At 26.5% G+C, this 144,179-nt stretch overlaps 2 protein-coding genes and 3 long non-coding RNA genes across 6 annotated transcripts; 4 read left to right on the top strand and 1 right to left on the bottom strand.

The window, feature by feature from the left end:
* Positions 1 to 33,724: 33,724 nt before the first annotated feature.
* Positions 33,725 to 44,994, top strand: LOC135932070 (CD151 antigen-like). Its single transcript, XM_065469414.1, has 7 exons — positions 33,725 to 33,901; positions 34,999 to 35,190; positions 35,654 to 35,728; positions 35,978 to 36,076; positions 42,413 to 42,613; positions 43,890 to 43,973; positions 44,447 to 44,994. Exons 1-7 carry the CDS (start codon positions 33,836 to 33,838, stop codon positions 44,495 to 44,497), a joined length of 768 nt encoding a protein of 255 aa, XP_065325486.1. The 5' UTR covers positions 33,725 to 33,835; the 3' UTR covers positions 44,498 to 44,994.
* Positions 44,995 to 53,102: 8,108 nt separating this feature from the next.
* Positions 53,103 to 53,592, top strand: LOC135931228 (uncharacterized). Its single transcript, XR_010572972.1, has 2 exons — positions 53,103 to 53,247; positions 53,398 to 53,592. It is a non-coding gene; the product is annotated as an uncharacterized LOC135931228 (long non-coding RNA).
* A 10,862-nt stretch (positions 53,593 to 64,454) lies between these two features.
* LOC135922425 (uncharacterized) lies at positions 64,455 to 65,804 on the top strand. Its single transcript, XR_010570895.1, has 5 exons — positions 64,455 to 64,568; positions 64,612 to 64,818; positions 64,869 to 65,234; positions 65,276 to 65,445; positions 65,716 to 65,804. It is a non-coding gene; the product is annotated as an uncharacterized LOC135922425 (long non-coding RNA).
* Positions 65,805 to 68,324: 2,520 nt separating this feature from the next.
* Positions 68,325 to 136,471, bottom strand: LOC135931060 (MOB kinase activator 2-like). 2 transcript variants are annotated; one of them, XR_010572923.1, is made up of 7 exons: positions 136,369 to 136,471; positions 101,263 to 101,453; positions 71,324 to 71,420; positions 70,978 to 71,102; positions 69,968 to 70,350; positions 68,598 to 68,647; positions 68,325 to 68,553 (listed from the first exon to the last, which is right to left on the bottom strand). XR_010572923.1 is itself a non-coding variant. In XM_065467922.1 (6 exons), the coding sequence occupies exons 1-5, from the start codon at positions 136,383 to 136,385 to the stop codon at positions 69,995 to 69,997; spliced, it is 786 nt and encodes a 261-aa protein (XP_065323994.1). In that variant the 5' UTR covers positions 136,386 to 136,471; the 3' UTR covers positions 68,328 to 68,647; positions 69,968 to 69,994. The 2 variants fall into 2 exon arrangements, 1 of the variants encoding a protein (XP_065323994.1); XM_065467922.1 differs by having other exon boundaries at positions 68,328 to 68,647.
* Positions 136,472 to 136,570: 99 nt separating this feature from the next.
* Positions 136,571 to 137,601, top strand: LOC135931713 (uncharacterized). Its single transcript, XR_010573136.1, has 3 exons — positions 136,571 to 136,622; positions 136,668 to 137,264; positions 137,310 to 137,601. It is a non-coding gene; the product is annotated as an uncharacterized LOC135931713 (long non-coding RNA).
* Positions 137,602 to 144,179: the final 6,578 nt, after the last annotated feature.

Genomic DNA, 144,179 nt, shown 5'->3' with positions numbered 1-144,179 from the left:
GAATTAAAGAGTTAAATTCGGAATTATAAAATAAGGAAACACTTTTTTTTAAATTTCATAGTTTTTATCATTACAAAAAATATCATGAAAAATTACCAAGTAAAAAAATAATGATTTCTTTTTCACAAAAAATTAACAACCTATTTTTCAGAAATGACTGACATTTCATTAATTAAAAACTAATATATATATATTTATAAAAATTGATTGACATTTCTATTAAAATAAGTATCGTTTACGACAATTATATTATTTAGTAATTTTATGGATCTATTATTAATAATTACTAGTAGAAAGCCCGTCATAAATGACGGGAAATGAGATTTTTATTCATTTTTTACGATAGATATAATGCCAGGTTCAAGCTCACAATATTAGGGAGCATCCAAGATCTTATAATTTTAAAAAAGTTTATCAAGCCCAGCTCAACCCTTAATAATTTGTAAAAGATATTCCCAAGTCAGGTGCAAGCTAATATTAATTTTGAGGTTCCAAGCCCAGTCCTACCCATTATAATTTTGAAAATTTTTTCCCGCCTCGGAGATAGTTAAATTTTTAATATCATCACATGAACGGGAAATATCTGATTTACCAGTTAGTCTAATATGGAAAAAAAACATGTATATTCCGTATTAAGGGAAACTGGGAAGGCCCCTGGGCAACCACTGATTAGAGAATCATGACAAATAAAATAAAAATAACCGACTTTTATACTTTTTTGTAATATGATAAATTAAAATTATATCTAAAAAATATGTTGTTTATTACATAGGGTTATTGTTGTTTTTCAGATAAATTTAATGTATGTCTTGCATTTCTGAAATTATTTATCAAAGAATTTGATAAGGGATATATTTTTTATGTTAAGTAAAAAAAAAATGCTGTCTATTTAAATTACAAAAATGCCATTAAACACTAATGAAACTTATATGCAAATTATTTATATATTTTTTAAGATATTTTTTTTTATTGACATATAAATTTAGGATAACTTTTTAAAAAATAATGAGGATTATTTATTATGTATTTGATAAAATTAAGATCAAATCCTTGTTGACATTTTAATTTTTGATGGAAAAAGCGACAAAATAAATCTGGGCGGTCGTCCGGAGAGGAAATAATTAATGTATAATTTTATATCATTTAGGTTGTAGATGAAAGTGATGACGGATTAACAAAGCAGTGTACAAAACACATTACGTCCTGATAAAGATAATATGCCTATGCCTTGGGATCCTGGTAAAAGAAGAACGCAAAACGATATTTCTGTCAATGTCAGCATTGGTATCCCCCTCTAAAATAGAATCATGAACGACAATGTTAACTCAACCATAAAATGGTCGTAAGTATTGTTATAAAGGCCACGACAGAACTACTGCATATTTTTCCATTAATAAAGTTGATGAAATTGGCCGTACTGTACATTCAAGTTTGAACATTACTCTAAATATTCATGAAAGTTTTTCAGAGAATCGGATAAAGTAATATTTATATTAACTCCTAGTGAAGTGAATGATAGTACGGAATTAAATATTTATATTTGTTAAAAAATAGGCGGAGGTGGCATAGGGATTGTGGTAGTGGTTATAGAAATATCATAACTGGGTGAAAATAAAATAAACATAGATATAAATCATAAGATAAAAAAAACAAAATAAACCTCCAGATGAGTTCATTTCAAGCGTAGTTCTGAGTTATTTTGTCTACTAATAACTCAAGAACGGGTTATGCATTTGTTTAATCGTCATTATTTTCTTTGCTTATCTTTAATAATAGATTCATCATGTTTTGTAGCAATGTGAGGGATTAGGGATATCTTAGACAATAAAGAAATCATGCAAAAATATATATAAACTATTGTTGAAATTAAACAAAAATTAAAATAATGTAAACCAGTAGATGGGTCAATATTAGATGCATATTTCTAGTAGTTGGAGAGCTATCATCAAAAAAATTTTTGGGGGACTTATCAAGCCTATTATGATATTCTAAAGGTTTATTACTGAGTTGATAAATATATATTTTAATAGTAGGGTAATAATTAGAAATTTAGATTTAGTAAGAAAAAAAAGGTGTTATTAAATATATGTATATAAGAAAGAAATAAGTAATAGTGATATAGGTAATAGAAGTAGACTAAAAGGAAAAATTAGTAATTTGAGAAAAGATTTTTAGATTAAATTGAGAAAAATTAAGATTTGGTATTTGTTAGGTAATAGAAAAAGAAAGCAGACGATTTGATAAATTGATAGAAGAGAAGGGAAAAAGCTGACAATTTAGTTTAAGGTTAAAAAATAACATGATGAATGTAATGTTATTAAGATTAAGGTTTTTAATTATATGGTAATTAAAAAATAAGACTAAAAAAATGGGGGAAAAAAGTAGGTATAAATTATTATATTATAAAAATAATAAAAATTAAATTAAAGGAATTGATAAGGTTTTGAGAAGTAGTGGTTAATAAATAATAGAGATAGGAAGAAAAGAATAAGATAATAAAATTTAGTAAATAAATTCACTAAGGGAGGGGAAAAATAAAGAAAGAGTTATTTATAAGGATTGGAGATTATAAGTAGGTTAGGATAAGAATATATATTTAAATACACTTTGTTATCTTCTTAATTATTGGTTATGAAAGAAAAATATGAGTATAAAAAATTGTGATGTAAGTACTGACAAAAATTGTGAGTATGTTCAAAATATTATATATAAGTTGAGTATCTTGTAGAGGAAAATTACATTAATGTGTAATTGATGACATTGAAATTTGAATTATTTTTTTATTCACATCATTTATTTCATTCATATTCAGAAAGTTGAGGGAATATTGTTTATATCAATTTAACATCATCCATTTTTCCGCAGACGATTTTTCCAGTCCAAAAATATTTCCATCTGTTTGTATAAAATAAATAAATAAAATCAACAAATAAAAAAAATAAAAATAAATACGTACCGATGACATGACGTAGCGATGACATGACGTCACGATGACGTAGTGAGGACATCGAAAAATTATAATATAGATAATATATTTCACTTTTGTCTTAAGATTTATCTTTGGCTTATATTCCATTTCTTAAAAAGCATTTTTGGTTCACATTTTTTATATATAAAAGCTTTTTTCCAAAAATGTATAAATTATGATGTACATAGTTTTATAAAAAAATATCAACTTTTACATTCTTTCTTTCAAATTATTTTTTAAGATATATCCATACATTTTTGGGGGTCAGGGAGTGGGGGTAGGACTAAGGGGAATATTTTTATTAGCTTAAAATGATATTCACAAAAAGTGACAAATTTCTGAAGGAGGTATCTCCCATAAATTTATCGGTATATTAATTTATTCCAGGTTTTTCATTAAGAAGATTTTTTATCATCTAATTAAAAAGGTTTATAAATCTGTCTATACAACAATTTACCCGTCGTAAGAACTATTTTTGGGTCAACAAAGTTTTGGGAATTAAGATTTTGTTCTTGATAGCCAACATCATATGTTGTAGTTAAATCACTGTGTCTATGAATTTTTAACTTTTTATTTATGATTTTCTTTGTAATTGTATGCTTTTTCTATATAATTTACTATTAACAATAAATAAGTCAATGTATGGTTTACCACTTTTACTTAATTTTTGAGGTAATTGAATTTCTTTCGCGATATTATTTATACATTCATTCAGGCGCGTAAGCAGGAATTTGGTCTGGGGGAGGGGATAATAAATTTTTTTGAGAAATATTATTGTTTTTTAAAAATATCAAGCATAAATTTATTAGGACTAATAACTATTCCTAATACACAATTTTAAATTAATGTGAATTATAAAAAAATTATATGTAAAGAATCACTTAAATGACCCAAAATAGAAATTTGAATTTTTTGAGCCTTTACACAAAAAGTTTCTTAGGAATAATTGTATTTTGTATGTTATATATTTACAATGTAAAATCCAATCTTTGTTAGAATTGAGCTAATTTTTCAATTATCTCATCCTTGCTTGTCGTCAAATGCCTATGAATATTCAAAAAATCCAAAACTTCTTGGTATGTTTTTCAGAGACCTGCAGGCCCGGCTCCTGGGCCGGACAATATTTTATTTTTTTAATTATACCAAAGCCGGGCCCAAAATTTTTTTTAAAAAACACCCGGGCCGGACCTAAATTTTTTTAAAAAAACACCCAAGCCGGGCTGTATTTTTTAAAACAGCCTATATTTGAAATCGTTATTATTAGCTATAAAAATCAAAAATAAATATAATTTATTTTTAAAAAATCCAAGCCGGGCCTGAAAATTTTATTTTAAAAAAAGCCGGGCCGAGCTTGCAAATTTAAAAAAAAAGCCGAGTGGCCTAAAAATTTTTTTAAAAAGAGCGTAAAAAATCTTTAAAAAAAATCCGGACCGTGCCCTGCAAATGGTACTTCTGCAGGCCTCTGTTATTCTTCTTAAAAAGAGAGTGTTCTCTCATTAGTTTACTAATGGGAAGAGTTTATAAACCCTTTTAATACATTGGGAATTTAATCTAAAATGTGTTTGAAATAATGCAGAGCATCCATAGCATTTTTTGGGACTATATCAACTATAGTTAATCTTATAAACATAGTTATTCAGCTAGTAAGGCATCATAAGATACTTTAACATCTTCATAATAAAAATCTAACAAATATATTTTTTTTCTATCACCATCTGAAAAAGGTTGGGAAGGCTTTTGTGGAAGTAATATTTGCAGATGTAAGTGCTGCATGATATATTAAAAATTCATTTATTTGGGTTATAAATGTATCTGCATCTAAGATAAACTCTTCTACTGATCCTATATTAATGTTTTAACGATGAGCTTGCCTTGCTGTCGAGGGAGACAAATATTAAACACGTATAGCTATGCTTTTGACTCAACAATAAAATATAAAATATGAAATTCTTCATCAACATTAGCCCTAATTTCCTTGAGTTCTGATAAAATGCTCTCCGCTATTTCCATCTTCTTAATCAAATCATTGTCATGTTTTGAAAAGTAATACTTAAAATAGTTGTATAATTAAATATTACATTCTAATGAGAAATAAAATTTGGAATAAGCATTGAATCCAATCATTTTCTTGCTTCTGAGGAAATATTTCTTTCAGGCCATTGTAATATTTCAGTAATAACAAATAATTGGCTCTTCTAACTCCTTAATAGCTGTTAGTGCTTGATGGAAGAGGCTCTATCTCGTTGGACAAGGTTGCAATTTCTTTTTCCCTGTTGGACCAGAAGTTTCAGAAATAATTATTATTTGACTAGAAATTTGAAAATGGTAGATAAATATTACGCCACTAAAAATTTGAAAATAATAAGTAAATATTACGCCGGAAAACTTGAAATCGAAATTAATTGATAAAATAACTTATGAATGTGATAATAAATGTAATATAATATATATTTAATATGAGATAGGAATAAATATTAACAAATATAAATTAATATAAACAATAATATTTTTGAAAAATATATCCGGCATCTGCATTTTTTGGCTTGGGGGGGGGGGGGGGGGGATTTGTCCCCTGTTCCCCCCCCGCTGCGTACGCCAATTCATTTTCTTCACTAAAAAATTTTGGGCAATTGACTTAGTTAATATATCTGGGGGGGGGATGCCTTTGATCGTAAGACACTTCATCGTATTTTTCGTCCAATTTGTTCAAAATGGAGATTAACAGGTTTGAAATGGTAAAAAATGTTATTTCATTTTCAAATGGTAAAAATTTAATTTTTAATGTATTATTTCTTATTTTTAAGAAGTTTGAAATGGTAAAAATGTTATTAATTCGTTTGGAAGGGTAAAAATGTTATTAATTCATTTGAAATGGTAAAAATATAATTTTTATTTCTTATGTTTAACAGGTTTGAAATGGTAAAAATGTTATTAATTCATTTGGAATGGTAAAAATGTTATTAATTCATTTGGAATGGTAAAAATGTTATTAATTCATTTGGAATAGTAAAAATTTAATTTTTAATGTATTTTCTTATGTTATTATAGGATTCAATTTCTACAGCAAATCAAGAAGCATATTTTATTATTCAAATATAGATTATTTAGAATGTATAAGACAAATATTTATTATTTAAAATGTATAAAATAAAGAAATATGATTTAGAATACAAATATAAATTATCCAACGTGTATAAAACAAATATAAATTATAAATTATTCAACATGTATAAAACAAATATAAATTATTAAATACATTTGAATTGTATATTAATTTAATATAATCTGATGATTTACCAGCAAATTCCAATTTATTAATGATATAATTATTATATTGTGCAGTCAACTTATCCATATTTCTTTCTATTAAGATATATTTGGAATTTGTTTTTTTAGAGTTATTCCTAGATCAATCTGAACCTTCTTTAGCTTGAGAAAGATAATAATTTATGATATTAGTTAAAGTTGGTTGAGAGGTTGTGACAAAGGGCTGAGACTGAGTAACAATATTTCCTAAAAAAAATATAGAAATTTTTATTTATAAATCTTGATATGGTATTAGCAGACTGCATGTTGGGCGTTGCTAGAATTTTAGATTGAGTAAGCTGATAGGCTAAAACTATATTGATTTTAAAAATCTAATATTTTATGAAATGAAGGTTGTATTTTAATTTGTTGAGATAATTGGAATTGAGTTATTGGTTGATTATCAGACATACGTAGAAGGTTATTGGCTAAATAATAGGTATTATAGTGAATTATTTGTAAAAATACTTACCAATAGGTGATTTACATTGTTCTAAGGTATGATCCTGAGTTTCTGTGAACTTACCTGATTGGAAAATACCTCATCCATAACAACTTCTTTTTCTACGTCGGTAATATGATATAGAATTTATCACCCTATGCATAGTATATTCCAAATCATTAAAACATACAATATCATTTCCTCTTTTGGATTTTTTATTAGTAATTTTGTTTTCTAAAATTACATTACTAAATTGATTATATCTAGATTGTTAACTTTGAATTATATTGGGTTTAATTCTTTTCTCAAGAAGAATTTTGATGTTGTTTGACACCGTTTCAATTTTCATTATTATGATTATAAATAAAAATTAATTACTTTTCCCGCACTTTAATGAACCAATCACAGAATTGGACGAAACTTTACGATGAGGTGTCCATACGATCATAGGCACGGAAATCAATATATCATCGTAATTTTTTATCGATTGGGAAAATGCGTATAAATAAGAAAAAATATAGCTTTTATTTCTTGCTAATAGGCCATTTGGCGTAAGTCTAACATCTCCAGGTGAAACTATTATAGATTTTCGAAAATAAAAAGTATTTGCTCACTAGGTAATTTTAAATCAGACATATCTTAGGAGTAGAGCTCCTGAGTTGGATAAAGCGCTTCAGCAAAGTATAAAGAAGGTCATATCTAGTGTTGTTAAAATAACTATTTACATTTTTTCTAAAAAATAACTGTAACTAGTTATATTTTAAAAATTGTAACTAGTAACTGTATCTAGCTATATTTATTGAAATGTAACTGCTAAAAGCTAGTTACTTTTAAAAATATATATGTAAAAATCTAAATAATATATTCAAGTAATTAATTTTATTTTTAATATGTTTTTTTTTAAAATAATATAACTATTTATTAAAACTATAATACTATATCTATATTCTATGTAAAAATATATAATTAAAAGAAGAAAAATAAAATAATATAATGAATTTAGGTTTGGTCGGCGGGGCTTAATGACCAATATATAGATATACATTCGAATCGACAAATTTTGATTGATATTCTTTGTCGTATGTAGGACTCTTTTGGATCACCTGTGTTAAACGGTTTGCCCTATTGTTTTGAATAATTTTAGGACTTGGGGTCCAAATGATCACAGGTGTCTGAGACTACCGGAACAAACAAAAGATTATTAAGGTGACTATATTTATTTGTTTTGTATTTTCAGCTTTCCTAATATTTGAAATAAAAAGATCTGACAAAACGATCTACACATGTATAATTCCAGGGTATACCTTGGTTCCAAGGGACTAGCGTCATTTCATCAGGGCTAAAGCCAGAGGGTTCCAGAGAAGGAATATTTGAGGATTTCAAGATTCTATTGATGAACGAATTGATGGCATAGTGCCTGGATAATTTGCCTTTTGAAAGACAGTATGGGGGGGGGGGTGTGTCTAAGGCTATCAATATGAGTTTCACAATGGACACATGATGTCGGATTTACGATTTCAACGAAACCTATAGCAATTTTAAGCTCTTCATTGGTTAATAAACAAGCCTAAATTAGAACTAGGGATAGTTTCTAACCATTCGTAGCCAAGGTGGCATATGGCTGAGGCTGGAATTATTTGATCCAGCAAAAGAGACATATTGTTGTCTGTTATTTTCATAGAAGGCAGGTAAAGAAAAAAGTAAAAATTTATTTGAAATCTTTTATTTAATTTATCTTTATTTTTATTAATATTACTACTGAAAATATTGAAAATTTTACAACTATATATATTATTATTTCAATACTATTTACATATATACAATTTACAATTTGTTTTAAGGTTACTTTAAGAAAAGTTACAATTTACAATTTGTTTTAAGGTTACTCTAAGAAAAGTTATTTTAACGTTTTAAATATACAAATACGATAGGTCGCACAAAATATATTTCACAAAAAGAAAAAAAGGTCATTAAATAAATTTAAAAAGAAAGAAAAATATAAATTTTTTATCATTTCCCTCTTTTTTTAAATCTCTTTTTTCCTCAGTTACTTACAGTCATTCGTCTCTCAATTTCTCCATTAGTCACTTGTTCACATTGTTTGTTTGACCATTTGATTCTTGATTATCGAACATCTTTTATGAAACATCTTTGGTTGAACATCATTGTTGAAACGTCGTTGGTTGAACATTGCTAGTAGATTTGCTGTTCGTATTGATCATCCCATTTCTCTTTCAAAATTTTATATATATATATATTTTTTTTACAAAATTTTTATTTATTTATAACAATCATTTTTTATGTCGTAGGTCATATTCTCGCTTTTGAACTTGACTTTTTAAATTTTGAACTTTTTTGAATTTTGAACTTGACTTTGAATTTTAAACTTGGACTTGTTCACTTCTTCCCCCTCTAAAAATTTTTTTCAGTATTATCTATCGATGCTCTCTTCTATATTTGATCCAAATGTCTCCTAATAATATGATGTCCATTGTCTATTCTGTACGTTAAGTTTCCTTCTTTTTGTATTACCATTCCTTTGTCCCAAATATTTTATTTAAACGTTTTATACCAAATTTTCTCTCCTACATCTATATCTCCATTGACCGATATTTTCCTCTTAAATATATTTTCTTTTTATTCCATTTGATTAAATCCCCATTAGTCCTCATTGTTCTTGAAAACATCAATTTGATAGGTATCATCTTTGTTGTATCATTAGGCGTGTTTCTATAATTGAACAAAAATTTTTCCAACGCAATGTCCACATCTATTTTCTTGTTGTTTTCCATGTTTCTTTTCATGCTCATTTTCATCGTTCTTATCAAGCTTCACATTGCTAAATTCCACTTTTGTAAACGCATTGAAATTGAAGTATTCTCTTTGAGTGTTTTTGATAACAAATATATTAGCGGTTTGTGATCTGTTATTATCGTAAATTTTGTCCCAATCAAATATTCTTGAAATTTTTTCACAGCATATATTATAGATAGAGCCTCTCTTTCAATGTTCATATAATTTGTTTCGGTTTTTAATAAAATTCTCGACGCAAATGCTATAGGTTTTTCTTTACCATCACCTTCAATGTGAAATAATACTGCACCTAATCCTTTTCCCGAAGTGTCAGTAGCAATTCCTATAGGCAATTAAGGATTGTAAAAATTTAAAGTTGGCGGACTACTAATCAACGTTTTCAAATCATCAAAACTCTTCTGATGTACATCTTCCCATATCCACTTCTCTTTGTTTACAATCTTGTACAGCGGGTCTGCTAAGTCTGCAAAGTTACATAAAATTTTCTTTAATAACTGGCCATGCCTAAAAATGTTGCTAACTCCTCTTTTGTTGTTGGTTCTGGCATGTTTGTAATGGCTTTGATTTTGTCTTCATTCGGATGTATGCCTTTTTTATCTATATCATGTCCCAAAAATCTTATCTCCTTCCTCATAAACACATTCTTGTTGAAGTTTGGTGTCAGTCCATATTTTGTTATTTTGTCAAAAACCTTTTTTATGTTGTTCAGATGTATTGTATCATTATCACCAGTTATCAATAAATCATCTATGTAAAATATGACATCTTTCATATCTCCGAAAATTTTATCCATGGTGCATTGAAAAATTGCTATGACGTTTTTAAACCAAAAGGTAATCTCGTGAATCTATAATAACCCTTCGTTGATATTGTAAGCAAATCTCTACTTTATGTATTGGTATTTGAAGAAAAGCGTTTTTGAAGTCAATTTTTGTAAATTTTTTTCCTTTCGATAATTTTGAAATTAAATCATTAATACGTGGTATCGGATATTTAAACTCCTCTAATACAGGGTTTATAGTATTTTTCAGCACATAGTCTCAATGACCCATCACTTTTATAAACTGGAGTGAGTGGACTTGCCCATCGTACTTCATCTACCGGTTCTATTATCTTGTCATCAATTTATTTTTGTAATTCTTTTGTTATTAAATCAAGTCTTTTATATGGAACGCGTCTTGGTGGTATAATTTTTGGATTAGCATCTTGTTTCAAATGTAATTTAACATCACTACGATATATAGGTTTTTTATTAATTTTTGAATTGCATTCTTTTATTAATTTTTCTATCGTATCATTATTACTTTCCTCGATAAGATTTACAAATTTATTAAATATGTTTCCAAAAAATTTTATCCACGTTCTTCCCAGAAATGCACTCTTGTTACTTTCGACTACATACGCATCTAAATTTTGAGTTTTGTCTTCATATCTCACTTTTATTTTAACGATTCCTAGCACCTATATTCTTTTCTCATCATAGCTAGTCAGATTCGTATCCGATTTATTCAAGACTTTGATTCCTATCTTTCTAGCAAAATTAATCGGCAATATCGAAAATCGTGACCCGGTATCGATCTGCATGTCTATCGGTATATCGTTAAGGTATATCGTAACTTTGTAAGCATCATTTGCCCTGTTATCATCTTCCATATTATTCACATCAATGCAATAAACTGTGTTCCTTTTTATCGTTATTTTCCTCCTTTATTTCTTCTATATCGACGGTATTTATATTATTCGAATATCTGGATAGATTATTATTATTATCTCTATATCTATTGTTGTATGACTATTGTTACGATTATTATTATATCTTGGTATGTATCTTGATTCGTTTTGATACCTATAATCTCTGTAATTATTTTCATTATATTTGTAATAATCATTATTATTATATCTATAGTTATTGTAGTTATTATTATAATTATTTTTATTGTTAAATCTTATAAAATTATTATACGGTCTTGGCCCATTATATCCCCAAAAACCTATTTGGGATAATAATAATAAAACAAAATCCATAGATGAATTAGAAAATTATTTAACATACCATGAGAGTAAAAATTTTTTGAATTTAACATTTAATTTACCAGATGACTTATATTTGCTTATGGACACAATGTTACCGATATATGGAGCTTCAAATTAAGAAGAAGCAATATCTGTATTAAAATATTTTTGTGATTATAAAGAGGTAAAAGAGATAAATGGAAAAACTAGATCATATAATATATGTTATCCTAATAAAAATTTTAAAAGTCAAAATAATAAAACCTTGAATAAAATTGAATTATGTAAATTAATACCAAATGTTAAAAAAGAAATAAATTCTTATAAGTTAAAAGAAATAAATCATTTTATAACAATTGAAGAAATAATAGTGATTAAAAACAATAATGAAATAAAAATTAGAGAAAATAATAAAATAAAAAATTTAAAAAAACTTTGGAAATAAAGAAAATTAAAACAAATATTAAAAAAAGAAGCAAAGTAATTAAATATCTTGATGTTGAAAATGAGATTAAGAGTATGATATGGAGATCGTATGTTGAAGATGGAAGGAGGATGAGAAATTTTTTTATAAAGAACAAGTTGAAGAGAAATTATGATATAAAAAAATTGTTTAAATTGAAAAATAAAGGAGTAAAATTTAAAAATAAAAATTAAATAATAAATAAAAAAAATTATAATATAAAATGAGACAATTCCAAATATTCTATTATTCTATTATTCTATATTCCAAATTATGATTCTTATTCTTATGAATAATTCTGATAAATTATTTATTCCATTATCATTTCAATTATTCCAAAATTATTTTATTTGAAATATATTGATCATAATATATATTTACAAACATTGATAAAAATGATAATAAATAACGAGATGAACAAGCTAATGTTAGGATGATGTTCAAGCGAATGATTACAAGATACGAACAAACCAATGAAAAAGATATGACTGAGGCTAAACAACAAAATATCAAATGAAAATTCTACTACAAAGGAGAAAAAATGTTTAGAGGGGGAAGAAGTAAACAAGTTCAAGTTAAAAATTCAAAGTCAAGTTCAAAATTCAAAAAGTCAAGTTCAAAATTCAAAAAGTCAAGTTACAAAAGCTATAATATGACCTACGACATAGAAAATGATTGTTATAAATGAATAAAAATTTTGTAAAAAAAAAAATAAATATAAAATTTTGAAAGAGAAATGGGATGATCAATACGAACAGCAAATCTACTAGCAATGTTCAACCAACGACGTTTCAACAATGATGTTCAACCAACGATGTTTCATAAAAGATGTTCGATAATCAAGAATCAAATGGTCAAACAAACAATCTGAACAAGTGACTAATGGAGAAATTGAGAGACGAATGACTGGAAGAAACTGAGGAAAAAAGAGATTTAAAAAAAGAGGGAAATGTTAATTAGAATATAAAAAATTTATATTTTTCTTTCTTTTTAAATTTATTTAATGACCTTTTTTCCTCTTTGTGAAATATATTTTGTGCGACCTTTAAAAAAAGATATCGTATTTGTATATGTAAAACGTTAAAATAACTTTTCTTAAAGTAACTTTAAAACAAATTGTAAATTATAACTTTTCTTAAAGTAACCTTAAAATAAATTGTAAATTTTATATGAAAAAGTAAAAAAAATTATTTAATTTAATTTATCTTTATTTTTATTACTATTAATACTGAAGATATTGAAAATTTTACAACTATATATAGTATTATTTTAGTACTATTTATATATATACAATTTACAATTTGTTTTAAGGTTACTTTAAGAAAAGATACAATTTACAATTTGTTTAAGGTTACTTTAAGAAAAGTTATTTTAACTTTTTACATATACAAATACGATATCTTTTTTTAAAGGTCGCACAAAATATATTTCACAAAAAGAAAAAAGGTCATTAAATAAATTTAAAAGTAATTAAGAAAATATAAATTTCAAAGGTAATTAAAATATGCAAAATTTATATATTAACATTTCCCTATTTTTTTTTAATGTCTTCTTTCCTCAGTTTCTTATCTTCACTTCCAGTCATTCGTTTCTCAATTGCTCCATTAGTCATTTGTTTGTATATCTTTAGATTGTTTGTTTGGAATAAATTATTTATCAGATATTCATAAGAATAAGAAACATAATTTGGAATATAGAATAATAGAATATTTGGAATTGTCTCATTTTATATTATAATTATTTTATTTATTATTTAATTTTTATTTTTAAATTTTACTCCTTTATTTTTCAATTTAAACAATTTTTTTATATCATAATTTCTCTTCAACTTGTTCTTTATAAAAAAATTTTTCATCCTCCTTCCATCTTCAACATACGATCTCCATATCATACTCTTAATCTCTTTTTCAACATCAAGATATTTAATCACTTTGCTTCTTTTTTTAATATTTGTTTTAATTTTCTTTATTTCCAAAGTTTTTTTAAATTTTTTATTTTATTATTTTCTCTAATTTTTATTTCATTATTGTTTTTAATCACTATTATTTCTTCAATTGTTATCATATGATTTATTTCTTTTAATTTATAAGAATTTATTTCTTTTTTAACATTTGGTATTAATTTACATAATTTAATTTTATTCAAGGTTTTATTATTTTGACTTTTAAAATTTTTATTAGGATAACATATATTATATGATCTAGTTTTTCCATTTATCTCTTTTACCTCTTTATAATCACAAAAATATTTTAATACAGATATTGCTTCTTCATAACTTGAAGCTCCATATATCGGTAACATTGTGTCCATAAGCAAATATAAGTCATCTGGTAAATGTTAAACTCAAAACATCTTTACTCTCATGGTAAGTTAAATAATTTTCTAATTCATCTGTGGATTTTGTTTTATTATTATTATCCCAAATAGGTTTTTTATATTTTAAATATTTTATTATTAAAATTTTTATTATATTTATTTTTAATTTTACATTTTAATCATCTCTTACGTGTTTTTCGAATTAAATTAACATCATTTTTCATAATCCTCTTTCTTCTAGTTTCACCATGTTCCATTATCTAAAATCATGTTAAAAAATTTTTTTTATACATATTTCAATTTGTAGCGTAATAATTATCTGCCACCATGTTATTTTCATAGAAGGCAGGTAAAGAAAAAGTAAAATTATTTTATTTAATTTATCTTTATTTTTATTACTATTAATACTGAAGATATTGAAAATTTTACAACTACATATATTATTATTTTAATACTATTTACATATATACAATTTACAATTTGTTTTAAGGTTACTTTAAGAAAAGTTACAATTTGTTTTAAGGTTACTTTAAAAAAAGTTATTTTAACGTTTTACATATACAAATACGTTACTCAGGTAAGGAAAAAAAATTAACATTGTCATTCTGTATACTAGGGGTTGGGTTTAAGGAGAGAAAGAGCGATGGAGATTTTCTTTGAACATCTTTGAAGTGGAAGTATTCAACGCAATGCTGTATCAATGGTAAATTTCAGTCTCTTTGTCTTAAATTTGGATATGAGGGGCTTGGGGAATCTTTCCTCAGAGGTTTAATGCTGCCATATGATGTGAATTCGATAGTATCCAAGTCTCCAAGTGTGGAGATTTAGCAACTGAGGATAAAAATGCTGAAATGCTTAAGGATATTGGGGAATGGATACCTATACCACCTAGCTTTGGTGGAAGGGCAGCTTGCATACTGAAGAGTGATGAGAATTTGATATTTAAAATAGATTCGAGAGTATTTTTATAATGAACCTCAGGTCTAATACAAGAGACATGAAAATTGTTGATGAACGAAAGGCATGTAAAATTTTAGGAATGAATAAAAAATATAAATAAATAAAAAGCCTTATGAGCAGGTAAATGTTTTAAAATATTTTTAATTTTATTGAATTTGACAAGAAATTCATCTAATGAAATATAGCAAGCACTTTTATCTCCAATGGCTGAACCTAGGTGGGTAGAGCTAGTTTTGTCCACTACAATAAAATTTTCAGGTGGGCAGTCCGATGCAAAGGTGTGACAAATTAATTTTAAAATAATTTTTTTTTTTAATTTATTAATTTAAAATTTTGTTTAAATGTCTGATTGTGTTCATAAAGGATATGCAACAATAATATAATTTCCGGTCCAAATAGATTTTCTTTTCTTAAATTGTTACATTGCTGGGTTTCATAATTTTGTAACCATTAATAAACCTATTTTTTAAAATTATATTTCTTTACCTATTTAGCAAAATATATTCCATATTTTTTGCCCTCAAGTTGCTGGTAATATTTATGGAATTTCATATAAATGTTTTTTTTTAAATTTTGCTAAATTAGATCATAGAACTTAGTATTTAAGGAACGACAAAGTCTTAGATTATTTTAGAATTAAATTTTGAATAAACTACTAAATTAGTAATCATTCTTACTAATAAGAAAGATTTTCAGGTCCGGCCCGGATTTTTAAAAAATATATTATATTTATTATTGATTATTATAGCTAATATGGCTATTAATATTTAGTTTTAAAATATATGGCCTGGCCCGGATATTTTTTTTAAAAAAAATTTCAGGCCCGACCTTAAAAAAATTAAAATACGTCCCGGCCTGTGTAACCCGGGCAGGGCTTAGGGCCGGGCCTGCAGGTCTTTAATTAATATATTCTATTTTCCGATATTTTTTTTCGGTTTAATTATTTTTTTATATAAATAAATTGTATATTTTTTCAAATAATTGATTATAATTATTATATCTTTTTTTTTATATTAAATAAATGCGTTCAGTAAATAAATAATGCGTTTATGAATGATGTATAAAGTAACTTATTATATAACTAGTATTTGTAAAAATACTGTAATTAGTTATATTTTTACCAATGTAACTAGTAACTGTAAATAGTTATATTTTTATTAATGTAACTAGTAACTATATATATTTCAAAGTAACTTTTAGCAACACTAGCCATATCACTTTTGAAGATACTGTGCTTCGCACTTTCCTCCTTGGAAAAGGAAACTCAGGTAGAAGTCAACAAAATCATTAAACATAAGCCAACGCAAGGTCCAAAAACACGTATTCTAATAATAATATCTACAATAACAGTAATAAACTCAATAATAGTAATAGTTTTAATGCCAATAAATTCAATCATGATAATTATATTCCTAATAATATCTGTTATAAAAACTTCATACATGAAAAAGTCATCTGCTTTCGATACGGCAAGGCAAACCACATAACAAAAGATTGTAGAACGATTCTACCATGGACATCTCGCCGGTTGTTTCCTATCAAATCTACCATTGATGTGAAGATAAATGGTTTGCGGTTTGCGGTTTACTATAGGATTCGATACAGATACTGCGTGCAATGTGCTGGATGAACTTGCCTAGACGTATTGGCAAATCGTTACTATCGGTATAAAAATATCAAAATAGAAATGATGGATAAATGTACAGTGAAAATCGAAGTAAAAAACATTTCAAAATTTTTATCTGGGTAGTTAAAGGAGAAAATTCCTTTATTTTTGGAATGCCTTTTCTTAGAGAATTCGATATAAAGCTTGAGGAAGAAGTTCGAATAAATATATAAATATGAATGTTCCCACTTTACATACTATTGCATCCATATTTTCTTAAGATTTTAAAAAAAAAATTAGGAGAAATAAACTTCCAACAAGCATATCCGCTTATAACCTAAAGCATTACCGATAGCTTTACCAGCAAGAAACGTTCCATTTCCGCTGTATCAAACCGTTGAAGCTGAGTTGGACAGACTTTAGACGAAGGCATTATCGAAATGTTGATCCAACAACAACTCCAATCACTTTACGCCAACGGTCAATATCTTAAAGATATTCGGTGCCGTGTCGATATGAAGAGATTTTCATTTAACAATCAACAAATATTTAGAGATTGACAATGATTTAATACCAACTTCCGTCCATCTGACAAATAAGATTGAAGTTGGTAAAATATTTTCGACTATCGATTTAAAATATGCATTTTTACAATTCGGAGTTAGTCCAGAATGTATGGACCTTTTAGTAATTTCGACTCATAACGGTTATTACAGAAACTTAAGAAATCTTTTTTGGGTTGACTAGCGTTCCGATAATATTTCAACGCTTTATGCAAAACTTATTAAAGAGAATTTCTACGGTTAATGTATACGACGTAATAATTGTGAATGAGAATACCTTTCATCAATTAATTAATTTAGAAGTATTAAAAAAATTTGATAAGGCTGGACTGACAACTACAACCGATAAAATTAAAATTGGAGAAAGGTCAGTCACTTAATTGAGTCATGTTATTCACGAATTTGGAATTCACCCTACAGAAGATAAGATTATTGCCATAAGAAATTGTAAAACACTATCAAATGTGAAATTTGTTCGTTTTCTTGGATGATGAATTACCACAAGTCGATACAAAATTTATATTCCATTTGCGCACCTTCTCACCGACTAACAAGTAAAATTATTAGTAGGTTTTCATAAGCTCAAAAAATAATATACTTAATGCTAAAGAGTCAAATTTATTGTCTTATTAAAAATATATTTTACTTTTTTTTATCACTTACATATTTTTTTTAGAATGTTAAGTTTTATTTTAAAATATTCAAAACTATACTGTTAAAAATGTTTTATTTTATATTCAAAACAATTATTATTAGTTTTTGTTTTATTTTACTTTAATAGGTCATTCTAAATTAAAGTTTTTCATTTTATTCTGAATTAAAATTCTATTCTAACTATTTAATTTTCAAGTTGTATATAAGAAAGGTTTTTTTGTATTAATTAATCATTCTGATCATTACGATTGTTTTTATTTTACCAATAAACTCATAGTGTGTCTTGGTAAATTTCATGGTTATTATATAGTGCTTCATCATCCTAAAATTGTGAATCTACCAAGCTCGATAAAACTCCACATAATGAAGTAAAAATATATTATTAAAAGAGGATACAATAAATTCTTATTTCGAACTATATTCCTATCGTGATTTCTTGTGATGCTTCTAAAGATGGTCTAGGAGCTGTTATTACATACCGATTTGGCCAGGAGAACCCGAATGCGCACGCATAAGGACAGTTTGGCTGAAAAGATATGTCACCATTGATCAGTCTTCGATGATCATGTTCGCTATCGAGAAGTTCCATCAATATATTTATGTAAATATTTTATTTTGGTTACGGTTCACAACCTCTTAAAATACATTTTAGGTGATAAAAAAAGACCTAAATAAAATAATCGTTTAATACGGTAGGCGATAAATCTATGAAATTACGATTATGATATAATTTATAGACGTGGATATCAAAACAAATGTCTCGACGCTCCGTTTGGAGGGTAGAGAAAGCAAATACAAATGAGGTTACAAAAAAATTCGAAGATGAAATCAGGGAATTAAAAATTTATATTTCACTCGCAGAAAAGTCGTGAGGCAATGATATCAATCTGAAAGAGATTATTAAATTGATTAAAAATAGGTATATTGATAATATAAATAATTATTCGGAGTTTTTAAAAAAAATTATTTTAATTAAAGTTATTAAGGAATGTTATTCATCAAGGACATCTTGGGATAGTTGGGATAAAATCATTATGCAGATACTATGTTTTTTGGGCAAATCTTTATCGTGATGTTAAAGATTATTTTAAATACTGCAAGGCAGACAGGGACGTCTTTAGCCTATACAATCACAAGGAGCTCAAACATTTTTTAAAATTATTTTCAAATACCTTTGTTTTCTTTTTCTTTTAGCTGACATTATCTAAAATTACCTCTTTTTTTTAGCTAACTTGCCTATTTTTTTAGTAGTATAAAAAATACAATTTCAAAATTTTGAGGGGGCTCCTCAAATTTTTCAGGAGGCTCAAGCCCCTGCGCCCCACTGACGCTACTGCTACCCCACCTTAGGAACGAATACACATTGAATTGACAGGCTCGGTATCTGGAAGGTATTGGTTAAGTTGCGTAGACCCCTTTGCCAAATGGGTTGAAGTTGCAATTTTTGCACATATTAATTCGGCGAGTGTAATATATAAACTGCGTAATTATTTCGCTAGATTTGGGTTGCCTCGCTACATTGTTTCAGATAACGGTTCAGTTTACCGGATTTGAAAAAACATTTCTTTTTAAAAACAATATAAAACATTTTAGATATGGCCCTTATAACCCAAAATCAAATGGATTAACTGAGCGTTAAATACATACGATAAAGGCAGGTTTCTATGCTGGAAAAAGTTGTGGGTAAATTTAGCGAATGTTTTAATTACTCACCGAAATACTCCAAATGCAACTACGGGTAAATCCCCTGCCGAAATAATGTTTAGAAGGCCGCTCAGGACGACTTTAGGTAAATGAAAACTATCCACGAGAGAAAGGACGGAAAACACATTATGGAAAAAAATAATATAAAGATAGGATCGTTGAGCCCCGTGAATTCGATAAAACAAAAGGTTTGGGTAGAAAACGAAAGGACTGCGGGATGCTATGAAGGGACAGTAGTTCAACGGAAAAATGCATTATTGTGTGATGTTGAGTTAGATTGTATTGTAAAAAAACAAGCATGTCGACCAACAGGGAGGTTTAAGTACAATGCAAATAACATTGAATAAATATTTGGACAATGCAAAACATAATGGAAATACAACTCTTAAAAAAGAAGTTTTGAAAACATCACTATATTATCATGGCGAATTCAATTTGTAGTGATGAGAACTTAATGTACAAACCATTTATAATAAACAATTTGTTATTTTGTTTTAGGATATAATTTACTTAACGATATGTTAATTGATTGATATTATCGTTAATATATTTTCGATCAATATATATGCATATCATTGTAAAAGTATCTATATCTTTATCTTTTCATTTTGTTAAAAATTATATTTTATTCTTATAAAGCCTTTAACATAAACGCTCTACTTACCTTCTAATTTACTTTACTTCTTCTCGCATAGTGTATTAATTTATAATAATTTTTGGTATTTTATTTTTTTAAATTTATTAGTATTATATTATTTAACTAAGGCGCCGCCCTAGCCCGGGCTTCGGCCGGGGTGAGGGTAGCCTGGACAAATATGGTGGAATCAGAAATGACCAAGAGTCACAAGTAGTAATGGCGATGGATCGCATCATGAGATAACAAATTTTAAATGAAAGAAATATAATATAGGTATGGGGTTTAGGAGGTAAATTAAAAAAAAATACTATTAATATATGTATCGCTATAATATAAATGAGTTTATTTTCAGTAGCTAACTTTTTTGAGTAGGAACAATGTGAATTAAAAATTATACGATATTTACCTACAATATTCAGAATTAGTATATCGCGAATCTAGACTTGTTCAGGCAACCAATTTGGCAAATTTTTTATAAAGTAGCATTAAGCAGGGCGGACTGGCTATGCTACGGTCTCGTGGGCAAATTTTTTTATCGGCCTGATTTTTATTAGGGCTTCACCCCGATGCCCCCATTTGCAGTCCTTCGGTTTGTTTTTACCCGGATTCGGCCGGGACCCTCTTAATGGCTCATATTATACATGTTTTTATTATTTTGAACAAAAATGTTTAAAACGATGGGTTAAACCCAATATTTCATCTACACATTTTTATTTAAAAAAACTTGTATGAAATGATAATCCCATATTTTATTTTAAGTATTTAACATAGTGAATCATGCTAATTGAACATATAAAAACAGTAATTGCAATTGCGCATATAATAAAATATATTACACATATAATTAATATTAATAACACACAAAATCATTGCTTATTAGAATATTGTATAAATTTCCTAATAACTCTCACTTTGGAGCAAATAAACACATATTCGAGTTCTATTTGTATCAATAATTCTTTTTAAACGGGTATCAATAAAAATGCTTACAATTAATCGTATCCAACATTTGCCCTTAGCCTATTATTTATAATTTTAGATTTACTAGATGCTCTTTCACAATGTACTAATATGTTAGCAAAAAATAGATAAATGTATGCAGTTGTGTGCAGAGTTGGGCCGAAAGTTACAAATAGCGTTTCGTTACATAACATATCTCCCATTTTAAAAATATAACGAAGAGATTCTGTAACCATTATATTTGTTTGTGTAACTTAAAGTAACGTTTGTTTTTGGTTACTATTAAAACATTTTTACGATATTTTAATATAAAAAAATATTAAACGTTAAAATGGAATGCCTGATTGTATTAGTTAACAGAAAACAGGGGAATCCAGTAGAACTGCGAATAGGATATTTTCAATTTCAAATTTTTACATCCTGAGATTTAGTTATAAAATGTTTTTTATTTTCTTAAACAATTAGTGCCATTTAAAAAAATTATATATAATTCTTAAAAGAATTATCAAAAATGAGAAAAAAAATTAAGAAAAGATCAAAAAAATGACTTAAAGAGATTGAAAAGATTAGAAATTTATGTAAAAGATTACAATATAAGGAGAAAAAATCATAAAAAGTCAAAAAATTATTATGTATGATGAAAAAAAAGTAAAGAATTGTTTAAAAATGGAGCAGAGAGGTGAAGAAAAATAACGGAAAATTTATAAATTATTCTTAAAAATACAAAAAAATTATCAAAAATGAGAAGAAAAATAAATAGAGAAAAGATATAGTAAGAAAAATAAAGTAAAGAAATGGCTAAAAGTTATAAATAAAATAAGAAGGAATAAAAAAAATAAATAAAAATATAAGAAAAATTGACAAGAAAAAAAATTTATAAGATAACGATTTCCCTTTTTTGAATGGGAATTTTCCTGTTTGATTGATACCTTTTCTTCTTTGATTGGACCTTTTCCTTTTTTGTTTGACACTTTTCCTTTTTTGATTGAACTTTTTCCTTTTTTGATTAACACTTTTCCTTTTTTGATTGACACTTTTCCTTTTTTGATTGGGCATTTTCCTTTTTTGATTGAACCTTTTCCTTTTATGATTGACCCTTTCCTTTTTTGATCAGACCTTTTCCTTTTATGATTGAAACTTTTCCTTTTTTTGTTTGGGACTTTTCCTTTTTTGAATGGGAAACCCTGTATTTCAAAGAAATCAAGTGGATTTTACCTTTTACATTTGTTCAGATTATCAATTACAGATTTCGCTCCTGATAAGGAGGTTGGTTTTGCTTTATAGAGATCAGGAATGAACTCTCTTTATCATATAACTATCTAAGGTCTTTTCAACGTGCCCACCACTTTGTTTCACTTATTTTTTTGGAGACTTAACAGCCTCCTTTAGCCGGATAAATTATTTTCTCCAAGATCAGCTGCTGTCTTGTGCTATATATTTGCAAACTAGTTTGCTGTATATTTCGTTTTTTAAATATTAAATTCCTAATTTTACATTAATAACTTATTATCCGTTGTCTTTGGCATAAAATTATTGGAGAACTTCTTCCCTTGGATTCTTATTTATCGGGAAGTTACAGCTTTCCTTTTCTACTTTTGCTCCTGATAGTATTATCACTTTTTGATATGATTTATATCTTCTCAAGAAAATTCCCTTAATATAAATTTTCAATCTCAAAATTAATATGTTTCATTGGGGGCGGATTCTCTGTAAGATTTGAACTAACAACTGTATTATTTCCAGGGTTGTGCAGTATCGCGGATATTTGTATCTTTTTTAAAATTTGGAAAGTATCTTATATCCAGTATCTAAGATACATATTATTTAAAAGTATTTGTATCTTAACCAACTTTGTATTCAAAAAGATACAGATACTTTAAAAAAAAATTATATTGGTTAATTTAAATAGTATTAAAATTTAAAATGATATTGTTTTAAGATTTAAATGAAAAATTTAATCAAAATATAGATATTTTAAGATAACTTTTGATATATGACGTTGGTCGTCATATAGCAATTTGCTAACAATTAGAACTACCATATTTGAATCGTTTTATATCTGTCTATTTTAAAATTATGGAAGAAGAAAATAGAATAATATGTTTATCTTCGTCTTCAGATGATTCTTCAACCGAAAATTATAACAATAAATTTAAACTAAGCATACTTAATGGCAAATTTTTTGAAGTACTTCAAGATGATCATATTAAAGAAATTCATCGTGACTTTGGTATTGACGAAAAAGTTATAGCAACTGTTACAGATAATGGCTCTAACTTTAAGAAAGCTTTCAAGGAGTTTGGATATTCTATGAAAGCTGTAGAGAATGACTTTGACATCAATGATGATGAATGTATAGAATTCGAAATCATTGAAAGTATTATTTAATACTTCTTTAAAATTTATTATGATATTGTAAATTTAGTAAAAAATTTAATTAAATAAAATTATTTATTTGTTTATTTAAGGGTCTAAAGAAGCCTCAATAACATTGCCAAAATACATTCGTTGTTTGTGCCATACGATAAGTCTAATTGCCACAACAGATGTCGAGAAAGGTATTAAGGATTCTTCTAACATTTCTAAAATTCTTCATCCTGCAATAGCTAAATGTACTAAGCTATGAAATGCAAATAATAGGCCTAATACTGCAGAACTTATCAAAGCAGTTTTAGGAAAACAATTAGTTACAACTTGTTGCACTAGATGGAATAGTTTGTATGATAGTCTTCATAGTTTATTAAAATTTAAAGGTGAACTTCCTAAATTATGTCAAAAATTAGAATTTCCTAAATTAAGAGATATTGAGATTCAATATTTAGAAGAATATTGCAATATAATGGCCCCATTGGCTATAGCGATTGACAAAATACAGAGTGAAATCAACTGCTATTATGGAGAATCAGCTCCAATTTTGAATGTCGTTAAAAAAAATTACAAATTTAATTCAAACCATTCTACAATTTTGCAAACCATTAGCTATTGCCATAGAAAATTATTTAAATAAAAGATTTAAAAATATATATGATTTTGATAACAATTTTAAAAGTGCATTTTTGGCAACTATTTCTCATCCCTATTTTAAAAATCGTTGGATTGATGGTGAAAAAGAAAAAAATACCTTCAGGATTTGTTATTACATGAAGTTTTAATTGTTTTTAAAAATAATATTGAAATTAATACTTCAACAAAATCTTCAATTGATGAAGATGATGATTACTTTTGCCTTAAAAGTACCACATCCAATTCTAATAATTCAATAAATGATATTGAAATAGAGGTCCTAAATTATATAAAGATGACAGGCGGAGTATAAATATGTTAAATAGTTATAAATATATAAAAGATATTTATTAAATATAACACAATATTACCCTCCTCAGCCCCCGTTGAAAGATTATTTAGCTTTGGTAATATGGTTAATAGACCAAATCGTCAAAGATTGGACGATAAATCATTTGAAAAATTAATAATATTAAAAAATAATGCTGATTTATGATGCTGATTTATTATTATTTACTAATTATTTAATTATTAAATGGAATATCGCATTATCTTTTATAATAAATTTGTTATTTTCTACAATTTATTTTGAATATTTTTTTATAAATTTATATTATAGATAAGAAAATAAAGCTTTATACATTTTGATTTTGACTATTTAAAGTTTTTAAAAAAAGTATCTTGTATCTTAGATACTTTTAAAAAAAAAATACAAGTATCTTGTATCTTATATCTTATTGAAATTTTTCTAAAGTATCTAGTATCTTGTATCTTAAATACAAAATTTTATAAAGTATCTGTATCTGAATACAATTTTCTGAAAATTTGCCCAACCCAGATTATTTCATATATGCATATTGTTACATGGAAATCATTGTATTTATTATTTTAAAGCCAATTCTATTTAAATAATAAAATCTATAATATACATAAGCCGTGTCAAAGTCAAAATGTGTCCAATAAGAATCACTATAGCTTATTCGGTCCAATGATAATATCATACCATATCAAACATCATTCATTTATGCTACCATAACATATATATTAGAATTCTTAGGTTAATGATAGGTATTGCCTTAAGGTAGTACCTATCATATTTTGTTTATCTTTCATTTAGGTACTACCATTATTTATAATATATATTTAAAAAATCGCAAATTTTGAAAAGCGTCTGTTGCCTAATCTGCAAGAACGCCGTTTACCAATCCGATGGTTTTGAGTTCGAATCACAATAAAGATTTTTTTTTCTAATATTAACTTGGTGGTTCCGTCCTTGGTGGGATGATATATAGGAGGCCGGATTCGACCACATGATTCCGTTATAATATATGTTAAATAATAAGGGTCTTATTCCATTTTAATAAATTTGGTCGGTATTTAGCAAGTTAGGTTGGTATTTAAAAAATTGCTTAATTTTGATTTGGTAGTATCTATCATTAAGAGAATTCTTACAGGTGAAATATTCATTTTTTAAAAGTATAATTTTTAACTTTTATTTTAAATAAAATATCAAAACTCTGGAGAACATTGTACAAGGAGTGCTTTGTGCCTTCCATTATAAATATTCCCACAATCTAATAAATATTTGCATTTTACACAATTATATATCTTTGTTACAATCTTTAAAAAAATTGAAATTGAGCCAAGCAAAACTTGGGATGGGCATTAACTAAATTCCATTTTGTAGACCTCTGGTGGTAAATGCATGGGAAAATAAAAGTGGCAGGCGCATATCATTTATAAATGGATTCTTTGGGCAGAGGTAAAATCCATTATGATCTACTGTTTCCGATGTCATCCTGACTGGAGGTCTGCAATGGGCAAGTTTTGGTGTACCTGTTTGCTCATTTATTTAAAAAATTTGTTTAACTTGCCTGTCCAAAGTTTAAAAATTATTATAATGGTTGATTTGTCTCTTTATGTATTATTTTAATGTTTTTTACTTAACTTATAAATTATGAAATAAAAAAATAACATCTAATAATAAATAGAAGTCGTTAGTTGCTTATTTTGCCAGAAATATATTTCAAATTCACCTACCCATTGTTTTAAAAATTTTTTTAACTCTCCCTCCCATTCCCAACCCAATATCTTTCAGTCTATCCACAGAATATGAGGGTTTAAGTTAGGCAAAACCTTCATCTAGCAAGAATAAATTTGTAGGTTTTAAATTTCAAATGAGTGTATAAAAATTCTTTTAGGGATTTATTTTATTGAGCACAAAATATAATTTTACAGATTTCATGAAATTAATATAATGAAAATTCACATGTTCCCATTATATATTTATATTGAAGGTAATAAATATATCAGAGACTTGTAGGTATCATTTGCACATCCTGCTATGGTTTTTTTTAAAAAAAAATTGGTATGGCCAGGTCTGGATTAAAAAAAAATAATATTATATTTATTTTCAATTTTTATAGATAATAATGGTTATTTAAAAGATACAGCTAGACCTGGGTATTTTTAAAATTTTTAGTCCAGCCTGGGTATATTTAAAAAAATTAAAATATGGTTTAACCCCTGTACCTGTATCAAAATATGTTTTCTTATAATTAGGATCATCTTGAAGAATGGATCCACATCATGAGAAGTTGCAAACGTATTCAAAACTCTGTGGATAACAATTTACCAAGGAGTGCTTTTTGGCTTCCATTATTAATAAAAAAAACCTTAAGGAAGAATCCATCATAACAATCTAATAAATATTTGCATTTATATGATTACTAGCTGATGTCCCAGAAGAATGACAAGGAAAAATAAGCTTATATGAGTGTGAATCAGAAATAAACTTACTTTGATGAGAGTTAATCCCAAAATTTTCATATTCTTATAATATGTTAATGAAGTATATTATGAATAAATATTTGAAAAATGTATATACTTTTTTAAAATAATATTAATTTCCTATTTTTTAATTTTTATTATTACTCAATAAAAAATTTAATTTTGCTAGATGAGGGTTTTGTAAATTGTTATCATGGAAACAGATTTTGGATTTGAACTTATTAAGAATGAGTATTTTAAAATTGGCTTCAAGAAATTGAAAATCAATTATTTTAGGGTTTTAAAAGCATTTAAATAATTCTTTGAGATGAATGGAGGGCAAAAACCATTAGGTCTGGATGTCAAAAATTTATTAAAAGAATTTATAACATAACTCATAAATCATATTTTTTTTTATTTCATATTTAATATAATATATTTGGCCTTTTCTCTAAAATTTATAGAAATCTTATAAGAATGAATATGGATAGTCGATTCCTCTCATTTGACTATTCTTATTCATCCATCGTCAAATAAAAGAATTCATTATTTATCCATAAGAAAAAAATTCTGATTCGCCATCATCCTTGACGGGCTATCAGCTAGTGTATAAAAACATAAATCAATCAAAACTTGACTTTCATTTAAGCGGACCCGCATTTTTTGAAAAAGACCTAACAAATTAGCAACATCTAAATGATAATCCTCAAAAATATTATATTTTAAATGCTAAAAAAGGAAATATGGTAACTTTTAATATATAAAATATATGAATATGTTATATTTTTTTTTAGATCGGTTTCAAAAATTGACATATTCTTGCAGCCTCGTGGAAAAAAATGCCCACTTGGTCTTATGGCCACTCCGCCCTTTGTATTTTTAAATACCTAGAAAACATTTCCAAAATTAATAGTTTAGGTTATGTTTTTTTCATGTTCTAATAAAGCCAAGTTACCCTTTCTTTTATCACTACTCGAACGTTTATCTGATTTAATAATCTTTAATGGGGAAAAAGTTGAGTCTTAATTCGATATGATCTAAACGGATTTCTTCCAGTTGGTAAAACCCGCATTGGTATAGATTGATTCACCATTGTTTAAGATAGATCCAACAAGGAAGGCAAAAAACTGCATCATCTTCATTTAATTATTCCACCTATTTATATTTATACAACTTTAAAGAAGATCTTCTTCCATTATCAGTAATAATCTTTTTGATTTGAGTTATGTTGGTATTGTTGTTAAAAAGCCCGATTTGGGTCGTAATAATGGCCCGATTAATTTCTCCAAAATAATATTATGTAAGCCTCATCAAATAGATGTCCAAACCTTTCTGCCATCTATGAGCAAAATCTCTAGACTACATAATATTATTTTGTTTATAATTTTGATCAGGCCGTTTTTTAAAATCGACCCGAATCGAGCTTTCAACTGGATGTGGTGATACTTGATTTAAATCAGTTATAAAATATTTGCAATAAGAATAACTAAAAAATCTAACCTATCCATTTAATTTTTTATTATGAATCTTGGCACTTTGATCATTTTCATTTTTTTTCACCAAATTAATTTAATTTACATATTCTTTTTCCTCATTTAATTACAATATGATGTGCGATGGGGCTATTAGGTATTTTAGCAGACATGAATGATTTTTTAAACCGATAGTAGTTTGAACAACAGTTATTTCTCTCCTATTACATTCTTATTTTTAAAAAATTTATACCAAAAATATAAAAAATATTTTCCAGGAACCAAAAGAATTTTTTAAAATTTTTTGGAGGGGGGGGGCACCAAAATAGATTAGAAACGAGCATGATTTTAGACGATTTTTCTGTTAATTTTTATATATTTTTTTAATTCGTGAAAAATGATACCAAAAATTAACATCATTTAAAATAATATACCGTCTTAGGGACATGACTTATAATTTTTCTTAGAAATTATCAAATTAAATTAATATAACTATTAGGTCTGCATTGGGCGGGGGCAAAATTTTTTTAAAAACGGGCAGGCGGGTTAAAAAATTGTTTAGACTATGGGCGGGTTAAAAAATTTAAACAATGGGCGGGCGGGTTAAAAAAATTTGAAATCATTCAAGTAAATATAAATAAAAAATTGTTCTTATGAACTTTTTTGGATATTAAAAAATAAAATGCCCTTTTTTGGTATCATAAAAAGTTTTTTTTTCTTAAAATAAACTTTTTTGTATATTTAAAACTACTTTGGTGGGAACGACAAGAAGGAGATATGCCAAAGCTATCAAGATTAGCAAGAAAAATATTGGAAATTCCTGCAATTACTGCTTCTTCTGAACGAAGATTGCTGAAAGGTTTTTAGAACAAAGAAGAACGTATTGAATTCAGAAAATGTTGATTCATTATTATTTTTGCATTATAATTACATATAATATCAATTTTATATTTATATTTTTTTCATTATTTTATTTGATCAAATAAATCATCCAATTTAAATTAAATATTTTTTATGCTTAATATAGTAATTTCCTAAATTATAAAACTTTTTATAGAGGTGTAATGCTAATTATTTTTTATTAGATGCTTAAAAAATTGAAAGAATGGCCATAATTAAATTTTATAATAGCGGGCTTGGGTTAAAAATTTTTTATAAATAATGGGTGGGCGGGTAAAAAATTTTATACTAATGGGCAGGGAGACGGACAGGTAAAGAATTTTAAACTAATGAGCGGGCGGGTATATTTTTTTAAAAATATGGGCGGGATGGGCGGGCGGGTTAAATTTTATTAAAGCATTGCATAAGCGGGCTTATGGTCCAAAAACCTGCTCAATGCAGACCTCTAATAACTATATTATAATCCTGCATAACCTCCCGGTTAGCCCGGGCAGGAGGTAAAACATAATTAGTAAAATATTGGTCAGACTTATGACTTAATAAATATTATGTTGTTGCAATATCCGAAACATTTATCTATTAATAATATAATATATTAGGTATATTTAGAAAACAAAAATTCCTTCTCCTCCGTAGCAAATTTTTTGAAAAAATATAAATGGGCTAAAGCGCGTAGCTAGCGGGAGGGGTGGGAGTGGGGAGAGATCACCCGAAATATATTATCAGGCCCCCGGCCCGTTTGATAGACCAGGTCGGTATGGGTTAATTCATTTCCAATTTAAAAAAATGCACGACGTTTTAAAAAAGTATTTTCCAAGCGTTACTACTGCTAAAGCATGTAAAATGAAACTTAGAAAAATATCTAAACCCCAATCTTGAATTCAAAGGAAAGGAATGATTTGATTTTTTAACTGGCATATAACTTTGTTTGATTTATTCAAAGTGAATGGATGTATTTGCAATGAAAATACGAAACAATTTTATTGGGATTTTGAATCTATATCAGGTAAATATTTTAATGGAATCAGTTCTTTTGAAATCATTGTCTTTTTTCCATTTTCTATTTAAAATTATATTATAGATGATTATATATTTTTCTTATTTTGAGTCATTGTTAGAGAATACCTTACGGTATGTACCTCTTACTCGCATAGTCAATATCCATTTTATCTTGAATTATCTTTTATTTAACAAGGGGACTCTGTGTCACTGGCTTGAGAGGTCTCAGAGGGCTTTGATAATGCATATTGATGAATTTTTCTGCATTGTATAAAATCTAAAAAGGCAAACAAATCAATACAAAATTCGAACATGCAATTAATTTACCTTATAGGTTTAAAGAAGTGAAAACTTCTGAAGCCTAGGAAAATTATTTGTTATAATACTATTTGAGCAAACATTCTTTTTAAATTAAAATTCATTCTACTAAATTTTATGTTAGAAAAAAGTGACGAAAATTTCAAATTTTAAAGGTATAAAAGTAACAAAAAAATCAATTTTTTCTTTATTATAAGTCAAAATCGTTGACAAGTAAGGGATATAAACATAAATTAGTAATATGATAATGATTTGTATTTTATTTTAATCTTATCCAATCAATGGAAAAAAATAAACCGATAAAAAAAAAATTTTAATTTTTATAAAATACATTGCTGTCTAAGTTAACTTTCCCCTTTATGCCATTTCCATTTATTGATTTTTTAGAGCTTTCACGTTTTAGTTTTAATAAAAAGCTACTATAAATGTAATTATTTTTATTTTTTTCAAAATTTATTATTTAGTAAGTAAAGTGTGTTAGAAACTTGTATTGTAAAATAATATTATGAAAATAAAATAGGAGTTAGGAGATATGATTATATCGATGTTTATGAACAAATATTGGTGTGGTTGTTCTTTTATTATTTTACTTTTAAGAAATTGGATTTTTTTAAAATGTTTGCTGCCAATGTTATTACCTTTTTAATCTTTATGAAATTCTTTTATCATTTATTTTTCTTTCTTCCAATGTCATCTTTGCAACTAGTCAAGATGGTCATATTTTTCTTCACCAAGTCCCTACATTTTTTTACCCCCACTTCCCCCCCCCCTTCCTTTCTCCTAAAAAGTAAAAATAAGCATTTAACGATATTTAAAAAGCAAGTTAATAACTTTTTAAAATAATTACTATAATTCAAATTTTCGTAAAACTTAGACTAACTTCGTGAAAATCTTACTATGCATAAGATCCGTATAACACGGTCAAACCTCTGGCAAAGAGCTGGCCAATCCCTCTTAGCAAATCCAGGATAAACTGCTTATGTTAGACAACTATTTAGAGGGCAGTTTTTATAGCAAAATTTTTTTATCTTAAGAACACAATATTCTCCATGTATGTAAATAATATCATTTGCAAACATAACGAGGACCCCAAAAATTGAAAAGCATTTACTAACGACGGAGACCCACTTTTTCAAGGAATCTTCGGGTGCACCTGATTTAATTAACTTCAGATTCACATCATAAACCTCATATTCTTCCATATCAATGACGCGGGCCCACATTCCCCCTCCTTAAATCTTAATAACGCCATTGATTCGTAAATCTAGGATGTTGGAGGTAGAGTACATTTTAATATATTCTCATAAACACTCTTTAGTCCGAACCCCGCCCTAAAGGTCCCTGGATACCCTACAACAAACTTTTTTGGCATTATATACTAGTTATTTTTATCATTATTTTTAATGCTTAAACAAATTTGAGATCCTAAATTTGGATTCTAGTGTAAAATTAAAAACATAAATATATATTGTAATTATAAAATTGTAAAAAAAGTGTTAAAAAAAAGTAAATTTATTAAATTAAAAATTTTACCCTTTTTAAACATAATATTTATCAATGGGAAAAAAGAAATTATTTTCTACAATGAAAAACATAATTAGTAACATAACAAAATTTATCTAACAAACGTCAAGGATTTCTACATCTGGGAGAGAGTTATGACGCAAGAACACCATTTTAATTGAAGGGAAATAGTTATTCTATCTTTGATATGATATTTAAATAATAAAGGTTAAAAATATAAAAGACTAAAACATGAATATAAATCAGAAACCTGCAAACCCGGTTCAGAATCTGACCAGGAACTGGTAAAAAAATGTATAATTTCAAAAATCCAAGCCAGCTTAAAAATTTGAAAAAATTAAAAATCTTTGCTGTGCTGATCTAAAATAAATTTAAATTCTATAAATTAATCAGTTAGAAAATCATTATTTTCAAACTCTTTGAAACAATTTGCAAATATAGCTAAAATTATTCGAAATAACGAAATTTTATAAATTCAGGGGCCTGGCCATATCATTATCGAAAATAAAAATTCCGGTCGGGTAAAAAAAAATTAGAAAAAAATCTTAGGTCAGGATTAAAAATAATTTTTTTTTCAAATCCGGGCCTCTCTGATATAATTATGATGTGGATATTAGAGGTCTGCATTGGGCGGATTTTTAGCCCACCTGCCCACGTCCATATTTCTGGCAGGCGTGGTGAGTTTTTTATAATAGTTTTAACATTGGGAGGGTTAAATTAAATTGTAAAGTAATGGGCGAGCATGGACTGGTAAATTTTTAATGTTTTTCAGGTGAAATGAGCAAAACAGACTTCAATTTATTAGAAATAATAGTTTTATTTCATAATATTGCATATTATATATGTTTAATTAAAAATATATTAAAATAAATAAATAAATAAAGAGCCAAACCAGCCATAATAATTTTTAAGCATTAGGCGGGCGTGTGGGTTAAACAAAATTTATAAATAAAATTTTTAGAAAAAATTATAAATGGGCGAGCAGGCAGATTTAAAAAAAATTTACGAGTAGGTAGGTTTTTAGGCAAAAAGCCCACCCATTGCAGACCTCTAGTAGATATAGATTATGTCATAAATTTTGTAATTTTAAAATAATTTCCTAAGAATAATGTATAAAAAAAATGATTTATAATATATTCTTATAATAAATTAACATAAAAAATAATTATAGAACAGTGTAATATCATTAGCATTTCATATCAAAAAACAAGTAATATAATTGTCGTTTCCATTTCATTATTTATATCGGTAAAAAAAATAATTGATTTTTTAAAATATTATATATTTATAAAAAAATCGATTTTTTTTAGCAATTTTAGTTTAAAACGTTTTAAAAAATTTATTGAAATAATTTACAATTTTTTTATAAAATGAAAATGAAGGAATAGGAGCAATATTTCATTTCTACAAATAAAAGTTCTATTTATATTTTCGAAAAACCAAAATGGCTTTAAACACTTGTGGGATCATAGTGAAATACTTGCTCTTCGTTGTCAATTTCGTTCTCTTCGTAAGTTTGATGTCAATTTTCATAATTTATTTATTATGTGATGTGGCATGATTATTCATATAGTTCCACTTTATTAAATTGTGGACAAAATCTAGTTTTGACTAGAATTCTCATGGATCTTGTTCGTTTATTTCAATATCCCTCTCCTCCTCCAACAATATTATTTCCAAATATATTTTTTCCTATATATAAAATCAAATCATTTGTATTAAAAAATGGTATTTTCTTTGAATAGACCAAATTTCCCCCCCCCCTTAATTTGCTAATCAAAGGCTTTTTTTTACTTAAAAATTATAATATGTAAATAGAAGAGAAATTTATTTAAAGCAATCTCTTTTCATAACTGAGTATTAAAAATCGAGTATAACATTGCTATAGAAATTGAAGTTTGTTATTTATGCATTCTTTTATATCATCTAAGTAATTCGACCCAAATTTTTGATAATGTAGTTTAAATTTTCAAAACTGATAAAAATGTGTGTTATTTCACATCATCCTTCATATTGGATATTTGACTGGCTGGGATAAAAAAAAATTTATATTAATTTTTTATATATTTTTCATGTAAATTAATTACTCAAAAAAAATTTGGCCAAATTGTCCGAAATTTATATAAATTTCTTTCAAAATAAATTGAACATAATGAACATAAACTAATGTTCAATTTACCTATCACAATCTAAAAATATAGCCTTAAACAGTAAACTATAAAATACCAATCAAAAATAATATTATTGGAATTATATTATTTAACAACAATAATAGTCTTCAGTATATGATATAAAATGGAGAGATTCAATCTTCATAAATTCCTTATCATATGACAAATATTATGTATAAATATAATATTTTATACATTAAAAATATAGCCTAAAATATTTTGAGCAAATATATGAGAATTGTATAATTTTTCAAAAATGATTTATATTTTTAGAATCCCCAAATAAATTTGCATTTACATTTTAATTTTTATTTAAATATATAAAATTTTGGTTATTAGCGTTATTAAATTGTAAAAATGTAAATTTTATTAAACCTTTTTTTTAAAATGAGAATTATTGTATGATTTATGAATCTTAAAAATATATTGATATAAGGCTGGAGGATTAACAATTTTGACACTGGCGATCATAGCCATAACCACGAATATGAATATGAAGGCGATCCTAGGTTCCAATCTGTATTCCAGTTCTGCTTACATATTAATAGCTGCCAGTTTGCTAATAATCATTATTTCTTACCTAGGATGTTTTGGAACTTACAAAGAGTTAAGAAGTATGCTAATCATAGTAAGTTAATTTTTTTTTTTTAGTAAATGTTAATTGCAACCTTATAAGAATGATACCTTCCCTACCCCCCTCATTCTTCTTGATTTCATAAATCTTACTTATTCCATTTGTTTTTTAAAATCCTCTAATAGAGTTTAACTTAAAAAGGACATTAAATTATGCTAAATTTTAAAGAAAAGTTTCATCATTATTTTATATCGTGTGCATTGCAAAATAATTCAATGTAATGAATCAAGATCCAATATTTTATCCTTATCCTTAAAAATCCTTCGATTTTATTGAAACTTTATTTTATAATTCTAAATTATTCACAATTATTTGCGAACGTTAAACAATTATAAAGTTGAGAGAGACGATTTAAAAGAAGTATAATGAGTTTTTCAAGTGGAATTTAGATAGAAAGAAGAGTTAATAAGATAATTATTATATATTCAATTGTGATCTTTTTAATGAATATATTTAGTATACGATTATTCTTTTCGTACTATTTCTTGTCATGCTGATTGGTGCTATAGTTGGATACGCTTTTAACTCCAAGGTAATCATATTTAAAAAAAAAAAAATTGTAATGCTAGAATAATATTTTAAAATATTTGAAACCTTTGAATTTATTTAAAATAAAAGAGTTTTAAAACAATCGATTTAAAGGAACTGATAATAAAAGGGATATTTTAACCAAATATTATTCAGAGATTGTAATTCTAATAATTTAGTTGAATCATTTTTGAAATTTTAGATTCACCTTTATATAAATAATATCAAAAATCATTTTTTAATACAAAATTAGTTTCAAGATGCTACAAGAAATAAAATGATTGATGTTGCCCAGAATAACTATGGGGTTAATCAATTCTGGACAACAGTTTGGGATTCTTTACAACAAGAGGTATGTACATACTTATTAATCCATTTAAACATTCAAACATTTTATTATTTTTGGCTTTAGATTTATTCCAAATTATTTATTTCTCTAAAAATAAAATTTCGCACAAAAGTTTCATAATAAGTTAATCATTCCTCCATAATCCTACCTAGCGCTTCAGTGTGATAGAGGAGTGAGATTGTTTCCCAGTGGCTAATAATTATAAAAAATCGTAGAAAATATATGAAGATTTATAATTGTTTATAACAAAATAAAAGAGATCCAAGTAAAAATGATAATAGACGACCATAATGTATTGTAATGAAATAGAATAGAAAAAAGATTTGATGATAAAAGTTAGGAGTGCTTCCAAAATCTTGCCATGCGCTGTGTGGATGAATTATGAGAATTTCCGACGGCTAATGATAGTTTAAAAAATCACTCTGTTTTGGAATTATAGAAATCGTAGAAAATGTTGAAAGATTTATATTGATTACAATAACAATAGAATGAAAGAACCCCGAGTCAAAATGATAGGGGATGGCTATATATTGCAATAAAATTGATAATGTTTTGATGCCGAAAGTTGGGAGTGCTTGCATCCTAATATAGGAAACTTCGAATGCGAGAAAAATTTAGCAAAAATGAATAATTACTGATATCTAAATCGATATCCAGAAAGCCTTATCAATCTCAGCCATAACGATTTCATTCAACCTCCTACGACCTGGTCATTACTTTACAGCCTTCACCTACAACCACCCTTATTCCTATTTCATGCTATAGAGTAATATCTCACTGCTCACAAGCCTCGCATATCCAACTGTGCACGTCCTTAAATAGCAAGATCTAATTGCAAGTCTCATATTTTTGCTAACATCTTATGCGTCAGTCACTGGCATTTACTCAACAGATATAAGAAGAATTCATATACAACTTAAAAATTATATCTGCCATAAGCCTTGCCATATCCAATGATAATCTGACACCTTGTAAGCCCTAATTAAGAAATCACAATCGAATAACATCAATACCAATAATCCCGTTTATTCTGAACCTCAGATCTCTACTACCAACTTGACCACAGCAGATATTAAGAAAATAATTCAGGCGTGATTCTTAACTTAGAATTGACGGAATCAATTCTACATTCCTTCAGGATATGACTACCCCTGCTATAACTCAACCATAGGCATAGCTAGGATTTTGATAGGGGAGGGGTCTCTTAGGTGGGGTTTTCCACATAAATTATATTGGAAATCTTTAGGTCCACTTATTGTACGCCTTTAGCTATTTATAAATATACTTTTTGGTTATCATATTTTTAATTTTAAAAAAGCTTTTTTATATAAATTTTGAATTATACTCGTTATTTTTAAAAAAGTCATCATATTTTACTAATTTTTCTTTCTAATTCTACCTTATAATAATATATTGAGAGAGGGGGGGGGGGGGGTTAAGTAGTGTTTAGGGGGGACTTATTAGTTTGAAATGATATTTAATATTATAGATCTTCATAAACCTTAGCGCCACCTACTTGCAAAATTAGTAATGAGTCATTACTATATTATGACTATAAACCCCAACAAATTAGGAATTAACGAAGTCGGATGCGAAACTTCCCATCACAAGGCCTGGATTCACTTAGGTACTAATACTACGGATGACATCCTTGTCAAAATAGACTTCACTAATGCATTCAATGGTCTAAGACGGTGGATTCCTGAAGTCCCATTCTTATTATCCAGAATTTTCCTAGTCCATGCAGGACTGCTGCTCCAGGCCATCACGCCTAATACTTGAGATAAATTAATTCCATCATTCCTTTAGACAAAATGATTCAAGGCATCATCACCAATGCAGGCTCAATTTAAACTCATGGTATATAAATGATGGAATAATAGGCGGATCGCTCAACTAAGTCAACTAGGCAGTAGATATAATAAAATTCTATAAAAGCATGAGTCTAAAATAAATTCTCTTAAGTGTGAACTGTCCTCTAAACAATAATGTTCGAAATAATTTTAGGTTTAGCCGCGTTGAGAGAAAACATATCTAGAATTACCCTTGGGCAATTAAGAACCCTTCCCCAGATTTTTCGCAAACATTTTAAAGGATTTTACACAATGCACGAGATCCTAATGCACTTCCAGGCTCACTAAGTCTTTTTTTCTATTAAAGAATTGCAAAAAATCATGCCATATGATCGACACATATTTTTCATTATCCTGCCATTTTAGCTACCCACTAGCATGATTGACAGAACGCGTTATCAATCTTTAATTTGGGAAATTATTTTAGCTTCAATCTTCCATGCCCACCAAAGCAGATGGAATTGGTATACCCTCACCTTTACCAATCCTTGTCAGCGCCTTTATGTCTTCGCGCTTATAATGTGACATCAGCAAGTTAATACACATGGATACTTTACTCTATCGGGTCATCGTTGAAAATTCTCTTCCTAGTCGACCCTCCTTCAACTTCATCACAAGAGACTGGGATTTACCGATGATTGGCAACTCCGTCACATTTTTTAAATTGAAAAGCCACCTCGTGGAACAATTATTTCACTTTCCAACTTCCTTTCTTTTCAATTAATCTTGACTTCAGTGACGAAGTGTCAAGTTTACTACTAGGGAAGCAATCGAAAATTTTATTTATTTTTATTTATTAGTCAAACCATATAAAAATCAAAATATAAAAATATGTAGAATTCGTCTTTGTTTTTGAGTAAAATGATCAAGTACTGAATTGCTATTGGTAGATTTTAAATTTTTTAATTTTCAATCGAAATCAAAAATAGATTTAAAATTAAGAAATAATTTTTTTTTACATTAAACTTATATTTATTCATTAAAATTAGCGGGATATCTATAAAATTATTTTACAAAATTCTAAATAAATTTATTTGCTTAAAATAGTTTTGTGCAACAATGGTATTGTTTATAATTAATGGGCGTCATGGCTAAACAAGGATTTATAAATTCCTTTGCATGATAAAAAGATCCGTCACAATCTTGAACTGATATCTATAGATATAAATAGGAAAAAAATAATATTTATATTTATATATATATATATATATTTTAGTCTTAGTATTTATATAATATATATTTAAATTATGTGCTAATACATATGAGTTAAAATTTGCACTTAAATATTTTTATTTTTTAGATAAAAAAGCGTTAAAAAAAGTATATCAAAATTTATCTTAAAAAGTATCCAAACAGATACAGATACCTCTGAATTAGTTTATAGATATAAATACAGTTACTTTTTATACAAGTCTGATAATCTTAATAAATTTTCAATAATATAATTACAAAACATTAATTATTGCTTTTAAAAAAGAAAATTTTATTTATAATAAGTAAGGAAAAAAATATAATATAAAAAAAAATTTCTCTTTTTTTTATTAAAAATATAAGCATTTTTTTATTTGCTTCCCCAATGCTATTTTTTAAACGTATACATTCGCATTCGCATGATTTTCTCTTTATTTATTTTAAAAAAAGCAATATTAAATTTGTTTCCCTCTTGTATTTTTTTTAACGAGTAAATATAATAGTAAATTTTTTATCGTAATAAAAATAATATTTTTTTAACGTTATAAAAATATTAATTTTTTTACGAAGTCAAATTAGTTTTTTTATACATATTATAAAGATTATATTAAGTTTATTTAAAAATTTTGTAGAAAAATTTCAAGGGAAGCAATGTTTCTCTTGCTTCTATGGAAGCTTCGTTACTGCTTGCCTTTACAAATGATAAACTTTGTCATGCCATGGGACTTAACTGAAATATCATACTATGCTGTGCATTCTGTACTCCTGTTGACTCAAAAGGTCGTCCCTCCGTGCATTATAAATTATGTACAGGCAAGATATCAAATGCAATGACCACTGTACTTTAAAATCTGCTTGTATTCCTTTCACCCTTGAATCCAGCGTCCACATAAACGGGGGGGGGGGGTGTAGGAATAGTTTGCTTCTAATTTATTTGAGGGGCTAGGAGGCAGGCTTTTTAGGGGGTCGGCTAGAGATAGGATAAATTTATTAAGGGATTATCTATTAAATTTATGAAATAGGGCAAATGTATTTTTTTATAGACCGATTATAATACAGAGATACTGCTAAACATCAATCAATTTAATATAAACATTAATTTCCAAAAAAAACTTTCTGTACATTTAAAAGGTTTAGACATTCTTAGCAATCATATTCATGCCAAACAATATCTATAATAATGCATTGTAAATGAGGGAGTTTTTAATTGAATTCATGTTCTAAAAGATAACTCTTTTATAATCATAATATTTTGATAGTTGATAGTAGGGCATTAATAATTTAGGTTATTCCTAATAAAATATATGAAAGGAGTGACATTATAATTAAAAAGTGTAATTAATAATGTGGGAATATCGCCACCAAGGTAGCGATTTTTTTTTAGGAGGATAGGTATAAGTTTAGAGAAAGGGGGCTTGCATCCAGTGAAGATCCTGTAATGTAGACGTGGTTTGAATCGACTAGATTGCAACACCAATGCTAAACGTCTTGATGGCTCATGCAATATCCCATGGTAGTAAATTTTTAACTTGGGGCTTTTCTTGTATAGATCTAATCGCATCTTCCAACCTAAGTTGTCAGAACGGAAAAAATCTGCCAAATATTCTTCTGAGTTTCCTTCCAACCATTTATTCATACTAATCAGAGCTATAACGCTAAATTTTTTTGGTCACACCCTAGCCTTCTTCAAAGATCTAAGAAATCGTGTTACATCCTAAACCGCCAATTCAAACGAAGGTTTTTACATTAGATAAAGAATCGCAATTAAAATAAGAGCTTAGATTCTCCATGATGACATAATTTTAATTAATGGATAGATTTCGATAACCTATTTTATATCACACTTTAAAATATCCAACAACAACCATTATCTCATTATTCCATGGTTCTAGGTTTTCTCTATCCTCGATAAAACGAGCTTACAAAATGATTTCTCGTATCCCACCCCGCTCGATAAACTGATTATTTCGAGACAAAATATAATTAATTTTACAATGTTATTTGAATAATTAGCTTTTTGATATGTCTATTTTGATGTACATATGTATTTTACTTGTTCAATACATAATATTAGATTGTCTTTTGATTGAAATATTTTAAATTTATTAATTCGTTAAAATCGGTAGATGTGAATAAGATAACCGTGATGTCTTCTTTTTTTGAATCGATTGTCATCTAAATGAATGGCAGTTTTGTAAAAAATCTATAAAAAAAATTAATGAAGATGAAGAACACTGTGATGAACATTGAGAAATTTTTTTTAGCCTTATGGTTTTGTATTTTAATAAGAATATAAATATCCTACATATTCTCTAAATAAATTAGTATCGCAAATACAATTTTAAATTCAAAAAATAAAATATAAAATTAATTATAAAAAATTTAATTATTTAAGTGATATTTTTAAAAAAATTTTACTATATATTATTAACTAAAATATTATTATATAGAAAAATTATATTTAAAAAAAAAATTATTATAAAATCCATAAATAATTACATTTTAAAAAAACTAGCTATATAAAAAATAAAAAAATAAATAAGAATATTTTGGTAGGTGATTTGCATTAAAACTAATGTAATCGTTGTTTAGTATTGCTATGGCGGGTCTTTGACGGAAGAAAAACCTTCTCGGGTTCTACGAAGAGTTTATAGATTTAGGAGCCTAGATTTTTGAAGAATGAATACCAAGAATGGTAGATGCGATTGATGTGAAAATATTATAATTACAAATTTCTTAATATTTAGAGATTTTATTATTTTTTTGTCCATGATGTTGAAAGCTTGGTTAAAGGGGGCGGGGGTAGTAGATCTATACAAGAATAGTCGCATAGAAGTAATTTTTCCCTCCTCCTTTGTATTTAAGTATTTTCATAGGGGCTTTACCTTCTGATTTCAAAAGGCTAAATGTTTCCAGTATAGAAGGTGTTTGAGCTATTCGATACTAGTAGAACTAAAGAATATATTTGAACACTATATATATGCATAGAAATTAATAGCGATATATTACAGATATGTCAATATATATTTAGATAGAGTATATCGATATTTTACTAACTCTGTAAAATATATTTAGTCAAAAGCATCACTAGACTATATGCAAAGAATGTTCAAAATTTAAATTCTTTGGAATCATTATATTTTTAATAATTTTTGCTTTATTTGCTTTAAAGCTTGTATTTTTGAAAAGTTTTCTGGGGGCCCTCTACTACGCTAGTTGCTAATTTTTATTTTACGGTTAGATGAATATTAATTTTCAAATAGTATTTATAATTTTTAATCTACTGCAAAATCAGTTAAAATGCTGTGGAATAGATGGCAAGACAATTCCATCTGGTTATGGTATCTGGCAGAATTCTATGTGGTACAGAAGCAAAAGTCAAGCGGAGAAGATCAACCGAATTCCATTATCATGCTGCAACGCAAACGCTGGTATTGAACAAAAGACGCTTTGTCAAAATCTTGAAGCTATCGGGATGGATTATTTTTATACAGATGTAACTTTTACTTTTTAAAAATTTATTTTAGTATTTAACTTAGAGATCTGCAAAAGTAGGCCCGACCCGTACCCGGCTTGAAAGGGCTTCGGGCCGGGCCTAATATTTTTTAAGAAAATTTGGGCCGGGCGTGTCGGGTCTTAAATTTTTTTTAAAATATATATAAATTTATCAATTTTATGTTGAATTTTTTATGTAAAATTAAAATAAGTGATTTTATTTATAGAAAGTAGACGCCATATAACATATATCGTTTATTTTTTATAATCGGGCCGGGCAAAACTCCATAAAAAAAATTTGGGCCGGGCCGGGCTTGAAAAATTAGGCCCGATGCAGATCACTAATTTAACTAAATAATTTTAGATTAAATAAGGACAATCGAATTTGTAAGTCTTTTTGATCATAACGTTTTTGGGGGAAGGAAATTGAAGGCAGAAATTTTGATTGAGATATATGTCGTAATTAAGAAAAAAGTGTATAATTAGTGAATGATGTAAAAATATAAAGCAAAAATGGATCCAATATTTGATAATAGATATTAAGGTAATTAAAATTAAAAGAAAATTTTATAGATATAATAATTAGAGATCTGCAAAGTTAGGCCCGGCCCGTACCCGGTCCGAACGGGTTTCGGGCCGGACTAGGGCCGAATTCTATTTAAAATAATCGGGTTCGGGCCGGGCCTTATATTTTTAAAAAAATTTCGGGCCGGGTCGGGTCGGACTTTGGAAATTTTATTAAATATATCTAAATTTATTAATTTTATATTGAATTTTTTATGTAAATAAAAATTTTTGATTTAATTTATTGAAACTAAACGCTATATAACATATGTCTTTTATTTTAAGTAATTATAAAAATTAATTTCTATATATAAATAAATTCAAGCCTGGCCGGGCCGGTAAATTTTTTTAAAATAAATTTTGGGTTCGGGCCGGCAAAACTTTTTAAAAAAATTTCGGGTTCGGGCCGGGCCGGGCGAAAAATTAGGCCCGATGCAGATCACTAATAATAATATTGTTCAATGAGACGTTATAAAAAAAACAAGAATCTCATGCTAAATGGCCACTAACAATGGCAAAAATAATTAGAAATCCAACTATTTTACTTATGTATGAGTCTTAGACATCCATTTTATTATTAATAATTGCCTGAAATATGATCTATGTTACTTCTTACGTTATTATAAAATCTTAGTATATTATGTTCTGATGTATTCCTTATTATATAAATTAGAACAATTTTTAATTTCATAAAATACTTTTATTTATGATAGGGTTGTTATCCAAAGGTAATGCTACTTTTCCAATCCAAGACATTAATCTTTTCAGGAGTCGCGATCGGCGTTAGTATTCTTATAGTAACAAATTATTATATATAAAAATTCAATATTTAAAAAATTAACTTCAGATATATTTATTAGTAATCAAATCGATTTTTATAAACGGTAAATAAATTTAACATTTTTAAAGTGTACATTTTTCAGAGACCTGCAGTTACCAGAACGGGTAGTAAAATGGTATCAATTAAAAAATACAAACGCCGGACCGGGCCTCAATATTATTTTTCCAAAAACCCAAATCGGGCCAATTTAAAAAAAAATAATTGAAATTTATTAATTAAAATTAAATGGTTGAAAAATCATATAATAGATCGTTTAAACAGTTTACTGCTCATATTTTCGACTTTTCTCATCAATATGGCGAATATTATTTAAAATCGGGCCGGGTGTGATAAATGAAAACTTTTAAATTAGGGGCGGGGTTAAAATTTCGACCTTTGCAGGTCTTTAAAATTTATAAAAAAATTATATTAATAATTTTTATTTTAAAGCTGATGTCTATGGTCTTTTCATTAATAATAATTCAACAAACGAACAGATGAAGAAAAGAACATTCTTACTTGAGAAAGAAATAGATAATATATTACATTTCGATAGAATCAATGTTCTTATTAAATTAATAGCATATAATAAGCGCACATTTTTAACTCAATAAGACTTGTTTCAAATAAGATGTTTTTTTTTAAAAAAGGTGAAAAAAAACCTTAAAAGATCAAGCCTCCCAAATATAACTATATTTAAAAAAAAAATCTTACTAAGACGTAACCAAAATTAGCGTCATATATTTTTATAGCATTAAATTTGTTTAAGGTTATAAAAATTATAATTTAGAACTGATGTTTTCTTTAATGGTCTCTCGAAATGAAAAAAAAGTCATGTTTGGAATTTACCTAAAATTTAACTAAATGATGTCACTTAAGTGAGAAAAAAAATATTTAAAAAAACAGAGATTAAAATTTATGTAATTTTTTCTTCGTTCTTGAGATTATAATTTAACTCGATGTTTATTTTGTAAGATGATATTCATTTATTAATTGTATCCGAGCCCTTTATTATTTAATTTTAAATAGTTATTCAAAAATTTATATAAAATCACGCATGTTTTTTCATGCTTTTAATATTATATACATAAATATAAAAATTAACATTCATTGATGATTATAATTATATCTCAAATATATATATTACAAAATAATAATTGATATGTAATTTAGCTTCATGCACATTTATTATATTTTAAATCAATGAAAAAAAATTAATTTTTTGATTAAAATATCCCTTTTTTAGAAAAATGTTTTATTTATATCTAAATTATTATATTGCCCATTTTTATTTAATCATTTTGATATGGCAGCAACTTCAAAACAGAAAGAAATCGTTAAAAATATAGCTCACGTTTATATTTAGGTGACATTAATTGTGTTGCAGAACTAGTTTACAGATACATTCTTCCAAAGCTAGAGTAGTGTCGCCTTCTATAGAGGGGGGGGGTATTTATTAGATTCGCAAGAGGGTTGGGTTTCATAACAGAATAGCATCATAAAAATTTATATAACCTTTCCCGCATCCGTAATTTTAAAAAAAAATATTTTGCATTTTTTATATAATTTTTTTAAAAAAATTGCATTGAAGAAAATAATAAAATTTAATGAAAATTACAAAATTATATTTCTCGTTGTTGTATTAATTATACAAAAAAATAATAAGCGGTTCTGAAAAATTAATTCCGAGCTTATTATATTCATAATTCTAAGTAATAGCTGAGTTTTCAAGGTATATATTTTTATATAACCTTTTTCGATTTCAACGACTCTTTAGAATTATGAAAAGTTGGTTAGGATTTCGTATTCCATAGAATTTCAAGATTGTTCCCGGATATTTCTAAATTTACTTAATTACCAAAACCCTTACTCTCAAATAACCAAAAATCTTAATGAACGAAAAAAGTTGCATGACAACATTGTAAACTCTGACTAGTTCGGGTTAACAGTATCAACATCTGATCTGTATCCTTATAACTCTGACCATGAATGATTTAGTAACAAAATCTTGTAAGAACTGCTTTTTAAAGAGATTGACTTGTTTAACTTTGCCTTTTGATAGAACTTAAAATAAAGCTCCCCCCTTTAATCAGTCTAATTAATCATATTGTATCTACGATGTTCGACTAGCTGTCAGAATCGTTAAAGATCTTCCGTCCTTTCCTCAATAAGAGAAGCTATTTATAACAATGGCAGGAATGGTATAGAAAGTACCAAAAAATTAATGTGTATTCCTAATTTATTACTTAAATGAAAGGGATATAGTTTAGTGATAGAATTCAAAACAACTCCCGAAAATATATAAAATAGGATTTATTTTTAAGAAATTTTGGCAAATATATTAATTATAAGCCATGGATACTCGTCCCTAATATTTAAAAAAGGAAAAATTACTTGTTTTATCGATTTAAAAAAATCTAAATCACAAAATAAGTAAAAAATTAGCCTGTACCTTAAAAATAAAATATAGGAAACTTAGTTCTATAAAAATGATATAATATTTAAAAAATAATGAATATAAAATGGCTGCCAAAATATATTAGGGGTATGACCAGGGTTGCCAGATTCATTCAAACAAAAAGCGGGAGAATATAACCATATTTTAGAAAAAATTATAATAAATAATATATTTTTTTCTGATATTTCTTATTTAAATGAATATATCTAACTAGTTAATAACCCGCCAAGAATGACGGGGTTGAGGGGTAATTAGTTTGTTATGGTACTATATATAGTTTATTAATATATTTCATAAAAATTTTAGAATTTAGGCGAAAAAGAGCTAAATTTGTGAATCACACCTCATAATATATTCTTAATTTCTGATTCATCTATCATCGAATAAGGGAGAAGTATGATGACCCGTCTTTCTTGAAGGGTAAAATGAAAAATACATAACTGTATCAGAGCTCACGTTAGTAGCATTGCTGAGCCCGTCAAAAATGACGGGGAATGAGAATTTTCTCCTTACTCTCATGATAGTGGTTACCGGTTATAAATCCAATTTTTATTCTTTATAACCCCCCCCCCCACCTTCAGGCCAGGTCCAATCCATTAAAACTAAGTTTAAATGCTATGTTTTGAGTCAAAATATATTTAGAGCTTTTACTTGATACCCTATCCCCATATCAATATTATTTGTTAAAATATTACTGATCATTATGTCTAATATTTAATATTGAAAAAATTCCCAAGCAAGGTCCAAGGCCATAATAATTTTGAAAAAATATCCCCAACCCCAATTAAAGATCTTAATAATTTTGGTAGTTAAGAACTGGAATAAAATATTTTAAAAATATCATAATGAATTTAAAAATACAATCAAAATCTAATTTTATGCGCCTTGATTTATTCGTTTTAGGTCAATGTATGATCAGGGTTCCCATGTCTCCCCCCATCAGTGGGAGTCTCCCACAATTTTTTAGTTTACCCACATACATCTCACTCCCACAAAACTCCCACAATTAGAAATCTCCCACAAAAAGCTCCCTCAATTTTTTAATTTCTCCCACAATTTTTTTTTAGCATTTTATTGTTTTTAATATATAAATAATAATTTTGAGAGACAGTATTTGATTATTTTTATATTTTTAAAATAAATTTTAAATATTTATTCGAAAAATATGTCTAGTTCTTTTATTTTATTTTTCCGCTCTAAAATAAATTTTTTATAAAATTCTCCAATTCTCCACTCGACATTTTCAAAATTTTTGTGTTAGAAAGAATAGAAGTTAGAACAGTATGTATAATTATTATAAATATATTTTAAATTACTTAATATATTTTATATCGTTATCTAGAATTGCAGTGCTCCACTCGACATTTTCAAAATTTCTGTGTTAGAAGAATAGAACTTTTAGAAGTGGATATTATATCCCATATACCAAACAGATTTAAGTAATAAAATGTTCTATTTTGCTAAAAAAAAAATTTCGAGTATGAAATGTCAGAAGCATATTTGGGATTAGTTTCACATGTAGGAAATCTACTTCATGTAGTTAATATTCAGTTGCAATCAGAAGATTCTTTATTGATAAAGATTCATAAAATCATGCTACAGCTCTGTTCATCTCTACAGTTAAATATAGATAATAAATTTTATGGCGCTATTGCTAAAAATATATTAAAATGTCCAAATATTACTATAATTAACGTATTTTTAAATGAAGCAAATATTTTTATTAAGACAATTTTGGAATATTTACAATCAAGATTTGATTTTAATAACTCTATTTACAAGTGTATAAATATTATGACCTTGGAACAGAAACCATCATTTGATGGTTTTTGTAATTTAATAAATATATTAAAATTACCGATAGACATTGAAGCCTTGTTTGAAGAGATTGTAATTTTTTCCATTTTTTATGATTCGCCAGAATACTTAAAGTTAGATGGTCTAAAAGCAGAGGAGAAATGGGTGGAATTTTTTCGTAAAAACGATAAATCCCCATGCTTGGAAAAAATTTGCGAGTATGTTTTCTCCTTACCTCATTCTAATGCCTCATCGGAGCGCATTTTTAGCCTGATGAGGATTGCCTGGAGAAAGGAGAGAAATCGAATTGCTTTAACAACATTAGAGGCCGAGTTAATGGTTAAACAAAATTATAAAATGTCATGCCAGGAATTTTATAAATATCTTAATAACGACGGTAAACGTTTAGTTCCATTATTTAAATCTCAAATAAAATATAATTAACTATAACTATTTGACTTTCTATATTTTATAAAATCTTATTTATACATTTGCACAAAATCAAATAAATTTATTTTTTACATTGTAAAATTAATATTTTGAATATATCATAAAAATATAGAAGCATTACAATCTCCTCAAACATGACATCATATTAAATCTTATTAATAATTATCCGATAATAGTAATAATATTCTTACTTTGGTATTTCCGCAGCATAATTTAGTGAACCTTTATTAAATTATATTCTTCTGATTGCAACTACATATTAACAGCATATAGTAGATTTCCTGTATGTAAAATTCCTAAATATACTTCTGCCATTTATTTTTGAAAATTTTCTTCAAAATATTAGGACAGCTTTTATAATCTATTTATTTTTTAAAGGTTTGTAAAATTTTAAAATTCTACGATGGCGCATATTAGGAGGAACCTGTCAACCAACATTATGCTGACTCAATTCTGTAAATACACTCTGGTTATCAGATCAGAAAGCTGCCATGCAATTCATTGGTAATGCCAAATCTGCCATATTTACCATTATATATGGTTAGCTATGTCTTTGGATATTTCATAACTGGAGAAAAATTTTTTAATAGTTTTATTGAAATGACATTAATTTTGTTGAAATATGGGAGGATCAAGGGAAATGTTTTGATATCTCCTTATTAGATGCATCTGTTAGAATTGCATATGTTTGCACATCTTTCAAATCGTCAAGAATTGACCTTCTGGATTTATATCCTAAAACATTGATGATAGCATTGCTCATTTGTGTTCTACAAAGTATACTTTTCATTTATATTAGTCGTTAAATATTATGGGGAAAGATTCTACCAACATTGTGATGTTAAGTAGCTCTCTTAATGTTGTACTGCATGTTAGGTATTTACCATTTCCGCAACTGTAGTTGCATCTGTATTATTTCTTATTTTTGAAGAATATTTTTGTTTTGCAATAGAAGTTGATAGACTGCCCTGTACTGATTTATGCTTTGAAGATTTTTGATGCCTCAAAATATCATATTCCCTTCCCCCATTGTATTAAATAAATACTGCAGAACAACTTCCCCGCACTGATTATAATTATTTTTTACATTGTAAATTTAAAATTGTTTGTTTTTTTTATAAAATCTTATTTATACATTAGCATAAAATATATTTTTTTACATTGTAAAATTACAATTTTTTTATAAAATTTTATCTTGTTTACATTCTTTTGTATTTAAAAAAGATCGTTTTTTATTATTTTTAAACAAATTAATATATTATAATAAATCAATATGTTATTTTAATAATAAAGATAGATTTAAGAAATTTTGTGTCGTACTATAATTACCTATTTTGAAAAATAATTGCGTATTTTATTTTGGAAAATAGTTACCTATTTTATTTTGGAAAATAGTTACCTATTTTGGAAAATAGTTACCTATTTTGGAAAATAGTTACCTATTTTATTTTGGAAAATAGTTACCTATTTTATTTTGAAAAAGAGTTGGATATTTTATTTTGAAAAATAGTTGGCTATTTTATTTTGAAAAATAGTTGGCTATTTTATTTTGAAAAATAGTTGGCTATTTTATTTTGAAAAATAGTTGGCTATTTTATTTTGAAAAATAGTTGGCTATTTTATTTTGAAAAATAGTTGGCTATTTTATTTTGAAAAATAGTTGGCTATTTTATTTTGAAAAATAATTACCTATTTTATTTTGAAAAATAGATTCGATTTTATATTTATAAAAAATAATAAGCGGGCAAAAAAATTTTTTTTAGCAATTTTCATATTTCTCCCACAATTTTTATATTACTCCCACAAAATACCGAATTTCTCCCACAATTTGAAAATTTTGACCTGGCAACCCTGTGTATGATCCTTAATTAATAATGAAAAAATTCGTAAGCGTCCAAGCTGATAATAATTTGAAAAATTTTCCCCAAGCGTAGCGTAATATAATTTATAAAAATATTTTTCAAGCCCAGCCTGACCCATTATAATTTTTAAAAAAAATTTTCAAATCTGGCCAACCAATAATAATTTTAAAATTTTTTTCAGCTTCCAATAAAAAAAATATTATAAAAATTTTTTCCAAGCCCAGCCCGACCCATTATAATTTTAAAAATTTTTTCTCAAACCTGGCCAACCGATAATAATTTTAAAATTTTTTTCAGCTTCCAATAAAAAAAATATTATAAAATATTTCCAAGCCCAGTCCGACCCATTATAATTTTAAAAATTTTTTCTCAAATCTGGCCAACAGATAATAATTTTGAAATTGTTTTCCCAAGCCTGGAGTTTCCAATAAAAAAAATAAATATTGATATATTAAAATACTTTATCATAATAAAGTTTCATATAAAAAAGAATTGTATTACAAAAGTAATATAGAAAGGGGCTGACTGGAAAGAACGTTTGCCTATCGAACGTTAAGTCAGTGATTCGAATCTCGTTGATGTATAAAAAAAATTTTAAAAAACATTTTCTATTAAAAAAAAATAATTTAACATTAGAGGTATATACTCTCCTTCGATTTATAAGATGATAGGAAAGTTAATAGAAAAAATCAACATTAAGATTATACGAAAACGTTCATTTTTTGATTACGGCGATAATATATATTAGATATTACAGAAAAATAAATGAAAATCGTATATTATTTTTTTAATATTAAATTAATCGATATTATTTAAAAAATCAGTACATATTTTTCAGAAGATTTTGCTATTAATTAAATTTTTATTATTTGTTACATATAAAATCTTTACAAGGATAACTAAAATTATGTTTGATAATTAGTTCCGCTTCTAAAGCTGATAAAGATAAACGATTACAATCTTTTCACTAAAAATTTTCCATTATACTAAATATGTGCTCTGAACCAGCGTTTGAATGTGGTTACGATAATATAATATTGCATATTTTTTTTTAAATTTGGCGAAATATTTTTTAAAAAAAATATAATACCCCATTTTTATAAGCCAAATTCAATATTTATTTTGTTCTATAAATATATTTAAAGCAACGAATTACTTAGATAATTCATCGAATTCGATATCTTTTATATTAAAATTGATTATTATTGATTCAACTTCCTCGAATTTGAATTCATTATCGAGCTTCATAATACTTAGATTTTCCCATTTATTGTTTGTAAATTTATATTTTTTTCCTAAATATGAAATTGGTTTAATGAATTTATTAGCTTCATTTTGGAGTTTTAAAGTTATTGATAACTTGGGATTTTAAAGTTGTAACTAATTTATTCATTACTGAAAACGTCTTAATTGAATATGAATTTTCGGATTACAATTTTTTAACCACGTTATAAATAACTAAGCTTAAATATGCCCAGCCAATAAAAAAAATAATTTAAATATTGAATTGGAATTTTTTTGGTATAAAAAATAAGATTTTACAGCTAAATAATTTAAATTAAGTTTTTCGAGAGCAGATATCAATGATAGCCATCTTGTTGAAATAATTCGTAGAAGTTCCAATATTGAGAATACATAATTTTTTTTTAACAGATTTCCTTTTGTGGATCTGCGGAATTCGGCATACATTTCATAGCAATTATTTTTATATCTATTGATAATGAAGCATGCCCCTTTCTTCCTGCATTGCGAATTGTATGGCACAGGCAACCAATAAAGAATAAATATGTCTATACACTTAGCCCTTTTCCGAAATTATCATTTCCATTGTCGGAATAAAATGGCAGTTACATTTGATAGTGAAAGGTTGCAATTTTCAAAGCTCTGCACAGCCATAGATGCAAAATCCTTCGATTTTACGAGTCCGATAAAAAAAATTTGGAAGTTTACTACCTCTTTCTTTATCAAAATAGCGCAGCATTGTTGGGAATGTTTTAGTATTTTCATTATTTGAAGCATCAGTTAATAGATAAAATGGATGACTTTCCTAAATCCTCTAAGATGTGTTTCTTAGTTTAAGAACTCAGGATATTTAACACTATTTTTGAGGCTTTTGTTCTTCTACATTTCATGCCTTTGGCTATTTTGAATCAAGAAAGAGGATAGGCATTAAGTTTTAGTGCAACCTGTATACAAATAACTAAATGAATGTTTTATCAACATAAATGATTGTTTTTGAAGTATGGCATCATATATTATGATATATATATATATATGTGATCTCTAATTCATTTAGTTATTTGTATACAGGTTGCACTAAAACTTAATGCCTATCCTCTTTCTTGATTCAAAATAGCCAAAGGCATGAAATGTAGAAGAACAAAAGCCTCAAAAATAGTGTTAAATATCCTGAGTTCTTAAACTAAGAAACACATCTTAGAGGATTTAGGAAAGTCATCCATTTTATCTATTAACTGATGCTTCAAATAATGAAAATACGTGAAAATGGAGAGCATTCATTCATTATTTTATAATCATGCGAGATTTTGTTGGATAATTTTTAATGATATTATGATGATTTGAATTTGAATATTGTTTTTTTTTAATTTTACAAAATTTCATTTTTAATTCATAATTTGGAATTCTACAATAAAGAATCAATAAAGTTATATACACCAATAAAGGTATATATTTATATTTAATTATAATTTGGTATATATATATATATATATTTAATTATAATTTGGTATATATATATATATATATATATACATATATTTTAATGGTGCCGGTGACCAAAATCATTAAAATAACGAACTTGAATTACAATAAAGAAGGGAATCAAACACCAACAGGTTCAGACACTGGGATGTGCGGCACAACAACAGAAGAAGTAATGATTGATGGAAGTGGTAAGAGTAAAGAAAGAAATATGGAGGCATAATAAGTCAAATGATGATTTGTATAAATTAGTATGAATGAAATTTAACAATTAATTTGGATGAATATATCTTTAAAAAAAACGCTAATTTTATAAATGTATAGTTTATATATAATATAGGATGGTGATATTTTATAGGAAAATATCATTAGTAAAATTATATGATGTATTGGAAAATTAGAGGAGATTAAACCATGAAAAGAATAAGAGTAAATAATGATACAAGGAGAAGGGATATTATGAAAATATAAGGTTAAATAATTAATTTGAAACTATATTTAAGTTGAATTAAAATATTTAGAGTCTATTGATAAAATTTGATAATATATATTAGATAAAATAAGGATTTTTTATTTTAAATAAATGATATTATGAATAGATAAGATTAAATCATTAATTAGAAACTATATGAAAGAGGAATAGAATATTTGAAGTCAATTGATATAAATTTGATATTAGATAAAATAAGGACATTTGAATATTTGAAGTCAATTGATATAAATTTGATAATATATATTAGATAAAATAAGGACATTTGAAATAAAGATCTGCAAAGTTAGGCCTGGCCCGGATCAAATGGGCTTAGGGCCGGGCTTGGACCTAATTTTATTTAAAATAAGCGGGTTCAAGTTGGGCCTAATATTTTAAAAAATTTGGGTCGGATCTTGGAATTTTTTTTAAATATATCTAAATTTATCAATTTTATATTGAATTTTTTATTTAAAATAAAAATATTTGATTTTATTTATTGAAACTAAATGACATATAACATATGGCTTTTATTTTGAGTAATTATAAAAATTACTTTCTATATTTAAATAAATTCGGGCCGGGTCGGTAAATTTTTTTAAAAAAAATTTCGGGTTGGGGCCTTCAAAACTATTTTTAAAAAAATTTCGGACCGGGCTGGGCTTGAAAAATTAGGCCCGATGCAGATCACTAATTTGAATATTAGAGTCCATTGATATAAATTTGATAATATATATTAGATAAAATAAGGATATAGTTATAATAAAAATTAATGGAATAAGGATATTAAGAACTTATAATTTTAGGAATTAATAAAAGGATATAAGAAGACAAGAGCTTTAATTCTATTACATTTTGAGCCAGAATAAAATAGGCGTACAACAGACTACAAATAAGCCTACATTTTAAGGAAATTAGTGTAAAAGGTGAAAATAAAGAAGTGTCTTTTATTATGATTTTTGAATTAGAATCATTTATAGGCGTACATCAAAGTACAAATAAGCCTACATTTTAAGGAAATTAGGGTAAAAGGTGAAAATAAATAGGTGTCTCTTTATTATGATTTTTGAACCAGAATCATTTATAGGCGTACATCAAAGTACAAATAAGCCCACATTTTAAGGAAATTAGGGTAAAAGTGAAAATAAAGAAGTGTCTCTTTATTAAGATTTTTGAACCAGCATCATATAGGCGTACATCATAGTACAAATAAGCCTACATTGGAATTAAAGGAAGGTTATTTTATTTGGTTCTGGTTGAATAATTTTTTTATTAGGCGTACGTCATAGTACACTAAAGCCTACCTTTCAAATTAAGGTAAAAGGTAAAATTATTTTATTTAGTTCTGGTTGAATATGTTTTGTAGACCATTGTTGGAACAGGATTTTATTAACTAAATTTTTAAGAATAACGTGGAACTTTTAAGAAAATAAAGAGGGATGATAACTTTATTAGGATTAAATTTCTTATATAAAATTTAATAATAAAGTAGAAGAAAGAGTTAGAATCAAGATGACGGATTTTGATGAAATTCTCACAGTTAAGGGAATAATAAATTGAAATTTAGAATTCATATAAAAGGGTATAAAGGAAGAAGGCATAGGAAGGACAAATTTATATATTATAGATCATAGGAAAAGGGAATATAAATGAAGGGATTTAAAGGTTTAGGAATGTGGTGTAAGGGGAGGGTAGTGGGAAATTTTTAGATTAATTATTAAGAGAAAAAAAGACTCAATGGAAAGGGAGAAGAAGGAATGGAAATGATCGATAATTGATGGCAGATATAAAGGCTGATAGGAAAGGAGTGATAAGATAACATCGAACATGAAAGACAAAATAGAAACCGATAAGCGAACAATAAAGATTAGAATTTTGTTATATTGTATCATCTATTATAAATTTAAATTTTTTTTGGCCTTGATTGTAATTAGTCAAAATTATTTGTAATATGACGTTATATTTTTACTATCATTAAGCTTTATACAATTCAGTGAGAATAGTGATAATTATATAATTTACTTAGGAATTTTAGTTATAATTGCTCTATCTAGTTATTAACTAAATGGATCCGTCTAGTTTAACATAAATTTATATATCTATATAATATTGTAATACACACACAAACAAAGTATATTTTATTTATATAAACATAACCAAAAATACACAATATTGTATTATACAAGACATACATAAACATTTTAAACATATTAATTTGTATTTCAGGCAAATTTCCTTTATTATAACACACAATAAATCAGACATATGCGCGATTATTTAATATAGATATATAGAGGAAATGAATTTGGGGGAAAGAGTGAGAATGGAGACTAAACGAGAAAAAGAGACGTTAAGAGACGAAAAAGACAGATGATTGATAAGGGAAGAAATGGTGCAATGATGAAGAATAAGAAAAATGGTGATGGTGGAACAAAGGGAATGGTAGTAGTCGAAATATGATGATGATGAAAGGATTAGAGCATTGATGTACGAGTACATCAGATGCGGGAAATATTGAAAAAATAACAACCCGGAAACTAGTGATCGTTATAGGTAAGTCAAATAGAGAGTAGGAGGAGAGAAACACGGAAACGATGATAGGAGATGATGGAAAGGAAGAGGAATCAAAGGAGGACAGTGCGAAATAAAGAGGGGAGATGTCATATATGATGATATATATGTGACGTCGAATAGAAAGAAGAAAGAGGAAATGGAGAGCATTATTTATTATTTTATAATCATAAGAGATTTTGTTGGATAATTTTTAATGATATTATGATGATTTGAATTTGAATATTGTTTTTTTTTAAATTTTACAAAATTTCATTTTTAATTTATAATTTGGAATTCTACTATAAAGAATCAATAAAGTTATATACACCAATATCGATATATATTTATATTTAATTATAATTTGGTATATATATAATATATTCTATATTAGATATTATTTGATAATTGCTTATTTTTTAAATTGGATATATGTTTTTGCCTTGTTGAATGTTTTTTCTACGTCATGGACTCTTCCATGGCTAATATTAAATTTTGTATTGCATATTTGAATAAAAGGAATTCCAATTTAGATGCAATTTAAAAATTGTTTTGGATGTTAAACTTGTCTTTAAACTAAAATTTATATATAATTTAAATGACTGGAATAAAATTTATATATAATAATTTAAATGAATGGAATAAAATTGGATATTTAATTAATCAAAAATTATTAGGTTATATAAAACTGTTAAATTTTTAAATAATAAATTGCTTACTTCTAAAATATTATTTCATATAGATTGATTTCTAAAAAGAATCATAGGAAGTATTATTATATGATTTATCATAATATATCTTAAAATTAAAAGATATTATATTATTATTATATTTTAAATTGGAAAGTTTTGGAGATCGATTTATAAAAAAAATAAATGGAGAATTTTTTTTAGGAAAATCGGGAGAAAGTTAAAAAAATAGAGAGAAAGCTTAAATGTAAACTAAAGTAAAAAATAGGGAAATTACTCCAAAAGCGGGAGATCTGCCAACCCTGAATATGACATTTTCATTTTATTCAGATAGTAGTTTGGAACCTGAATGGTTTAAAGGAGCTTTTAAAAAGTGGGCTCTAGGTTCTGGCTTCTAAATTTGACGCGGTTCCCAGGGTACCAGTTGTTAAAGTTATGAAAAAAAGAGTTTTTTTTATTGTATTATTTGAATATTAAAATGAGAGATGAATATAAAAGTTATCCTTAACGAACTTGAATGTACGGAGAATATGATTGTTTATTTTAAATTTAGCATATAAAATGATTTTTGAATATTAATTTTTGTTATTAACATATAAAAAAAAAGCCATTATTCTTAACGAACTTGAATGGACGGAGAATATTATTGTTTATTTTAATTTTACATATAAAATTTTTTTTTGAATATTAATTTTTTTTGATTAACATATATAAACCCGTATTTTGTGAATTATAAATATTCATTTTATTTTAAATTCTTTTTTTTACATAATTTGTATTTGGTAATAATAAAGTTATATCCTTAAAAAATATTATTATATTTATATTGAATATATTTATCTTACCAATTATACCAAAAACTTCGAAATTCAACACTGGTCCGAAGAGTAAAAATACTCAGGGACCGCAGATTTTCAGTCTAAAAGAGACGATACAATAAAATTTAGAAGAAGTAAATTGTGATTACAAGTCAATTCTTTGTATATATCAGCGTAATTAAGGTAAAAAAAATTATATTCATGATATATTTATTTTACTTTTTATTTATAATATTAATAATTGTTTTATATTTAATTAATTTTGGTAGGATTTTTAAATTATTTTTAATTAGATTTTTATTAAGCACGTTATAATGTATATTAATCAAATGAGTATTTGGAATTTATTTTTAGATAATATAATTTTAATAGTTTTTGTGGTTTTTTTGTTTTTACATTAGGTGTAATCATAGGGAGAAGTACAGCTTAATTAAGATAGAGATTATAGAATTAGAAAAGGTTAAGAATATATTGAGAGATGTAGAGAAGAAGATAAATATAGATAATTTCAGACGGACAGATAATTATAGACAAAAATTTGTTTTAGTTGCGGCCAGCCGGGTCACATGTCGCGACAATGTGATTTAACGAAAGATTTAAAGTGCGCGAGATGTGGCAAGAATGGCCATGTAGCTATTAGATGCAGATTAGACAATTTGATATTAAGATGTAATACGTGTGGTCAAGATGGACACACACAAGAGAGATGTAAGAAATGACTAATAGAAGGAAATGATAATTTTAATAATAATTTGAATGATAATTTTAATAATAATTTGAATGATAATTTTAATAATAATTTGAATGATAATTTTGGTGATAATAATAAATTTTGTTAATTTTAAATCAAGTATTAAGAGAAGTAGAGATAAAATGAGAGACATAAAGATAGAGAAGAGAAATTTTGATATATATAAATCGAAAGATGCAACTTTGGTAGACGTACTAAAGGTTGAATTAGAGGATTTTTTTAATGAAAAATAGATGCCCGAGAATAAGGATAAAGATTGAGGAAGCTGAAATATGTTTTTTATTAGATACAAGAGCAGAAATTAGTTTGATGAGTATAAAGGATTTTAATAAATTTTGGCCAGGAAAAGAATTTGTTATAAAAAAGATAAGAGCCAAACAATTAGATGGTAGCGTAGTGAAAATTTTAGGTTATTACAAAACAAGATTACCTGGAATTAATAGAGGTATAACTTTATGGATAACTACTTTGAATATTGAGCCAATTTTAGGTTGGGGAGATATAAAAATATTAGATCCGGTCTTTATTGAAATTATCTTGAGAATGAATGATGAAAATAAGGAAACAATAGATAGTGATTTCGATAAACTTAAGTTGCCTAATATAGTAGATAAACAAGATGTAGTTCTCGATAAACTTAGAAATCGAACTCCAGAGTTTTTAATTGAATATAGAGACAAAGAGAATAAGAGTTCAAGAGATATAAAGTCTTTAGAGGTAACACCCGTTGAAATCAATTAACAGATAATTAAGAAGACAGTAGAACAGGAATAGATTATCGAAAATAAATACAGCCATGAAATAAGTATGATTGTAGGTCAATACTTGGAGGTTGTTAAAGAAGTTAGGGACACTAAAAGATGTTGAAGTAAATATAAAATTATTAGAAAATTACCAGCCTAAATTTTGTGGAGTAAGGAGATTGCCTTTTTCTTGGTTAAAAGAGGTCGATAAGGAATTAAATAAATGGTTAAAAGAAGGCATAATACGACCTATAGTGCATAGCAAGTGGGCGACACCGTTAGTCCCCATTAGAAAAGCAGATAATAGTTTAAGATTATGCATAGATTATAGAGTTTCGTTAAATCCATGGATTAGCACAGTTAGTTATCCATTACTGAGGATAGAACAATTATTAGCAAATCTAGAAGGAGCAACATTTTTTTCGAAGATTGATTTTTCTAACGCTTATTTACAGATTAAAGTGAACGAGAACACGAGTAAGATGTTGACAATTACGATGCATAGAGGATTATTTGCATTTTGTCGCTTACCATTTGGTTTGAAAGTTTCGGCTGCGATATTTCAGAGAACAATGACTTTTTTATTTCAAAGGTTAAGGGAATTATGTATTATTTAGATGTTGTTTTAATATCAGGTAGAACCGAAGAAGAACATAATTCTAGATTAGTTAAGGTGTTAGATATAATATTAGAGAATGGTTTAAAAGCTAATATGAAGAAAAGCGTTTTCGGAGTAAGAGAAATAAAGTAATTAGGACATTTTATAAAGGGAAATGTAATTACTCCGATTGCCAAAAATATAGACAAGATAGTAAACATGAGAGCGCCAAGTAATAAGTCTGAATTACAGTCATTTTTAGGAGCTACAAATTATTACCATCGTTTTATTCAAGATTTTGCTGAAATTGCTACACCATTATATAGTCTATTAAAGAAAAATAAAAGATTCGAGTGGGGAGCAGCACAGGAAGAAAGTTTTAAAAAATTGAAGATAAAGTTGGTAGAGAAACCTATGTTGATGTGCTTTAATGAGGAATTAGATATTGTTTTAGCAGTGGACGCATCTAATGAAGGTATAGGAGGAGCTTTATCACAAGTAGTTGATGATGTAGAAAGACCGATTTTATTTGTGTCAAGACAGTTTAATAAGGCTGAAAGAAATTATTTAACTATAGAAAGGGAAGCCTTAGCAGTCAAGTTTGGTTTAACCAACTGTAGAGAGTATTTGTTAGGCCAAAGATTTTTGTTATATACAGATCATAAACCGCTGGTAGGGCTTTTTAAAAGAGATAATAATGAGTTGATGATGTCGCCAAGGTTACAGAAATGGCTGATGTTGTTAGGGAATTTTGATTTCGAAATAAGATTCAGAGCGGGTAAACAAAATTGTTTACCAGATATATTATCGAGATTATGTGATAAGGACTTAGAAGACAAGGAAATAGAGCCAATAATAAATAGTTTAGATTATAGTGAAGAAGAGGAATTAAATAGTAATGTGATAAGAGCTTTAAAGATAGACACAAGAGAAAGGCCGATAACTTTAGAGCTAGTAGACAAGATTTCTTAGCATGATGAAGAATTAATGAGAATTAGAGCCTGTTTGAAGGGAGATAAAGAATGGGAAGATAGAGACCAGGCCTTTAAAAACAGTAGAGAGGTGAATTGAATATAGAAGACAATTGTTTAATGAGAGGATATCGTTTAGTGATACCAAGTAGGTTAAGGAAAGACATGTTAGCAGCCGTACATACAGGACATCAGGGCATAGAAAGAATGAAGAATAAGGCGAGGGAATACATTTGGTGGCCCAGAATGAATAATGAAATTGTAGAATTATCTAAGAGTTGTGAAACATGTAATAAGTGTGCGAATGTACCTGCAAAAGTTAGGGGAGACAAATGGCCAGAAACAGGTGTACCCTGTGAAAGAATACACATAGATTTTTTAGAATATGAAAGGAAGAAATATTTTATAATGGTAGATGCAGGTTCGAAATGGATAGATTGTCAACGGGTATCTAGTCTGACGACGAAAGTAGCATTGAATAGGGTAAAGACTTCGTAAGTAAATATGGATTAATGAAGACCTTAGTATCAGATGGTGGGTAGCATTTATAGGCAGAGATTTTGACAAATTTTGTGATAGATGGAAGATTGAGCATTTATTAGCACCACCACATTACCCGAGAAGGAATGGACAAGCGGAGAGAATGGTAGCTCTAGTTAAGAGTTGGTTAAAAAAGGAAAAATATGAAGAAGGAAAATGGTGGTTATTACTATTAGCGTAGAACAATACCAAGAGAAGCAAAGGATACTCACCAGCAGAGATATTTTTAGGTAGAAAAACTAGAACTGAATTAGATTTTCTGAAAGAAAGAATAGAACAGAAAGAAGTTATAATTAATGACAGATTTAAGATCGAAGCCTAGTTTGGATACTACTTTTTGATGGCCCAGTTAAATGGGGGAAAGGTATAGTGAAGAAGAATATAGGAAGAAAGAAGGTAGAGGTAGAAATTGAAGGAAGAATAGGATTAGTTTCGAGGCATATTAAACAATTAAGATCTAGGTGTCTAGGTTAGGAATAAATGGCGTTGTGAATCGATTAAATTGCTGAGATGTTGAGAATGCTGATAGACATAATTGATTTGTTTTTTAACAAGTCTGCGAGAGTTATGAGAATCAGAATGTTGAGAATGCCGATAGACATAATTGATTTGTTTTTTAACCAGTCTGTGAGAGTTATGATAATCATAATGTTGACGTATGAAATACACAATTAGTAGAATAGATCGGCTGAAGGGATGAACAATTTAATATTACATTTGACGTAAGGTAAAAGAGAATGAGAGAGATATAGGTAGTACGAGAATGATTATGAGTATTTAGAATTAGGAAGCAGGTGAATTATAGGAGATAAATAAATATAGTATATTTTTAGCTTAAATCCGTTATAGATGTCTTCGTACGTTAGAGTGGGCAACTTTATTTTGAAGATTGAAATTAGGATGGTGGATGGATCAGCCGAATCTAAAAGATGGGTACGCCGCCAGAGAAGAGGCACAGATCAGGTATGTAGATATGACGGTAGATAGACCCGCAGACTGGTCGTACAATCGTAGAAGAGAACGGGATTGGGGATCTCGAAGAAGAATGTCTTGCTGGTATTGTGGGGGAGATCATATTTTACGGAGGTGTCACACGATTAGCACAAACAATAACATGTTAGCAGTACAGGAGGAAGAACCGATGGGAGGACAAGGTAGCAGTTTATGAGTGGTAGAATCAAGTCGAAGTGCAAAGGTGTTAAAGTTATGGAAAAAAAAAGTTTTTTTTTATTTTATTATTTAAATATTAAAATGAGAGATGAATATAAAAGTTATCCTTAACCAGAGTTGTTAAAAGATCGAATCAAAAGATCGACGATCCTGGATTCGATTGCAAATTTGTCAATTTTACGAGATTTATGATTCTGACTTAAATTGAGGATTGAGATCGAGATCATTTTGTTTAAAATTCGATCCCGATTTTTTTTTAAATTAATTTTTTACTTAAAAGGCAATAAATAAAATAAAAATTTTGAAAATTAAATTAAAATATTATTTTTTAAAAAAACATCTATCTTCATATTTTATCAACTTCCATTCCACCATTTATTTTATAGATATATTTATTCATTTCTGTTTACGAGATTTAGAGCTCTTACAAGTTATTTAATATAAATTTATAATAATATATTAATATTTATTTTAATAGGTAAATGTAAATGTCCATTATAGATTTAGAAGATTCTATTGCTTCTACTATTGATGTAACAGCAGATATAAGTGAGAATCTTTTACCATTTTTGAAATTACGTAAGTATTTTACTTATTGTGAAATGGATTAAACAACTCTTATAATATGATCAGCACCAAATGCCGTCTCTGTAAGTAGATAATATCATCTTCCAAAATATCATCCTCGAACTTAAAGAGACATTTACAAGTATATCTTTTAAATTTTTTTTATTTCATGTTTAAATTTAATTTATTACATTCCTGAGTTGAGCAGGTCCTACAGAAATAGAATCTAGATACAGATTCTTTATAAAAAAAATGAATTATTAGATAATAATTAATAAAATATTTGATGAAGGGTTAATCTTGGTATTTTTTAATATTACTATTATATTAGTTTAATTTTCAAAAGAAGAGTATTTATAATAAATGGAAGTGTAATAACTAATAATTAAGCCTTTATAATGTATTTTAACTTTCTTTAATATAATTAAAACATCCAGTTCAATGTTATTTGTATTGAACTTAACAATGTTTCACCAAAAGAAAAATAAATAACTATTCTATTATTTCTTTATTATAATATGTTAAATCTAATCAATTAGTATTATAGTTTCAGTTTGAGCTTGATTATATAATCCTCTTGACAACATTTTTAGGGCTTTTTTTAATAATATATTTTTAATTGAAAGTATTTTTTGTATCATTTGACTCAATCCATAAGTTCTTAAATGCCAAAAAGCCTCATTATATTCATAATAGAAAAATACTTTATCAAAATCTTTGGGCCATATCATCTTGGGCAACTTTTAATAATGATAGACAATATTGTAAACTTAAAATTTAAAATAACCTATATGTACCTTTTTTAACCATATATAAATTAAATAATATACTTTAATATGTTTAACAAAATTTGTGTTGAACCCTTTATCATTTTTTTGTTTATATAGGTTTTACATTCAGCCTGTACATTGTTTTTTTAAACTTTAAATTTCCATATAAAATTTTAAAAATGAAATTTGATTTAGAAGATGTTATTTTCATCCAACTTTGATACATACTATTTTTTTCTTTTATAAAGAAAAAGCACAGTGAATTTAAAAATGAGATTACCAAACACCTCAACGAATTCTCTACACAAAAAAATATATCACTGCAAAACCAAAGTGGTTCTGGTTGCAAATCCAGACAATCTAAATTAAATTTTAACAATCTAAACATTCCAGCTGTATCGCAAAAAACATCAGACAAGGTTATCATGTATTTTATTATTGACACCTTCCAACCACTGTCTCTGGTTGATGATCCTTCATTTGAAAAAATGATTAAAACTTTTTCTCCTGCGACAAAAATTATTTGTCGCCAAACACTGGGCAACAGAATATCTACTTCCTTCTCTTAATGACGACAAATCTTATAAGAGATTTGTCTTAAGTTTCTTATGTATGCACCACTGCTGATTGTTGGAGTGGTCATCGAAGGTATATCATATTTATATGAATTTTATAATGTTTATTTTATTAGGGCTTTTATTGAACTTACTGCACATTGGCTGGATCCGTTAACCCTCAAGAGAAGGTCAGCCGCTTTGGCACTGTGGAGGATAATTGGGAGGCAAACATATGATGTTTTGGCCAACAAAATCATGGGTATCCACAAGTTCTATAAAATTCATAATAAGGTGGTGAAGATGGTGACTGACAATGGAACCAACTTTGTCAAGGCATTTAAGTAATATTTATATTTAGCAAAAAATATTTAAATAAATTTATTATTTCTAGAGTTTTTGGAGAAAATGAAGAAGATAGTAGTGAGGATATGGAATTGATAAATTTGGATGACATATTATCCGTTGATGACCCAATTATTCCTACTATCAGCCTACCAAAACATCAACGTTGTTGTTGCTATTATCTTAACCTTATTGCAACAACAGATGCGGAGATGGCAGATAGTGATCTCAATTATAAACGAATATCTAGATCCACTTTTGCAAAATGTTTTGCTTTAGTTAATAAACAAAATATGTCTTCAAAAATTGCTTTCTGAAAAGTTGAAAAGTTTTCAGAAGTAGAACAAGTATGTGATCAAATTGGATTTGCAATGTTTAGGCAAGAGGAATGTTTTTTGTTAAAGAGTATGCAACAGTAATACAGTGATATTCTCTAAATAAATTCAAATTTTATAGGTTATGGAACATTTGGCGATCTCGTTAAAAATCTTGGAATGGGAGGATAATATGGAGCAGGGATATCTAACTCCCGTTCTATCGATATTGATAGATAAATTAACGAAATTTAGCTGCCTGCGGTATTGTCAGCCCCTTGTAGATAGTGTTCTTAGAGGTATTGATAAAAGGTAATATTTTTTTATACAATTATTTTATATTATCAGATATCTGCAAAATATATTAAAATGCAAAGATCTGGAAAATTTAGTAAAATATTTTTAACAGGCCAGTTCTACTAAACCTCTGATATCTAGTAAAATATTAATGGGCCTTTGAAGACATTAAAAATTTATTAGATTATTTGAATTTTAAGCTAATATTTTGATTAATATTCTTTGTAAATAAATTACAATGTTAATTTCTTTATATTAATCTGCCACAAAATATGATGGTAAAAGAAAGATTAGTTGCCCATTTGGGAAATATGCAGGAACAACCATATGCGGATACCTTAAATGAATGTATGGATGACATTGATGCTTTTTTTGGGAAAAATACTGTACAAAATGCTTGTTCCGTTAAAAAAAATTTTTATTCAAATGATGATTTCATGAATATTTTTAATACTTATATTAATTTTAAAAAAATATTTATTGAATATAATACACCTTTGCCATCGAGCGCTCCTGTGGAGCGCTTGTTTCGTAAGGCTAAACATGTTCTAAATGAAAGACGCGGATGTTAAAATGATGATAATTTAGAAAAAATTTTATTATTAAAAGCTAATTTTAATTGTAAATAAATATATTATAATTGTTATATTTATTATTCAACAATAAATTTCTACCATATTTAATTTATTTTTATATTAGTTAATTTTGCATCGGTTATATTATATTATTATTCAATTAAAATAAATTTATAACATATATTAGTTAATTTTGCATCGGTCAGAAATTTCCTTCAGAAATTTAAATAGAAAAAAAGATCGTGTTCGATCCTCTTTTTTGAAAAGATCGTGATCGGGATTCGATCGTTTTTAAAAGATCGGTTAAGAAGCCTGTCCTTAACGAATTTGAATGTACGGAGAATATGATTGTTTATTTTAAATTTTGCATATAAAATGTTTTTTGAATATTAATTTTTGTTATTAACATATAAAAACCCATTATTCTTAACGAACTTGAATGGACGGAGAATACTATTGTTTATTTTAATTTTGCATATAAAATTTTTTTTTGAATATTAATTTTTTTTGATTAACATATATAAACCCGTATTTTGTGAATTATAATTATTCATTTTATTTTGAATTCTTTTTTTTTACATAGTTTGTATTTGGTAATAATAAAGTTATATCCTTAAAAGTTATATCTCCTTAAAAGGTATTATTATATTTATATTGAATATATTTATCTTACCAATTATACCAAAAACTTCGAAATTCAACACCAGTTTCAAACTCTGTTATGGTAATCAAAAAAATTCAAACAATAAATAAATTAGTCATTCAGACAACATTTTAAACAATGTACATTGTGTTCCAATTGAACGGGTACTCTTTTCGTCTTAGCAATAAATCTGCAGGTTCTTAAAATAATTCAATAAAAAAAATTAGATTGAAAGAGGGATAAATTATCAATTTTTTCTGCAAATTTCATTAAATTCTATCAACACGGTAAAAATGGCACATTCAACGTTGGACAAACAAATTTCTAACTTGCCAACATATAAAAATTTATTTTTTTTATTAAACTTTACAACTCATCGAACGAAAACATCAATATTTTAAAATTTAAGTCAAATGTTGTGCTATAATTAATTACTTGCAGCTTGTTTTATTTTCATTGAAACTGCAATGTACACCCTATCATTTTGCAGATTTAAGGGAGGATTTACTGTAAACGGCATTTCATCAGTGAACCATATGTAAACTAACCTCTGAGGGTATTTTCGTTGAAGTTGATTAGTACTTACCAGACGGGCAATCTTATTCGCATCGGTCAGGTCCTAAGCTTGTCTCTTTTTTTAAATTTTAGCTGCGGCTCTTTGAGATAATGGTGTACTGAAGTTTGCGAAATACCAGTTTCTCTGCCAGGTTGGTCTTCTTGACTCAATACCAGTGTTTCAACCATGGTTTAAGATTTTTCAAAATTCAAAAATCTACATAATTCTTACTCTTTTTGAAGATCATAAAATGTAAAGATTTTTTGTAAAAAAATTTTTGAACATGCTCAAAGAGGATTTTTGAGCTAAATAAAAAATGTTTTAGTAAAAAAATCTTCTTTGATTTTCCCTTTTTTTTTTTTTAAAAAAGATAAAAAAAATTCCCAAATGTTTTTATAAAATAACATAAAAGACATAGTCAAAGATTATGAAAAATGGTAAGCGGAAAAAAATCCCCAAAAATAATTCCCCAGAATTGATTTTCTCAAAATTTTTAAATATTTTATTTGAGGATTTTTATTTCGTGGATATATTTATAAGGAATTATTTCTCCTATTTTATTAATTTAATAATTTTTAATATCTTAAAAAACGAGGAATTATTTTACTAGATTCTTTTGAGCATGCTTAAAGAAGATTTTTTTACAAAAAACATTTTTCATTTTGCTCAAAATTTTTTTTTACGAAAAGATTATCCATTTGAAGATTTTTGTTATAACCTGGTTTCAACAGTTAACACTTTCCATAGTACGAGTTGTGCATGGTACCACAGCAAAGCGTTTTTCTGCTGATCTGATAGCATCATTTCGGGAATCAGTCGATTCAATTTGGGCCCTGTTAGAATTTGATAAAATCTGCAGAAAACATTGATAATTATCGCTTTCTCAATCTATAAAAGTTATTGAATTATTTTTATAATCAACAGATTTATTGCTAAAACAAAAAAGTATCAATTCAATTGGAACCATATTGCACCTTTTGTTAGAATCGATTGCACACTGATAATGAAAATAAATTATAAGACACGATACTAAAAACAATAGATAAGACTCATACTTTTATTATTTAAAATATCAATGTCGTAAAAAAAGTATGTGACGGTAGATGTTTTAAAAAATATATATTATAAATTTTTTATATAAAAAAATACAGTTATTATTCAATAAGTTATCCAAAAAACGCAATTTTATAATATAAATATTAAATAGTATCAGAATATATTAAACAAAAATTAAATTACATATAGAGAATTATTAAACCTATTAAGTGCCCCTTTTACAAGTAATTTATTCTCTTTTTAGTGTCCTAAGCAAAGTTGCTTTGTTTAGAAAACAGGAAGATTTATGTTATCTATAAAATACAAATTTCAATTTTATAATAAGAATCACAATCACCGAATTCCGTTTACAGCTTTAAGATAATTGCAGGCAGGTGTGGCGGGTAACTAATTATTTTTTTTAAATATTCATTATGAGAGAAATAAAATGAACGAAAAAGTCACCCATTTTCCTATAACATTATTTCAATTAAATCATATTCCAAGGCAGTGGCGTCACTAGATTTTTCAAATTGAAATGATCGTTTAAAATTAGCAAAAAAAGGAAATTTAAATTGCTATATTATTGTTAAATAATATTTTATTTTTATGTTTCAATAATATTATTTTCGATTGGTATTTTAATGTTTACTGTTTATGGCTATATTTTTAGAATGTGATATGAAAATTGGACATTAGTTTATATTTAAGGCTGTGCCGATCCACATATTTTTCATCGACCGGATCCGATATTGGTTCAAACCCGATCCGATATTTATATTGATTTTTCACCCCCCTTTGAACCAAATGTAATTAAGAAATCAATATTTTTTATGTAAAAAATCGAATTATGCATTTAATTATATTTTTTTATTTCTACAATAATTAAAAAAAGTTTACGGTTATTGGTAGTATTAAATGAATTTTTCATTATTCCTCACCGTGAAATTAGAATTCTACAGATAACGCATTTTGAAAAATTATCTTTGTCTTTTGTAAAATATTTCTATAATTCAGATAACATATTTAAAAAATTTTTATTATTTAAAGTATAAATAATAAAATTGGCGTTATTATTTAAAAAGATTTAAAATAAATAAAACTTCGGGTGTTCCTTTCTATTTTTATAAAAAACTTCTAAAATGCATTTGTATTGTTTAAAAAAAAATTATTTAGAAAATATTATTAATATAAAATAAATATATAAAATAACAAAAAAAAGAAAAGTAAAAAGAACGGATCGGGTTTTTACAGGTATCGGCACGATCCGATATTTTTGGGAAACGCTAAATATCTGTGCCGATCCGATATTTAATATCGGCACAGCCATATTTATATTCAATTTATTTTAAACTGATATAAAAAAATTTCTTAAATAAAATTTATTTTTAATAAAGTTGATTGCAGAACGTTTAATATATTCGACTATTGCAATTTTCTCACTTTTCATACATTCTATTTTTATTGCAACACAAATGTAAAATTAAAAGGAAGAATTCGTCTTTTAAAAATTCAAAATTTTCCTAGAGCTATCAAAAATTTTAAGAGGCTTAAGCCCCTTACCCTCTTAATGCCGCCACTGCTCCAAGGCGAAAGATATCTTCGTTAATCAGTCTTTATTTGAATATCAAACCGATTTCAATCTATATTGGATATTTCATATTTATTATGTTTTTAAAAGTTTGAAACGAGTTTTTTAAAAAGCATTCCAAATTTTTTTAAATTTACGTCATTGATAAGCTTCTATTGAAATCATCAATTTGTCTCCTCTCTAACTTCATCGCCTTTGAAAGTACTTTGAATCTTTTCCTCAGTTTCGACGTCGCGCGGAATTGTATCAAACCCGTCCACCACAACTTCCTTTTCTCCGTCAACTTTCAGGATGGTTGCCAGTTCGGCTAAAGGTTCGTTATCGGACAAGAGGAGAGAAAGTGGTTCCTCGAGAGAAAAGGCCAAAAGCAAGTGAACGAATAGTGTATTGAGATGTGAATGAATGCCTTGCAAACCTAAAGCTTGAAAGTAATGGGAACTATACAAGTGGCTAGTCACTTGAAAAAGCCAACGAGTGATTTTGCGGGCTTGGGTTTCGAAAGAGGGAGGAAAGGGATTGCCTTGAGTTATTATTTTTTTAATTAAAAAAATTCTTTAATAAAAAAATGAGCCAGTAAATTTAGAGGTAAAATTAAAAAGTGGAGATGTATAGGCTCCAATTTTTCCACTGCTATCGATTCTAACAATTTTTAACTACAGGGCCAGGTCCAGTACTAGATCTTATAAAAAAATATTTATTAACTTTCTTATGCGTAGAATATTTAATTCAATAAAGATATTTTTAAATTTATTAATATTTTCAACAGTATAATAAATATAACTAATCGAAAGCATATTGAATATTTTATTCATTTCGATTTTTTTGTGTTTTAACTACTTTGTATATTGATTTCACAATATTTTAAATAAAAGGATGTTTAAAAAAAACTTTTGATTTATAAATCTTCATTTCTTAAAATAAATGTGTTAATATATATATATATATAAAGAACCGGTCACCGGGTATTTTAAAAAAACCGAGTGGATTCAAAGAAGGAAGATTTGGGAGATCCGGTACATTTATAATGGAAATGTACTTGATTTATAAAAAAACCTAATTTTTAAACGCATATTATAATCTTATATTTAATTTATAAATAAAAAATGAATTTAGGGCTCCACTTCTATTTTTTTAAATCATTTTAAACCGTATTTGGTTGGGAATATATTTTCATCTAAAATGATTTTCTGGATACTGGTCATGACATGATCCACAAACAAAGGTGCCGAAAGTTTTGTCTTCTTTCCCTTTTCGTCTATCCATGGATAGATGCTACAATAAATATATACAAAAATATAATAATGCAAATATTACATGTATTTCGTAATACAAACATTGAAAGAATATTTTTTTTTAATTAGCTCAAATTTATACCTTAAAATTTCAAAGATAAATTATAGCTTTCTTCAAGATTCATATAAAAATATTCACCATTTTTAAAAAAAAGTAAGATATAGAAAAATAATGAAAATATTGAATATTATTTTTAATACACATTGCCTGCGCCGACCATGGTAGGACAAGTTATGGGAGTGCAATATTCAGAAATGACTTCGTATAGCAAATTTACATTTTCGAAGATGTAATAAGCTTTTCAATAAAAACGCAAAATATAAATAAAATAAACGTTATATCATTTTAAGCAGACCTGCAGAGGGACCATTACCCGGCCCAGATTTGAAAAAAAAATTTCGGCCCGACCAAGATTTTATACTTTCAGGCTCGACGCGGATTTTTTCAAAAGAAAAAAGAAAAATTTCGGACTTGGTTTTTAAAAAATAATTAAAACATACCTATTCGGCATTTTACCCATCGTTTTTCAATGAATATAAAATTCATATAATATAACTTTCCAAATTATCTTATCTCCCCATTTAACTTAAAAGGAGTGAGTTTGAATAATTACACTTTCAATTCGACTGGTAGATGGTAATTTCCTTATTTTCTGCTCCTGCTGTAATTTAATATAGTCTTTTATATAAGTATTAGCCATTTTGCGCCATCTCCCTGGCATGCGTAATTGCCTGAATTTGGGACAGAGAAAAAGAGAGATAAAATGATGCTTATCTAAATAAATTTTTCCAGCATTATATTATAAATATTGAGTGTATACGTAGCTTTTAATTTGATCGAATATCACCTAAAATAATGATTAGTTGAATAATTTATTTGAATAATATTACTAGAAATATTTTCTAAGGATCGAAAAAATGGAAACGTGAAACATGATACAGGGTTTCCCATCCAAAAAAGGAAAAGTCCCAATCAAAAAAGGAAAAGGTTCAATCAAAAAAGGAAAAGTGTCAAACAAAAAAGGAAAAGGTTCAATCAAAAAAGGAAAAGTCCCAAAGGTTAAGGAAAAAGTCCAATCAAAAAAGGAAAAGTGTCATACAAAAAAGGAAAAGGTTCAATCAAAAAAGGAAAAGTGTCAAACAAAAAAGGAAAAGGTCCAATCAAAAAAGGAAAAGTGTCAATCGAAAAAGGAAAATTCCCAAAAGAAAAGGAAAAGGGTCAATCAAAAAAGGAAAATTCCCATTCAAAAAAGGAAAATCGTAATTTTTTTAAAAAAATATATAAACTTTTCAATTTTTCTTAAATTTATTTATTTTTGTCATTCCTTCTTATTTTATTTCTAACTTTTTGCGATTTCTTTATTTTATTTGTATCTTTTCTCAATTTTTCTTCTTCTCATTTTTGATAATTCTTTTAAGTATATTTAATTTTCACTAAATTTTTGGCAGACAACTTTTTTATTATAATTTTTTACATATTAAATTATTTAATTACAATTACGATATATATTTAATATAGTACGAAACAAAAATTTATATTAATCATTAATAATTTCTCCCCTTCTACATTTTGGGATATATGTCTCCATATTTCTAAAATAATTTTTTGCATTTTCTTCAGATATTCCTCTTTCTCCATGTTCTATATAACGAATTAATTCTTCCTCGTTACTAGGATTTTTATTTACAAAATCCTTCCATAAAAACATTCTCAATGGGATTAAGATATGGACTGTAGGGTGGTAAATATTTCAATGTATGTCCTTTTCTTTCGATCGATTCCCTAATTGAATGTGATGAAATGGAACATTATCCATCACAAAAATCATATTAATCATGTTAGATTCTTCAAAATGATTTAATATTTCATTTATAAAGTTGCTAAAATATATAGCATTGCAAGGGCCATCAAGAACTTCGAATCGAAATATTCCTGCAATTGTGAGAGCCGCAATGATTGTGTAATTTATTGTCTTTATTCCTTGAACATTTTTAATTGCCTTTTTATTTATTTGGGAATATCCATATAATAGCCTCATTGATATTGAAAACCCGCTCTCATCAATATAAATTTTTCCTTCATATATGCTACATCTAAAAACCAATTCGCGTATTCTTTGCGAATCTCTATATTTGATTCGTTATTTTCTCTAACTGAACGTAATGATACTCTTTTAAAGCTGTACCTAAATCCTGAGAGTAACCTTGATACCGTATTTTTTGATATTTCCACACTTTCTTTAATGATTTCACATAACCTTTGTAAGGATAAAGTGCAATCCAAATTTATACAATTTAATATATATTCTTCCTGCTCTTTATTTAATTTCTTGCGTGCGCGTGAACCTCTTTGGGTAAGCTATATTTTATTCCATTTTTGAGATGAGAGTATTTAATATTTGTCACTGTCTTATAGCTTAATTTAAAACATGATGCTATATTTTTGATACTATCTTTTTTTAACGCGTCAATTATTAGAGCTTTTGTTTCACTGTTAATATTTTTCCCCTTTTTACCATATCTTCATAATTTTATTTTTTAAAACAAAAAAATTTATTTTTAAAGTATATACTCAACAAATGGAAGTGAAAAAGATTATAAAATTTACCTCATTTGCGTTTAATTTTTCATAAATCAAAATAGTTTAAAAGATAATTAAATTACAAAATAATTATTTACTTGCTAAAAAGAATAAATGCGTTTTGAATATATTAAAATTTTTAAAATATAAGAATTTTAAAATTATTATATTTTATTAATTTACATATCGTTTGGTATTACAGTTCAAACTTATTTATTATAACCAAACGATTAATTTAATATTGTAATTATAAATATGTATGTAAAAAATAGTCTGCCAAAAAAAATAATATAATTTTAAAAAAGAATTATCAAAAATGAGAAGAAAAGAAATAGAGAAAAGATATAGTAAGAAAAATAAATTGAGAAAAGATACAAATAAAGTAAAGATATAGCAAAAAGTTGGGAATAAAATAAGAAGGAATGACAAATAAATAAATTTAAGAAAAATTGAAAAGTTTATATATTTTTTTTAAAAAATTACGATTTTCCTTTTTTGAATGGGAATTTTCCTTTTTTGATTGACCCTTTTCCTTTTCTTTTGGGAATTTTCCTTTTTCGATTGACACTTTTCCTTTTTTGATTGGACCTTTTCCTTTTTTGTTTGACACTTTTCCTTTTTTGATTGAACCTTTTCCTTTTTTGTATGACACTTTTCCTTTTTTGATTGGACTTTTTCCTTAACCTTTGGGACTTTTCCTTTTTTGATTGACAATTTTCCTTTTTTGATCGGACCTTTTCCTTTTTTGATTGAACTTTTTCCTTTTTTGTTTGACACTTTTCCTTTTTTGATTGAACCTTTCCCTTTTTTGATTGGGACTTTTCCTTTTTTGGATGGGAAACCCTGTAAGTGAATGAATGTGATAGTTCTATGATACATGCATAATTTTTAAATTTTATAGAAAGTAATAACTAATTATAATATTCAGACCGGCCAGGCATTATTTTTTAAAAATTTTAGGCCTGACCCGAATATTCTTAAAAAAATAATTTTTAGCCCCCTCCCCTCGGGTACACTTGCCTTGCAGGTCTCTGATTTTAATAAATCTAATAATTGGTATCCTTTTTTATGAATACAAGTAGTTTAAAAGACTATGAATTGCTAATATTATATTGTTAGGAAAATAAATGATGATAAAAAAAATAGGCTATTAAAATAAAACAATTTATCTTAAAATTTAATTAAATATATTATTACATCCTTTACTCAATAATCTTCCCATTGTAAAATTGGATCAAGTAAATTAAATACATTAAAAAGTATAAAGTAATATTATATTAAGTGGTTTGTTTTTGTTACTCTAAGGACTAGTGCCATAAAGTGTATCCACCAGGCCAAAATGAAGGTGGGGATAAATTGGTAGTGTTTTTTTAAGGTATTTTTTTTTCACTTAATGATCATATGTTTTTTCGATAGTATATGTAATAAAATTATATAATCAATAAATTTTCGGTGTTATCCCTTGTTTGGTTTAAAAAATGTTTTTCCTTATTCTCATTCATATTGATATTTTTTTCCATAATGTGGTTGTTGTTCAATTTACATTAAGAGGCTACAATATGAAGTAAACTAATTATTAAAAGTTAGGGTATAATTTTAAAGAGAGGAGGGTGGGGGGTTCCATTAGTAGAAATAATAAAAACCACCCAGTGATGAAAAAATGAATTTGAGTGGTTTACAAATGATTTACCCGAAATTACAATTCTGTTTGAGGTTAAAAACAAATATGATTTAGTTAAAAACATATATTTCGTCGCCTGAATATTATTTTAATCTATCTCCACATTTCCCAACTTTAAAGGAGAGCGTTTTTAAAAAAAATGGTCCTGGTCCTATTTCAAAACGGTAAGAGCTAGAAATTTAGTTTTTTTAATTTTAAAGATCACATTGAAAATAGTATATGATGAACTAGAGATCTGTAAAGTTAGGCCGGGCCTAATATTTTTAAAAAAAAATTCGGGCCGGGTCGGGTCGAACCTTGGAAATTTTATTATATATATCTAAATTTATCAATTTTATATTGAATTTTTTATGTAAAATAAAAATTTTTGATTTAATTTATTGAACCTAAACGCTATATAACATATGTCTTTTATTTTAAGTAATTATAAAAATTAATTTCTCTATTTAAATAAATTCGGGCCTGGCCGGGCCGGTAAAATTTTTTAAAATAAATTTCGGGTTCGGACCGGGCCGGCAAAACTTTTTAAAAAAATTTCGGGCCGGGCTTGAAAAATTGGGTCCGATGCAGATCACTAATATGAACTAATTTTCATATATAACGCAAATATAGTTTTCCGGAAAATTGCAATATAATATTTCTAGATGTGGATATAGAATAAAATTTCAAAATTTGAGTTGCAAAAAATTCTTAAAGTTTTCTATTCCTGGAGATAGAATAAAAATGTATAAAAATCAAATTTTAAATTCAAAATTCATGTTTTATTAATCTATATCCATGTAAAATTAGCATTCTTTTTTAAAATCCTCCAAGAATAAATTTTAACAGGTAATTCCTCAAATTTTATTTAAAGGTTTTATAATTATATGACATATAAATATAGCATCCAATAAAGTTCTATCAAATTCTGGGCAAAATTTGAGCATTGACTTAAGGTCTTAACCTTTTCCTTGCTTATCAAGCATATTTTACTAGTCGCAATATTGGAATTATATCCGGAATTATCTGACTCATCATAATATTACTTTTTTGGGGGTTTTATGGATTTAGAGCTATTTATGAAATGACTTAAAAACTTATCGTCTATATGAATAGTTTTATAAAATAGGGTCAAAGAGTGCCCTTGACTATATAAAATTTGTTTAATAGATGCATATTGGATCTTTAGATTAAAACATTTAGAAATTCTTTGATATTCCAAAAAATCTTCAGGGGGTATACCTTAAATGGATTGGATCTATTCAAAATTGGTAAAATACGCTAATCACAAGGGGCTGTAAATCTCAATTTTAGAAAGGACCTATATAATAAAATTTATATGATATGATAAAAAAATTAACTTTTTCGATCTGGATATGTACGTTAGAGATCTGCAAAGTTAGGCCTATCTAAATTTATTAATTTTATATTAAATTTTTTATGTAAAATAAAAATATTTGATTTTATTTATTGAAACTAAACGACATATAACATGTCTTATATTTTGAGTAATTATAAAAATTAATTTCTATATTTAAATAAATTCGGGCCGAACCGGGTCGGTAAATTTTTTTTAAAAAAATTTCGGGTTTGAGCCAGGCCAGCAAATCTTTTTTAAAAAAATTTGGGGTTCGGGACGGGCCGGCAAAACTTTTTTAAAAAATTTCGCATGCAGATCACTAATGTATGTTGCCGATCTCTTGTATATTCGAATGGCCCATTTCCGAGTATTTTTGCATTATTATGCTTTTAAATGAAGGACTTCATCGAGAAATGGATAACTAAAGGACATGATGGAATTACGATTTTGCGGAATACATGAATCCGACCACAAAATAATTTCCATAAGGTGAAGTAAATCTTAGATTTAAAATTTTTATTAACGCTGTTACAAGATCATTTACACTCCGCCCTGAGATCTCCTCTGACCATATAGCACAATATGCCCTTTCCTTGATGTTACAATGGGCCATAAGATTGTAAGCATTTAATTTAAGCTTGTAAAAAAATGAGGATATATATAAGTTTGGAAGGACCAGAACATCTTCTAGATCAAACAAACAACAGCGACCACTTTGTCAATATTCACTCGATCGAAATTTTGTTGCTCCCGAGAGGAATTATTATTATTTACATGCTTATTATTATTGGATAAAAATACAATACCAGACTGTTTTATTTTAAACTCATCACATAGATCACATCTATTATTTTTTGGTTTATGAAATCCTAGATAAAAATCATTATTAAATATTATCTATAAGCATGTTCTAGGTCCGATATTTTCTACTCTGCATTTGTTTTTATATAAATTAAACATCATCTTCATAATACCTTCCTTCATTGTTTAACTAGAGATATATAATTGTAGAGCCTATCTATCTTTTTCTTTAATTACTTGGGTCATTTTAAATGAAAAATTATGTGATACAATATAATCCTCAAAAAAATAAAACATTGGAGATAGAATAATTTGACAATTTATCCGGATATAGAATAATATAATCCTAAACATATTAAGCCAATTTAATTAATGATAAAATGATTACATGGATTTTTATCAATCCTAGGTTGGATGGATATAGAATAATATAATCCTTAATAAAACCTAAAAATGCACATAGAACAATTTAATCCTGGGGATCCCTGGAAATCTGGATTCATTTTTAACATTTTTATTGTTGGGGTCGATAGTTCTGACCTTAGAATATACATTTTGCGAAAAAATCATTTTTTTCAAAAAGTGAACATAGAATAGTATAATACTCAGGCGACGATTTTAACCCTTTTCCATTTAAATCGTTTCATTTGATTCAAATATTGATGATAAAATTATAATTTAAATTTTTAAAAAAGAGATAGAGAGAAAGAATAAAGAGGTGTAAAAAAAAGGAAGAATAGAAAGAGACAGAAGAAAGGAATAAAAAAAATAAATGATAAAAATAAAATAACATTAAAGCAACAATTTTTTTTAAAATAATTTTCGGGTAATCAATGTAGTCGAGACACACTGTCTATAGCAATTCATTAACAACGACCAAATTTTATTATTTAATAAAAAATAACCCTAACCAGTATCTCTATACCTTTTCAACCCTACCTCTTTTCAACGCTAATGATTCCAAGAGGTTCGTTTCATCAAAAAATTTGTCCCAAGCTGCCTAGATCTGCACCCTTGTCACATCCGCCATTTAAAAAATGATAATTTTCATATAAACAATGATACCAGATGATAAATAAATTTCATTATAAACGAACTTTTATTTCGACTTCTCAGATCATTACACGTAGACATGTGCGCCGACAGCATTTTCGGCGGCGGCGTTTCTTTTTTAAAATGATCGGCTGGTGGCGGCGAATCGATTTAGACGCCGCCACAAAAATCGGCGGCGGCATATTTTTCTAACTTAAATTTTTTAATTAAATTTATGAATTCATTGGAAACACTTTTATAATAAAATTTATACTTTATTATGTTTATAACTATAATTTAATGATTTCCTTAAGTTATAATTATCATGAATAAATATTATTTTATTAAGATTTAAAGGACATAATAATGATCTTTTAGAGTTCAGAGTGAGTCCAATAGAAAATGCACGCTCGCTGGGTGTGCTCGAAGCTGGAACGCACAGGATCTTTCTAGCTAATATTGAAAGTTTAGGAAGATCCAATGCTCTTATCTTCCAAAAATCTAAGGCATCTTTTATCTCCAAATTATAAGGAGAAAAATGAATAACACTCTTTTTCTAAACTAGTTAAATAGTCTTGTTGTTCCAGGTTATTGTTTTGAATAGATGAATGTTTCGTAGCCAATGACTTAAGATAATCGAGTTTTGAAGCAACTTCCGTCGTTCCAGATTTGTTTAATTCGTCCGTGTAAGGCCGTAGAGAGGTATCGTGTTGACATAAAAATTCAACCGGAGTAATATTTTTTTCCTTTAAATATTCATTTACTAGGTTTATAGATTGAAAACGAGGATCCAAAAGTTCTCCTAACACCTAAGTAAAAAAATAAAAGAAAGAGAAATAATATATAAAAAATAATTTATGTATTTTAAAATACTACCTGAAGATCTGTTATGATCAAATTTAGTAAGCATATTTTGTTTAAGGGATGCTATGGGAGGACTATCATATTCTTTTACAATTAAATGATTTTTAATTTCACTACGAAATAATAAGGCTAAATTTATAGTAATAAAAATTTAATAGTTTTTTTGAAGGTTTTAAGAAAATCTAAAAGTTCATGCACCAAGTCCCAATCGGAATTAAATAATTTGAGATCCGGTTTCTCCATTTTTAATAGAATATTTATAGGATTTTTGTTATTGCCAGTTACACTTTCCAGCATTATTAAAATACTATGCCAACGTGTAGGCACATTTAATTTTAAGGTTTTATGTTTTTTCTCATATGATTTTTGATTTTCACTATCATCATCAAACCACAAACGATCTTCATAAAAAGGAACATTATCATCCAAATCTAAAATATCTGATATGTATATGATATCGATTCAAAATATTTTCTATTTTTTTATTTTCAAAATCCGCTGTTTTAAATCTTTAGGCAACTCTAACTTCTCTCACTTTTTTAATGAGATTTTCTATTTTATTAACTTTTTTTATTCTATCGACTGTCACTAGATTATGTAATCCATGCCCCAAACAAAAATGATGGTCATATTTTCCTAGACGAACACTTTTCTTTACATTGGGTCCTGCATCCATAACCATTTGAATTTTCTTGGACCCTAAATCAAATTCATTTTCAACTTTTTCTATCTCGGAAAGAATAGTTTCAGCGGTATGTTTTTGAGTGACATGATGTGTCACCAATGTATAAAATACAATATTAAAATTATTATCTATTTCGTGAAATGTAAAGGTGATATAATTTCGTTGTCTATATTTGTCGGTCAACATATCAAAAGTTATAGCACAAAATTTAGGACCTTATTAATTTGTTGGCATATGTATGCTTTCATTGATAAATACACATCATCTAATCCACTCCGGCTAAGTGTTGTTCTATCTGGTAATTCTTTGGTATCTGAAATAATGCCATATTTCTACATAATAAAAAGTTAATAATAAAAATATTATGCCATAAAAAATTCTAAATGTGGGATGTTATAAAATAATTAAATATCTTAACAGTTAAAAATTAAGATTGCCCTATTAAAAATTATATTGATTTTAAATAACCTTTAGAAAATCTTGCATTGCAGTATTATTTATAGAAGAGAATGGCGTTAAATCCTTGCAACACATGAGAACATAATTCCTTACCAGAATCCATTTTTTATCTTTTATAGGGTCAGTTGTATCTTTTACAATGGGTTTGAAAAATAACTTTAAATTTTGTTTAAATATTTCTTCTTTACATGATAAATCATGTTTGTCAAGTAAATGTTTTATTATAATTGATGTGCTGATATTTTTTGAAAAAGATTTGATTGGATAACTAATTAAAAAATTGGCAAATATTTTTAAAATAATCAAAAATTTTACTCTGAAAATGAATAATTATTTTCTTCCTCACCATCTTTATCAAGTGCTAATTGCAAGCATATATTACAAAAGATTTTATCTGTAGCAACACTGGTTCTCTTATTATTTGTGTCAGTTTTTAATATTAAGGATCCAAAATGTTTCCATGCAAAAGAAGGCTTTGCTAGGAAGGGTATACTATATTTTGTTACAGGATATTGCAATGCTGCATATATTATAATTGTTTTAGTCCTGGTATTTTTAGGTCCGTGAAGTTGTAGGAACGATGTAAGAATCAATTAACAAAACCTATGCCATTATTTAGAGTCTTAATTGATCCTAATTGATCTTCAAAACAGACATCAGCAGAATCAAAGGTTATTGAGTTATAAGCAAAATAATGAAAGTGCGAAGATTTGCAGCTATAGGAATGATTTGAGGATCAATTACCGAAATTTATACCATTATCCGTTAATTGATCCTAATTGATCTTCTATCCGGAAAGCAGCGGAAGGAACCGTTACTAAATTACAAAATAAGAAAGTGTTGGCACTTTGCCAAAACGAAAATATAAAAAATCACGATCTGAAACTTGGCAATTATTTAGGCTTTAATTTGTGCGTTAATAATTTCCAAACCGGATAACGATATCACTAACCGCAACCGAGTTATGACCTGTTTTTAAAGCGTGAAGTTGTAGGAATTTTTTTTAAAAGTGAGGATCAATTACCAAAAACTAAAATTGTGGTGCGTTAATTGATCCTCCAGAATCTTTAAACCGCATATCAACGTAATAAACCGTTCGTGAAATAGAAAGGTTTTGGCATCTTGCCAAAATTAAAAATTTGAGCAATCATTTTTTTAGTTATAGCTAATATTTAGTACCTTAATTGATCCTCCGTATTCAAACGGAATGTCAAAAAAATTAAAGGCTATTGAGTTATAAGCAAAATAATGAAGTGTGAAGACTTGCAGCTGTAGGAACGATTTGAGGACCAATTACCGAAACTTATACCATTGTATAGCCCGTTAATTGATCCTAATTGATCTTCTATCCGGAAAGCAGCGGAATGAACCGTTACTGAGTTATGAGCAAAATAAGAAAGTGTTGGCACTTTGCCAAACCGAAAATATAAAAGATCACGATCTGAAACTTGGCAATTATTTAGGCTTTAATTTGTGCGTTAATAATTTCCAAACCGGATATCGATATCACTAACCGCAACTGTGTTATGACCTGTTTTTATAGCGTGAAGTTGTAAGAATTTTTTTTTAAAGTGAGGATCAATTACCAAAAATTATGCCAAAGTGTGGTGCGTTAATTCTTCCTCCAGAATCTTTAAACCGCATATCAACGGAATGAACCGTTCGTGAGTTATAAACAAAACAAAAACGTGTTGGCACTTTCCAAAACCGAGAATAAAAAAGATAATTTTTATCGAAATGTTATTTTACAAACTCAAAAAATGATATAAATATACATGTGTTCATAACATAAAAAAACTATTTTCATTCTTAACTTCTTTGACGTTCGTGTTAATTAAAGTTTAAAAATATCAAAATTTTTTACAAACACCCTATAAAAATTTACAAATATTGTTTTTAATTATAAAAAAAATTAACCAGTACCCACATGTGATTAATAAATCAATTATATATTTATAATTTTATTTTTTAGTGATTTCTTAAAAATATATTTAATTAACACATTAAGAATAACTAAAATTTTTAAAGCATCTAATCAAAATATCAAGAAAAAAAATTTTTTTGTACTTAGACTAGAGATCAGTCCGGCCCGTACCTTGGTTTATTTTTTAAAAAATAAATAAGGGCTGGATCGGATTTAATATTTTTTTAAAAAAAATCTATTCGGTACCTGGTCTTGGAAATTTTTTTAAATATTTGAATTTTACGTTATATTTTTTATTTAAAATAAAAATATTTGATTATACTTATATAGCAATATCTTTTATTTTGAGTAATTATAAAAATAAATTTCTATATTTAAATAAATTCAGGCCGGGTCAGCAAAACTTTTTTAAAAAAATTTCGGGCCCAGCCGGGCTTGAAAAATTAGGCCCGATTTATACCTTTCTTAAAGAAAATATATCAAACAACCATTTCCATTACGTCACCAAATTCCTCTTACATTTACAATTATTCATGCAAAAACTAAATTCAGACTCCCTCCCATTAGCTCCAGTATGGCCATTTAATCCATAGTGGCCAAGATTTTAGTTCTGATAAAAAAGCTCAATTTTTTAAATTATATAGCGTAAAGTCCAAATATTATATTATGAATAAAATCCGCCAAAAAAATAACAATAGATATGGAAATCTAGCCTGGGGCATATCTGCACCGTTAAACATTAATATAAAAAATAAAAATATGCTGTATGATGCTATAAGATCAAAAAACAACAATCTTTATTATTACTTTGAAGAAATTCATAATAAAAATGAGAAATAGTTATAATTATGAAAATTCTCATTCTCTAGTCGACGACTCAAGTTTATAGAACTATTAATCCTCTAGTCGATTTAAGTATATAGACTTGAGTTCACGACTCGAGTTCATAACTCAAGTCAGTTTGGGTCAATTTTTTCGACCCAAAATTTGGCTCAAGACTCTTTCGATTAACAACACTAATTATAAGGAACATATGTAGATTAAAATGATGGAAAATACAACACATTTTTAAAATAACCGAACTAATGTATGTAATTATTTTACATTTTATACCATTTCCTTTATTTTGAATTACATAATTTACCATATGTGCGTCGTTATTTATAATAGATCAAAATTTTTTTTAAAAAACTTTTTTTTTACCACAACTGCTTCATATAGTCCTCAAAACAAATATTCATCATCAATAATATAGTTTATTATTATTTTTTCTTAATTAATTAATATCTGTTTTATAAAACAAAAATATATAATATATTTTTTTCTCTCAAAAAAAATTATTTTAATTAATATTAGTATAAAATATTAAATAATTATATCTCTTATCTAAACATTCCTAAAATTTCATTGGTGTATATTGAAAATTAACGAGGTAAAATATAATGTTTTTATTTGACAAAAAACGAATAGAGAATTGATTTATTTTTTATTCTTATTATACATTACGAATTTTAGCGTTCTTATTTCGGGGATAGAGGTTATATTATTTACCGTATATTCCTTTAATTATGAATGTTGGGTAAAAATATAGAGGACAAATAGGGGATGGGATACCCCAAATTATTTATTTTCCCATCTTATTAACTTTTTAAAATATTTCCGATAAATTTTTCTTATTACCATAATAGAAACAAATTAACATGAGAAAAAAGAACAATGATGAAAAAAATAAATAAGGTCTGAAAAGAAAATATTTTTTTCCTTATTTAAATTATAAATAACTTATATCGAAAAAAATATAATAAATAATGAATTTTTCTTTCCTTTTTCTATAATTCTCGTAACAATATTTGTTTTAATCGAAAAGATATATTTTCTTTTAAATTTTATATTATCTATTATAATTTGTAACTAAGTATATTAAAATAATTAATTATTTGAGCCGTGATAAAAAAAGAAGATCCTGTGTTTTAACTAAGTCATTTTTCTTCAACTTTTTGATAGATGAAATGTCTTCATCTTATTTATTGTTGTCTACTCTTTTCAAAATGATCATCTTTAAAATGGCGATATCTTATTTTTAATTACAAATGGGCTTCATGAATAAATGTTATTTTTTATGATTGTGTGTATTGTATATATTATGGAACCCTTCAACAAAAAATTAGATATCGGGTCCTAGTTTATATAATAATTTTTAAAAAAATTCGGGGTTTCAGTTCAGAGCACATTAAATTATGATTTATAATAAAATTTTACATACAACATGGAGGCAAAAAACTGAAAATTTTGAAAAATGCGAAGAAAATCAAAAATATATTCCACGAAAACATCTTTTTTTATTTTAAACTTTTAATTTTTTTTGATACTTTGAACTCTCAAATTTTAAAAAGATTTTGGATTCAGAAAAACACGATGGTTAGGACTTGGTTCACATCCCAGGTTATAACCTCGGATTTAAATTATTTTGCTGTTCTAAATTCAAATAATTTTCCCACTAAATTAACATTATATATTTAAATTCCAGGTAATTAGTTATGTTTAAAATTGATGACCTTGGCCATTCATAAATTTTGAATTGAATATCAATCCATCAGAGTTAAAAAAAATTTTACAAGCTGGGCAACTTGTGCAAAATATTTTACGGACCTTGTCTTACTAATCTCTAATAGTATAATAAAAATTGATTAGGCATGAAAATATCAGATCCAATCCGATATTTAATCTTGGCATAGCCCTACAGCTTTTATAGTGATAATTTTTGGGCTAAAAATCTTATAATTTTCAAATTTATAGAAATTAATAAAATATATATAATATTGTTAAACGATTCTATTTGTGCCCATTTTTTAAAACGGCTAACTCAATATGTTCCGAAAAAATCTTAGCAAGCCTGAAAATTTGTTCATACATGGTACAAAGGTTTGGACATTTATTAGACAAATCTCGAGGCGCAGTCAATTTATTTTGGCTAAAATATTAGTTAGCGTTTTTTATTTTAAAATCGGCTCAAATCAAGCCTATTAACAACACTAATAATATGGTATTTTATAAAATATTTCCCCATATTTTTTAAAAAATAAATAATTTCTGAGGATCGAAAAATTGGAAATAGGAAAAATAATAAGTGAATGAATATAATACATTGTTTTATGATACGAAATTTATATATTTTTTTTATTTATTTTTAACTTTTATAGATAATAATGGCGTTTTAAAATATTTGGCCCCGGTCGGGTATCGAAATTTTTTTTGTTAGGGCCGACCCTGCCCTGATATATTTAAAGAATAATTATACGGCCCGGCCTGTGCTAACCAGGGATGCAAACCTGGCAATCAAATTTGTAATAAAAAAATATGTCAATATATTTGAGTAAAATTTATTTTATTAAGAAAATTCATTTCAATTATTCGAATAAGTCGAATCGAATACAAATAGTAGATTTTATTATTTGTACGAATTCAAATAGCTTTCATATTCGATTCGAATTCATTTTTGAAAAGGACTAATCTTTATGAATATTTATCAATATATCTTCTAGATTATAATGGCATCGCCAGGGAGACAGCGATCTATCTTTTCTAAATACAAATTTGAGATTCAACAAAATCTAAACCACTCGTCAGCAACAATCTGGAAGTTAATAAGCAAGGAGTTATTAGCTATGATGATCCCAAAACTACTCTATAATTATGCCACACAAAATCGAAATAATTGTCTAGATATTTTGGAAATACAGAAAGAAGTAAATATATCATTATTTATATCTATATCTTCTGGTGAAAGTTAAATAAGGTTAATTTTGTGATTTCACTTATTTTGATTTATGTAATGATTTTAACTGCCCCCACTGCATTTAATGAAGATGCCCTAGAAATCTAGCTTATAAATCATAATATATTTAATTATTTCTTGTCTTAATTATATAAATTTTTAAAAAGTTGTTTTTAAAAAAAATATATTTTCTTGCTACGTAAAGAATAACACCCACCCCACCCCTGGTAATGTAAATCTTGGTAACAAATATAGTAAATAGATATTTGCAATAATCTAACCGAAACCAATAAGTTTGCTATTTTTAAAAAAAATAATCATGTGGGGACATGGTCGGGACTAATAAATTTTGGCCGCATGGATATTTTAATAAAGATGAGGAATAAATACTTTTTTATTTTATTTTATAAATATATTAAAATATTTCATATTTGTAAGGTAAATATTATTGATCCGAATATGCCTAATAGTCCCTAGTTAATAATATAATTAATATCTTCTTAAAATATAATAAAATATGATATATAGAGATCAGGGAGAGTCGGCGCAAGCGGCTTGTCAGTTCAGCGATTTTTATTTATAAACCAGACATGTTTAGACATTCAAATTTAGTGATTTACATTGGTAAGCGGAAAATAAATCTCCGGAAAAAAAAATTCCCGAAAATAACTGCCCAGGAACAAAATCCCCAGAAAAAAATATCCCCTGGAAAATAATTCCCCGAAAAGATAATCTTAGGAAAAAATTCTCATAGAAAATTATTCCCCGGAAATAAATTCCCTATTTTTTAGATTTTAAATTAAATATAGAGGAAAATCAATTTCCGGAAAATTATACCGGGAAAAAGATCCTCGAATAATTTTTTTTTAAATTATCAAAAATAACCCTGCCGCTTAATAACGAAAATATTTCTAAAAAATTATAATCAGTATTTTCTGAAAGTTAAGTATTTATTCTCAACACGTTTGAGGATTTTTTTTAGCATTATTTATGTTTTAATTCTAAGCGATATAGGGCTGTCTTAAAATATGAGACATCTCGGAAAGAAAACATGATAGCTTTTTATAGAAACAGATGTAAATTATGCGTGCAATTTAAAATTGAAAAAAAAGGTGAAAACAAATTTTTTCCTAGAAATAGGGAGATTATTTCCATAATCTAGTTTTAATATATATTTCAATTAATCTATTTTTGAAGACAATGATTTAAATTTTTAATATATTTATAAAAACTTCATGGAAAATGATTAATAATTTGTGTAAAAATAAATATTTTTTTAAATTAAAATTTGATTTTCAATAATAATATCTAAAAGTAGATGATAGGATTTAATTTCGTTGATTTTCTTGAAAATTTAACACATTTTATTTAGGGATTTTTTTTCCTACTTTGTTAATTTTCTAAAAATAATTTAATATTTTATAAGGAACAAAAAATAAGGGAATTTTTTCCGGGGAATAATTTTTTAAGAATTATTTTCCTGTGATTTTTTTGGGGGGAATTATTTTACGCAACCTCTGGTTGCGCTATAATTATCGAATGTATATTACTAATAGTAACTAACTAACAAAAATAAAATTTATATAATATACAACTATAATAACGAAAAAGAGATTTAGAAACAAAAAAAAATATATTTTGACAATAGGTACGTCGTTTACTTTTGTAATCATAGAAATATTTGTATTTGTGCCTAAGTCTGGTGCTTAAAAAATTTAAGGCTGGGGTTCGTCCCGATGTATTAGTGTAATTACTATATATATTTACATTATTTATATTTTATGTAATATATCACAACTTTATTATAATACAGGAACACAAAAACATTGATATATGAAATATTTACTATTTTAATATGATTTTAAAAAATATTTTTACATTATCCTTAGGAAAAATTCCCCGAGATTATGTCGTCAGACTCAAGTGACGACGGCGAAGATAATGTCAAAGTAAAAAAAGGATATATTTGAAATTTCTATGACAGGGGAAGAATGGAATCAAATATATCCGAATGCGGATAATCCAAATCGGTTAAAAATGGGTTGGACCCATGTGATTGAAAAAATAATTTCTAGTCAATTGAAAATACCCTGTTTATGGGTATTTTCTAGTAATTATGTATCTCTAAATTCAATATATTTAATAAAAATTAAGGCTTTTTGTAAACAATATTCAGCTGTGTTATTAATTAAAAAATTAAATACTTTAAATAATATATATATAAAATTTATATGTGAAATATATAATTATAAAACAGAATTGCATAATAGTATTTATAAAAGACCATTAAGTGGGATAAAAAGGGAAGAAGTTGCTAATGAATTACAAAAAGATTTAGCCATAAACTGGCGCTTGAAAAAAGCAAATGAAACCATGGAATATGGTAAATTGGAACCTAGAACTTTATATTCCTTGGATGTCCTACGTAAATGCAAACAATCCATTTCTAATAAATATAACATTAAATCGGATAGTGTAATCAATCAGTTATTATATCTAAAATATACTCAACCATATTTACCCAGTATAATCAATATATCCTGTGACAAATTTTTTATGCCCTACTGGTTACCAGAACAAATGATAACTTTTAATAAATATTGCCAAGATACTAACGTATCCATACTACAAATAGATGCCACAGGGACCTTAGTAAAAAAATTAAGTCGACCTTATGATCAAACATCTGGGAATATTTTTCTATACATAGGAGTAATCGATTTAAAAGTAAAATCTGGGCAAATACCTGTAGTTCAGATGTTATCAGAAGCCCATGATATTAACCACATTTCACACTGGCTGAATGTATGGGTGCATAGAGGTGCTAAAATACCTAAAATTGTGTAACTGATCATTCATTAGCTTTATTGGGGGCTGTTGCCAGATCGCTAGCAAATTTTATTGATCTTAAGTCATATATTGAATATTCATTTAATATAATATTAGGTCAAAAATTGCTGACCCCTAGGATATATATTAGAATAGATTATGCTCATTGTATCAAACTAATAAGTAGATGGCCTAGTTTATATAAAAAACCTCATTTATTTAGAGAATTTTATATACGTTCCGTTGCAATGCTAATAAAATCCGCTTCCGTTAAAGAGGCGGAAATATTAATAGAATCCATCCTTATTGTATGTAATAGTGAATTTTGTGGGATCGAAACTTGTCCTGACATTACGCTGAATGCTAAAAAATATCTAAAAAATATAATCTCTGGAATAGAAGATATAGACATTAATATATTAGATGAACTCGAGGATGAAATATCCATTGACTTAAATGTATCTAGTAATATAAATTGCTGGATAGAAAGTATTAAAAATAAAGCCATATCTAAATGTATCATATCATATAAAGAAGAAAATTATTTCTATAACCCAGAAATAACTATAAATTTATGTAATTTTTTAAAGACCTATCCTTTATGGTCTAGTATTATGCAACCACATTATAATTATGGACAAATTACATCTTCTACATCAAATGTTGAAAGTTATTTTAATAATTTGAAAAATAGAACATTTAAATCCGTAATGTTACCTATTACTATTGATAAATTTTTCTGTAAACATTTTGATGAGATAAGAGGATTGCTTACTATAGCTGAAGCGTCCCGAATCTCTAATATAATTAAGGAAAAGGATACTGTAGAAATTATTATACCACAAGAAACAGACAATTCACAAATTTCTAAATTTAGTAGTTTAAATGAGGGAGAAGTGTCTGATGATGAATATCAATTAATTGAAAATTGGAAAGGTTTAGTAGTTCAACCATCCATAAAAAAGAAACGTACTTCATATTATGGAGCACATTGCCCTGAAATATTACATGTAATTAAAGGGACCAAGATTAAATTAGGCATGTTGAAAAATGGGAATCTTACCACAATAAAGAGACCTTTAAAACTTGGATCTAATGGATATATAATCAGCAATACATGCCCTATTGATAGTTTATCACAAGCAGTAGCAGTAGCCTACTTCGATAGCAAATTATATAAAGCTTTTTTTGACAATTTAGAAAATAGTATATTTAAAGAGTTTATAGAATATTTTGTTTCGCATGGGGCCAATAACAATACATATAAGATAAGGTGTGATTTATTATTAAAATTATTCGATAAAACTAAGATTAGTAATGGTTTCTATAGATTGTCTTGCGAATCAACAATATATTTTATTATAGAAAAATGTTATAAAGATATATATAGTGTAACCGATATTTTTAAATGTAATAATAAAGAATGTTTACGACCGGAAAATTTCTTAGAAATAATATGTTTACCAATAAATTTAAATATAATAAATAATACAGGTTTTGAAAGTTTGGATATTGCAATCCAAGATGCTTTACCTCTTTTAACATACTGTAAATCCTGTATAATACCAGACCCTTTATCTTTAGTCCATAAGTACCAATTTCATGAACAAGTTATAATTGACACTACAGGCTTTATAAATTTAGGAGATACATTATATTTTTTAAGAGCTTATACCTCCTGCTGTTTCTTCAGGGATTGGTCATTATATATGTTATTCCAAGCGGTTAGATGGAACATGGGAAATATATAATGATCTCTCAAAATCAATTATAATATAAAAATAATGATTGCCAAGATGATGTTATATGTCATGCTATTTTATATACCATATGAATCATTCATAACATATCATCCATTGTTGGCATTCATTACTAATATATTTATCATGTTAAATTTAACCTTCTGGAATAACATATTTAATGACCTATTTGTGATGAAGCAGGAGATATAAAAAATTAAACAACTAGATATCCCGTTAATTTATTTAATTTTGAACTTCCACCACACCTACTATTTTTATTTATAACTTATGTATTAGGGATATGGGATACAGCATTTTAAGTAATTTACACAATGTTATCTGAGATTATGCATCTTGAATTAAATATTCAATCTTTATAAACATCACATTGGTAAGAATATGATTTATAAGAAATTCTCCAGTCGTTACATTTAAAAAATCGGTACAGTATAAGTATGTTTATAATATAATTCTATAATATTGTTGATTCATAAGACAATATAAATAAATCATTACTCCTTAGGTTTATCAAACAATTTTAGTATTAAATCACAATTTTGCGAAAAATAATATTCTATCTTTGAATATATTATTTCCTAAATTATCAAAAAACATTTTATATGATTTGCTACAGCAGGCAATTGCTTCTGCTTGTGATTAACTATTAATAGGACATGTAATGATGATTATATCTATGATTTGTGGTAAGATTTTTATTTTCAACAAATTAATTTAATCTTGGTACCTTAAATTAAACGTAATATTTAAGAGCAATGCACTTAGGTTTTATTATGGATTGATTATCTGCCAACCCTTCCCATTTTTTATTAATACAAATTCATCGACACCTTTATCCTGAATAAAATTTCATTGCTATATTTAAAAATTTGTAATATTTCTATTTCTTGTGGTGTATATTTTTTCTATCTCCTTATTATATAAGAGATGCGAGATGTCTCAGCGACAGTAAAAATCCCTATTATTTAATCTAACGGTTAATTTTATCAATTGTCATGCATAAGCAACAATTACGAATTTAAATCATCTAATTTTAAAATTAATTTAATAACTTCCAACATTTGATGGCTGTAGTTTGTTCTTAATAATAATGTGATTGCATTATCTGGATCAAGGATAGATCTAAATTACATAAAATACGAGGTTAATAGAAATATATTTCTTTTCATATGATACATTTAAATATAGCTTTATTTTTAATACTTACTATTCAGCAATGAAGATTGCTAGATATATCTTTTAATCAATTATTCTTTCATCATCAGGTTCATCTAATATATTAAAGTCTCCAGAGATTACATTTTTAAAATATTTATTAGCATTCAGTCAGGACAAATCTTAATATAACAAAATTCACTATTCAATAAGGAAAGATTCCATTAACATTCTTAAGTTTAGCAACGTAAAATTCTCTAATTAAATATTACTTTTTATATAAATAGGGTAATATATTTATTAATTTGATACATCGAGATTTTTATCTAATAAAAATCCTAGGAGTATGTTGTCATAATATTATATTTTATAAATATACACTATATGACTTTAGATCAATAAAATTTTCTGGAGGTCTAGAGACAATCTCCAATAAAGTTAAGGGATCAACAGTTAATTCTTTTGTAATTTACCTCCAAAATGTACCTTTTCATGCAGCTTTTTGGAAGTATGGTTATTATCATGGATTTTGATAATACTTGCACTATGGCACATGCTGTGATTTTTATTTATTCACACCTTGCAGATTCGCCCTCAGATAGGGCCAAAGCTTGTTCTGCTGACAACTGAGGGTAAATAAATTATTATAATAAATCATTTTATTTAAAATTTTCAAGCTGCAACAATACCATATCTAACTTCCTATTCCATAAAATCTAATTAAATAATTTTTTGGAAGCAATTAAATTTTTTTATAGCCGATCCCATTTACACCTTGCAGATTCGCCCTCAGATAGGCTGTTTGCTGACAACTGAGGGTAAATAAATTATTCATAATAAATCATTTTATTTTAAATTTTCAAGCTGCAACAATACCAAATCTAACTTCCTATTCCATTAAAATGTAATTAAATAATTTTTTGGAAGCAATTAAATTTTTTTATAGCCGATCCCATTTACACCTTGCAGATTCGCCCTCAGATAGGGTCAAGGCCTGTTTGCTGACAACTGAGGGTAAATAAATTATTCATAATAAATCATTTTATTTTAAATTTTCAAGCTGCAACAATACCAAATCTAACTTCCTATTCCATTAAAATGTAATTAAATAATTTTTTGGAAGCAATTAAATTTTTTTATAGCCGATCCTATTTACACCTTGCAGATTCGCCCTCAGATAGGGCCAAGGCCTGTTTGCTGACAACTGAGGCTAAATAAATTATTCATAATAAATCATTTTATTTTAAATTTTCAAGCTGCAACAATACCAAATCTAACTTCCTATTCCATTAAAATCTAATTAAATAATTTTTTTATAGCCGATCCCATTTACACCTTGCAGATAAGCCCTCAGATAGAGTCAAGGCCTGTTTGCTGACAACTGAGGGTAAATAAATTATTCATAATAAATCCTTTTATTTTAAATTATCAAGCTGCAGCAATACCAAATCTAACTTCCTATTCCATTAAAATGTAATTAAATATTTTTTTGGAAGCAATTAAATTTTTTTATAGCCGATCCCATTTACACCTAGCACATTTGCCCTCAGAACATATTAAAAAATTGATAAAACAAAAAAAAAACAAATGAAAAAACACAAAAAGAAAAAAAATGATAAAAAAAAAAAAATAAATGAAAAAAGAAAAAATGATAGAAATAAATGATAAATCAAAAAAAGAAAAATATGAAAAAAAGGAAGAAAAAAATATAGAAATAAACAAAAAATGAAAAAGAAAATACAAAAAAATACATTATGATAAATGGAAAACAAAACTGAAATTGAAAACGTAAGCTTCCTTGATGATTTTAAACACGGAATGAGAATTTAAGAATAAAGTATTATATAGTTAAAATAATATATAATATTTATAGATAGCTTTCTAAGGGATATTACACAATATCTGTAAATCGAATTGAATAACCAGGGATATTACACAATATCTGTACATCGAATTGAATAACTGAGAACCAAGTATTATATAGTTAAAATAATTTATAATCTTTATATATAGCTTTCTCAGGGATATTAGAAAACGTTATGATCTTTTCCCTGATCTCGGGCCTGCCCGTACCTACAACAATAACCTGGCGATTGGATGAAGTTTGAATCAATTCCACAGATTTTCTATGAAATACCCAAGTGTACTTAAACCGAAAGGACCCAACAGCAATTACTAATTAATACGCTACATCCCCGCTCTTATAATAAATATATATATAGCGAATATAATAAATTACCTATGTTTTTTCCTTTTCTGAATAATATATTATTATTCGCCCATATTATTTTTCAACATTCCTTCATTATTATATTACTAGTAGATAGCCCATCAAAAATGACGGTGAATAAGAATTTTCTTTGTTCTTCAACGACAAATGTTACCTTTTATTTAAATATCTAATTTTTATTCTTTTTACCCCCCCCCCCTTCAAACTAATTCCAAACTATTAAGACTAAGAGTGATATTTTGAGAATCAAAATATATTTAAATTAGCTTATTCTTGAGATCCATAGGAAAATTCTTTGTTAAAATATTACTGATTACCTATGACATTATTTATGATAAAATATGTTTATAAAGTATATATTTAGTTATTTTAATTTATGTGCACAATAAAAAAAAAATTCAAAATAATAAAATTTTATTTATTTATATTTATTTATATTTATAATTTATATTCTAAAAAATAGATAAAACATTTACATTTCTACTTTTAAATATAATGTAATTAAAATAAATTTTAATATGATGATAGATGGCTAAATAATTTATAGATTAAAATTATAATTTAACATAAATTAAATTATCAAAATTTGTCAATTAAGTAGGACAAACTTCCAATAATTAAAAAAGAAATAGAGTATTACATAATTTAATAACAAAAATATATTTGACTATAATCAGTAACTAATTTATATGTTATGATTTTTATTGGACGAATATTTTTTAAAAAAATACTATGGGCTAAATTTGATTGATGTTTTTTGAGGATTATATATATAGATATGAGATTAAAATAAAGGGACAAATTCAAAAGCCATAAAGGCCGATATATTTGGCTAAATTTTATATTACTACAACAAAGTTAAATAAAATTTAGTAGCGATATAATTTGAATCCAGGATGATATTTGGGAATATATACATGGGATATTTGCGAATAAAGAATTAAAAATATTATATATTCATTGTAGAAAGTTTTTAGGGTAATTTTTGAGAATGATATTAAGTATACATTGAAACGACCAAGTATTCAAAAGTTATAAAAACATAATTTTTCTAGATAGCTACTGTAATTCAAAATTAATAGTACATCTTCGAATATATTTGTGTAAAAAATGTTGAAATCTATCAATTAGGAAGGAATACTTTTATAACAGAAACATAATAGCCTTTAAAGCTACATTATTGGCCTAGCAAATCGTAATAATTTAATAGGGCAGTGCTTCCATAATTTCTCAGGTCAAAATTTGACCTTGAATTATTTACATAGCTTTAAAAAAAATTATAATGGGTTGAGATCTATCAATTAGGAAGGAATACTTTTATAACAGAAACATAATAGCCTTTAAAGCTACATTATTGGCCTAGCAAATCGTAATAATTTAATAGGGCAGTGCTTCCATAATTTCTCAGGTCAAAATTTGACCTTGAATTATTTACATAGCTTTAAAAAAAAATTATAATGGGGCTAACCAAATCAAAGAAATTTAACTAATAAATAACTATATAATGGCAAAAATAGGATGTTTTCTTCTGCTCTAGATTTTGTTTTGGTGTACCACCATTTATTTGTTATTAACTTTCATTTTAATTTGGGCTATTAAACTTATTAAAGTGCTCACTAGTAATGGAGCTCTAAGAAATAAGTTTCATCGTTAAAGAATACAAAATTTGTCACGTCCCTGAAACACTTATTGTTAATAACTCACTTTTCTTTATTTTTTTTGACATTCCTTTTAAAGAATGCGGAGGATCAATTGAGGCACTAAATATTGGCTCTAAATAAAATTCGAATTTTAGATTTTGGTAAAATGCCAAAACTTTTTTATTTTGCATATAACTCACCAACGGTTCATTCCGCTGGTATGGGGTTTATAGATTCTGGAGGATCAATTAACGTACTACACTTTGGCATAATTATCAGTAATTGATCCTCACTTTCTAAATTAATTCTTCTAACTTAACGTTTTTATAACGGTTATAACTCGGTAGTGGTTAGTGATATCGATATCCGGTTTGGTGATTGTTAATGTACGTATTGAATACTACATAATTGCCAAGTTTCAAAACATGATCTTTTTTATTTTAGGTTTTGACAAAGTGCCAATACTTTTTGGTTTTGCTTATAACTCACGAACAGTTCATTCCGTTGATATGCGGTTTAAAGATTCTGGAGGATCAATTAACGCACCACACTTTGGCATAATTTTTGGTAATTGATCCTCACTTTTTAAAAAAATTCCTACAACTTGACGCTATAAAAACAGGTCATAACTCAGTTGCGGTTAGTGATATCGATATCCGGTTAGGAAATTATTAACGCACAAATTAAAGCCCAAATAATCAAGTTTCAGATCGTGATCTTTTATATTTTCGTTTTGGCAAAGTGCCAACATTTCTTATTTTTCTCATAACTCAGTAACGGTTCATTCCGCTGCTTTCCGGATAGAAGATCAATTAGGATCAATTAACGGGCTATACAATGGTATAAGTTTCGGTAATTGGTCCTCAAATCGTTCCTACAGCTGCAAATCTTCACACTTTCATTATTTTGCTTATAACTCAATAGCCTTTAATTTTTTTGACATTCCGTTTGAAGAATACGGAGGATCAATTAAGGCACTAAATATTGGCTATAACTAAAAAAATGATTGCTCAAATTTTTAATTTTGGCAAGATGCCAAAACCTTTCTATTTCACGAACGGTTTATTACGTTGATATGCGGTTTAAAGATTCTGGAGGATCAATTAACGCACCACAATTTGGTAGTTTTTGGTAATTGATCCTCACTTTTTAAAAAAATTCCTACAACTTCACGCTTTAAAAACAGGTCATAACTCGGTTGCGGTTAGTGATATCGTTATCCGGTTTGGAAATTATTAACGCACAAATTAAAGCCTAAATAATTGCCAAGTTTCAGATCGTGATTTTTTATATTTTCGGTTTTGGCAAAGTGCCAACACTTTCTTATTTTGCTCATAACTCAGTAACGGTTCATTCCGCTGCTTTCCGGATAGAAGATCAATTAGGATCAATTAACGGGCTATATAATGGTATAAATTTCGGTAATTGATCCTCAAATCATTCCTACAGCTGCAAATCTTCGCACTTTTATTATTTTGCTTATAACTCAATAACCTTTGATTCCGCTGATGTCTGGTTTGAAGATCAATTAGGATCAATTAAGACTCTAAATAATGGCATAGGTTTTGTTAATTGATCCTTACATCGTTCCTACAACTTCACGGACCTGGTATTTTTATATATGTTATAATGGCAACAAAATAAAAATCATTAATTAAAATTTCCTATTATGATAAAAAATAAATTTTATATAACGAGTTGTAAATTATTTGAAGCATCAAAAATTAAAAGAATAAAATATAGAATTACCTTTTCAAATTTAATGTCCTAATCTTATTTTATCTAGCACGTTGGTCACAAACCTGCCCAAAGTGAACGAATATGGATTGTTATAAATCAAATTTATAGCAAATAATATTTATTAATTTTAAAAAATAAAATCGCATTTTTTAATAATTCAAAAAATATTTAATATTTTTCTTCTAATTAAAATTCATAAATAATCTATAAAATAAATTATCACGCCGCCAGGCCACCGAATTTTTAGATCGGCGGCGGCGTGTTGAGCACCGACACTTTTTTGGCGCGCGGCATCGGCATGGTCAAAATCACCGGCGGCGGCGCATTTGACCGGCGGCGCACATGTCTAATTACACGTAAATTTCTTAACAAACAAACGAATCGCTTTGATTTGATATAACATGCATTTAATAAAAAAAATATTGTTTTTCAATGTTTATTGGCGTGAAATTATTAAAATTGTTAATTGTTATTGATATAAACGTTATATTGTATGATACAAAATTTAATTTGATTAGAATATTGTATGATTTTAATTATTACATATAGAGATTATAATTATAATATTTTAACTGTTTCAGTTTATCTTTTTTACATTTTTAAGGTTGAAGCCAATCTAATTTTTTCAAAATTATATTTTAAGTTTATCTATGGTCAATTAGATTAACCCACTAATCTACTTTATTTGCCCTTAAGACTTATATAGTCTTCTTTAAATGCGATTAGCTTACTTTAAAAATATGTTTTAATTTTTCTTTCGATCTTTTTATCCTTGGTAGAACTTCCCTAGCGAAAATGATCGCCATAGCCTTCGGATCAATGGTAGCGTAATTCGTTTCAGCCGCCAAAAGTATCTTGATGCTTACGCAATCGGTTTCTCCTGATGAGTAGGAAATCGGGTTGAAATAACAGCTATTAGAACATCCTTGGGAAAGCATCACATAGAAATCATGACAGAATGAGATGCAAATTCTAGTATACAGAGATGGGAGAAAGCAATTAACGCTGTAAATATTAACGCAAATAACTTTATAAAATTTAAATTTGGTTTGGCGAATATGTATTTTTCATTTTATATATAATTTTTTGTACATCTTTTGGAAGATATTCCGATATATTTTGCTAAAAAACCTTTTTACCCATAAGATATAAAAATTCCTTTATATAAATTTTGGCGAAATATATTTCTTCTAGTATTAAAATTTGCCTAGCTATAGAATAAAAGTTATTAAAAATTCATAACTTAACTAGAAGTCATGTAATAACGATTTATATAACATATATCATATTGGGGTAATGGGTAATTTATGCCAAATTGATAACTTTTCGGCCCGACCGTTTTAATTTTGATAAAATAGTGCATACTGAGGGAACATCATTAGAAAGCATCGAATACAAAATTTTCGCCTCCAAGTACTAATAGTTTTTGTGATATCAATGGAAGTGCTGAAAATGATCTTTTTTGAAAAATATGATTTTAAAATTTTGAGATAAGTTAAAAAATAATGATGCGAAAAATAAAAATTATATGCCATTTTGTTAAATATTAAGGATTTATAAAATAATAATCTTGCGGTTTTATTTAAGTTATAAATTTTGAACCTGAAAACTTCAGGTGTTTCGCTTTCCGAATTTATTTGAATTTTATATTTTATTATTCACATAAATTATGTTTATATATAAAAAAAAATTTAAACTTGGGACAGCAATGGGGTTTCTAGTTAAGACGATTTTTAAAAAAAATGAATATTTTTTTCAAAAATAGATGACACTCTTATAAAAATAACGCATTGTTAAATTTTTTTTTCCCATATTTAAACATAAATAATAAGATTTTCTAGCATTCATATCAAAATATTTGTCAACATTAACAGGCTTACTTATTATTTTACTATTGATAACTTGTAAAAATTAATTGTTTTTATAATAAATGATTAAATTTCCTAAAAAGATTGCTACAATCCCGATATCTCCTGCAGGAAAATATAATAATTAATTGTTGAAAAATAAAAGCCAGTTTTCCTCCAAATGATATTTATAAATATAAATGCTCAAATCCTTTAAAAAATCTAAGCCCCTTTATAGCGAATTTGCCAAAAGCTATAGCATGGATAACTAAAATTCCAAATTATGAGGTGAAAAACACTGTATTTTTGATCGCTGGCAGCGTTTATGATAAAAAAAATCTAGAAAATATAAGTTCTGACAGCGAATATGAAATAAATAATATCACCACATCATCCACATCAATAGATGCAATCAATATTACTTTAAAAGAAATTGGAATATCTATCTATTAAAAAAAACTTACCGATTAAAATAATCCAAAAAAATTTAGGGAAAATATAATTGATATTTCAGAAATAACAGTTCAACAGTCTAGAATAGGTTGGTTGCTAAGGAAAACTTACAAAGACCTTATTCAACTCAGATAAACATACCTGTATAATTTTATAAATAAGCTAAGAGCCTCTAAAAGGTAATAAATTTTCTTAAGCCACCATACCAGAGTATGAAGCAAAAGAGATAAGGATAATTTAGTAAATTTATCTCAATACCTGGGACATAAAAGATTCACGTAGTATTTCCAACCGGCTAAACTTAGCTCAATACTCAGCGTTTATTAAAAATATAATAAATTCATGTGAGGATCTGTTAATCGATGAAATTAGAGGGAACGTGACTTGTACATGAGAAAACGATTGGTGTTCATCCATCCTAAAAGACGAGCAAATTCTTTTGTCACCAGATCTCCTTTTCACGTCAAAAAATAATATTTCAATAGTGAGCTCATCAAAGACGACTGGGCGTACTTATTATTTATTGCAAAAGAAATTATCAAGGCGTCGAAAATTCTTTATTTAATGAAAAGCCGAAAAGAAGTAATATCTTGTGTGAATTTTAATTTTCCTATAATATTTGCAAAATTAATAAATAATTTTTCGAAAATAAAATAATTTACAAAAAAAAATTACAATTGCAGTTAAATAATATCATTTAATGATATAAAAAAATCTTATTAGTCATGTTTAGAAGAAGAAAAAATTCAAAAAAAAAAATTTTTTTAAGCGTTATTTAATATAGGAGCGCCATCTATCTTTGGAAGAATTATTCATTTTTTTTAAATCGTAAGAGCTAAAAAAACCATGGCTGTCACATAATGCGAAAAACCTAGTTTTCAGGTTCAAAATTTATAGCTAACATTTCAATGTGAAAAATATGATAAAGTTGGGCATTCTAAAGAGAATTTTTATGTAAGGCACAGCATTTCCTACGGTGAAATATATAGCTCCGGCGCCCAACGTAAGAATGGTGAAGGATAATGGTTTTTCGAAGAAAAGGAATACAGAGATGAAAGTAGAGTTAAGTGTTAAAAAGCTTATTTAATAATAATAAAAAATTATGCTGAAAAATTTTCTCGCGAGTAATTATTTCCAAGGGATGTGTTTTTTAGTATAAAAAATTATAAATATAAATTTTTTTTAATATGTGCTTTTTAGGACCCCTTAGAAGTTTAACGACGTGTCTGCTTTGATCCTCATCTAAATAAGCCACTGGGAATAATAAACTATAAAATAATTCATATAATTCATTTCTAATTTAGTTGATATAAAAATAACTTTAATTTGTTTTATTTTAAATTACTATGAAGTGCTATCCATTCTTTAGGATTAATGCCAGGTGGTAAAAATACTAATTCCTTTATCTCAGAAACAGAAAGAAATGCTGTAGTACAATTACATGGCTCAAGATATAGAGGTAGTTTGTTTTTGATGCTTCCTATATGTTGCAAATTTTCTAAGTAATTTTGTTCTTTGTCTTTTTTCTTGGATTTTCTTTAAATTAAAAACATATTATAAATAAAAACTTAAACACATATATAAATTAAAATGTAAACATATAAATTGTTTCACAATTCTAACTTATCAAGCCCAATAAATTAAATTATACAGATAGAGGACCATAACTATGGAAGAGGGGGGGGGGGTTTAAGGATTAGATCTTTTCTCCTCATCCATATGGATTTTTAAAAAAGATTTATTATTTAAGTTATCTGCAAATAAAAGTAAATTTCGATTAAAAAATGAGCAAATATTAGATAAATTAACATTTGCAATAATTTTTTTATCTAAATTTGCTAATGATAGTATATTATTAAAATATTCCCTAATTAATACTCTAGATTGATATATTTAAAACTATTCCTCTAACACCGGTCTCCCTAACCCCCATGTGAGGGAGGCTCTCACAATTTTTCCTTTAAACCGCATTGAAATTTCTTTTTCCAAATTATCCCGAAATTTCAAAATTAGTAAAATATCCACCAAAATTTTACAGTCCACGTTAAAATTCAATAGCACTTGTTAACATTCTCAATGATAAATAAAAATTTGAAAAAATCAAATTAATTGTCATTTGTTCCACCATATATTTTTTTTTCGGAATATACTTATAAATTTTTATTAGAATTGTAATTTAATATTATGTATTTTTTTTCAGTTTATAGACTGGGTAATCTTATATATTATATTTATAAAACTTGAATTAAAGGTCGGCGAGAAGCCGGGTAAAAGGATAATCAGGATAGACAGGCACTTTTGCAAAATATTTTTATGGGCCGGGAAGTTGGCAAATTTTTTTATGCTTAGAATTAAGTAAATATGCCTTTTTCTTACATAAAAAATTATAGCCGGGTAACTTGGCAAAATTATTTTACGGACCGGGAAAAATTTGTGGGCCGGGCATGGCCAAAGAAAACCATTTTAAATTTCCAAGAGCTGGTTTGGACCTAATTTTTATTTATTAATAAATAATATTAATTTTTTTTTATTATACTCTCAAATCTTTACTACGCGTTTCTTTGTTAAATAATACTTTAGATTATTTGCCTCATTTTTTTAGTTGTATTAATTCGTTTCATTTAAAATAGACGATTTTCTCTGAAATCTTAAATACAATTAAGATTTCATACTTTATTTTATTTAATTTACTAGTATGAATTAAATAATTTACTATTCGTATTCAATTCGAATAATTTATTTTTAAATATTGTAAAATAATTCATTGGAAAATATAATGACTGACTTTTTAAAAATTTTAACTCATTATTATGTTATTTAGTTTAAGATTATCATAAAATGGAAGAGAACCTGAGTTGAGTTGGTCTAAATATCTGATGAAAAATCTATCTGATTTATAGGATGCTATTTTCCTTAACAATTGAAAATAATATATCAGACGCGTAACCAGCGGAAGGGGCGGGGCGGAGAAAATAGGAGGGCAGTCACCACTGTAGCCAAAAATATAAATTATTTATAAAATTATAAAAAATTTTTTTTTTAAATAAAAGTTTTCATGAATTGTTATGTATCCAATATCCATACTTCAAAAAGGTTATACTTTATTTTAAGTGCCCTTAGAGAAACATTAAAATGGCCTGAACCAGATATTTTATTTGAAGCAGATATATTATTAGTCAAATGCAAAATAACAGTAAAACCTTCATTAACCACCCAAGAATAGTTCATTAACTAGTTACTTTAGAGAGTTAATCATATTATACAATTGTTTTTAATTAAATAGTATCTCAAAGTCGGTTTTATATTTTAATTTTCATTTAAAAAATCTACGAGATTTGAACTTGTGTTCTCACAAAATAAGTCTACAGCCTCTTCAAAAATTTGGCAAAATAATCAATTTTACATAAGGTCTCTGTTGGTAACATCCTTCTTGATTGGTTTAAAATTTAAATACTTATTTGGTCTATAATTTTAATATTGCTGAAATGAATATTTTTTTAATTTTTTTATTCAGTATTCTTCAGGATTATGTTATTCTAAAAATTCATAGTAAAAATATATTATTGACTAGCAAAATATTAATATATTTCCAAATATTGATATAACATTTTTATTAGATGTTATCTTTTTGATATGATAATGAGATATAAATGACTTATTTGAATAATACAGACAAAATGAGACATATCAACTCAAAGAATATCAACAAGATCACAACGCAATATAACAATAACAAAGAAAATGTGCTTTCATAAAAAAAAATTTTTAGATATTAAGATTCTATGGTGAAAAACATGACCATTAAAATATTATATATGTATCTGTAAACAGTGCTGATTAGTTTTACCATTGTTACTATGCTAATTTTATTAAATTCTTTTAAGATTTGATTACATTATTTGAGAAAACATTTATTTCTATTCAATATTTTTAATCTAAATGTGTAAAAATGAATTAGGAGACATATCTTCGAATAACGAGTAATCATTATATAAATTTTTATTTGTAAAAATGTTAATTTTATATTTAAATATAGCTCTAGATTTTTTCTGTAAATTATTTATACTAACTGTAAAAGATTGAAGACACGTTTTAAAGGATATTTTTTAAATGCAATAACTGCGCTGAAAAGTATAAACATAATGTAAAAATACATTAAGAGTGTAGCAGTAGCATCCCTGGTTAGGGGGAAGGGGAGCGCAGGGGCTACCCTCTGAAAAATTTTAAGGGCACTTAAAATTTTTAGAGGATATTCCCTAAAAAAGACATTTTTTAAAAATATTTTCTTAAAGTTGAGCTCCCTAAAATTGTAAAGACTAGTGAAGCCACTAGAGTGTAAGCAATATATTTTTTATTGTGATTCAATTAAATCTTTATAAATAAATTTCTATTAGTAAAAATGCTAAAGTAAATATGAATTAGGAAACTGTAGGTAGTGTTCTTAATTGGTTGTGTAAAGCTCAGACCCGAAGTTTGGGTCTAAAAATCGACTAAACCAGCTCTGAGCACGAACCCCGAGCACAAACCGGTGGTTTAAACTCGGGATTCAGACCTCTCTTTAGACCAAGGGTTCAGATAAACGAAAACTATGAAAAAACAAATCTCATTTACTAATCTTAAATCTTATCAGTGGCGTAGCTAGGAATTTTACTTAGAGGGGGTCCATACATATAAAATCCAGGGGGCTTCGCCCCCAGACCCCTTTAACGGGCCTTCGGCCTTTTTGCCCGGCCTTCGGCCGGGTTTATCTTAAAAATCATAACCACATCTTCGACAATATATATAAATATTTTTAAATGCATGAATAATGTTATTATAATTTAGTAGATTATTCTCAATGACTTTATAATAATACTACCCAGAATAAATTCAATAGTAATATAATATCCTTTCACAAACATCAAAACCAGAAAAATATAAATATTAATGGTATTTATTTGATACAAAGTCACTTTTAAGTCTTTTGAACGTATAATCTAAAAAAAAATTTGCTCTGGGAGGGGTCCAAACCCGAAAACCACCCCCGTAGCTACGCCACTGAATAGTATTATGCATTCTAATTACACTGTGTGACAAATTTCGACTTGATTTTTTGGGAGAAAATAAAATAAACATGTTTTAAGACAGTTTTTTATACATATTCTAAATCCGCTGTCAGTTTTTTCTAGCACGTCAGGTTTTTTATTTATTTTAGGTTAAAGTGGCCAAAAAGGTTATTTTTAGCACTTTTTGAAGGTTTATAACTTCGGTTCTAATGATCCCTACAAATAAAAATATATTAATTTTTGCAGCAAACCTTCCTTATTATAACACTGTGTGACAAGAAAAATGGGAGAAGAAAATAAAAACAAGTTTTGGTGCAGAATTTGACGCTGAGTTCGAATCCGTTTTCCAAATTTTCCCTACACGTCAAGTTTTAAAAATATTACCGTATAAAGGCAACTTTTCGAAATCTCAAAAATGGTAAAATTTAGGTCTTTATATGGATATATTTCAAAAAGTATCGAATAAAAATCCCTGAAAATTGGTGACAGTGTTAAACTTATATTTCTTTATAAATTTACTAATTTTTTATCGATTGGTTTTTGAGAAGAATGGTAAAGATTTCGTTTTGGGGGTCTTAAGTTTTCAATTTAAATTCCTATGAAAATTATTAACTTTAGAAGAAAAATTTTATATAATTTTGCTCAAATATGCTCAAGATTATATATTAATTCTAATTATTTCAGAAGTATTCTATGCCATGAAAATTCAACCAAAATCTATAAATTAAAAAAGTCGGTTTCAGATATTTTCGAACTTTTTAATTTGTACTTTATTGAATTTTCTCTGCATAAAGCATTTTTAAAGCAAAATTAAGGTAATATTTATCTTTTTTAGTTGTATTTAGTAATATTTTATGCATTTATGATCAATTTATACCAAAATCAGATATCTGTACCCACTTTTTTAATTTGTACACTTTTTGAATTGAGCATTTTTGAAGAATTCATTTAAAATGCAATAATTGGTAATTTTTTTTATATTTTTTTTATTAATATTTATCTTTTTTAGATGTATTTAAGAATATTTGTTTTTTTAATCAATTTAAAAATATATGATTTTCCAATGGAGTACCTTGAACCCGTAGTATGGGCAATAAATAATAATGCATAAGTAGGAAGAAAGGAGAAGAATTATTTTTTTTCGCGCTTAATTTTTCATAAACATTTAATTTCTTTCATTAATTTTTTTTTAAAATTGGATTTTAAATATTATTCAAATTCCCTACTTATATAATATTCTACAAAAAATTAATGCCGATGACATAACCAAAAATTTACAACTTTCAAAAAGAAAGTCCGTAGCCTTAAGGCTTAATGATTTTAAAAAATGGAGTTCGAACTTCACACCGATTCCGTGGAGCATAGTTTAAAAATTTATTCTCTTACGAAATTTTTTTATACTATTCCAACAATCTAGGTCAACTTTTTTTACAACTTAATATTGAATTGGTGCCCGATGAATGGCGCTTGTTCATCGATTCAAGCAAAAACAGCTTGAAAGCAGTTTTGCTTCATAACGGAAATTCTAAGCCATCAATTCCCATCGCCTATTCTAACCAGTTAAATGAATCATATGAAAATATGAAATATTTATTGTCAAAAATAAAATACTCCATTTACGAATTTAGGATATGCAGCGATCTCCACATGATCGCAATCCTGACGGGCCTTCAGTTAGGCTACATCAAGCATTCGTGTTTTCTTTGTCTCTGGAATTCCAGAGAAACTCTAAAACATTATACAGTATCTGAATGGGAGAATCGCCCCAACGTTCTTGAAAAAAATTGCATAAAGTAAGCTATATTAAAAAAGATTTTATAAATAAAGGTAGATTTAAAAAATATAGGATTCATCTATAAGCTTAAAATATTTTAAAAATGTTGTAAATAAAGTTTATAAAAATTATGACTGATACTTATTAAACAAATGTGGGTTAACGGCTAAATACAGGCTAACTCGGCTCAATCTTCAGGCGCTTGCCGAAGAATCCGTTAATATGAAGGCGTTTTAATTTGTATTAATGAAACGGAAATAATTTTTTAAAATTATAGTGAAATAAAAAAAATAATAATTAATAAAAAACTTTAAAAATATTTTAAAAAACGCATGCTGATTGTTGAGGATAATTATGGCAAAGTTTATGATTTGTCTCACTCAACATCTATAAGGAGATAGTATAAATTTAAATGTTGAAAAATCTTTCCACACTAACATGGGTAGCCGGCACTGCCAGGATATCAGATTTGATGTGTCATTTATAATACTATATGTAAATTTTATATATTGGATTTAATTTTTCTCTAGATATTATCATCTAGTGTTGTTAAATGGCTCGTTTTAAACTAACTCAATATTTTAGCCAGATAAATATTTCCTAAGTCTTGAGATTTCAATAATGTATGCCTAGACCTTTGTTCCTTCTATGAGCAAAATCTTGAGGCTTGCGTAATATTTTTCTGGACGAAATATTGAGTTAGCCGTTTTTAAAAATCGGCTCAAAACGAGCCATTTAACAACACTAAATCCAATATATAAAATTTACATTTAGTATTATAAATGACACATCAAATCTGATATCCTGGCAGTGCCGGCTACCCATGTTAGTGTGGAAAGATTTTTCAACATTTAAATTTATACTATCTCCTTATAGATGTTGAGTGAGACAAATCATGAAAATATATTAATTATGCGGCTTAATAAAAAAAATAAGTAAATAAGTTAAATATTGTTCATATTAAAATTAATCATTGATATTTATTTGTTATATTTATAAATTAAATATTATTTTATAACGTGCAATTAATAAAAATGAAGATTTAATGCATGTGTTTTTTATTTTAATGATGAAATAAAAAATATTCTTCCCTATACATAATTCAAATGTAAGTTTGAATACAAAAGTTTTCAAACCAGTTTTTAGGGTCGAATAGAACCGATATTTTTATTTTTTAACCGAACCTGAACCTTGAACCGTTATTTATATCCGAACCTGATGAACGGAACCGATATTCGTTTCAGTTTGGTTCCCTGATAAAAAGTGTAAATTGAAGATTTTATATATTTTGACTTCAGACTTGTTTATAACCCCCCCCCCTCTATAAAAATGATCCAATATTTTAAATATCCCATTCACAATCTTGCCGAATTTAGGAACTAATGTTATCAAATGTCTATCATTTTCTAAAATAAGAAAAAAAATCAATACGTGTTTAAAAAATAGCGATAAAATTAAACAAATCCGGCCAGAAAGTTCATATCTAATTCTGAAATAGGATAGTATTAGCTGGAAATAATCGTTCGACTAACCAACATATTAACTCATTTTAATCCATTTTCTTTAATATCTAGCCATAGATGGTCCCAAATAAAAAAAAATTTAACCCTAAGCTGAGTTGCTTGCAGGGCTTTACTATCTAACACCAGAAAACGTATTACATTTTGCTGTTTCTATATTTTTGGTAAACAATTTTTATTTAAACTATTTGGAATTACATAATTCACCTGAACCCCGAGTCTAAACCACGTGTCTGTGCTCCGGGTTCGTGCTCAGAGCAGGTCTGAGCACCAAACTGAGTCGTAAATTTTACGACAAAGCAAATTAACAACACTAACTGTAAGCAGGTGCACCGATACCATTTTTTGAAGCAAAATAAGTAATAAACAAATATATTATGAAGTTTGAAATAAATATTTAAATGAATAATTAAAAAAATTTAAATATAATTATTTTAATAATATAGAATTTTTTTTAAATGAAGACGCCATTTTATAGGATGGGATCAGAAAATTTTATAATATGGGCCGATAATTGATATTTTAAATAGGATGAAATAGCCCGATCCGTTAAAAAATATTAGTACATCCCTAGTAGGCATTATATTCTTATTATAAAAATAAATCTTTAAATTTCTATATAAAAATGCTTATACATTATTTAAAAAATATAGCTGGCTTTTTCTCAGAAATTTTACACTAACTGTAAAATTAAGGCTGAAAAATGGCATATGCTAAGACATATTTTTGTGTTATTTAGTCAGTAGATTATATCACACTCACACCTTATTATTAAAAAACGACTTTGCTCTTCCATTGGTTTACTTTGTGAACAAACAATGAAAACTGTTCTAATGAATTAACGCATAATGTAATAATTTCAGATAAAATCAACCATAAATATATATTGCATGTACTTAAACTTGTCATCTCCATTTACGTAGCTCCCACAAATGAGGACATATCATGGCTATAATGCCTACATTCTGAGGCTACTATTAGTGAAAACTAAACCAATTAAATAGACAAAAGATTTGCAAAGGGGCCTACATCTACATCTACTGCATGGCCCAGCTTGTATTTGGAAAAAAAATTATATTCATGCCTAGTCTGGTATATTTTTAAAAAGTTTGGATTGGCTCAGGGGTTTATTTTTAATATTTTAATGTTCAATCCAGAATTTTTAAAATTAATTTGTTATTTTGAATAATTTGCAGTGTCAAAGGTAAATTAAGTTATATAAGAGTAAATTAATATTATATGCACTATTATATTATTTACCAACAAGATCTAATTTTTTTAAATCGCAACAACCTGGCTCAGATTTTATATTAAGAAACAGGGCCTAGCCAACCTTCCCTTATTTTTTGAAACATATTTATTGCCCATCCCAAGCACCCAAGATAGCCCAAACTTTGGCCTATGCCAGGTCTCTGAAATGCATCAAGTGAATAAATTATTAGTATAATCAAATTCATTAAAATTCTGAGGTAGACAAGGCCATCCCTAGATAGCCAGTCAAACAATTATGAATGAATCAGAAATCTTGATGAGAGTTAATTCGAGAAAATATCTTAGTAAGTATATATTAAGTGCTTTCAACTATTCATAAATTATTTGCAGCCAGTTAAACATGTCTAATTTGGGATCTAGATAATTTGGGAACTCCCTAATTTGACCAAAATTCTATTAACTATTATTAGAAAATGCCTTGATAACAGTGGGAAGATTTTTAATATTTTGTCATTAAATTAAGACCTCTATAAAGTGTGAATTCGTTGTTTTGTGGTATTCTTTTATTTATATTATAAAATTTTATAATTCTTTAAAAACTATTCATGTCAAATAATAAATTATTAAGAAATTAAATATTACGAGTTATCGTTAATTAAAAAAATTAAGGCCATTAAATTTCTATAACATCATACTCAAAGAGAATGTTATAAAAATTTAATATTTCTAAAGGAAATATTCACAATATTGATAAATCCAAAGAAGACATTATCACAATCCATGCAGACAAAACATATTGTACCAAATAAACAAACAAATAAAAATAACATCTTATTTTATTTCATAAATTAATTTTTATTATTTTTATAACCATTTAATAATAATTTTATATTTTGCATAAGTTTGTCATATAATAATTTTACACATGGCTCTGGTGTATTAATGGAAATAAAAAAAATTATTTGAAAATAGTTAAACATTATCTTAATTTTTGCCCACCAAGAATATAAGAGATGGTAAAATGTTTATTTTTAAAATAAGTATTGTTAAATATATATTTCGAATGATAAAAATATTCAGATGATCTTTTCGTACTTTTTCTTTTTGTAAAATATATTTGTATGAATGACCTTTAAAAACTTATTGTACTTTTCTTTTTTTGATATGTAAAAACTTGTTAAAATAACTTATCTTAACTAACCTTAAATTGTACATAATGTAAATATTATTAAAAGAATATTATATATATAGTTGTAAAATAGATATAGTTTTTAGTGTTAGTAAAATAAAGATAAAAAAAATAAAAAAAGAGTAAAAGACAGTGCCTTTCTTGAAAATATCATGGTGGCAGAAAAGCTACTTTTTCAGATATTTTTCAAAGACAAATTTTAGATAATGAAACATGGTGAAACTGGATGAAAGAGGATTACAGAATGTTTATTTAATTCTAAAACACGTAAGAGATGATTAAAATGAAAATTAAAAATAAATATAATAAAAATTTTAATAATAAAATATCTAAAATATGAATAAACCTATATGGGACAATAATGATAAAACAAAATCCATAGATAAATTAGAAGATTATTTAATATATCATGATAGTAAAAATATTTTAAGTTTAATACTTAATTTACCAGATTATTTATTTTTGCTTATGGAAGCAATGGTACCGAAATATGGAAGTTCAAGCTATGAAGAAGCAATGTTTATAAACTATAAAGAGGTAAAGGAGATAAATGAAACATCTAGATCAAATAATATATCTAATACTAATAAAAATTTCAATGTCAAACATAATAATATAAACTTGAATAAAATTGAATTATGTAAATTAATCCCAAATGTTAAAAACGAAATATATTCATATAAATTAAAAGAAATAAATCATTTGATAAAAATTGAAGAAATAATAGTGATTAAAGAAAATATTGAAATAAAAATTAAAGAAAATAATAAAATAAAAACTTTTATAATTAATAAAAAAATTTAAAAAAACTTTGGAAATAAAGAAAATTAAAAAAAATATTAAAAAAAGAGGCAAGGTAATAAAAATATCTTGATGTTGAAAAAGTTTTAAAGAATATGATATGGAGATCGTATGATGAAAATGGAAGAAGAAAGAGAAATTCTTTTATAAAGAACAAATTGAAGATAAATTATGATATAAAAAAATTGTTTAAATTGAAAATTAAGGGAGTAAAATTCAAAAATTTAAAAATAAAAATAATTGAAATTTAATAAAAAAAAAACTTTATATAAAACGCGACAATTCAAAATATTCTATTATTCTATATCCCAAATTATAATTATTATTCTTATTCTAATGATTTCGATAAATTATTTATTCCATTATCATTTCAATTATTCCAAAATTATTTTATTCGAGATATATTGATCATATTATCTATTTACAAACATTGATAAATACAAATGATAATAAATAACGAGATGAACAAGCTAATGTGAGGATGATGTTCAAACGAATGATTAGACGATAAGAATAACAAGCTACGAACAAACCAATGAAAAAGATATGACTGAGGCTAAACAACGAACATAATATCAAATGAAAATTCTACAATAAAGCAAAAAAAAATTTTAGAGGGGGAAGAAGTGAACGAGTTCAAATTCAAAATTCCCAAATTATGTCTCCCTCCATCAGCGGGAGACTCCCGCAATTTTTTTAGTTTACATGCAGACATCTCTCTCCCGCAAAACTACCGCAATTGGAAATCTCCCGCAAAAATCTACCAAATTTTTTTAATTTCTTCTGCAATTTTTTTTTTTAAGTATTTTAACGTTTTAAATATATAAATAATAATTTTGAGAGATATTAATTGATTATTTTTATATTTTTATAATAAATTTTAAATATTTATTCGAAAAACATGTCTAGTTTGTAAATTTCTTTCGATCCTGTTTTATTTTTATCCAATAATAAATCTTTCATTCATATAAGTCAGTACAGGGGAGTATATCTAAATCGATTGCAATACAAAAATATTCTCAAAAATAATAAATAATACAGATGCAACTACATTTGCGGAAATCGTATACATCTATCATGTAGTTCAACATTCACAGAGCTATATCATCTCAATGTGGGTCGAATATTTTTCTCATGATATTTAACGACTCCAATCAATATAAGTGCAAACCTTACTTGTGGCAGAACAAAAATGAGCAAGGCTATCATAAGTGTTTTAGTACCTGAATCCTAGAGGTCAATTCTAGACGATTTGAAAGATGGGCATTCATATGAAATTCTAACAAAACATTTCCCCCTTCGCTATTTCAACAAGAATAAGAACATTTCAATAAAACTGTTAAAAAATTTTCTTCGGATAGTGAAAAATCCAACAATGTTGCTAGCCACATAATGGTAAATATAGCTGATTCAGGGTTATCAATGATTTGCATGTCAGCTTTCTGCGCTGATAATGCCTCTGTAATTGGAAAAACCAAAGTTACCGAATTGAGGCAGCATGATAAATGAATTAATAGCAATTGGCTGTATATACTACATAATTCTTGCAAGAAGGTAATGAATGTACTATCTGAGGATGTCGAAATAATTGTGATAATGTTTTAACGAATTTAGTTCATTAACTAAAAGAGTTAATGAATTAAAAGAGTTGGTAAAGTGGTCTGACTTGGAATAGTGTGAGTTGTTGCGATATATACCTATCAGGTGGTTGTCATTAATACCTGCCATCGATAGAATTTTAAAATTTTACAAACTTTAAAAAACTTCTTATAAATAGAGATTTTAAAAGCTATCCTAAAATTTTGAAAAATTTTTTTCGAGTATGAAATGGCAGAAGCATATTTGGGATTCGTTTCACATGTAGGAAATCTACTTCATGCAGTTAATATTCAGTTGCAATCAGAATATTCTTTATTTAAAAAAATTCACAAAATCATGCTACAGCTCTGTTCATCTCTACAGTTAAAAATTGATAATAAATTTTATGGCGCTATTGCGAAAAATATTATATTAAAATGTTCAAATAATACTATAATTAATACATTTTTAAATGAAGCAGATATTTTTATTAAGACAATTTTAGAATATTTACGATAAAAATTTGATTTTAATAACTCTATTTACAAATGTATGAATATTATGACCTTGGAATAGAAACCATCAATTTATGGTTTTTATAATTTAATAAATATATTAGAAATACCGAAAGATACTGATGTCTTGTTTGAAGAGATTGTAATTCTCTCTATTATTTATGATTCGCCAAAATACTTAAAGTTAGATGGTCTAAAAGCAGAGGAGAAATGGGTAGAATTTTTTCGTAATAACGATAAATCCCCATGCTTGGAAAAAATATGCGAGTATGTCTTCTCCTTACCTCATTCTAATGCTTCATCCGAGGGCATTTTTAGCCTGATGAGGACTGCCTGGATAAAGGAGAGAAATCGGATTGCTTTAACAACAATAGAGGCTGAGCTAATGGTTAAACAAATATATAATATGTCGTGCCAGGAATTTTATAAATATCTCAATAACGACGGTATACATTTAGTTCTATTATTTAAATCTCAAATAAAATATAATTAAGTTTTAGCAATGGCGCTATAAAATTTATTGTCAATTATTAACTGTAAAGATGAACACATCTTCAGCATAATTTTGTGAATCTTTATTAAGATTCTTCTGATTGCAACTACACATTAACAACATGTAATAGATTTCCTACATGTGAAGTCATTCCTAAATATACCTCGGTCATTCATTATTAGAAAAAATTTTAAAAATGTTAGGACAGCTTTTATAATCTTTATTTAATAAATAGATTTTTAAATGTTTATAAAATTTTAAAATTCTATCGATGGCGGTTATTAGGAACATATCGCAACCAACATTGTGCTGACTCAATTCTGTAAATACACTGTTTTTACCAAATTCACTGAGGCATTATCAGATCAGAAAGCTGACATGCAATTTATTGATAATCTCAAATCTGCTATATTTACCATTATATGGTTAGCTATGTCTTTGAATTTTTCACTATATGAGGGGAAAAATTTAATAGTTTTATTGAAACGACCTTGATTTTGTTGAAATAGCGGAGGATCAAGAAAGATATTTTAATATTTCCCTTATTAGATGCATCTGTTAGAATTGCATATGTATGACCATCTTTCAAATCGTCAAGAATTGACCTCCTGGATTAAGGTCTTAAAACATTGATGATAGCCTTGCTCATTTTTGTTCTCAAGTATAGTTGTCATTTATATTAGAGTTCTATAAATAATATGGGGAAAAGATTCTACCAACATTGTGATGATAAGTATCTCTGTGATTGTACTACAAGATAAGTGATTACAATTGCCGCAACTGTAGTTGCATCTGTATTATTTCTTGTTTTTAGAGTACCTTATTATGTAATTAAACGTGATACGTGATAATTAAGCGCATATCCCTATAATGTTATACACACACACGGTAGATTTCCAATTGCGGTCGTTTTGCGGGACATACGCGTAAAATATATTTTTAATTGTAAAATTAAAATAGCTTTTTTTATAAAATTTTATCTTGTTTACTACATTCTTTTATATTTAAAAAAGATCGTTGGTTTTTTTTAAAATTAATATAATTTAAATTTTTAATAATTAATCCTTTTTTTATTTGAAACCTCTCATATTGAGCATCTTTCTCGCTCGTTGCTCGATTTTTCTGACATACATATTCATCATTCCTTCGCTATTTTTGCACATCAATCAACAGACCTCTCACAGGTGCTTTTGCTTTATTATTGGCAGCATTTTTTTTATTTTTTATACCTATGGCCATTCCCCACGAACGCAGAATCTGCCCATCCTGCATGAAACCAATACATTTAACAAATGATGGAGAATTTTTTGTTCATGGACCAATCTCTAACAGGTGTCCGCATTCAAAACACACGCCTCTTTCTCAGATCACTTACTCGCTTCCCCCCCCTCTCATAGATTATCCCTTAAACGAAGTAATTGGTGCCTCATTCTCAGATATTTTTCTTAACTCCACAAAACCAAGTATCATAACGAGAATACCCAAAGGAGCGAGAATACAAGTAGCTAAATCTCTCAGCAACTGCATATCTTCTCTTTTGCAAAATTTTAACAAAGAAGAAGAATGGTTAAAATTTTTAAACTTTGGGTACAATACTTTCAAAATACCTGACATATCACTCCAAAAATCATTAACTCAACAAATAAAAGATGCCTGTTTAAACATCAACACTCATCTTCATGAGTCCCAAATCTTCAGACATCCCATAAACAAAAAAAAAATAACCCCACTTCAACAAAAAGCCTCATTGATTTCGAAGAAAATTGACAGTCTTAATATCAATGGGGCCCTCAAACTCATTTCAACCAATGACACTCTGGCGAATCCAATTTAGAAACCTTAATTAAGCTTCGATCAAAGCATCCCACAAACATTTATGCCAATATTGCCCCAACCCTTCTCCCATTGTGCAGCAGATTTCACACAGGAAGAAGTAAGGAAAGCAATCCTATCTTTTCATCGGGATTCGGCTCATGGTCTAGATAAGATTAGACCAATTTTTTTACAGGACATTACCTCTCCTGTGATCTGTACACAGGTTTCAATTCTCACTAAAATCACAAACTTAGTCAACAAAATCCTAAATGGAGACGTACCCAGCTTTATTAACCCCTTACTATTCGGTGCCAGACTCATCGCACTCCAAAAACCAAACAAGGACATTCGGCCCATCGCCATTGGTTCAACTTACCGTAGATTGGTCGCTAAATTAATCGCATCTAGAATCAAACACGATGCCGCACACATTCTAAGCCCCTATCAACTTGGTGTAGGGATACCTGGTGGGTGTGAAGCCGCTGTGCACTTAACAAGAATTCACCTTGAAAATAACCCAAAAAACGAATCCCTAGTAAAAATTGACTTCTCTAACGCCTACAACACTCTTTCGCGCAACACGTTCCTACATTCAACTTGCTTCCATTTCCCCGCTTATACCAAATTTCTTTTCTCTTGCTACCAATCACCAACAATCTTACAATTCAACAAAGAAAAGATACTTTCTGTCGAGGGTATCCAACAAGGTTACCCTCTCGGTACCCTTCTCTTTAGTCTTGGAATCAATGACATGATAAAATCAATAAACTCTTCATGTACTCTATCGCTCCACGCTTGGTATATTGATGATGGAATCTTGAGTGGTCCCAGTAGTGAAATTGCCAAAGCAGTCACCATAATTAAAGAAATGGGCACAGCCATTGGACTTTCGCTTAACCAGAGCAAATCTGAATTCTCACTTTTAAATTCTAATGCTCCCAACACTCACGATTTCAAATTCACATCAAGCGTTGAATTAACACATCTAGGATCGCCTGTTGGAGGACACGAGGCAATAAGCACCTTTCTTCATTCCACACTTGACATACTCCTTAAACTGGAGGACATCTTTACACTTCTTCCATCACACAAGTCCTTTTTTTTGCTAAAAAATTTCTTTTTTATACCAAGGATTCTTTACGCACTTCGGTCAACACCAATTTTAAATATCCTATTCCTCTCCAAACTTACGAAAAAGGAATAAAGGACTTAACCGAAAAAATAGTAAATATCAGATTCAACGAAACCGCTTGGGCCCAAGCAACTCTTCCAACCAAATTTGGTGGTCTCGGCATCAGATCTCCATTTGACTTAGCAACAACTACTTTCATATCGAGTAGTCTCTTGACAAAGCCAATAACCACCGCCCATAATTCTAAAGAAGACCTTTCCTTAATCGTGGCTAAGGATATTTGGAAAACAAGGATCAATGCTGATTCTCATCCCCCCACAACCCATAAACAGAAAGACTGGGATGCACCAGTGGTTGCTCGCTGCGTTGAAACTCTCTTATCTAGCATGCAATCTACCGACCGCACCCTATTCTCTTCCTTGCTCAATGGTACGGGACATGAGTTTCTTGAGGCCATCCCATCTACCAATCTTCAGCTTCAACTATCCAACAATGAATTTACCCATGCCATCGGCATTCGTCTAAATTGTTCCATCACTCACCCCCACATCTGCTCAGGGTGCAACTCGCCAGTTGACTCGAAGGGTAGACATAGTTTACATTGTCGCTCTTGCAATGGACGATTCATCAGACACAAGCAATGTAATACAATCATCCAACATGCTCTGAAATCCGCCCAAATTCCTTCCACGTTAGAACCACAGGGTCTTTTTAGATCTGACGGTAAACGTCCTGATGGGATCTCTCAAATCCTATGGAGGAGAGGCCAACTTTTGGTATGGGACTATTCCTGTATTGACCCCTTGGCCCCATCCAACCACGCCATCAACATCCTTGACCAGAAGGAACAACTTAAAATTTCTAAATACACAGAAATAATAAACGATCATTGCTTCATCCCAATCATATCAACCACTCTTGGCACCTTCGGCAAACTCGCCTTAGCATTTTTCAAAAACTTAGGATCACAAATCAGCAAACTCTCAGAAGAACCTCGAGAGGGTTTTTTTCTTCGTCAACGATTATCCATAGCGATTCACAAAGCTAATTATATCAGTTTCAATGGTAGCCTTCTAGCCAAAGAGCTATCATAGACAACGCTTACGTTCCTTTTTCATTTTTGTTTCCCTGCGTCACACCATCTCCGTTCTTTTTTTTAGATAGTATTATTATATATTTTTCAAACATTTTTAAATATATTAAAATTTATTATAATGAAAATTTAAATTATTAATCAAGATGTTATTTTATTTTGGAAAATAGTTACCGACTTTGTATTTATATAAACTAATTATAAAAAATAATAGGCGGATAATTAAGTCAATTCAAAATCCCGGCCGAAAGCCAGCAAAAAAATTTTTTTTAGCAATTTTTATATTTCTACCGCAATTTTCATATTTCTCCCGCATAATACCAATTATCTCCTGCAATTTGAAAATTTTGACATGGCAACCCTGTTCACAAACGATGATCAATAAAAGATTCAAAATGAAAATTCAATGGTCAAACAAACAAACTCAAGCCATATAAGAAATGACTAGTGTTGTTAAATAGTCGAGTTCTTTCGACTACGACTAATAGTCATAGTCATTAAATCGACTAAATCGATTAATTTAGTTGACTAAAACGACTAACATAGTCGACTAAAACGACTAATATAGTCGACTAACGACTAACATAGTCGACTAAAACGACTAATATAGTCGACTAAAACGACTAATATAGTCGACTAAAACGACTAATATAGTCGACTAAAACAACTAATTTAGTCGACTAAAACGACTAATTTAGTCGACTAAGTTGATCTTTTTAGTTAGCATCATATATAGGTAAAGGTAAAAATATATATTGTAAACATATTAAGTTAAAATTTATGTGAAGATTTTCCATAGAAAAGTGATAATTGTCATAATCGTTATTTTTGAACTTTTTTAAATTTTTTAAAGTAAATAGGTAAAAATATATATTGTAAAGATGTTAAAATAAAATTTCAGTGAAGATGAACCATAGAAAGGTGACAATTGTCATAATCGTTATTTTTGAACTTTTTTGAATTTTTTTAAAACAAATAGGTAAAAATATATATTGTAAACATATTAAGTTAAAATTTATGTGAAGATTTTCCATAGAAAAGTGATAATTGTCATAATCGTTATTTTTGAACTTTTTTGAATTTTTTTAAAGTAAATAGGTAAAAATATATATTGTAAAGATGTTAAAATAAAATTTCAGTGAAGATGTACCATAGAAGTGACAATAGTCATAATCGTTATTTTTGAACTTTTTTGAATTTTTTTAAAACAAATAGGTAAAAATATATATTGTAAAGATGTTAAAATAAAATTTCAGTGAAGATGTACCATAGAAAAGTGACAATTGTCATAATCGTTATTTTTGAACATTTTTGAATTTTTTCAAAGCAAATAGGTAAAAATATATATTGTAAAGATGTTTAAATAAAATTTCAGTGAAGATGTACCATAGAAAAGTGACAATTGTCATAATCGTTATTTTTGAACTTTTTTTAATTTTTTTAAAACAAATAGGTAAAAATATATATTGTAAAGATGTTAAAATAAAATTTCAGTGAAGATGTACCATAGAAAAGTAACAATTGTCATTTTTGAACTTTTTTTAAAACAAATAGGTAAAAATATATATTGTAAATATGTTAAAATAAAATTTCAATGAAGATGTACCATAGAAAAGTAACAATTGTCATTTTTGAACTTTTTTAAAACAAATAGGTAAAAATATATATTGTAAAGATGTTAAAATAAAATTTCAGTGAAGATGTACCATAGAAAAGTGACAATTGTCATAATCGTTATTTTTGAACTATTTTGAATTTTTTTAAAACAAATAGGTAAAAATATATATTGTAAAGATGTTAAAATAAAATTTCAGTGAAGATGTACCATAGAAATGTGACAATTGTCAAAATCGTTATTTTTTAACTTTTTGGAATTTTTTTAAAACAAATAGGTAAAAATATAAATTGTAAAGATGTTAAAATAAAATTTCAGTGAAGATGTACGATAGAAAAGTGACAATTGTCATAATCGTTATTTTTGAACTATTTTGAATTTTTTTAAAACAAATAGGTAAAAATATATATTGTAAAGATGTTAAAATAAAATTTGAGTGAAGATGTACGATAGAAAAGTGACAATTGTCATAACCGTTATTTGTGAACTTTTTTGATTTTTTTTAAAGTAAATAGGTAGGAATATATATTGTAAAAATGTTAGAATAAAATTTCAGTGAAGATGTACCATAGAAAGGTAACAATTGTCATAATCGTTATTTTTGAAATTTTTTGATTTTAAAGTAAATAGGTAAGAATATATATTGTAAAAATGTTAAAATAAAATTTCAGTGAAGATGTACCATAGAAAGGTGACAATTGTCATAATCGTTATTTTTGAAATTTTTTCTAAGCAAATATGTAAATATATATATTGTAGACATGTTAAATTAAAATTTTAGTGAAGATTCCACAGAAAAGTGACAATTGCCATAATCGTTATTTTTGAATTTTTTCACAGCAAATAGGAATAAATATTTATTGTAAACATTTTAAGTTAAAATTTCAGTTAAGATGTACCATTGAAAAGTAACAATTGTCTATTTTTCAACTTTTTAGCTGAAACGAGCAGACTTTTAGCCTACGCCCTTTATCTTATTGGGCGATCTTGCTAAATAATATCAAAAATTACGAGCGGACCGGTTAAAAATTTTTTAATTTTTATTTAAAATTTATCAGGTATAAACATTAAAAAATATATGCTTCATAAAATTTTAACATTTGTCCATAGTATAAATAATTGTTGTAGATGTTATATGTGGGAAAAGCTTATGAGATTAAAAAACTTCTTAAATTTTATTTGCTTGGCAGCTCCTATGATTGGATACCTAAATCTATATTCTATAAAGGTGCCTTATAAAAAATCTTAAGATTATAATTATTTTTTTAAATTTTAATTTTTGTAAAAGTGGTAATTTTGTTCAACAAGTCCCAATAGCAGCGTGAGGCAAACCACTTCAAGAGGCTTCCTAAACCATTGGTTTTTTAGGCCATAAAATATTGAAATGCATTTTTATTTATTAATAATGATATGTATTGAATAATTTTATTGTTCAAAATATGATATTACTTATAAATTGAAGCTAATAATATATAAAATTGAAACTTAATTTTGGCTAATTTAATAAACATTTTACACATAAAAAAAATATGAATTAGAGATTAAGATTTCTAAGCATTCCCAAACCAATCATACCTGTGATGAAGTACTTAAGTGCTTGAAGTCCTTTAAAAATGGGACGACAGATGGGTTGGATGGTTTTAGACCCGGTTTTTTTGCTGATTTAATTCAGTGCTATGATAATGATTTTATTGACCCTTTGATGAAATGATTAACTAAACTTTGCAATAATATCCTCTTATGAGAAATTCCTTTTTGTATTCGTCCAATTCTTTTTGGCGCTCGTCTTGTTTCCTTAACCAAGCCGGTTCACGGTGGCAGAAGACGTTTCTGGAATGTCTCGTGTGTTACCTCCTTTCCGGCTAACGGAAATACCGCACCCCTGGAACTCCAAGAACTCGATAAGTTTAATAAATATAGATTCCTCCCTAATTCTTTTATATTTATTCCCCTTATTTTTAGCGTTCTGGGAAACCCCGGTCCCCATTCCCTAAAGTTCTTAAATCAATTGGGTAGAAGAATTGCACTAAGGACAGGGGCCAAAAACGAGTCCTTATCTCTTAAACAAAAAATCCAATTCGAAATCCTAAAAATGTTTCTTCGAAACCTCCCTTTTCCCTCCTAGTTCAGCACCTATAATTTGCAAAATATTTTTTTAGCGGTTTAAATCAGGGTATTTGACCGGTAAAATATGTTCAAATTCAAATATGTTTTTTTAAGTTAATATCTATATTATTAATTTTTTAAATTCATTGTCATTAAATAAATAACATTTAGCTATCCGTAGCAGATTCTTGTTCTGATTCATATTCAATATTATTATTTTCTTTAATATTTTTTAATCAATTTTCCTGATGTCTTAGATCTTCAATCGATTTCTATTTTTATAAGAATATTAACCTAAATCGACCTATTATCATTTAATTCTCAGTTCAATGATATAAAAATAATTAAAATTACGTTTAAAATGTTAACCTTTTCCCTTTGAAAAAATATTTTTTTAAAAAAATTTACCATTTAATTTATATTTGTAAATTACTACGTAATCCAGTGCTTACAGTATCTTTATTATTACTATCAATTTAGTTTTGAAAAAAAACTTAAAAATTCCATTTTTTAAAAATTGTATTCAACGAAGTATAATTTAATCAAAAATTTAATTTCTAAATTAACCCTTTAAAGCTCGACTTTTTAAAATAAAACTAAAAAATTTTTTTATAAAAAATCTTCATTAATATACACTAAGGATGTAAAATTTTATTTCGACTTTTTTTTCATAGTTTACAGGTAAAAAAAAAATCACGAAACAATTTGACATTGAGCCAATTGCATGTATAAAAAAATATATATGTATTTATTATGAAATGTTTTAAAACAATTTCTATTCTGGTTATAGAGTATAAATAAATTTCACATTTTTCGCACTTAGTCCTTGAATATATGCTAACACATAGTTTACACCTTTTTCGAGTTTTGGACGCTTCTGGCCAATGCCCTATATTATCATCTAACTTATGATATTACCTGAAATAACCTAGAACCTTTTTGTAATTTAGGAGTTTCATTTAAAGGTCTCCCTATTTTTCTTTTACTAATTTTACCTGCCATTAATAAAGCAGTAACTGTATGAATATTAGCACCTTCATGAATATTATCAAGTTCTATGTTGAGTGCATTTGTGGGCGAATCTATATCTATATTATCAATAATTAAAATTATTCTCACCATCATCAATATCTGTTATCGAAATATTACCTTCAATTATAATTATTTTATAAGACACTATAAAAATAAAATATATAAATTCAATGTTAATAAAATAACTTATTAAATTCTCAATGATTTAATTTGGGATACCTACACGAATCGAATGAGGGAATTATTCGTATTCGTATGAATAATAAAATGATTATTCGATTCGATTCGAAAATTTTATTTACTATGAATTAAAAAAGATCTATTATAAAATTTATTTTGTAAAATTTAACTAAGGATAAAGACAAACAAATTTTATTAGTGAGACAAAATAGAAGCATACATATATAATATATTTATATACAATGTGGAAAAATCAATATAATATTCATATCTATAATGTAGAAGATAAATCTGACAACAGCCAATTTTTCAAACATAAAGTTTTTCGGATTGTTTCCTCCTTTAACGACATTCTGTATTTTGTAACCATATGAGCTCCAACAGAAAAGAGTCGCTCACATGGGGTTGAAGATCGCTGTATCGACAATATGTCCCTCGCCATTTTAGATAACACGGGAAAACGGCCTCCATGTAGTTTCCACCATTCTAGTGGGTTTTATTTGACGTTATTCTCACTTCTTTCAAATATGTGTCAATTTCAGAAATTGGCATAACATTCTGTTTAAAAATGACATCCATATTTGATTGTATTAAAGGTTTACTTTTAGATACATCATATATACATCAAACATTTTCTCAAAATTATTAAATATAGTTGTAACGTATGGTCTATTATGAGATAAATTAAAATGGAGTTTCAAAATTTGGCGCAATTTTCATTATTTCACTAGGAGATTTTATTAAATTGAAATAATTCCTAATAATAATATATAATTTATATATTTATTTTCCAATATATATAAATTATTTTAGTCGAATAATCTCGAATAATTCGATTGAATAATAGATAAAAAATTATTCGACGATTAAATATTTTCCTTATTCGAATTCGATTCGAATTTTCGAATCGAATAATTGTGTTATTCGTAATCGTAAAATACGAATCGAATATCGAATAACAAATAATTCGTTTTAGGTATATTTGGGATCATAATTTTAAAAATATATTTAATTGTTTATATTTTTAATAATAATTTTAAAAATAAATAACTTAAACTATTTTTATTCTTATTTGTTAACGCCTAGTTGGCACCTAAAGGGAATGAGGGGAATAATTTTATTTTTTGGGATATAAAATTCATTGTTTTTTATTTAATTATATTTTTTACCAAGGCGGGAGGGGGGGGGGGGGGGGGGGAGAGAGGGTATTTTTATTTTAATTTAAGATAAATAAAATTCTTTGTTTTTTTTTAAATTATATTTTTTACCAAAACAGTGGGGGGAAGAGGGAGTATTTTTATTTTAAATTAAGATAAATAAAATTCTTTGTTTTTTTGAAATTATATTTTTTACCAAAACGGGGGGGGGGGGGGGAGAGGGGGTATTTTTAATTTAAGAAAATATTTACCATTTACTTTGAAAAATATTAATGGTTTATATTTATAAATAATAATAATATAAGGAAAGTTACAATATTTATGTTATGTTGTAAAATCAAAAAAAATAATGATTAAGGAAAGAAAAAAAAGAATATTATATACTATATCTATATTTCGCAAGAAACAATTTATATTTATATCAATATTCAAACCAGGGTTGGCAAGTCGGTCAATTGACCAGTCTAATTCAATCAATTGACCAAAGGAGTATTTGACCTGGTCAAATACGGTCAAATTGATCACAATTTTTGCTTATTTTTTGGGTCAACAATATCAAGAGGGGAATCTGTATGAATTTAATGAAGTATGTGATATAATTCTAGAATTAGCTATTTTACAAGATAGTGATGACCAAAATATTTTAAGTGATATAATTAATTTCAAAAGAAAAACAGCATGTTTAATATAGCTAATTAGGAAAGTAGTAATTTCCAAAAACAATCAATTCCGACCTCAAGTTAATAGATTAAATTTTCCCACCACATTAAGAAATTAATAATTCCTAGTTCTACTTCTTATTTTGAAGGAAATAGGTCGATTTGGGTTAATATTCTTATAAAAATAGAAATCGATTGAAGATCTAAGACATCAGGAAAATTGATTAAAAAATATTAAAGAAAATAATAATATTGAATATGAATTAGAACAAGAATCTGCTACGGATAGCTAAATGTTATTTATTTAATGACAGTGAATTTAAAAAATTGATATTAAACTTAAAAAAACATTTGAATTTGAACATATTTTACAGGTCAAATACCCTGATTTAAACCGCTAAAAAAAATATTTTGCAAATTATAGGTGCTGAACTAGGAGGGAAAAGGGAGGTTTCGAAGAAACATTTTTTAGGATTTCGAATTGGATTTTTTGTTTAAGAGATAAGGACTCGTTTTTGGCCCCTGTCCTTAGTGCAATTCTTCTACCCAATTGATTTAAGAACTTTAGGGAATGGGGACCGGGGTAAAGAATTAGGGAGAAATCTATATTTATTAAACTTATCGAGTTCTTGGAGTTCCAGGGGTGCGGTATTTCCGTTAGCCGGAAAGGAGGTAACACACGAGACATTCTAGAAAAGTCTTTTGCCGCCGTGATCCGGCTTGGTCAAAGAAACAAGACGAGCGCCAAAAAGAATTGGACGAATACAAAGAGGAATTTCTCATAAGAGGATATTATTGCAAAGTTTAGTTAATCATTTCATCAAAGGGTCAATAAAACCATTATCATAGCACTGAATTAAATCAGCAAAAAAACCGGGTCTAAAACCATCCAACCCATCTGTCGTCCCATTTTTAAAGGACTTCAAGCACTTAAGTACTTCATCACAGGTATGATTGGTTTGGGAATGCTTAGAAATCTTAACATCTAATTCATATTTTTTTTGTGTGTAAAATGTTTATTAAATTAGCCAAAATTAAGTTTCAATTTTATATATTATTAGCTTCAATTTATAAGTAATATCATATTTTGAACAATAAAATTATTCAATACATATCATTATTAATAAATAAAAATGCATTTCAATATTTTATGGCCTAAAAAACCAATGGTTTAGGAAGCCTCTTGAAGTGGTTTGCCTCACGCTGCTATTGGGACTTGTTGAACAAAATTACCACTTTTACAAAAATTAAAATTTAAAAAAATAATTATAATCTTAAGATTTTTTATAAGGCACCTTTATAGAATATAGATTTAGGTATCCAATCATAGGAGCTGCCAAGCAAATAAAATTTAAGAAGTTTTTTAATCTCATAAGCTTTTCCCACATATAACATCTACAACAATTATTTGTACTTTGGACAAATGTTAAAATTTTATGAAGCATATATTTTTTAATGTTTATACCTGATAAATTTTAAATAAAAATTAAAAGTAAAAAATTTTTAACAGGTCTGCTCGTAATTTTTGATATTATTTAGCAAGCTCGCCCAATAAGATAAAGGGGCGTAGGCTAAAAGTCTGCTCGTTTCAGCTAAAAAGTTGAAAAATAGGCAATTGTTACTTTTCAATGGTACATCTTAACTGAAATTTTAACTTAACATGTTTACAATAAATATTTATTCCTATTTGCTGTGAAAAAATTCAAAAATAACGATTATGGCAATTGTCACTTTTCTGTGGAATCTTCACTAAAATTTTAATTTAACATGTCTACAATATATATATTTACATATTTGCTTAGAAAAAATTCAAAAAATTTCAAAAATAACGATTATGACTATTGTCACCTTTCTATGGTACATCTTCACTGAAATTTTATTTTAACATTTTTACAATATTCTTACCTATTTACTAAAAAATTCAAAAAATTTCAAATAACGATTATGACAATTGTTGCCTTTCTATGGTACATCTTCACTGAAATTTTATTCTAACATTTTTACAATATATATTCCTACCTATTTACTTTAAAAAAAATCAAAAAAGTTCACAAATAACGGTTATGACAATTGTCACTTTTCTATCGTATATCTTCACTGAAATTTTATTTTAACATCTTTACAATATATATTTTTACCTATTTACTTTAAAAAAATTCCAAAAAGTTAAAAAATAACGATTTTGACAATTGTCACTTTTCTATGGTACATCTTCACTGAAATTTTATTTTAACATCTTTACAATATATATTTTTACCTATTTGTTTTAAAAAAATTCAAAATAGTTCAAAAATAACGATTATGACAATTGTCACTTTTCTATCGTACATCTTCACTGAAATTTTATTTTAACATCTTTACAATTTATATTTTTACCTATTTGTTTTAAAAAATTTCCAAAAAGTTAAAAAATAACGATTTTGACAATTGTCACATTTCTATGGTACATCTTCACTGAAATTTTATTTTAACATCTTTACAATATATATTTTTACCTATTTGTTTTAAAAAAATTCAAAATAGTTCAAAAATAACGATTATGACAATTGTCACTTTTCTATGGTACATCTTCACTGAAATTTTATTTTAACATCTTTACAATATATATTTTTACCTATTTACTTTAAAAAAATTCCAAAAAGTAAAAAAAAACAATTATGACAATTGTTACCTTTCTTTGGTACATCTTCACTGAAATTTTATTTTAACATCTTTATAATATATATTTTTACCTATTTGTTTTTAAAAAATTCAAAATAGTTCAAAAATAACGATTATGACAATTGTCACTTTTCTATGGTACATCTTCACTGAAATTTTATTTTAACATCTTTACAATATATATTTTTACCTTATTTGCTTTGAAAAAATTCAAAAAAAACAATTATGACAATTGTCACTTTTCTATGGTACATCTTCACTGAAATTTTATTTTAACATCTTTACAATATATAATCTTATCTATTTAACTTAAAAATTCAAAAAAGTACAAAAATAACGATTATGACAATTGTCACTTTTCTATGGTACATCTTCATTGAAATTTTATTTTAACATCTCTACAATATATATTTTTTACCTATTTGTTTTAAAAAAATTTAAAAAAGATAAAAAATAGCGATTATGACAATTGTCACTTTTCTATGGTACATCTTCACTGAAATTTTATTTTAACATCTTTACAATATTTATTTTTACCTATTTGTTTTAAAAAAATTCTAAAAAGTTCACAAATAACGATTATGACAATTGTCACTTTTCTATGGTACATCTTCACTGAAATTTTATTTTAACATCTTTACAATATATATTTTTACCTATTTGCTTTGAAAAAATTCAAAAATAACGATTATGACAATTGTCACCTATGGTACATCTTCACTGATATTTTATTCTAACATTTTTACAATATTTATTCTTACCTATTTACTTTAAAAAAATTCAAAAAGGTTCAGAAATAACGGTTATGACAATTGTCACTTTTCTATGGTACATCTTCACTGAAATTTTATTTTAACATCTTTACAATATATATTTTTACCTATTTGCTTTGAAAAAATTCAAAAAAGTTCAAAAATAACGATTATGACAATTGTCACCTTTCTATGGTACATATTCACGGAAATTTTATTTTAACATCTTTACAATATATATTTTTACCTATTTATATAAAAAAATTCAAAAAAGTTCAAAAATAACGATTATGATAATTGTCACCTTTCTATGGCACATCTTCATTGAAATTTTATTTTAACATTTTTACAATATATATTTTTATCTATTTACTTTAAAAAAATTCAAAAAAGTTAAAAATAACGATTATGACAATTGTCATTTTCTATGGTACATCTTCACTGAAATTTTATTTTAACATTTTTACAATATATTCTTACCTATTTACTTTAAAAAAAAGTTCAAAAATAACGATTTTGACAATTTTCACTTTTCTATGGTACATCTTCACTGAAATTTTATTTTAACATCTTTACAATATATATTTTTACCTATTTGTTTTAAAAAAATTCAAAATAGTTCAAAAATAACGATTATTACAATTGTCACTTTTTTATGTTACATCTTCACTGAGATTTTATTTTAACATCATTACAATATATATTTTTACCTATTCGTTTTAAAAAAATTTAAAAAAGATAAAAAATAGCGATTATGACAATTGTCACTTTTCTATGGTACATCTTCACTGAAATTTTATTTTAACATCTTTACAATATATAATCTTATCTATTTACTTTAAAAAAATTCAAAAAAGTTCAAAAATAACGATTATGACAATTGTCACTTTTCTATGGTACATCTTCATTTGAAATTTTATTTTAACATCTCCACAATATATATTTTTACCTATTTGTTTTAAAAAAATTTAAAAAAGATAAAAAATAGCGATTATGACAATTGTCACTTTTCTATGGTACATCTTCACTGAAATTTTATTTTAACATCTTTACAATATATAATCTTATCTATTTACTTTAAAAAAAATTCAAAAAAGTTCAAAAATAACGATTATGACAATTGTCACTTTTCTATGGTACATCTTCATTTGAAATTTTATTTTAACATCTCCACAATATATATTTTTACCTATTTGTTTTAAAAAAATTTAAAAAAGATAAAAAATAGCGATTATGACAATTGTCACTTTTCTATGGTACATCTTAACTGAAATTTTATTTTAACATCTTTACAATATCTATTTTTACCTATCTACTTTAAAAAAATTCCAAAAAGTTAAAAATTGACAATTGTAACTTTTCTATGGTACATCTTCAATGAAATTTTATTTTAACATCTTTACAATATATATTTTTACCTATTTGTTTTAAAAAAATTCAAAAAAGTTCAAAAATAACGATTATGACAATTGTCACTTTTCTATGGTACATCTTCACTGAAATTTTATTTTAATATCTTTACAATATATATTTTTACCTATTTGCTTTGAAAAAATTCAAAAAAGTTCAAAAATAACAATATGACAATTGTCACTTTTCTATGGTACATCTTCACTTAAATTTTATTTTAACATATTTACAATATATATTCTTATCTATTTACTTTAAAAAAATTCCAAAAAGTTCAAAAATAACGATTATGACAATTGTCACTTTTCTATGGTACATCTTCACTGAAATTTTATTTTAACATCTCCACAATATATATTTTTACCTATCTGTTTTAAAAAGTTTTAAAAAAGATAAAAAATAGCGATTATGACAATTGTCACTTTTCTATGGTACATCTTCACTGAACATCTTTACAATATATATTTTTACCTATTTGCTTTGAAAAAATTCAAAAAAGTTTACAAATAACGATTATGACAATTGTCACTTTTCTATGGTACATCTTCACTGAAATTTTAATTTTTACAATATATATTTTTAGCTATTTACTTTAATAGTTCTTTTACTAGACTTAATTAGTTCATTTAGTCGACTTAATTAGTTCTTTTAGTCGACTAAATTAGTCGTTTTAGTCGACTATATTAGTTGTTTTAGTCGACTGTTAGTCGTTTTAGTCAACTATATTAGTCGTTTTAGTCGACTAAATTAGTCGTTTTAGTCGACTAATAGACTAATTTAGTTGCTAAAGTTTTTAGTCGAATTTTTCGACTAAAACTATTAGTTAGTCGTGTGTTAGTCGACTAAATTTAGTCGATTAACAACACTAAGTATGATAAAGGGCAACTGTCTAAGTTGAGCAAAAATCTATGTCCCAATTATGCCCGAATTAAACAAGTTTGATTGTATTTCATTTGTAAATCATATAAAATATGGGCACATTCCATGTCAAATCGATCACGATTCGGCCGACCCCTTTATGGAATTATTCAGATAGTTAAAAAAATAAGAAGTCTTTTATTTTGCTCTCTAATACACCTGATTCTCGAGATATCGGGGCTCATAGGTGCAAAAAAGGGCTACCTTGGAATCTGTAAAATTTTTAAAATGCTTATATCTCAAAAACTATTTGTAGTAAGAAAAAATAATATATCATTTTAGGTAAAAAAATCTCTAAAGGGCTCTCAAAAAAATAAAAATTGGCGCTAATTTGAGTCTTTAACATCCTTCTCACCTATATTTACCTGTATTTTTAAGGAAAAGGGGAGTTTGTTTTCGAAATTTTTTTTGCTTTAAATACATTTTATAATATATAATGTCAAAACCTTGACGACGCTATCTACTCTTCCATAATATACATTTTATTTTACCAAAAATGGGAAAAAAAATAATGGCGCTTTATGAAATGACGGATTATGGTTAAAATTTTGTTGCTAACTTACCTATATTTTCTCTTTTTATACTAAAAAATTTAGAATTTCTATTAAATATACTAATTAAACTGAGGGGCAGTGTTGACAAATGTCCATTAGACACTTAATAATGTAATAAATTTCCAATAATAAATATCTTTCGTATAATTTTTTTATTCTTCATTTTTATTTATAATATAGAAATATACATGGATAATCAAATTCATTCCATAATTTAAAATATATTGGAAACAAAATTTAGTCAGATAAAATTATATATATTAAGCAAATAAATTAAAAAGATGAATAGTTTTAAATGTCGCATCCTTATGTAAAGCATATGTTCGTCCGGTAGCAGTTGGAGGACTGACCACATCTAAAATTTGAGATTTATCTATCCACAAATTGTCAATCAAGAAGGTATATGTATAAGAATTTGAGAGTCCTTGAGGATGCAAAAAACTTACCCTATTTTTCAATTTTTTTTCTAAAAAAAGGCCATCCAATATTGATTGTCATAGATACCTGTTATATATCCATTTATTTTTTCATATAGTAAATTCGCATTAATATTCGAGTGAAATGTTATTTTTTGCGATTCTGTTGATTTTGAATAAAATTTACCTTCAATTTTATCCTAAGAATTGAAAAATATAAAATTTTGCGTTCCTAGTATTGTACACGCTTTATTAAATTTCTCTTTTTAAATTATTTGCTCTTTTAAAAAATTAGAACATATATTAATAAATTAGAAATCTTATATACCTTTCATATTTTCCCTAGAATAGACAAAAAACTCTTTAGGACAAATTATTTGTTCTGAAGCAGGTCTTGCAAACTAGCCCAGACACTAATCGTTTGACTGTATCTCCGATCCCGTCACATGCCATGAGATGTGGTCCAGAAATGACACTCAGCTTTTATTCAGATCATTTTCATGGTGGCAAAGATTAATTAAATTTTTGCGATTCTTATATTGTGATGCTGCTCCATCTGAAAAGTAGAAGAATTTTTTTGGTCGGCATTAAAATTTCTGTCAAGCATCGTACTAAATATTTTTAGAATAAATAAACGGCAATTGTATTATGAATGAGAGATTTAGATATTATTATGACCAGCAAAATCTGCCTGAAGGATATATTATCCTTCATTTAAATTAATTTTGATATATTGCTTGCTGTTGTTATAGATTGAATAGGATGAAGTGACAGATACAAGATTTGTAAGATCTGTAGTTACCAATTTTGTAGGCAATATATTCGACATCACTTGAATATAATATTTCAATTATCATGACCTTTAATGGCATTGAGCACAATCACAAAAAAAAGGCATTTGGTGATTCTGGATTACAAATTATTTTTGGCAATATATTCTTATATGTAATCTTTGGCAAAAAACTCATCCGCATTAATTTTCCATTTTTAATATAGAATAAAATTTTAATTGATCTGCACCTAGAATAAATGGTTTTCCATTAAAAAAAGAATGTTATTGGTAGACGGACGAGTTAAAATAATAAGCATGCAGAAGGGTTGTAATTTTTAAAATTAACCTGAACGGGCAAGTTAAGAATATTATACAGAGAGAGATCGCTCGATATGAAATGTTTATTTTGTAAAATAATATGCCTAATAAAATATTCCTTTTTAATGCAGTTTTATACAATTTTATCGAACTAATAAATCATTTGTTATGGTAGCAAAGTAGAGATCTAAAAAAATGCAAAATTTTTTGTGGATGGTGGGGAGGGGGGGGGCAGAACTGGAAAATATCATATTTCTTATAAACGTATCAATATTTTCATTTTCCTAAAGAATAATATTTCTCCAATCATAATCCGATTTCGTATAGCTCCATCTATTTTTTTCAATTTTTGGTAAATATATTTCGGAAGAGTGACATCGTATATATTTATAAAAGGCATCTATATAAAAGGGGAAAAAAATTCGAAAACAAATTACCTTTATTGCTTAAAAACACAGGTAAAGCAATATAGGAACCGAAAGTTAAAGACCCAAATTGGCGCAAATTTTTTTATTATTGATAAACCTTTATAGTGCGCACAAATTGAACGTTTCAAAGCAGTGTTTCATAAATTTAATAATATAATTTATATTGTTAAACAAATTAGATAGTTTTAAAAATAATTTATTCTTTATAATTTTTAAGTAAAACAAAAATCGTTTAAGATAAGATAAACAGCAAGCTTTTATTTTCTTCTGTCGGTTGTGTCTGAAAAAAATCTCAGAGTTTTACTCTGATGTCTATCAGGATCGTATAAGTTACTTTGTGATGTCGAATTTTGGTATAAAAATCTTGACAGAATAGAGTACTCTATGCTTTGCAGGCCTTTTCCATATCTAATTGCATTTTACATTTCCTGCCTAATATCTAAACATTGTTTTTTTATTTTAGCTACTTTACGGATTTGTACTTGCACTAATCCAAGGTCATTTTCAACTTCGAAAAGGTTAAAAGCTTATTTAAGAAATGGCACTGGTGAAAACCGTCTAAATGGATTAGCCCTATTGAATATTTATAAGATTATTCTAGATAAAAATTTAATTCTAGATAATTAGCTAAATTTCAGAGAAAAGTAGATCTCTCTTTAAATTCAAATCATAAAATTGCAATATGATTATAATATGTTCTTAGTCATAAAATTTTTATATGCAAAACTTATTATAATGAATTCTTAGTTATAATGAATTCTTAGTTATAAAATATTTATATGCAAAACTTAATTACAATAAATTCTTAGTCATAATATTTATATATTTTTTATATTATACTATATTTAATAAAATGCATTTGCAATAAGAGTTATTTATATATTGATAATATAATTATTTGTATTAATTTTAATTGCTAAATTCTATTTTTTTAAGATTTACTTATATTTTGTTGTAATTATATTTATTTATTAAAATTAATTTGTTTACAATAAATTTTAAATATAAAAATCTGTATAAAATTTATACATTTTAAAATTATTTTTGCATATTATCATTAAAATAAATACATAGTTAAATAAAGGGGTGTTATTTATACTAAAGTATTTTAATAATAAACAAAATATCTAATAAAATTTTCTTATATGCAAAAATTTAATTAAAATAATATTTTAACATAGAATAGCAAATATTAAGTGATCAAAAATAATAGAAGGTTTAAGGGAGGGAGATGGCGATTTTTTTTTCTACACTGAATAGATTTAATTAAATTACAATTGAGCACTAAACATTGACAAAATTTTCAGAATAATGCTTTCAATTGAGTATTAATCATAAATTTGGCCAAAATTTTGTTATTAATATTTTTTTATTTATGATGACTGACTAAGTGGTTAGACACTAATAAAGCACAAAAATTGGTAAATTTTAGAATTATATTTCTACTTCAACAAAGATGATGTAAAGATTACTACTGAAAAATTAATATTATATGATATTTTTTAGGGATCTGGCCGATGGCCAAAGGAAAGGGAGTTTGGGGGTGAAATCCCAAAAAAAAATTTTAAACCCCTCTATGGATAAATCCTGGCTATGCCATTGCCAATCAAATGCATTCGTTTATAGGAAACATTTTGCATTGGCTTTTAAATTTTGAAGTGATAGGATGGGTAGAACATCTTCTAAAAAGTAAAATAATTATATTAAATCATACAATAATATTGTTAGCTTATGGAATTATGATATTACAAAAAGATTTTCTAATTAAATATAGGGCAAGCCTTTTTTTGTTTAGAATTTAAACGTTTCATATTAAAAAAATAAAAGTTAACACTTCAATTTAAACATAGCTATATTTAAGTTTTTTTATTTGCGTTTTGAAACGCTGCATTGAAAAGTTCAATTTGTGTATACTATTAGGTCATTTCCACACAACGTTTTTTCAAAGCAGTTTTGGGGTAATGTATGCAGCATTTTTTTTTAATTTCCAAACAAAGGATACTAACTTGTTTAATTAATTTTTTCTATATAAAAAAAACAATCCAGATCCCTACTTTTTTATCATAAATATAAAAAAACTGGTATGATTTTAATAATGATTAAATGGCTTGAAATGTAGCTCTGGGTTGTTATTTTTCAATATCATATTATATAAAAAAAATTAATTCGACAAGTTAGCTTTTTTTTTGGAAAGCTGGTAGCATTACCCAAAAACCGCTTTGAAAAAATGTTATCTGGAAATGGCCTTAATTTTTTTTACCTACAATATTATATATTATATATTTTTTTAATATAAATAGTTTGGCTCTATTTTGCACCTATGAGCCTAATATTTCAGGAATCAGGTGTGCTAGTAAGCTGTAATAGATGGCATCCTCATTTTATTTACAAATAATTCCAGAAATTTTTAACAATATTAAAAGGGGTCAGTTAAAAATATGTCTTTTTATATCAATTTGTTATAAAATGGCCTATATTAATTTAAGTATCACAAAAAAATTACAATACATGCACAATAATAAAAATTTAAAATTACATATTTATTTAAGAAATTGTATAAATTAATGATCCAAAAATTTCTTGTTATGTGAATTGTAGGGCAGTAACCTCAAAATAATTATTTTAAATCTTCACCTAAAGATTAAATTCATCATATATTACAAAATTGAATGTTTAAATGAAAATGTATTTAAAAGATTGTCTATTGTGAATATTTTTTTGAAACATTATCATATATATATAACAATTATGAAATGGATAGATTTACAAATATCTTCCAAAAAATTTGTATATAGTGAAAATATATACTTAACTAACATATTTTATTAAAATAACAGAAACTTTATTATCACCTTTCATTAAAATATAAATACATTTCTAATTGATCTGACATTTTTTAACAAGAGATGTGCTAGTATATAATATTTAACTTAATATAATATCAATCCACAATATTCTATTTTTTATAAATAATGATCAGATAAATTTTTTCATGTAAAATACACTTATTTAGCAAGATACAAAATTTATTTGATCTGTTTTGTAATGACCTGCACAACTCAGCCCAGCTGAGGTCAGACAATAGCAGGCTAAAAGAAGATTAAAAAAATCACAAAGCAATTAAGAATTTTTGATATTGTAGAGAAGCTTACATGTAGAGTGGAAATTTTTATTTAATGATTAATTAAGAGTCTTATATTTTTATATTGATAAATTATTAGTAAATAATTTTAAATATATATCAGTAAATAATTTTAAATATACATCAGTAATTTCAAATATACAACAGTATATAATTTTAAATACCCAATAAGCCAATCCATATGAAAGAATAAAATTAAGATTAATTTGTAGCCATTATTTAACAGCAATAAATGGTGTCATATAAAGTTATTTTATTTTTTTATTCAACACGCTTGTTTTACAAACAAATATTAAAAAAAGTTGTTTATTATTTTTTTTTAATAAATTTTTTTTTACGTATTTTTTTTAATAAATTTTTTTACGTATTTTTTTTAATAAATTTTTTTACGTATTTTTTTTATCTAATGGAAAAAATGGTAATTTTAAAATTGATGCTTATTTAATATATTTTTATTTAATAGGAATTAAGATATAATTTAGAACTAAAAGATTTTTCTACTTTAAAACAGGTTGTGAGTAATTATGAGAAGAATAATCATCAGCTCATTATTCTTCTCAAAAAGGATTAATTTCAGATAAAAATTCATTAGTTTTACAAGAATGGGATAAGAATATAATGAAAAATATGAAAATGCCCATAAAATACAAACGAGGATCAATTCACAAAAGGCCTAAAAAAATGCAAAAAAAGAGTATTATTTAAAAATTATAAAATATTTCACGGTTAGCAATTTTTGAAAATGATATTATAATATACATGTATTTTAAAAAAGATTTTTCCCAAGCTAATCAAAATATGACTGAAACGATTAACCTACCACATTCCAATACAGAAAACACTCAACTATATGGTATCACTAAAAATTAAATGTTTATTGTTTATTAAAATACATTAGCAGTCAAATTATTTCAAAAAATATGTTAGGCACTTAAGTTAAGATACCAGAGAGTAAACATTTTACTTAACAAAAAAATAGCAACAAACTTATATTTTTACCAATATCATTTTCAAAATATACCAAAAAATTTAAGCCCTCAGTCAAAAACTATTCCAGCTAGTATATTTTGTGTTTTAATTTTTATTAAATATTAAATAAAAATAGCATTCAAATTCTCTTTATCTCAAAATATTTCAAAAAATATATTAGGCACTCAAATTAAGCTACCAAATAGTAAACATTTTTCCTTTATTTTATATAATAAAAATTATAGCAACCAAAACTTTAGACTACACTTCTCTTCAAAATCTTTCAAAATTTTTTTAGGAAACCATAAATAAAACAAATAATTATATATTTAGAATGTTTATATTAAATTTAAAAATATATAGGAACCAAATACAATCTAATAGAGCTTCCAGAAAACAATACAATCAAGATTTCAAAAACCTAATAAAAAGCAATTTATATACATAATTATAATTATATATATATAGAATTATAATATATTATTGTATTCTTACAAATTTTATTTCTACATATATTTTCAATATATTTCTAAAATATAGAATAAAAAATATAAAATAGATTCTTGTGTTATAAATAACAAACATTCAATATTTTCGACAAAAAAAACAATTAAAATAATTCTTTATGTTAAATTATATTGTTTAAGATATATTCATAGGAGGATTCATAGAATAGTTTTTTGCAATGCCTGATCACCATTAAAAATATTATAAGAATTACACAATATAATAAATATTAAAATAAAGTAAATTTTTAGGTTTAAATGATTTAAACAAAGTATAAAACAGATTGTGAAAATCCTATAAATAGAAATATTAGGAGTAACATAATTAGCAAAGTTATAATATTAAGAATTATTTGAAACAATTTATTGAAGAGATCAAAATTTGAAGCCTTTCCTAAATTTTCAATGACATAAGAATAAGCTGTAGACATTGATGTTCATGTTTTTCACAAGTCCCTTGCAATTTATTTTAGTATCTTTCAGCCAATTTATTTTTATGTTATGTAAAAAAATAATAGCATATTTGGGATTTGACTAAGAAATCTGTCACCATGTCTTAATAAGCTAACAAAAATATTTTACTTTTATATATAAAATATCAAACTGAATAAATATTATTTAGTAAATTTTGATATTACATTCACCTTACGATTAAAATAAAAAATTGTATTTATAAATCTTAGAACATTAAGCTTAGGCCATGCATCTATATAAATATGAAAAGCATAACAAGTCTGGTGTACCAGGATATATAGGTTGTTTTACTTTATTAACATTATATGACAAAATTGCATGAAGGTTAATTTATATAATGAAATATTACATTTTTAATTGTATCAAAAGATTATAATAAAAACCTAATTCATGATTAAATAAGACATTCAATTAATCCCATTAATTGACCCTATTGTTTGGGAATATTGTTATATTCCTCAACATCTATAAAAAATTTTAACAATTGGAATATAAATGTTTTAAATATAATAATTTGATAAGGTATTCTTCTCATAATTACTTACAAACTCTTTTAAAGTAGAAAAATCTTTTAGTTCTAAATTATATCTTAATTTCTATTAAATAAAAATATATTAAATAAGCATCAATTTTAAAATTACTATTTTTTCCATTGGATAAAAAAAATACGTAAAAAAATTTATTAAAATACGTAAAAAAAAATTTATTAAAAAAAATAATAAACAACTTTTTTTTAATATTTGTTTGTTAAAGGAAAAAAAACAAGCGTGTTGAATAAAAAAATAAAATAACTTTATATGACACCATTTATTGCTGTTAAATAAAGGGGTTCATATTTTTAAGGTTCGGGCCTAAATATTCTCACAGCGGTTAATACAAACAAGACATTTTTAATTTATTAAATTTTATTTATATTATAATTTATGCAATATATATCTATGAATATTTAATTATATATAAAATATTTAAATATATATAAAGTGATATTTAAATATAGAAATAAAGTAATATTAAATTTTATATAAATAATATTTAAATAATATATAAATATGTAATAATATTTATATGTAATATTAATTATATTTAAAATATTTAAATATATAAAAAATTATATTTAATTAAATAAAATATAGGAAGAATATATTTAAATATATAATCATCTATAAAATAATTTATAATATTAAATTAATTCATAGGCGTAGCCAGGGGGGAGGACAAGGGGAAATTCCCCCCCCCCTTCAGAAATATGTCACTTTTTGTAAATATCATTTTAAACTATTAAAAAATGTCTTCCTTAGTTCTCTCTTTACCCCCTGTCCCCCAAAAATGTTTGCACATATCTTAAACAATAATTTGAAAGAAAGAATGTGAAAGTTATAATAATGTTTTATACTAAAACTGTTAACTATAATTCATATTTTTTAAAAAGAGGTTTATATATAAAAAAAGGTGAAACCAAACAAATTTTTTAAGAAATGAAATATAAGCCAATGATAAGTCTAGACAAAAGTGAAATTATATAATTACTATTTATAGATCCATAAAATTCCTTAATAATATAATATCTTAAATATAATTTTTTATAAAATGAATTAATTTAATTTATTCTTCTTAATAAAATAATTTAATTATAAAATTATTAATTAAATTTAATTATAAAATTATTAATAAATTAAATTATAAATTAAATTAAAAAAATTAATAATTTACAACTTTTTAACGGATATCATTTACGTTATATTTTAATAGTCAATTTCAATATCATCTATATAGATAGAAAGTGTAAAGGTAAACAATTTTTTTTAAATCTATTTAAGTGTAAAGTAAATATATTACAAATCGGCAAATATAAATACATTTACAATTAATGGGTATAAATTTTAACTATATATATATATGAAATCAAATAGCATTTATATTTGTTATTTTTTAAATGAACAATTTTTTGTGAATTTGAAATGCTTATATGGACATTTTACAGATATCTATCAGAAAATATAAATAATTTACCATAATTATTGTTCTTGTTCTAATTCTACTAGTTTATGATTTTATCTATATGTTTTAATGTTGTTAAAATTCTAAAAGATTGTTATAAATATATAATGTTATATATTAGAAAATATAAATAATTTACCATAATTATTGTTCTTGTTCTAATTCTACTAATAGTTTATAATTTTATCCATATGTTCTAATGTATTAAAATTCTAAAAGATTGTTATAAATATATAATGATATCTATTAGAAAATTTAAATAATTTACCATAAATATAGTTCTTGTTCTAATTCTACTACTTTATAATTTTATCCATATGTTCTAATGTTGTTAAAATTCTAAAAGAATGTTATAAATATGATAAATTTTATAAAAAGAAAATTGCCATTTGACGCTAAATAGTTTGATGACAAAACAAAGATTAATGAATCTGACCGATACCATTTTTAAACCATAAAGGCCAGGTCCCTCTAGTTAGTATTTTTTTATGAAATAGGTGTTTTGTTGTATTGATAAATTTCCCATAAATGGCCACTATATTCCCAAAAAATAGCCAAGATTCCCCAAAAATACCCAAGATAATCAAAGATTGGATAACATATTATTAGTTAATTATAGTAACTATGAAGATTAAAGAGGTTAGAGAGAAATTCACAACAAATATCAAAGCTTATAAAATTAGAAATTAAAGTATATATTATTTAATTTACATATAATAATTTATATTTTTAAGAAAAATAAAGATTGTATATTTTATGGAGGATATGATTATGTGTTGCATCAATCTGGAAAGAAAGCAATATATTACACCTGTAGAAGAAAATGTGGAGGAAGAGCTAAATTTATTGTTACTGAATTTAGCATCACCATAAATCATTTCGAAACTTGCAAACCAATCCAAAGTAATTAATATATATAATCTTAAATACACAAATTTTAGGTAAAAATATTATATCACATATTATAAATTCAAATCCAATTTATATAGATGATTCTCAAAGTCTAGCAGGTTATTCTCGAGGTCAATCTGTGGACCTCCCTGTTCAAAGTAAATAATTTTGATTTATATTAATCTTAAATACTCAAATTTTAGGCAAAAATATTATATCACATATTATAAAATCAAATCCAATTTAAATAGATGATTCTCAAAGTCTAGCAAGTTATTCTCAAGGTCAATTTGTGAACCTCCCTGTTCAAGGTAAATAATTTTGATATATTTAATCTTAAATACTCAAATTTTTATTTCTTTATACAGACTCCGATTGCCCTAAGAAAAGATATATATCGATATCAACACAGTGATTTATAGCTAAATATAAAATATAAATATATTTTAGCCGACAAAGCTCAATTAATGGACCTCTACACAGACAAATATCTCATTTTTTTTCATCCAGTTTAAAAAATTATATCCTTAATTGTATTTATATTATAGTATCAAATGTATGTACTACAGAATGCCATAAGTAAAATATCAAATTAATATTTACAATAATTTTTCAAAGCTATTAATCTACAAGTTTTGGACAACACAAATAGTCCAATTTTGGATAACACAAATAGTCCAATTTTGGATAACACAAATAGTCCAGGTAAATTTCAATTATATTGGTACTATCTATTTTTTAACAAAGTTATGAACCTTGGATGAAATAGATGCCCATAACAGAAATACCATTAGTCCAAGTAAATAATATCTTTTAGATATTTATATCATTTTTATACAGAGCAATTATTCCAGAGTTGTACAAAAGATCTTCTTTGAAGATTTTTGAGCGAGATCTAGCTCAAAAATTTGAGCAAGATCTTTGAAGATCGTAAAATTTGAAGATCTTTTATTTTTTAAAAATTTTGTGTAGGTAACGATCTTCAAAGATCTTCATGATATTTATTTTTTTACCCCTTTATTAAAAGCCCAGATATTTTTCAATTTTCATCAAGGCAGGAGGAGAGGTATAAAACATATAAGAAATATTATATTAATAAAATTGAAAAACATCTGGGCTTTTAATAAAGGGGTAAAAAAATAAATATCATGAAGATCTTTGAAGATCGTTACATAAAATTTTAAAAAAATAAAAGATCTTCAAATTCTTCAGATCTTTGAAGATCTTTTTATTTTGAGCAAATGTAGAACTCTGAATTATTCAAAACAATTCTAACAATCAAATGGTTCAATATAGTTTGATTAAATCAAAATATAACAAAAATATTATCTATTCTAACAAATATTTATACTTTCTGATTATGGCGACTTATATTACAAAAAAAACATGTAAGGGGAGAGGTAAATTTAGGGCACATTTTACTATGATCCAAACACATAATCATGGTGATTACGAAGAACACTCTCATCTTCTAGTCACAATTAATAAATTCAAAGATCAGATTAACAAAATTTACCAGAAAGTAATGCACATTCGTAAATTGGATGTATTTTGTTTAAATCACTTTGCCAACATTTTTGGCGGTGAATTCAATAATGGGGCGTGTGGTTCAGTCAACCAGACCTCCATTTCCTCTTAATAATTTCAGTATAATTTTACGCGATGAACATAAATTTAGAATTGATAGGAGAACATTTTTATTTTTTAACAGTGACGATAACAGATTATATATTTTTACAACTAATACACTTTTATCACGCCTTTGTTTGGCTGAAAAAAATTTTTTAGACGGCACTTTTAATGCCTCGCCTAAAATATTTAAACAATTTTATACTATTTCTATTTTAGTTAATCATACTCTAATTATTTGTGCACACATTTTATTTATTGCCAGTTAAACATAAAAAAATAAAGGTTAACATTATTATTGATCCTAATATATATCAGAGACCTGCAGGCCCGACCCTAAGCCCGGCCCGGGCCGGGCCGTATTTTAAATTTTTTAAATATACCCGGGCCGGGCCTAAAAAATTTTTTTTTAATATATCCGGGCCGGGCCAGGCCTAAAAATTTTTTTTTAAATATATCCGGGCCGGGCCTAAGATTGTTAAACCCGGGCCGGGCCGGGCCTTAATATTTTATAAAAATTTTTACATTATGAGTTAATGGTTATAAGATTATATTATATTATAGTTATGATTAATATAATATTGGGTGATGGTTAACATACCTAACACCCACAGATCGATCTAATTATTAATTTCCTGCAAATTTATTCAAAGTATTAATATATTTTTTTATCATATCAACATATTTTACCAAAACAATCAAATAAAGGAATATCTTAAATAAGCCCCAATATTCAAGTATTAATAATATATTTTTTATAATTCATATCTAAATTTTTAGAATATTTACCAAAACAATCAAATAAAGGAATATCATGGCACAAAATACTAATGATATAATTAATAAAATTAAAAATAATATTTATTCTTTTAGAAATACAAATAATAATTTAAAATCTGAAATATGGGCTAAATTTAACATCATCATAGATGAAAATAAAAAAACATTGGCTACGTACAATGTAAGAATTGTTCAAGTATATTATCTTATAATTATAAACATGGTACATCACATCTAAAAAGACATAAATGTGATGGTAAATCCATTTTTTTTAAATTTATCCGGGCCTTTAATCTTTAAATCCGGGCCGGGCCGAGCCGAGCCGTAAAAAAATTTTTTAAAAAATATCAGGGCCGAGCCGGGCCGGGCCTAAAAAATTTAAAACCGGGCCGGGCCGTGCAAATGGTGCCTCTGCAGGTCTCTGATATATATAGTCGGGTTTGCCAGAAGTGGTATACGTCAATTTCAAAATTTATAGTTATTATATTTTTGTTATATAAACTTCATCATATTGTTTCGTCACTGATATTTTATTTATATAGTTAACATGCATTAAACCTTCTTTTCATTTTTAATAGTCATATTTATATATTGCAATACATATGTTTAATCTTATTATAATCGCGATTGGAACAATATTATTTTTATTATAGTTTACAAAAGATATAATAAATATTTAAAATTTTATATATGACATAAATAATAAATGATTCCCTTAAGTTATTATT

This window comes from Gordionus sp. m RMFG-2023, chromosome 1 (assembly GCF_954871325.1).
Source record: "Gordionus sp. m RMFG-2023 chromosome 1, tfGorSpeb1-WG-v2, whole genome shotgun sequence".
Taxonomy (NCBI): Eukaryota; Metazoa; Nematomorpha; class Gordioida; order Chordodea; family Parachordodidae; genus Gordionus; species Gordionus sp. m RMFG-2023.
This window is presented reverse-complemented; position numbering and strand designations above follow the sequence as displayed.

Coding starts and splice junctions, on each gene's coding strand:
- LOC135932070 (XM_065469414.1), top strand. CDS start 33,836: ATGGCTTTAAACACTTGTGGGATCATAGTGAAATACTTGCTCTTCGTT. Junction 33,902..34,998: donor TTGTCAATTTCGTTCTCTTC/GTAAGTTTGATG, acceptor TATTGATATAAG/GCTGGAGGATTAACAATTTT. Junction 35,729..35,977: donor GATACGCTTTTAACTCCAAG/GTAATCATATTT, acceptor ATACAAAATTAG/TTTCAAGATGCTACAAGAAA.
- LOC135931060 (XM_065467922.1), bottom strand. Junction 71,421..101,262: donor AGAATGGATAGCACTTCATA/GTAATTTAAAAT, acceptor TTTATTGAAAAG/CTTATTACATCTTCGAAAAT. Junction 70,351..70,977: donor TATATTCCCAACCAAATACG/GTTTAAAATGAT, acceptor TAATAACTCAAG/GCAATCCCTTTCCTCCCTCT.